The sequence below is a fragment of the Diplotaxodon limnothrissa genome, linkage group LG12 (genome assembly GCF_057381915.1).
Source record: "Diplotaxodon limnothrissa isolate DT_005_m linkage group LG12, D_limnothrissa_male_GT1.1, whole genome shotgun sequence".
NCBI lineage: Eukaryota > Metazoa > Chordata > Actinopteri > Cichliformes > Cichlidae > Diplotaxodon > Diplotaxodon limnothrissa.
This window is the reverse complement of record NC_140607.1, coordinates 39,404,289-39,544,522: the sequence shown is the minus strand read 5'-3', so window position 1 is coordinate 39,544,522 and position 140,234 is coordinate 39,404,289. Positions and strand designations below refer to the sequence as shown.

General features: G+C 47.5%; 8 protein-coding genes, 1 non-coding gene and 1 pseudogene across 16 annotated transcripts in view; 2 read left to right on the top strand and 8 right to left on the bottom strand.

Annotated features, from left to right (window-relative positions):
* Positions 1 to 5,239: 5,239 nt before the first annotated feature.
* LOC146622118 (uncharacterized) lies at positions 5,240 to 6,496 on the bottom strand. Its single transcript, XM_085366951.1, has 2 exons — positions 6,445 to 6,496; positions 5,240 to 6,154 (listed from the first exon to the last, which is right to left on the bottom strand). The coding sequence occupies exon 2, from the start codon at positions 6,143 to 6,145 to the stop codon at positions 5,240 to 5,242; it is 906 nt and encodes a 301-aa protein (XP_085223077.1). The 5' UTR covers positions 6,146 to 6,154; positions 6,445 to 6,496.
* Positions 6,497 to 12,395: 5,899 nt separating this feature from the next.
* LOC146622117 (uncharacterized) lies at positions 12,396 to 22,515 on the top strand (annotated as a pseudogene).
* Positions 22,516 to 24,737: 2,222 nt separating this feature from the next.
* Positions 24,738 to 39,080, bottom strand: LOC146622115 (uncharacterized). The gene is made up of 16 exons (XM_085366950.1): positions 38,975 to 39,080; positions 38,791 to 38,879; positions 33,072 to 33,194; positions 32,842 to 32,997; positions 32,377 to 32,459; positions 30,666 to 30,882; positions 28,464 to 28,625; positions 28,066 to 28,233; positions 27,598 to 27,689; positions 26,994 to 27,123; positions 26,561 to 26,625; positions 26,341 to 26,481; positions 26,040 to 26,206; positions 25,827 to 25,920; positions 25,640 to 25,755; positions 24,738 to 24,805 (listed from the first exon to the last, which is right to left on the bottom strand). Exons 1-16 carry the CDS (start codon positions 39,078 to 39,080, stop codon positions 24,738 to 24,740), a joined length of 1,977 nt encoding a protein of 658 aa, XP_085223076.1.
* On the bottom strand, positions 31,531 to 31,612 carry trnas-gcu (transfer RNA serine (anticodon GCU)). Its single transcript has one exon. It is a non-coding gene; the product is annotated as a tRNA-Ser (tRNA).
* Positions 39,081 to 47,917: 8,837 nt separating the features above from the next.
* Positions 47,918 to 55,869, bottom strand: slc18a1 (solute carrier family 18 member A1). The gene is made up of 16 exons (XM_085366949.1): positions 55,773 to 55,869; positions 53,857 to 54,206; positions 53,498 to 53,622; positions 53,340 to 53,398; positions 53,107 to 53,190; positions 52,755 to 52,847; positions 52,258 to 52,347; positions 51,845 to 51,888; positions 50,903 to 50,963; positions 50,638 to 50,733; positions 49,991 to 50,069; positions 49,441 to 49,492; positions 48,606 to 48,669; positions 48,380 to 48,499; positions 48,172 to 48,305; positions 47,918 to 48,022 (listed from the first exon to the last, which is right to left on the bottom strand). Exons 1-16 carry the CDS (start codon positions 55,867 to 55,869, stop codon positions 47,918 to 47,920), a joined length of 1,653 nt encoding a protein of 550 aa, XP_085223075.1.
* A 10,152-nt stretch (positions 55,870 to 66,021) lies between these two features.
* LOC146622113 (uncharacterized) lies at positions 66,022 to 68,435 on the top strand. The gene is made up of 4 exons (XM_085366948.1): positions 66,022 to 66,132; positions 67,305 to 67,397; positions 67,922 to 68,042; positions 68,125 to 68,435. Exons 1-4 carry the CDS (start codon positions 66,022 to 66,024, stop codon positions 68,433 to 68,435), a joined length of 636 nt encoding a protein of 211 aa, XP_085223074.1.
* A 1,944-nt stretch (positions 68,436 to 70,379) lies between these two features.
* ppiaa (peptidylprolyl isomerase Aa (cyclophilin A)) lies at positions 70,380 to 74,787 on the bottom strand. The gene is made up of 4 exons (XM_085367645.1): positions 74,623 to 74,787; positions 71,951 to 72,070; positions 71,666 to 71,838; positions 70,380 to 70,763 (listed from the first exon to the last, which is right to left on the bottom strand). Exons 1-4 carry the CDS (start codon positions 74,689 to 74,691, stop codon positions 70,631 to 70,633), a joined length of 495 nt encoding a protein of 164 aa, XP_085223771.1. The 5' UTR covers positions 74,692 to 74,787; the 3' UTR covers positions 70,380 to 70,630.
* A 2,763-nt stretch (positions 74,788 to 77,550) lies between these two features.
* Positions 77,551 to 92,225, bottom strand: LOC146622111 (zinc finger MIZ domain-containing protein 2-like). 3 transcript variants are annotated; one of them, XM_085367643.1, is made up of 21 exons: positions 91,685 to 92,225; positions 87,297 to 87,373; positions 85,886 to 86,000; positions 85,253 to 85,461; positions 84,895 to 85,054; positions 84,312 to 84,554; positions 84,069 to 84,222; positions 83,547 to 83,668; positions 83,376 to 83,465; positions 82,893 to 83,082; positions 82,430 to 82,571; positions 82,212 to 82,290; positions 81,937 to 82,068; positions 81,597 to 81,702; positions 81,261 to 81,418; positions 81,080 to 81,147; positions 80,056 to 80,124; positions 79,641 to 79,963; positions 79,389 to 79,561; positions 78,861 to 79,064; positions 77,551 to 78,558 (listed from the first exon to the last, which is right to left on the bottom strand). In XM_085367643.1, the coding sequence occupies exons 2-21, from the start codon at positions 87,344 to 87,346 to the stop codon at positions 78,451 to 78,453; spliced, it is 2,895 nt and encodes a 964-aa protein (XP_085223769.1). In that variant the 5' UTR covers positions 87,347 to 87,373; positions 91,685 to 92,225; the 3' UTR covers positions 77,551 to 78,450. The 3 variants fall into 3 exon arrangements, with proteins under 3 accessions (XP_085223769.1, XP_085223768.1, XP_085223770.1); XM_085367642.1 differs by having other exon boundaries at positions 91,827 to 92,225; XM_085367644.1 differs by having other exon boundaries at positions 83,376 to 83,462; positions 91,827 to 92,225.
* A 5,020-nt stretch (positions 92,226 to 97,245) lies between these two features.
* ogdha (oxoglutarate dehydrogenase a) lies at positions 97,246 to 129,479 on the bottom strand. 3 transcript variants are annotated; one of them, XM_085367635.1, is made up of 24 exons: positions 129,380 to 129,479; positions 125,562 to 125,937; positions 120,491 to 120,682; positions 118,763 to 118,865; positions 116,566 to 116,610; positions 106,193 to 106,308; positions 105,328 to 105,482; positions 104,781 to 104,927; positions 104,341 to 104,431; positions 104,080 to 104,259; positions 103,722 to 103,850; positions 103,464 to 103,643; positions 103,171 to 103,323; positions 102,992 to 103,094; positions 102,734 to 102,862; positions 102,506 to 102,656; positions 102,154 to 102,281; positions 101,896 to 102,074; positions 101,669 to 101,740; positions 101,459 to 101,584; positions 100,546 to 100,618; positions 100,209 to 100,372; positions 99,872 to 100,026; positions 97,246 to 99,790 (listed from the first exon to the last, which is right to left on the bottom strand). In XM_085367635.1, exons 2-24 carry the CDS (start codon positions 125,799 to 125,801, stop codon positions 99,670 to 99,672), a joined length of 3,132 nt encoding a protein of 1,043 aa, XP_085223761.1. In that variant the 5' UTR covers positions 125,802 to 125,937; positions 129,380 to 129,479; the 3' UTR covers positions 97,246 to 99,669. The 3 variants fall into 3 exon arrangements, with proteins under 3 accessions (XP_085223761.1, XP_085223763.1, XP_085223762.1); XM_085367637.1 differs by lacking the exons at positions 116,566 to 116,610; positions 118,763 to 118,865 and adding an exon at positions 119,189 to 119,282; XM_085367636.1 differs by lacking the exon at positions 116,566 to 116,610.
* A 486-nt stretch (positions 129,480 to 129,965) lies between these two features.
* The window catches only part of adam9a (ADAM metallopeptidase domain 9a), a 25,199-nt gene continuing 14,930 nt past the window's right edge, over positions 129,966 to 140,234 (bottom strand). The window contains exons 9-25 of one of the 4 annotated variants that reach the window (XM_085367638.1): positions 138,939 to 139,108; positions 138,755 to 138,836; positions 138,399 to 138,532; positions 138,141 to 138,312; positions 137,617 to 137,709; positions 137,432 to 137,536; positions 137,233 to 137,323; positions 137,037 to 137,142; positions 136,502 to 136,685; positions 136,341 to 136,421; positions 136,153 to 136,258; positions 135,924 to 136,071; positions 135,688 to 135,790; positions 135,357 to 135,416; positions 134,964 to 134,993; positions 134,668 to 134,726; positions 129,966 to 132,525 (exon numbers count right to left, since the gene is read on the bottom strand). In XM_085367638.1, the coding sequence (XP_085223764.1) occupies positions 132,456 to 132,525; positions 134,668 to 134,726; positions 134,964 to 134,993; positions 135,357 to 135,416; positions 135,688 to 135,790; positions 135,924 to 136,071; positions 136,153 to 136,258; positions 136,341 to 136,421; positions 136,502 to 136,685; positions 137,037 to 137,142; positions 137,233 to 137,323; positions 137,432 to 137,536; positions 137,617 to 137,709; positions 138,141 to 138,312; positions 138,399 to 138,532; positions 138,755 to 138,836; positions 138,939 to 139,108 (1,794 nt within the window). In that variant the 3' untranslated portion in view covers positions 129,966 to 132,455. The remainder of the gene's footprint in view (positions 132,526 to 134,667; positions 134,727 to 134,963; positions 134,994 to 135,356; positions 135,417 to 135,687; positions 135,791 to 135,923; positions 136,072 to 136,152; positions 136,259 to 136,340; positions 136,422 to 136,501; positions 136,686 to 137,036; positions 137,143 to 137,232; positions 137,324 to 137,431; positions 137,537 to 137,616; positions 137,710 to 138,140; positions 138,313 to 138,398; positions 138,533 to 138,754; positions 138,837 to 138,938; positions 139,109 to 140,234) is intronic. The other 3 variants (XM_085367639.1, XM_085367640.1, XM_085367641.1) reach the window with 3 other exon arrangements.

Sequence of the window (140,234 nt, the reverse complement as noted above, 5' to 3'; positions counted from 1 at the left end):
TTGTTGTTTGCTGTCTCCTCTGTTTGTTTTTTTTGTTAGTTTTTTTTTTTTTTCTCCATACAGGTGACCCAGGAGTTCTTTTTTTTCTCTCTCTTCCCCCCCCTTCTCACCGTCTCTTCTCCCCTTTGGTTTTCTTTCTTTCTCTCCCCCTCTTTCTCTCATTCATTCCCCCTGTCCTATTTATTAAAAAAAATAAAAAAAATAAAAAATAAATAAATGACAAAGGATGAACTGAAGCTCTGCCATCACGTAATGTCGCATACTGCTGTTTCTGATGTCATTTAAAAAAAAAAAAAAAAAAAAAAAAAAAAGAAGAAAAAAAAAAATGTTGTTGTGCAGCACGCAGGACAGATGTGCTTCGAAGTAGCAGCCAAGAAAGGTGTAATTTGGGTCTACGAGCAGTGAACACCCGTGTGCACACCTGTGTGGATCAGCATGCTTGCATTCCAAAGGTTTCTCCATGTAACGATCTGCTAGGGAGTGTGGGGGGGCCACAGCCCCGTCCTCCAGGGTGTGAAGCAGGTATGGAGGAGATCAAAACTCCAGACATCCAGAGGCCCCCAGAACACAAGAGACCAAGGAAGACTAACAGAGGGGCAGCTGCGCCACTGTCCCAGTAAGAGCTGAGGAGAGTCCCAGATGAGGGTTCACTCAGCAGCTGTGGAGCAGAAGCCAGGGGGAGTTGTAGTGACGCGCCCGTGAGCTCCGCCGGCAGCCAGCTGTGCCTGAGTGACCGAGCCCCAGGCCGAGAGGCCGGGGGCACCCCACCTCCGAAGTGGACCGAGCGAGCCCCAGGTTCCAGGCCCCGATAAGCGGCCGCCAAGGAGTGAGCCGGTGTGTACCTGGACGCCCACCCCCAGACACTGGGGTCATCAAATCTGTTTTCTGTTAACGAAAACGCAGTTTACGTGTGGACAAAAGGTGCAAACGCAAGGTAGGTGAGCGTGCAACGTAAAGTTTGAATTGAGTGCGAATCGAAGCGGGTGCTCTCCAATCATTAAAAGTAACAAAGTCATTGAACACATTTATACAGTTAACTTTACGTTTATCAATCATATATCACAGATTTACATTTTTTTGTAGTACTATGCTAAAAAGCAACCACAGAGCGAAAGTCTGGGTCAAGCGCCGAGGCGACGGCAAGAACAAAGGAACCCTCGAAGCGTTAAAGCTAGCTTTGTATAACGGAAAAGTATGAAACGAAAATGTTTTCTTTGTTGATAGACTTTGTTAGATAACGAATAGAACAAAAGTCATTCATTCTTACCTTATACTAATCGTGGTGCAGGCCAGTGCAGTGCATGAACTGATGCCTTCTCCGGTCAATTCCGCTGAGAGTAAATCTAATGTCCCGCTCTACTGTACAAGACAATGGTTACCTGGAGGGATGTACCACTGAGAGGGGTGCTGCGGAATAGTCCAAGTGATCGCTGCTTTAATTTCCCGGTCAACTATACATAAATTGCACGTCGACACGATTTTTTAAAGCTGGTGAACTAGACCAGAAATCATTGATAACAAAAGAACAATAAATCTACTGTCTCCGGTACTTTATACCCGCTCAGTTGCAATGCAATTTAACGCTCAACTATAGATCGATGGCTTTTTGATGGTGGCCGGCGCCGAATTATGGTCAACTATAAATAGACGTTTTCTCGACGTTGTTGTTGTCACCTGGTCGACTACAAATAGATCACATATCAATGACAAAAAAACAACAGTAAATCAACATCATTACAACGTCCCTATAGTAAGACCGTCGGTTTACCACAGTATTTCAATGTTGTTACAACATTGGCCTTTCAACCCTGACCATAACGACGGATCGGATGAAAAATCAACATCAATTCAATGTCGTCTTGCTATCTGGGTAGACAAAGACATGTTCGTGTTTTGGGGTTTGGGTCAGACCTGCTTTGATAGCTGACAGCAGCAGGAATAACTTTCTTATTTGTGAATAAAAAAATGAATTTATTACTAATGAAATATTCCACAATATTTCTGATAATATCAGATTTAAATTAATCAGTAAAAGATTTTTATTCTGTGTAATTTTGTCCCTCCCAGCAGCCCAGTTAGAGTACCAGTAATCTGGATTTGGTAATCCTTCACGCTGTAATGGAGGGACAGCGTCATGATCTGGCAGTCCTCGCTGCTCAACTTGCCCATTGTGTCCGTGTGTTGTTTTTTGTTTCGGCTCCTCTCCCGGTCCCCTATTTCCCTGTGTGTGTGTTGACATGTGTGTTTGTTTCCGGAAGTCCGGTTTCGAGCGTCATCTGACCGGGAAGTGTTCCCGTGCTGAAGTCAGCCTCACCTGCTGCTCACCAGCCCTCTCCTACTTAGCGGCGTGGCTGAGCTTCAGTCGACACTGGATCGTCGAGTGTGCTCGTCAGTACAGACGTGGATAGCTTTTGAAAACTTTGTGTGTGTTTGGATATCCTTGTTGACTTTCTCCACCAGGAATTGGGACCGGAGTTATGGAAGCGGAACCACAGATTGGGAGTAGCTGTTGTACAGTTCCCACCAAGGACATGAGCACTGTGTGGGATTTGGGAGAAATCGCCACGGGAACCACAGTAACTGTCACTGTAAATAAAGTCTGTTTGAGTCTGCTCATTACCTCAGACCTGACAGACAGGAGTGCATCACTAAATAATTTATTACGTGTCATTACTTGAAATTAAAATAGTAAATAATTTATTAAATTTTTAAAATGAAATGAATTATATTTACTTATTTACATAGTTTATAAATAATTTTCATTTTAATTAATGAAATTTAATTATTTTGTGCTGTATTTTTAAAAACTGAATTTTGGCACTCCCAGCCCTCCGTACATTACAGCCAGAACAATGAAAAAATTGTCCAAATTTGCATTTGAGTGTTTTGTGTATTTGCTGCATCTGCATCATTTTTTTTAATATTTATTCTTTAAAAACATAATGTTCAGTTTATTTCGATTAGAAAACATCACGTGTCCAATACCAGTATTGGACAGTAATTTATTCTCCAATAATTTAATTTAAAATAAAAACACTATTTATAAATCATTATTTCAAAATGAAATATTAGTCCATCACTAAATACTTCAAATCAAAAATGAATTTCACAAAAAAAGAATTAAACTCTCAATAAAACCCTCGATTCAAAAACCAGTTTTGAATTGCAAATTAAAAAACACATTTTCAAAATATTTTTTAAAACATGATTTAAAAAGAGAAATAAGTAAATGGATTCAAAAATCAAAGATTTATTTCCGACATGTAAAATGGCGATTCCACTCTGAAATCCCCCCACACACACACACATATTAATGAAATCCAGCAGCTGTTCTGTGCTGGTTTGTTATGAATGAGCTATTATTGTTGGAGTTACTGTATTAATCTTGAGAGGCTCGACAGTTTCTGTTTCACAACCTTTACACAGTAAAGAAGGGGCAGGTTGGGTGAGCTCTAAAAGCTTTTATTAATATCTTTAAAATGATAGCAGCACAAACATTTGACACACCGATTTTGTTGCATTGGAAGAAGGTGGGGAGGGGAAACTTCACTCAGGTCAATGAGCAAATTAGCCATGGAGCGATGTAAGGAGCTCAGTGATTGGTTGGACAGACAGCCAGCGTACTTTTTAAGGCTTCCTTTCCTTCCTTATTTCCTTTCCTTTCCCTCCACAGTGTGCTGGACTCCATGAATCCCCTGTATCTGCCAGCTGTAGTAAATCTGTCCAGTCTCATTGTACTTTCTGCTCCTCTTCCTCACTAACGGTGCCTGAATGATCATGTTTAACCAGCATCCCTGCGTTCTGCTCACCTTTCTCCCACCTCACCTCCTGAATCCTTTTAGATTCAGTCGGACTCTGAAACTCTGATTCCTCTTGAACTCTTTGGAGCTTGATTTGTTTCAGGGTTTGAACGCTGAGTCACTCTTTGTCCATCATGGGTCGATCTTCTCTTTGGTCTCTCCTGCTTTCTTCTTCATCGCTGTTCATTCTGGTCAGTTTCATTTCCTTTACGTGACACTGACCCACAGCACAGACGACATGAATATGTACAGGCTCCTGGGAAGTGTTCCAGTTTAACTTATTATCATTTAAAAACCAGTTTCTTCCTTTAATCAGGCTATTTGGAATATTTATTATATTTTACTCTGAACACGATTCAAAGTAAAAAGGTTCGCACATGTGTGACCTGCTGCTACCTGGAGCTGAATGTTTCCTACACATTAGAACAAATGAGCATCTTAAATGTTGAATTTGGATCAAACTGGAAGACAATTTATCAGCTGCTGATTTTAATGAGCGCTCTGATGCTACGTTTAGCTTGATTATGTACAGGAAGACTGTGGTGTGTCGGCTTCAGCAGCATCTTTGTTGTGGAAAAGTGTTCAAATCGGAGGTGTTTACAGCAGTTGTGTGGCTCTGCAGATCCAGCAGATGACAAATGAAAACCTGAGCAGAATTTGATTCTCTGCAAGTTTGAATATTTTTATGATGACTGAATGACATCGTGGGTAGATCCCAGCAGTCCTGTTTAGAGTTACAAACCCACTCATGTCTGATTCTGGAAGAAAGGAAGAAGTCTGACCGTCACATCAGGTGAGGGTTCATCAAACATCTGTGCCCAGTTACACCCCCCACTGTTCAAAGGAAGGTACAGTCGTCTTTCTAAGCACGTGAAATGCTTTTATTATGTGAGGTGTTTGTCCCGCAGGCTGGAAGAGCTCAGCGTCACCCAGCTGGATACTGCAGCACAAAGTGTGCAGAAATAATAACACGTATCAAAGCTGATGAATAATCTGGATCTCACTTTGTCCGTACAACAGGATTTACTGAGATTTCTGCTTTGCAACAAACCCATTAATACTACTACTACCACAGATCCTACTGATGTTATTAAAGTGTCCACACAGTGAGCTCAGGTTTCTGATAAATGAAGTCATGTATTGATCCTGCTCAGCTCACTTTATTCTGTTAACAAGCGTCACATGAAGCTTTGACACACGACACAGAGAGATTTCAGATGCTAAAGAGGCTTTATTGAAACAGACAATCATCAGAATAAAGTGATACAGAGCTAATCAAACAGATTGATTGGATCAATGATCGCTGGTGGAGTCAAAGCTCTGAGATCACAGTGATTGAAGATCATTACAGAAAGGAAAGAAAAACCATCACCAAACCATTTTAACAGAAACATCTTTCTGCTCAGTGAGCATGCTCAGCTCTGTTACCATAGTTACCCTCACTGATTAAAACACACATAAATGGGAACACCGTTGCCGCCCGCGTTTAGGCTCTCTTGGATGACGTTGACCCCGGCACTCCGGTACGGGTCCACAGCTCCTGGGATGTTGGTGATCACAGTGACGGCCTTGATGGGTTTGTCGCTGCCGCCTTTCTTGTACCACAGGTACACCTTGTTTCCTCCAGTCCCCTTGTTCAGGTCCTGGTTCACCAGCAGGTAGCCGTTTTGTTGATACTTTTCATAGTCGTCCTGGTTTGTGGAGACTTTCAGATCTCTGAAGGCATCCTTGAGGTAGGTGCTCAGGCGGTACCAGAGGAAGATGGTAGGCGTAGGACTACCTCTCTCATTTGTACCCCTGTTGGTGTTTTCATCCACTCGGATGTAGCCATTCTTGAAGTTATCCCCATCTCTACTGCAGTTAATAGTGGTCTTGATCTCAGAGATATAGGTTTGTGTCTCCCTCTTCACCCACATGTAGATCAGGTTTCCTCCAGCATTGCGGTTCAGGTCACAGGCCAGTCTCTCCCAGCTGTTTCCCAGTCTCTCTTTAAACTTCTGAGCTTCAGCATTTGCATCTTCAGTGGCATCAATGTCCACGATGGGAACATTCTCCACAGACTTGGAGTACCACAGGTAGATTTTGTCTCCACCTGCTCCCTCATTGAGGTTTTTATCGATCTTTGTATATTTTGCTTCGAACAGGCCATTGGCCATCTCTTGGCTGAATGAAAATTGAATGGTGGAGATTCCTGCGCCCATGCCTTTCATGTACCAAAGGTAGATGATGTTTCCTCCAGCTCCTTGGTTCAGATTAACAGGAATTTTACGGAAGCCTTGCTTACTGAAAGTCTCCTCCTCATCTTTATTCAAAGACACTTGGAGTTCAGTGATGTACTCGGGCATTTTGAGTTCCTGCATTAACAAAGTTAAAGGAAACACACAGAGACAAAAATGGAGAGAAATCAGCAATGGGCTTAAAAGACCAACTAATAACAATAATTCTGCAGTACATTTGTAATGGCATCATTAATAATAACTGCAGCACCTCTGTCAAACAAAAGTATTGTGAATTAAATGCTATTCTGGAAAACATGAGGATGACTGTTTCAATGAGAAAATGGTAATAAGAGGCTCAGCTGCAGGGCGGCATTTTACAGCAGAATGAAATAAAACAGATGCAGAGCGAGTGGTTGTAGACTTACGAGTGTGCAGAGACGCTGTGTGGCTGGATGAAGTCTTCTGGATGGCTGAACGCTGCTGATCTCTGACAGAAACTCCTGCCTTTATATTCACGACAGGAGCAGCAGGATTATGAAATCACTGGTGTGTTTTTAGTTGGAATTACACGTGCAAATAACGAACTCAACTGAATTACACAACAAACTGACCCACCCAGTTTCTCTGTTCCACAGAATCCACTGTGACTTCTTGAGTCAGGCCATTTTGGGTCACGATACAAGAGAAGATCGTTTATGTAACATCTTTAAAAACATCACTACACACAGTCATTAAAGACGTTTCAGTTTTTATTTGGCAATTAAATTCTTAGGCTCACAGCATCCTCAACGTTAAAGAAAAAACAACTAAATCGCACAAAACTACAGTAACATCTAGATAAAAATCAGACAAATATAAATAAAAAATATAAAAAAAAGAGTAAAATAAATAAATACAGTTTACTAAAAATACTTTAGCCGCTGCAGAGTCAGTGATATATACAGTGTGTAATATAAACTGTCCAATATTTCAGCAGGTGAGTATCCTGATGGCTTGTAAGTAGAAACTGTCCCTGAATCTGCTGCTGTGGGTGTGGACGCTCCTGTACCACATGAAGAGTGTGAGGCTGTGTTGCTGGGACCAGAGAGGATCCTCTGGGCCGTCCTCCTGCAGCGCTGCCTGTAGAGGTCCTGGATGGCTGACAGCTCGGACCTGGTGATACGCTGTGCTGATCTGACCACCCTCCATAGAGCGTTATAGCTGCCGTACCAGGTCGTGATACAGTCAGACAGAATAATGTCGATGGTGCATTAGTAGAAGTTGGTCAGTAAGAGAAGAATCAGGCAGATAAATGGATCATGTTACTGAGTGGCAGCTTCATGTTTCCATCTGTGCTGATTCACCTGACCTGCAGCATGGCTCAAAGCTCTTCTCGTGGCTGGTTTTCATTCTCAGATGATGCTACAGATGAACCTGCAGCCAGATTCATCCGTCTGATGGGATCTGTTTGTTCTAGCCGGCATGTTTCAGGATCCACTCACTACAGGGATGTTTCACATCTTTACTCTGGGTCTGAACATCGACTCTCTTTATTCTCAGGACGGTTTATTTCTGACCACATGCAGATTCATTCACCTCCTGATGTGAATCCTGTGGAATTACCTCTGTTGGGTCTGTGTTTCCACAAGCCCCGATAGTTTAGAGACTTATTCCTCATGAAGAACACAAGACATAACAGAACATCTCCAACTGTTTTTTTACTCGCTAACGAGGGAGAGGTTTGGTCAGAACCAGGCGGTGGAGCATAATGCTCATCATCTGTCTCTAGCCCAAATCCTTCAAAGAGCAGCTTCCTCGTAACCTTTTTATTGACGTGACAATTACAGTACACATCACAGCAAAAGCACCTCCCACCGTAAAACCCCCTTGGTTACAAAGACAAGGCACTATGTGTGTGTATGTGTAAGCACCTGTATGCATGTGAGAATGTGTGGTAAGCATAAAAATGACAACATTTAACAAGTCACTTTAACAACCTCTTTGATCACTGAGCAGATTTTCTGCTGTCTTTACCCCTGATGGTACTTTTTCCTGAACAAAGATGTAAACTGCATTCATTTAGTGGTCTGAGTGGCTTCTTTTAACCAGCGATCTGCTAATCCCTCACCCCGGATCAATGACAGCATTCAGTCTGAAAGTGGAACGTTTGTGCAAATCCACATAGTCGTCTCAGAGAGCTCTTGCATCCTTTCAATAATATGGTCAAAGATGAGGGAAGACTGTGTGTCACGTTTAATCTGTACCAGTTTGTTTGGCACAGTTGGGAACTTTATCACACCGATATCTCCTGCTCTAACTGTTCACTCGACTCAACAGTGAGAACTTTCCTTCCTTGTTAACAACATCCATCATATCAGAGCCAATATCACCCTTTCTTCTGGTCCCTTCCCGACAGCTGGGCTTCAGTACAATCCTGTCTCAGAGGTTTGCACACAACTCCTTGGACTTCAAGGTCTAGTTTGTGCTCTGACATGATGACTGAGCGTCCCTGTCCAAACCGTGTCCATTCAACTGAATTGAGCTCAGGTGGACTCCAGTCAGTGGTAGAAACATATTACAGATGATCAGGTGAAACAAAACGCACAGCTTTGAGTCTGATGGCAAAGGCAGCGAATGCTTACATATGTTATATTTCCATTTTTGAATTTTAATACAATTTTAATAGAATTTCATTTTTTCATTATGGGGTGTTGTTTGTAGGACTTTGAGGTGAAAATAAATTGAATCCATTTTGGAATAATCGGACATACTGAGCATGAAAGTGCAGAAGGGACAGATGGAGAAGCTAACAACCTGGCTACAAGCTAAGCTAGCTATTCACACAAGACAGTGACTGTGTGTGGACGAGTTTTCCCTCGTCAGCATTGTATCCTGAAGGTTATACACACACACAGATCCATGACACGTCCCACTGCCTTCACCTGTGAATGAGGATCAAACAGGCCTATGTCTTCTAGCAGAGGTCATTCAGGGGTCATTCAGTCAGAAGACAAAAACAAAAGAAGATTAAAAACAGTTCAATGAAACACAGGACCAAACCTCGATCAATAATCTGGATAAATACAATAGGAGAAGATATAGATCCAATAAATGGAAATAAATGGGCAGATATCTTTATTCCGGTAACCAAGTCCTGCGTCCAAGCTCAGTGTGAGGAGGGATTACGACAGCAGGTTTTCAGAGCTCAGGTCTTCTGGTAAAGACTCCAACAGCTGAAGGGCTAAAGCAGGAGACCCACCAGTGGTTCTGATGAGGAGGCAGGCAGAGAGAGCAGTCAGGAGGGTCTGACCTGAGCTTCATCAGCCTTCACGATGTAATGTAGGGAGCAGTGAGCCCATGAAGGACTTAAACGATAGTGGCACTGTTAGGCTACGTTCACACTGCAGGCGAAAGCGCATCAAATCTGATTTTTCTGACCCTCTGCGACCATCTATCCGATCATGGTGTGACAGTGTGAACGGCACAAATCCCATATTTTCAAATCCGATCTGAACCACTTTCGTATGTGGTCCTGAATCCGATACATATCTGATGTTTCAGAAAGCGACTGCTGTTTGATGGTCATGTCGCATTAAATCCGTCTTTTACGTCACTGACACAAGACAGACACCGATTATCAGCGCCGGAGAAGACATGGCGAACGCTTCCTGTCCGTCCAGTGTAGATGTTAGTGAAACTATTGGGAAGACAACGTGAACACTTTCTTTGTACTGTCTAATCTGCAGATTTTCAGAGAAATCTGCAGCTATCCTTTGAAGCTCCGCTCCTCTAAAACAGCAATGAGGATCATTATTAGGTTATTTACATTATTATGTAAATAACAAAATAACTTAAAGCACAAACGTAAAGTCCGAATTCTTTATATTAAGGGCCAAACAACACTGTTTGCTCTGGGTCTAAACAGAGCGCGTTGTGTGTGATGTCTTCTTTTGCACATGCGGCCGCTTTGAGCGTTCACACTAGAGCACGTTTGCTGTCGCATTTTATTTGTAGTGTGAACAAGCAGACAAAAAAATCGGATTTGATCAAAAAATCGGAATTGAGCATTAAGACCTGCAGCGTGAACGTAGCCTTAGAGTGGTTTCTGCTCTGCAGGGAGCTGCTTTCCTTTGCTTTGAGCTGCTTCCATCATATCCTGCTGAAATCTCTGCAGCCTGTCACTGAAAAGATGGTGACAGGTTAATCTGCACTGAGCCGCGATGATGTTGGACTCACAGAGTCCTACAAAGGAAAACAGGCTGTGAACACACTCGTGTTCAGACATGCACACACACCAAGTCCCAGAGAAGCTTATCATATCATCAACCCTCATTCATGCTGTTTCCTGTGAAATCAGCATCTGAACCTGTGGTTTGTACCAACGGAACAAACATAAAGCTGTCACTCATTAAACTGACTCACCTTTCTGCTTTAACTAATCTGTTCTTTCTGCCCACACACAGGTGCTCACAGCAGGTGTGTCAGCGGGAAACTTTCCCACTCACAGAGAACACAGTGGGCTCTATCAGAGTGAACGCTGAGCTCCACCATGGAGGATGTGGAGATACAGAAATTCTTTTATTGCTGCCACATAACCTGTATCATTATAATTAATAACATTCTTTACAGCATTATTCCATTTAATAATATTTCTCACAGTATTGATATTGCATTAAAGTTGTTTATTGAAGATGTTCATTTAAGGATCCTTTTATTATGTTAACTTTTATTACAGGTACGGCCAGAAGTATTTCATACACATTGCATAGTATTTGTCCTCATTCAGAGTTGTTGCTCAGTCTACAGAGGGTCTTAAGCTGTGAAGCGCGATGACTTCACAATCTATTGTGTTAAAGACTAGAGCATAGAAGGATAACTGCATACATGCTTACAATACACATATAATCTAGAAATGTGTCAGGCCTGAGGCCTTAACTCATTTAGCTTCTAACTGCATTTTAGTCTACTTGGTAACAGATGACTGGAGTCAACAACCAGCCCTCAGAGACCCTGAAGGCTTGAAGTTATTGCCTTGTTTTGAAGGTGTTATAGAAATGAGAAGTTCTATGTCTGTTTATAGCCATCTAAGATGTTCCATTTACTGTAACTAACGTCTTTAACCTATTTTTGCGCCATGGGGGGGGGGGGGGGGGGGGCGGATACCTCACTGCTTTAAAAGTGTTCTCAACATGTACTTTTGTCAGAAGACATATGCTGATGTTTTCTCTCCTGTGTGTTAATAAACTCATCGTTTGACTGCACTCTTCTGAGCCTCCGTGGTTTGTGTCACTGCTTTACATTGATTGATTTCGCAACAGTATTTGGTGGAGGATGCGGGCAGTGTAGAGCAATAGAGGTGTTGCTTTCTGTGGTGGTCGAGGCCAGAGGCCAGAGGAGACGGGTGGTCGAACGGGCAGACGTCTCGGTGATTTCTTGACTACTGTGGGCCCAACTAAAAAGGGTAAGGCACAAACCTCTTAAACGGAAATTGTGCTGTATTGGATCATAATTCTAAAATTGTACTCAATGAATTACTGGTTGATCTCTGTCTTGAGTTTTTGCCTGAGTTCAAATGAGACTGTGAAGTAGCGTTGCATTCAAGGTCGACTCGTAAAAGACAGTACTGAGCTAAAAGTAACTTGAGATGTCATTTTAAGGAAATAAGAGAGAAAGAGACCAATGTGTGTTTAAAGAATAAAAAAATATAAGAGTTGTTGGTCAGTTTATGGGTTTAATAAGTGTTATAGTCACGAAATTGAAGAATTTCCCCCTTAGTAAAGACGTTTACTAAGATTTTACTCAGGTGGCGCTGCTGAGATTTGTGGCCTCAGAAATAGCTAATGGTCAGAAGATCATTTTGAGAAAAACTTATTTGTGAGAAAAAGAGTAATACCAGACGCAGAGGTCCAAGGGGTTGACATATGATTTAAGACACTCAAGCCAGCTGTGAGTTTGAGTGTAACAGTAAATTGAGTTTGAAGGAAATCAAGGTTTACTGTGTTGAAGTAATTTTGATAATGATACTGCATGAGGTGTAGTAATTTCATTTTTATTTAGCTAGAGGGCATGCTTATTTCGGGGTCTTGCCAAATTGAAATTTCACTTATAGGGGATCTTCTTTACATGAACTGCATATGTCACGGTGAAATGCCAGAGACCCCGTATGGCTTCACAGTGTCTGCAGATATAAGTGAATTAGATTTAGAAAACTTTTTGTTCCGTTGCTCCATTATATTTGGTTTAACTCTGCCATTACCGGTCCCAAGCCCGGATGAGAAAGGAGGAGGGTTGGGCGTGGGGCTAGCAACCCCACCCTGTAAAAACTCCAATTGCTACGGAAACAGCAAGTGAATCTCATTATCGACTGAATCAGGGCGAAGATGATCGGCAACCCTTAATGACGGCAGTGGAGAAAAGCCCTCAGGTCGTCCACTGCCCGATGCGTCGACCAATTTTCGACCCAAAAGAAACTACTCGTTATGGAATATGGAATGTACGGACTCTGTACCAAACAGGTAAATTGGCCCAGCTTCTATATGAATTTGACTCGTACCGTATGGACATCTTGGGCATCTCAGAAATGCGATGGGCAGGAAGCGGGAAGATGGTTAGTGATGGAAAGATGGTGCTCTACTCTGGCCATGCCCAAGATCATGCACGCGGCGTGGGCTTCATCCTCTCGCGATGTGCAACAACATCATTGCTGGCCTGGAAGCCCATTTCAGACCGATCTGTAAAAAGTCGGTTCAGATTTTTATCCTTCAGATATAAAAATGTTTTTTCTTTGCAGCTGATTTTCTGTCACACATGTTTTTCCTGATGACTCTCAGGAGTCTCCAGCTTCACTCTGATAGACGTCACTGCGCTCTCTGTGGGAACATTCCCTCCAGTGTCAGCTGATCGGCTCTCTGCTGCTGCTGTTAGACAAACTCATCGGAGCGATTACTGCCCACTGCCAGGAGGACGAGTGGAAACAGGACTTCATGGTGACACGCTCACCTACCAGTTTGTGGCAGGAACTCAAGTGTCTGTTGATGAAAACAGATTCTGGAGGAAGAGAAGAATCAGGCAGATAAATGGATCATGTTACTGAGTGGCAGCTTCATGTTTCCATCTGTGCTGATTCACCTGACCTGCATGGCTCAAAGCTCTTCTCGTGGCTGGTTTTCATTCTCAGATGATGCTACAGATGAACCTGCAGCCAGATTCATCCGTCTGATGGGATCTGTTTGTTTTAGCCGGCATGTTTCAGGATCCACTCACTACAGGGATGTTTCACATCTTTACTCTGGGTCTGAACATCGACTCTCTCACAGGGAAGACTGTGTGTCACGTTTAATCTGTAGAGGTGGTAAGCATAAAAATGACAACATTTAACAATTCACTTTAACAACCTCTTTGATCACTGAGCAGATTTTCTGCTGTCTTTACCCCTGATGGTACTTTTTCCTGAACAGAGATGTAAACTGCATTCATTTAGTGGTCTGAGTGGCTTCTTTTAACCAGCGATCTGCTAATCCCTCACCCCAGATCAATGACAGCATTCAGTCTGAAAGTGGAACGTTTGTGCAAATCCACATAGTCGTCTCAGAGAGCTCTTGCATCCTTTCAATAATATGGTCAAAGATGAGGGAAGACTGTGTGTCACGTTTAATCTGTACCAGTTTGTTTGGCACAGTTGGGAACTTTATCACACCGATATCTCCTGCTCTAACTGTTCACTCGACTCAACAGTGAGAACTTTCCTTCCTTGTTAACAACATCCATCATATCAGAGCCAATATCACCCTTTCTTCTGGTCCCTTCCCGACAGCTGGGCTTCAGTACAATCCTGTCTCAGAGGTTTGCACACAACTCCTTGGACTTCAAGGTCTAGTTTGTGCTCTGACATGATGACTGAGCGTCCCTGTCCAAACCGTGTCCATTCAACTGAATTGAGCTCAGGTGGACTCCAGTCAGTGGTAGAAACATATTACAGATGATCAGGTGAAACAAAACGCACAGCTTTGAGTCTGATGGCAAAGGCAGCGAATGCTTACATATGTTATATTTCCATTTTTGAATTTTAATACAATTTTAATAGAATTTCATTTTTTCATTATGGGGTGTTGTTTGTAGGACTTTGAGGCGGAAATAAATTGAATCCATTTTGGAATAATCGGACATACTGAGCATGAAAGTGCAGAAGGGACAGATGGAGAAGCTAACAACCTGGCTACAAGCTAAGCTAGCTATTCACACAAGACAGTGACTGTGTGTGGACGAGTTTTCCCTCGTCAGCATTGTATCCTGAAGGTTATACACACACACAGATCCATGACACGTCCCACTGCCTTCACCTGTGAATGAGGATCAAACAGGCCTATGTCTTCTAGCAGAGGTCATTCAGGGGTCATTCAGTCAGAAGACAAAAACAAAAGAAGATTAAAAACAGTTCAATGAAACACAGGACCAAACCTCGATCAATAATCTGGATAAATACAATAGGAGAAGATATAGATCCAATAAATTGAAATAAATGGGCAGATATCTTTATTCCGGTAACCAAGTCCTGCGTCCAAGCTCAGTGTGAGGAGGGATTACGACAGCAGGTTTTCAGAGCTCAGGTCTTCTGGTAAAGACTCCAACAGCTGAAGGGCTAAAGCAGGAGACCCACCAGTGGTTCTGATGAGGAGGCAGGCAGAGAGAGCAGTCAGGAGGGTCTGACCTGAGCTTCATCAGCCTTCACGATGTAATGTAGGGAGCAGTGAGCCCATGAAGGACTTAAACGATAGTGGCACTGTTAGGCTACGTTCACACTGCAGGCGAAAGCGCATCAAATCTGATTTTTCTGACCCTCTGCGACCATCTATCCGATCATGGTGTGACAGTGTGAACGGCACAAATCCCATATTTTCAAATCCGATCTGAACCACTTTCGTATGTGGTCCTGAATCCGATACATATCTGATGTTTCAGAAAGCGACTGCTGTTTGATGGTCATGTCGCATTAAATCCGTCTTTTACGTCACTGACACAAGACAGACACCGATTATCAGCGCCGGAGAAGACATGGCGAACGCTTCCTGTCCGTCCAGTGTAGATGTTAGTGAAACTATTGGGAAGACAACGTGAACACTTTCTTTGTACTGTCTAATCTGCAGATTTTCAGAGAAATCTGCAGCTATCCTTTGAAGCTCCGCTCCTCTAAAACAGCAATGAGGATCATTATTAGGTTATTTACATTATTATGTAAATAACAAAATAACTTAAAGCACAAACGTAAAGTCCGAATTCTTTATATTAAGGGCCAAACAACACTGTTTGCTCTGGGTCTAAACAGAGCGCGTTGTGTGTGATGTCTTCTTTTGCGCATGCGGCCGCTTTGAGCGTTCACACTAGAGCACGTTTGCTGTCGCATTTTATTTGTAGTGTGAACAAGCAGACAAAAAAATCGGATTTGATCAAAAAATCGGAATTGAGCATTAAGACCTGCAGTGTGAACGTAGCCTTAGAGTGGTTTCTGCTCTGCAGGGAGCTGCTTTCCTTTGCTTTGAGCTGCTTCCATCATATCCTGCTGAAATCTCTGCAGCCTGTCACTGAAAAGATGGTGACAGGTTAATCTGCACTGAGCCGCGATGATGTTGGACTCACAGAGTCCTACAAAGGAAAACAGGCTGTGAACACACTCGTGTTCAGACATGCACACACACCAAGTCCCAGAGAAGCTTATCATATCATCAACCCTCATTCATGCTGTTTCCTGTGAAATCAGCATCTGAACCTGTGGTTTGTACCAACGGAACAAACATAAAGCTGTCACTCATTAAACTGACTCACCTTTCTGCTTTAACTAATCTGTTCTTTCTGCCCACACACAGGTGCTCACAGCAGGTGTGTCAGCGGGAAACTTTCCCACTCACAGAGAACACAGTGGGCTCTATCAGAGTGAACGCTGAGCTCCACCATGGAGGATGTGGAGATACAGAAATTCTTTTATTGCTGCCACATAACCTGTATCATTATAATTAATAACATTCTTTACAGCATTATTCCATTTAATAATATTTCTCACAGTATTGATATTGCATTAAAGTTGTTTATTGAAGATGTTCATTTAAGGATCCTTTTATTATGTTAACTTTTATTACAGGTACGGCCAGAAGTATTTCATACACATTGCATAGTATTTGTCCTCATTCAGAGTTGTTGCTCAGTCTACAGAGGGTCTTAAGCTGTGAAGCGCGATGACTTCACAATCTATTGTGTTAAAGACTAGAGCATAGAAGGATAACTGCATACATGCTTACAATACACATATAATCTAGAAATGTGTCAGGCCTGAGGCCTTAACTCATTTAGCTTCTAACTGCATTTTAGTCTACTTGGTAACAGATGACTGGAGTCAACAACCAGCCCTCAGAGACCCTGAAGGCTTGAAGTTATTGCCTTGTTTTGAAGGTGTTATAGAAATGAGAAGTTCTATGTCTGTTTATAGCTGTTTATAGCCATCTAAGATGTTCCATTTACTGTAACTAACGTCTTTAACCTATTTTTGCGCCATGCTTTAAAAGTGTTCTCAACATGTACTTTTGTCAGAAGACATATGCTGATGTTTTCTCTCCTGTGTGTTAATAAACTCATCGTTTGACTGCACTCTTCTGAGCCTCCGTGGTTTGTGTCACTGCTTTACATTGATTGATTTCGCAACAGTATTTGGTGGAGGATGCGGGCAGTGTAGAGCAATAGAGGTGTTGCTTTCTGTGGTGGTCGAGGCCAGAGGCCAGAGGAGACGGGTGGTCGAACGGGCAGACGTCTCGGTGATTTCTTGACTACTGTGGGCCCAACTAAAAAGGGTAAGGCACAAACCTCTTAAACGGAAATTGTGCTGTATTGGATCATAATTCTAAAATTGTACTCAATGAATTACTGGTTGATCTCTGTCTTGAGTTTTTGCCTGAGTTCAAATGAGACTGTGAAGTAGCGTTGCATTCAAGGTCGACTCGTAAAAGACAGTACTGAGCTAAAAGTAACTTGAGATGTCATTTTAAGGAAATAAGAGAGAAAGAGACCAATGTGTGTTTAAAGAATAAAAAAATATAAGAGTTGTTGGTCAGTTTATGGGTTTAATAAGTGTTATAGTCACGAAATTGAAGAATTTCCCCCTTAGTAAAGACGTTTACTAAGATTTTACTCAGGTGGCGCTGCTGAGATTTGTGGCCTCAGAAATAGCTAATGGTCAGAAGATCATTTTGAGAAAAACTTATTTGTGAGAAAAAGAGTAATACCAGACGCAGAGGTCCAAGGGGTTGACATATGATTTAAGACACTCAAGCCAGCTGTGAGTTTGAGTGTAACAGTAAATTGAGTTTGAAGGAAATCAAGGTTTACTGTGTTGAAGTAATTTTGATAATGATACTGCATGAGGTGTAGTAATTTCATTTTTATTTAGCTAGAGGGCATGCTTATTTCGGGGTCTTGCCAAATTGAAATTTCACTTATAGGGGATCTTCTTTACATGAACTGCATATGTCACGGTGAAATGCCAGAGACCCCGTATGGCTTCACAGTGTCTGCAGATATAAGTGAATTAGATTTAGAAAACTTTTTGTTCCGTTGCTCCATTATATTTGGTTTAACTCTGCCATTACCGGTCCCAAGCCCGGATGAGAAAGGAGGAGGGTTGGGCGTGGGGCTAGCAACCCCACCCTGTAAAAACTCCAATTGCTACGGAAACAGCAAGTGAATCTCATTATCGACTGAATCAGGGCGAAGATGATCGGCAACCCTTAATGACGGCAGTGGAGAAAAGCCCTCGGGTCGTCCACTGCCCGATGCGTCGACCAATTTTCGACCCAAAAGAAACTACTCGTTATGGAATATGGAATGTACGGACTCTGTACCAAACAGGTAAATTGGCCCAGCTTCTATATGAATTTGACTCGTACCGTATGGACATCTTGGGCATCTCAGAAATGCGATGGGCAGGAAGCGGGAAGATGGTTAGTGATGGAAAGATGGTGCTCTACTCTGGCCATGCCCAAGATCATGCACGCGGCGTGGGCTTCATCCTCTCGCGATGTGCAACAACATCATTGCTGGCCTGGAAGCCCATTTCACATGCCTAATCTTGGCTCGTTTCCAATCTAGGCATGTGAAAGTCACAATTCTTCAAGTATACGCTCCAACAGAAGAGGCTGATGATACTGACAAGGATGGTTTCTATGCGATGCTCCAGGATGCCATTAACAACTCCCCACGTCATGATTGGCTGATCGTGGGCGGAGATTTCAACGCGCAAATAAGCAGTAACCGGGATGGCCTGGAATCGACTATCGGCCCGTATGGAATCGCAACAATGACAAATGAAAACGGTGGGCGGCTGATCTCGTTCTGTGAGGCAAACCGGCCGACCATCAAGAACACCTTCTTCGGCCACAAGCGGATACACAAGGTGACGTAGAAGCCCCCCGGTGGCGGATGTACAAGATCGACTACATCTGCATTTCATCGCGCTGGGCATCCACCATTAGCGATGTTAGAGTGTGGCATGGAGCCGACATTGACTCTGATCACTACCTGCTAATTGCCAAATGTAAACTTCACCTGAAGCGCCTCCAACCACGACTGCAGCGGCCAAGTCCTTTTAGCATTCAACGCCTAAAAGACGCAAATACGGCAGCGGAATTTCAACTCGAATTGAGAAACCGCTTCCAGCTCCTTGCTGCGGAAGGAATTAACAACGAAAATCCAGATACACTCTGGGATGAGCTAAAAGAGGCTGTGGTCGGTGCAGCAGAATCGAAGATTGGTCGCCGACGGGGCGGCTTTAAGGAGCGCTGGATCTCCGACCGTTCATGGAAACTTATAGATCAACGTCGCTTGGCAAAGTCAGTTCGGGACCAGGTGGCCTTTGACCCACATGCTTCTGCAGACCAGCGTGAGAGGGCCATGGCCACCTACCAAGACCTTGCCCGACAGGTCAAACGCAGCTGCCGGCGTGACAAGCGTGAATGGATCGAAGCTAAAGGCATCAAAGCCCAAGAAGCAGCCGATCGGAACGATACCCGAACCTTATATCACATTGTACGAGATCAAACTGGGGCTCGTGGTGGCCGCGGTGTTCCAATCCAAGACAAAAATGGACGTGTCCTCCTTACTGCAGCTGAACAAGACCAACGATGGGTCGAACACTTCCGCGATACTCTGAACCAACCTGCCACCCCAACGGTTCGAGGCCGAAGACCTGGCAACTTCCATGGATCTTCTTCCTGTCGATATTGGACAAATCACCATCACTGAAGTCAAGACAGCGATCCGACTCCTCGAGAGTGGAAAGGCCGCAGGCCTGGACGAAATCCTCGCCGAAATGCTGAAGCATGGCGGACCCCATCTTGAAGCCGCCCTTACAAGACTCCTAAACGCCTGCTGGTCAACATCACATGTACCCGATGATTGGACAAAAGCCACCATCATCAAACTTCCAAAAAAAGGTGATTTGGGTGACTGTAGCAACTGGCGGGGCATCACGTTGCTGTCGGTACCCGGGAAAGTGTTTTGCCTCACTCTTCTGAATCGGTTACGACACGCAGTGAACGAACGATTGCGAGAAGAGCAGGCTGGGTTTCGGAGTGGCCGGTCATGCGTCGAGCAAATCTTCACCCTCCGCATGATCATTGAACAAACATTGGAATACCAAAGGAAGATTTCTATTAATTTTATTGACTTCGAGAAGGCTTTTGACAGCATCCACCGGTCGACTCTATGGGCAATCCTACGCCACTATGGAGTCCCTCAGCAGTTTGTAGATGCCTTTCGTTGTCTCTACTCCAACTCCCGTTGCTGCGTCCGGACGGAGGGCAGCTGCACAGATTTCTTCAAGATTAATACTGGCGTCCGACAAGGATGCGTGCTATCCCCTTTCCTCTTCCTGTTGGTAATTGACTTCATCATGCGACGATCAGTTGATCAAGCTGGCATCGGTGTGCCCTGGCATGAAGCGCGTAATCTCAATGACTTGGACTTCGCAGATGACATCGCCCTGCTGGGCTCGACTCAGGAAGACCTCCAAAAGTTGACCGCGGTTTTACGGTAGGATTAACGTAGCTATGTCTGTTTTAGTCTAAGTGCCTTTTGTGTAGATGAACTGCTGGACTTCCAGACCAGCAGGTTTAGGGAAGGTCTGTTTGATGTGGGGAAAATTCCTCCCCTTTGTATGGCTTCACTGTGTTATTTAGGGTGAACCATCTAGGGTGTGGGGGAAACTACCCTCTTTATGACCAAGGATGTTCCTCCTGTGCTTTTATGTTATATGACCCTTTGATCAGCAGGATCACACACACACGCGCGCACACACACACACGTACACCTCCACATTCCAATGTAAGGAACAAACGCTCACTGAAGCATATAAATAAAGACTAGGGCAGTCCTCAGTGCGAGTCTCAGTTCTGGAGGCCGCCCTTGCTAGCAAGAAGTTCTATGTGCTTCTCTTCTCTGAGTCTCTACTGAAGAAGTGTTTTAGAGTATATCTCTTAACACTCTGATTGGGTTAGACCATGATAGGGGCATAATGTGTGTCTGTTGTTGATCACACGGAGACTTTCAGAGTTGCGGAGACTTGAAACAATGATCCAAGTACAGAGTCCTGAGGGACCCCATGCCCCACTGCACAGGTCTCGGAGAGATCATTATTAAAACTAACAGTCTGAGACCTCCCAGACAGGTAGGATCTCAGCCATAATAAAACATTTCCTGTAACTCCAATAAAATGTTCAAGCCTATCAATTCAATTCAATTCAATTCAATTTTATTTATATAGCGCCAAATCACAACAAAAGTCGCTTCAAGGCGCTTCATAGATACAGAGAAAAACCCAACAATCATATGACCCCCTATGAGCAAGCACCAATAAAATACAGTGACCCACAGTGTCAAACGCAGCACTTAGCAGTAATAAAACTGAAGTGCGATCATTGTCTGCATTTGCAGAACCAGGCTCAGGGAGGGGCGGGGCCATCTGCTGTGATTGGTTGGGAGAAGGAAGACAGGATGAAGACATGCTGTGGAAGAGAGACAGAGGTTAATAACAGATATGATTCAGTGCAGAGAGGTCTGTTAATACATAGTGAGTGAGAAAGGTGACTGGAAAGGAAACACCCAGTGCATCATGGGAATCCCCGGCAGCCTATGTCTATTGCAGCATAACTAAGGGAGGATTCAGGGTCACCTGGTCCAGCCCTAACTATATGCTTTAGCAAAAAGGAAAGTTTGAAGCCTAATCTTAAAAGTAGAGATAGTGTCTGTCTCCTGAATCCAAACTGGAAGCTGGTTCCACAGAAGAGGGGCCTGAAAACTGAAGGCTCTGCCTCCCATTCTACTTTTAAATACTCTAGGAACAACAAGTAGGCCTGCAGAGCGAGAGCGAAGTGCTCTAATAGGGTGATATGGTACTACAAGGTCATTAGGATAAGATGGGGCCTGATTATTTAAGACCTTGTATGTGAGGAGCAGGATTTTGAATTCTGGATTTAACAGGAAGCCAAACAGGAGAAATCTGCTCTCTCTTTCTAGTCCCTGTCAGGACTCTTGCTGCAGCATTTTGGATTAGCTGAAGGCTTTTCAGGGAGTTTTTAGGACTTCCTGATAATAATGAATTACAGTCGTCCAGCCTGGAAGTAATAAATGCATGAACTAGTTTTTCAGCTTCACTCTGAGACAGGATATTTCTAATTTTAGAGATGTTGCACAAATGGAAGAAAGCAGTCTTACATATTTGTTTAATATGTGCATTGAAGGACATGTCCTGGTCAAAAATGACTCCAAGGTTCCTCACAGCGTTACTGGAGGCCAAGGTAATGCCATCCAGAGTAAGAATCTGCTTAGATACCATATTTCTAAGATTTTCAGGGCCGAGTACAATAACCAAGTTTCAAGTTTTATTGTCATAAACAGTGTAGCCACATTTATCCATAATGAAATTCTTTGGCTCGTGCTCCTCAGCTTTACATGAGCATATAGAGAGTGTGCAGTTATATTGAGAAGAAAATAACAGAAAATAGCAGTGGTAGTAATAAAATAATAATAATAAGAATAATAATAATAATAATAATAACAATAAAAAGAAGAAGTATTAAATATTAGAGAATTTAGTTGGTATTTACAAGTTTGTGCAAGAGTATCTCAGGTTGTACAAAGTTGTGCGATGAGCATTTAAGTAGCATTTGTTGAAGTGACAGTGTACAGTGTGTAGTGGTGTGTATGGGATGTCAGCAGTTCAAAGGTCTGATGGTTTGTGGGTAAAAACTGTCTCTGTGTCTGGTAGTGCGGGTCTGGATGCTCCTGAACCGCCTGCCGGACGGCAGGAGTGTGAAAAGTCTGTGGCCGGGGTCAGAGAGGATCCGCTGTGTCTTCCTCATGCAGTGCTGTCTGCAGAGATCCTGCATGGCTGCCAGTTCAGTCCTGGTGATGCGCTGATCTCACCACCCTCTGCAGAGCTTTGCAGTCCAGAGCATTACAGCTGCTGTACCAGGTGGTGATGCAGCCAGTCAGAATACTCTCAATGGGGCATCGATAGAAGTTTGTAAGTATTCTGAGGTTCATGCTGAATCTTCTCAGGCGCTGCAGGAGGAAGAGCTGCTATCTTGCTGCTTTTGTGATCACACCAACATGGTGTGACCAGCTCAGATCCTCGCTGATGTTGATGCCCAGGAATCTGAAGCAGCTGACTCTCTCCACCTCTGCTCCTTCGATGTGGATGGGGGTGTGGCCTCCTCTCTGCAGTCTCCTGTAATCCACACAGAGCTCCTTGGTTTTGCTGACGTTAAGCAGCAGGTTGTTGTTGCGGCACCATGAGGTCAGGGCTCTCACCTCTGCCCTGTATGCCATCTCATCTCCATCAGAAATGCAGCCGATGATGGTGGTGTTGTCTGCAAATTTGATGATGGTGTTGGAGCTGTGTGTTGCTGTACAGTCGTGGGTGAACAGGGTGTAAGCAGGGGGCTGAGCACACATCCCTGGGGGGCACCTGTGCTGAGTGTGAGTGTGGATGAGGTGATGTCTGTCAGGAAGTCCAGGATCCAGCTGCACAGGGAGGAACTAAAGTTCAGGTCACGGAGTTTCATAACGAGTCTGGGTGGTATGATGGTGTTGAAGGCGGAGCTATAGTCTATGAACAGCATCCGCACACATGTGTTTTTCTGGTCCAGGTGAGAGAGGGCAGCGTGAAGTGCTACTGCTATTGCATCGTCTGTAGATCTGTTGGGCCTGTAGGCAAACTGGAGCGCATCAAGTGAAGCAGGGATTAAAGATGTAATGTGAGCTTTGACTATGCGCTCAAAGCACTTCATGGCAATGGAGGTGAGTGCTACTGGGCGACAGTCATTTAGGCAGTTCACATTAGTTTTCTTAGGGACAGGGATGATGGTGGTCCTCTTAAAACATTTGGGACAGTAGACTGGAGCAGGGAAAGGATAAAAATGTCTGTGAAGACATCTGCCAGCTCCTGGGCTTTGAAAACATGACCTGGAGTGTTGTCTGATCCAGGAGCTTTCTGAGTGTTTACTTTCCTGAAGTATTTACACACGACTGCCTGAGATATCTGAAGAAGGCAGCTGTCCTCTTCCAGCAAAAACTCCTGAGATAGATGTTTATCAAAGCGTGCATAGAAGGTGTTGAGATCATCAGGTGGAGAAGCCGTTGCCTCCCTCACTCTCCTGCTGTTTCCCTTGTAGTCTGTGATGGTCTTCAGACCGCTCCACATGCTCCTGGTGTTGGAGTAGCCGTAGCAGAGTTCCACCTTTCCTTTGTACTGTCCCTTGGCCGTCTTTATTTCTTTCCTGAGTGCATACCGGGATGTTTTGTATTCACCTGGGTCTCCGGATTTAAAGCCTGCAGTCCTCTGAGCGCTGCAAGGACCTCTCCGTTAACCCACGGCTTTTGGTTGGGGTAAGTTTGTACAACAGCCCGCGGTACGGCGTCATTGATGCATTTATGAATAAAGTCCGTTACGCGTCATGGGCTGGTCGCTTTTCAGCTTCTGCCTATAGGCTGGCAACAGCAGAACTGAGGAGTGATCTGATTTGCCGAAGGCCGGCCGGGGACGGGCTTTGCAGGCATGTGCGTATGGAGCGTAAACGTGGTCTAAGATGTTATCACCACACGTTGGAAAGTTTACGTGCTGGTAAAACTTCAGCAGAACTTTCTTCATGTTGGCTTTATTAAAGTCACCAGCCACGATAAAAGCAGCCTCCGGGTGTAACGTTTCCTGCCGGTCGATAATGTCAAACAGTTCGTCCAGTGCCCGTGTGGTTTCAGCGTGGGGGGGGGGGGGGGGGGGAATGTAAACAGCGGTACAGAATACTGCTGTAAACTCCCTGGGCAGATAAAAGGGTCTGCATCTGATCATAAGGTGTTCAAAATCAGGAGAGCACCGCGACGAAACTATCTGTACATCAGTGCACCACCGTTTGTTGGTCATTACGCACACACCACCTCCCCTACATTTACCCGAGTCCTTTGTTCTGTCCTGGTGGTGAATGGAGAGCTCCTCAGACGTTGCAGTTCTTACTGTCCCTTTGGAAAGTTATCCTGGCCCTTAGTTCATCCAGTTTGTTTTCCAAGGACTGGACCTTAGCTAGAAGAATGCTGGGAAGCAGGGTGCAATGTTGTCTTTTCCTCAGCCTGACCAGAATCCCGGCTCTTTTTCCCCTTTTTCTCCAGTGTTTCTTCTTCCCAGGTAGCCAAGGTGAGTCACCACCATTCACAAAAAAGTTGGTTTGTGAAGGTCCGGATTGCGAGTTTTGTCGAATGTCCAGGAGAGTTTGTCTGCTGTAGGTGATGAAAGCATCACAGGTTGAAAATAAACTAAGAAATAACATAACTAGCATAAGAAAAACGCAGAGTTGAGGAGGACAGCGAGCGACGGCAGCCATCTGCAAAGTTTGATCTGAATGAAGAAGCAGAAAGTTAGCGGCCATCCAGGTCTTTATGTCTTTAAGACATTCCTGCAGTTTAACTCATTGGTGTGTGTTATCTGGCTTCATGGACAGATAGAGCTGGGTGTCATCAGCATAGCAGTGTAAATGTATGCTATGTCTTCTAATGATGCTGCCTAAGGGAAGCATGTATAATGTAAACAGAATTGGTCCTAGCACTGAACCCTGTGGAACTCCATAATTAACCTCAGTGTGTGAAGAGGACTCTCCATTTACATGCACAAACTGGAGTCTATTAGATAGATATGATACAAACCACTGCAGTGCAGTACCTGTAATACCTACAGCATGTTCTAATCGCTCTAATAGGATATTATGGTATCGAACGCTGCACTGAGGTCTAGCAGGACAAGCACAGAGATGAGTCCACTGTCAGAGGCCATAAGAAGATCATTTGTAACCTTCACTAAAGCTGTTTCTGTGCTGTGATGAGCTCTGAAACCTGACTGAAACTCTTCAAATAAACCTCTGCAGATGATCTGTTAGCTGTTTGACAACTACTCTTTCAAGGATGTTTGATATAAAGGAAGGTTGGAGATTGGCCTATAATTAGCTAAGACTGCTGGGTCTAGAGATGCTTTTTGAGTAAAGGTTTAACTACAGCCAGCTTGAAGGCCTGTGGTACATAGCTGATTATTAGAGATAGGTTGACAGGATGAGCTCATACTGTTTAGGTGGTGTTGATTGGCTGTTGTTTCCCTCATCACTTCCTGTTGAAGGAGTTGGTTGTGGCTGTGTTTCTCCTTCTGTTTAGCGAGCTCCACCTGCACCGCCGACAGACACCTGGCACACACACACACGGTTTAACGTGTTTCTACCAATCACATGTCTCCGAGCACTCAGATGGGTCGTACCTGTCAGCGTGCTTCCGCCTGGCCTCCAGGTGTTTACATTGCTCTTGCAGGCTCCTCCTCTCTTCCCTCCTCCTGTTTAGCTCCTCCTGCACATAAACCATAGACCATCATGAGCATCCACCCATCGTCTGACCTGTTCAGGGTCAGCTGACTCAGAGTGAGGTATCAGCTCCTCTTCCTCCTCACACATCAGCACACTATGGTGCTCCCTGACCTGCAGCTCTGTTTGCTGTCGGCTTTTCTCTCGGAGACACAACTCGGCCTCTCTCCTGCGGGACTCCACTTTCTGCGTCAGCTCGGCAAGGTGTGACCTCACCTGAGTGCTGAGAGAGTCCAGATGCCCCTGAGCCTCCACACAGTCAGACAGCAGGTCAGCGAGGCTGCACACACACACACACACACACACACACACACACACACAGCTGAAGTTTATATGGAGACACCTGACAAAATACAACAGCCACCTCTTCACAGTAAAAACTTCCTGTCTCCTTCACAGTAAAAGCCTCCTTACATGTCTCTGGCTGTTTGTATTTCCCTGTCGAGCTGTTGGAGCTCCTCCTCTCTGCTCCTCAGCTCCTCCTCCACCTGCCTGAGCATCTGCTCTTCCTCCTCCCTCATCCTCCTCAGCTGCTCCACCTCTTCCTGCAACTCCCTGTGTGATGAAGATGGTGGCGATGATGAAAATATCCACCCTGATCTTTGAGGTCATGGTTGGAGCCAGGACACTTTACCTGGCACGCTGTTTGTCCTCCCCTCTGAGCCGCAGCACAGCGGCGTCTCGCTGAGCTTCGCTGGCCTGGAGGACACACGAGGACGGAGCGGGAAGGGTCGAGGTTAGAGCGGCGAGCGCGTCATCAGTTATTAAAGAAACTGATCCAAGCTCATGTTTTTCTCTCTTTTTAGTCATTTTGGTGATTGACCATAAAATTATTAATGAATAGTTTTGTCAATAAAACTGATCTAAAAAGATTCAGTCTCAGGGTGACGAGACGCTGAGCCTGGATCTGCTGGACGTTTCCTCCTGTTAAAAGGAGTTCGTCCTCCCCACAGTCACCAAGTGCTGCTCACAGTGAATCGTGTGATTGTTGAGCTTTTCTGTAATATTGTGGGTTCACCAGAGTATAACACACCACCATGTGTGTGTGTGTGTGTGTGTGTGTATACCTGGACTCTGCTGGTGTGTATGCAGCTCTGAGCCTCCAGCAGTTTCCTGTCGGCCTCTCGCAGCTCCGCTCGTCTCTTCAGCAGAGTTTTCTCCACACACTCCACCTCATCACACAGCTTCATGACACTCCTGCACACGCACACAGGCACACGCACACACACACGCACATGCACACATCAAATAACCTGAATGAGTTTTGGTAACAGCCTGTAAAAATCAGAAACCTCAGCAGAGGTGAACATCCTGATTTCTCTGTATTTATTCGTTAATAATTTTGATGTTCACATCTTTAACTGTTTCATCACTGACATCTTCCTGAGGTCCAGGATTCATTTCTGAGCCCAACACTTTGAACTTTTTAAAACTCCACCAAGCCGATGAGGATAAGATTCAAACCCACGATTAGCAGGCCATCGCCTTAACCACTCGGCCACCTCGTCTCTGCATGAGCGTGTCCCTGTGGAGGACACAGCAGGACTTCATGTAGACATAATGAGTCCATCTGCTGGATCGTCCTTTCTGCTGTCGGGGCTTCAGCTCCTCTCAGCGTTGATCCTAAACCCTGATCCCAGAGCAGTGTGTATCCATGTCTGTGTGTGTTACCTGTGCTGTCTCAGTGTGTGTCGCAGCTCTCTGGTTTCCAGTTGTAGCCTCTTCTTCTCTGCTTCACTGTGGTCACACACACACCTGCCTCCCTGCAGACGCACACACACACTGTTATCAGTTCAGTATCAGACCGGCGTGAGGTTTGAAGCAGCTGAGCTACATTTAAATTTATTTTGATGATTTCAAACACGTCATCAGACTGAAGCGATTCTGTGGATTCATTTACACCCTCCAACCTAAAGAGGGCGACAGTGCACTTCAGCACAAGCTGTCACCCATATGTAACCTTCTGATTGCACACCAGCTCAAACGTTTCAGCACTGACAGCGAATCAGACAGGAAGCGGTCTACACTGCACGCCTATCACCACCTCACACGTCCTTACTGTCGTCTTCCCCGCAGAGCTCTTTGTTTAGTTCACAGTGATCTGTGATGTGATGAGTAGCACTGTGTAGGAAGACTCACACTGAGTGCAGCATGCACAAACCACCGTCCCCCATCCTCAGCACCGGTCCCAGTCCTGGTTCCAGTCCTGCTTCTCACCCGGTCCAGCTTTAGCCTGCGAGCCTCAGATGGCTCGGCCTTGGGGGATCGCAGGTCTTGGTCCCAGTGAGCGTCTCCGTCCACAGATTCCTGAGAGGAAGTCAAACACAGCAGGCCTCCTTCTAAGCGATTAAAGGTATTCACGGAAAATCTCAGAGTCTAAAAACGGCGTAAAAACCTCAAAAGATGAAACAAAACCAAACAGAAGGTGAGAAAACCTGACGACAGCCGGACTGTCGTGTAAAAACAGCACCCCCTGGAGGTTTGTTAGTTGCATCACATATAAAAGTGTGTGTGTGTGTGTGTGTGTGTGCGCGCACCTGTGTGTGCAGCAGCTGGTTCAGCGCTCTCAGCAGTTCGATGGTGAATTTCAGCTGTTCCACAGTCAGCTGGTCGATGTTGTGCGTGGACCTGCTGAGCTGCCGTAACTTCCTGTTCAGGTGGCCGAGGCTCCTCTGGTGGGCGTCGCTCTGTGAGCGCAGCTGGGGCACAGAACAGGAAGTGTCAGAATGAGATTAGAGATCGTCTGACGCAATTTTGTTTTAGGGTCATGTGTTTGTTCACCTGCAGCAGTTTAAATAAAGCTCATCCAAAGATCATCCTGATGATGACCTCAAACAGACCGAGTGGAAACTCATTTACAGACAAAGGTGGATTTCAAAATAAAAGTCTTTCATCATCTGCAGAAATGAAAAAAATAACCTGGTTTTGACGAAGGACGCCATAAATAAAAACTCTGCGTCAAGACGTTCAAGGAGGAAACAGATCAGACAACTGCAAGCTAACTGTTGTCTGCTCTAACAAAGCCAGCATCACTCGGGAGTCAGGACATCCTGAAGCTCGTAACTCTGAACCACCCTGACAAGGATGGGAGTCAAACCCACGTGTGCAGAGCACAAAGGACTGGCGGTTCATTGGCTTCAGCTCTCAGCCACCTCCTCCATGCCGCAAGGCGGGCTGAGATGGGCTGCTGACCGAGTGCTGAGCCTGCGGGCTGTTAGCACAGATGTTGCAGTGCTCTCTCTCAGCATGAGCGAGCCGGTGGGTGATAGATGAACTCTACATGTCTTATATTTCACGCTGCAGCCTTGTTGTTGAAACAGTGATGAAGTTTGTGCTGCAGTTGCAGAAGATCACAGGAAACTCGCACTCTTGCAGCTCTGCAGTGTCGTGGACTCGAGACTCTCGGGTTTGGAGGACACGGCAGGTTTGGATGGGCAGTAAACAGCTGCACACATTCGACTCACGGTGCTGCTGAACCCGACTGCCCTCTGAGACTCCAACGGCTCCTTGAGGAAAGCTCTGCAGCTGGACAGGATATCTCCAGTCTGCCGGAGCAGGCGGGCATCGAGCACACTGCCATCAGAGCTCAGACTCAGCATGAGGTGAAGCCAGAGTCCCTGTACCAGGTGGCCGAGAGGTTAAGGCGATTGACTGCTAATCCATTGTGCTCTTTACCAAATGGACCATCCCAGCCTTGCCGTAATGGTCTATTTGATTCACCTTTACTTTTATTGTTTATTTTCTTTTATTTTCACTTGCTACACACGGGACAGACATGACTGGGGAGAAAGTAAAACAGCGGAGAAGAGGGACGGGGATAAAAAACAAAAAACAACAAAACAAACAGCCAAAAGATACAAATATGGATCACCTGGATCACCTGTTGAGAAAGAAAAAAGAAAACAAGCAGAAGAGAACAAGAGTAATAGAATAAACAACATCACAATGATATATGGGAATATGACAGTAAATACTAAATATTAAACATTATTGTGCAGCACATAAGATCAACAGAACACAGTGTGCTTTGAGGTAGGAGCCAAAAAGGGTGTAGTTTGTGGGTGTGATCACCCGTGTGTACACCTGTGAGCATGGACGCGCTTGTTTTTTTTAAAAGGTTCCTTCATGTAATGATCTGCTAGAGGGTGTGGGGGGGCCACAGCCCCGTCCTCCAGGGCATGAAGCAGGTATGGAGGAGATCAAAACTCCAGACATCCAGAGGCCCCCAGAACACAAGAGACCAAGGAAGACCAACAGAGGGGCAGCTGCGCCACTGTCCCGGAAAGACCTGAGGAGAGTCCCAGATGAGGGTTCACTCAGCAGCCGCGGAGCAGAAGCCAGGGGGAGTTGCAGTGACGCGCCCGTGAGCTCCGCCGGCAGCCAGCCGTGCCTGAGTGACCGAGCCCCAGACTCCAGGCCCCGATAAGCGGCCGCCAAGGAGTGAGCCGGTGTGTACCTGGACGCCCATCCCCAGATACAAAGAACCACCAACGCACCGACACCTGAGGGAGTCCGCCACTGGCAGGGGAAGTGGTGGTGGGGGGAGATAGGCCTCCAAACCTTGGAGGGCCTGAGATGTCCCCAGAGAGGTGGCGTCTGATACCCAACCTGACATATAGACACAGACATACAGGCACACACAGACACAAACATCCATGCCCCCCCCCGCCAAAACAATAAACGTGAGAGTCGTCAGCTGATGTCTTGATGTTGGAAGGAGCTGTTTTTGTGATACCCACCAGACTGTTCTGCAGGAGTCTGTGCCTGCTCTGACTCCTCTGCACCTCCTCCTCTGGCTCCTCAAAGGGCTCCACCTGGTCCCGGTCCAGCCGGGCTTCCAGCCGGGCCTGCGGTCTGCTCATGTGTTCCTGGCTGTGCTTGTGAGCCATGGTGGTCCTGGTCTGCTGGATGGTCCCAGAGCGCTGATGCCAGCATCTGGACAGTGTGAGGTTAGGCCTGACGGGACGAGAAGTCAGAGGTCAGCTAGAGGAATTCATATAAAAAGCACACGAACAGCCGAGGTGGGCTGGATTTGGATCAGAACTGTGAGCTGAGAATGAAAACACGCTCACATCTTTAGATTTATTCCAGCTTTTATTTCACAATCACAACACATGGAAGTTTGTATTTATATGAACTCTTTTTGTAGTTTTATTTAGACATCATTTATTCACTTTATAGTTAACTACGTGGCTTCTTAAATGTCATTAGAGAATTATTTATGATTTATTACTATTTCTGGATGCATCGTCGATCATCCAGGTAAGAAAAATCCCCCAAAGTTGAATGAGTTGCTGTTAACCACGCCCCTTTCTTCCTCCTGTCTCACCGTGGTCATGTGACCCGCTCACTCTCATGTCGCAGTGAGCTGACAGCATCATCCACGCCTCACTGCGATGATCAAAAGACACAAAAATCAGGACTGAAGACTCTATTGTTGTTTTTATTCCAGAGTTTATTTTTATATTTCTGACTTGATTTAATTTTTTATTTCCTTCTCTGACATCCTTTCTTTATGACTTATTTCTACACAACGTTGTTTTCCTCAGCAGGATGCAGACACGCTGATGTCTCCATGCTGAACTCCATAAAACTCACTCAAGCCGACGAGGATGGGATTCGAACCCACGCGTGCAGAGCACAATGGATTAGCAGTCCATCGCCTTAACCACTCGGCCACCTCGTCTGTGTGAAGCCTGATCGCGCACACGCTCAGCGTACTGTGAGTATGAAACAGCTCAGAGCGCTGTCTGAGACACGTGACGTGAGGCTGACGTCCAAATCTGAACTGCAGACATCGTGTTTGATGCTCGAGGATCAGCTGGAGAGGTCAATCCAGCAGATGGACTCATTATGTCTTCATGAAGTCATGCTGTCCTCCACAGAGACACGCTTGTGCAGGGACGATGTGGCCAAGTGGTTAAGGCGATGGACTGCTAAGCCCATCGTTGTCGATTCAAATCCCATTCTCGTCGACTTGGTTAAGTTTTAAGGAGTTCAGCATAAAGACATCAGTGTGTCTGCAGCCTGCTGACAGTCTTTCAACACCTCGTCATCCTCCATCTTCTCTTCTTTATCTCCCCCAATTCTTGCCTTTCTGCGCTCCTGGGGTTGTGTCCACTTCTTTGTTCTGCTCAACTTCGGGTTTCAGCCTCAAGGCCTGGATCCTGCCTGGGCCTCGAGCTTGCCTGAAGCCGGGCTGTTTGTAGCAAGCACAGGGATGCATCGTTTTGGGTCCACATCTCTAGTCTCAGACTGCAGCCCCACAAAGCCATTGTAATCAAACTTTTTGAGGTACAAATGTATTCGTAAAGCTGATGCTGATGAAAACAACGTTGTGTAGAAATAGGTCGCAGCGGTCCTCACAGCGAGGCATGGATGATGCTGTTAGCTCACTGCGGTGTGAGCAGGTCACATGACCACGGTGACAAAGCAGGAAGAAACACCGACCTGCTCGCCTCAGACCGGGATTCATCTTCCTGCCGCTCCTCCGCTGGACCTGAGAGCTGAGCCGGAAGTCTGTGGACGTCTTCCTGCAGACAGACGAGAGCCCTGCTTCAACTCTGTGTCTGATGTGTGGGCATCATCAGTATTACCAATATCTGATCAATACGAGCCCACGTCCAGTTACATCAGAGCAGGACTGGAGACAAGACAAGACTGTGTGTGTGTGAGTGTGTGTGTGAGTGTATGCTTGTTTGTGTTCAATTGTCAGACTCAGGCTGATGTTGTGGTCTTGTTGGGGAGGTTACCTGATGAAGCGTGCAGGCTCACCTGTCTGTAAAAGCATGTATGAAACACACCTGAGCTCTGGGCTGATTTAATGAAGACGTGATCACAGGTCACATGACTCAGAGGCTGTTTAGGCTGAAATCCTGCTGCTCTGCTCTGAGTGACCTGCAGACATTCACGTACCTGTCCCAGCGGCACCTTCTGGCTTAGCTCCTCCCTCAGTTGCTGAAGCTCCACCTCCAGCTGTGCCTGGTGTCTGTTGCTTTGCACTTGTCTCTCCCTGAGAGCCTGCACCTCCATCCTGAGTGCAAACAGCTCCCCCTGCTGGACAGACATGCTCTGAAACACAGACAGACCCTCAGGCAGTCAGGTGGGCGTGTTAAACAGTGACACCTGCAAAATAACACACTCACCTGTGTGTGAGACCTGGCCAAGTCCTCCAGCTGTGTGCAGTGCCTCTGAGCTTCCTCCAGGTGGAGCTGCAGACTCAGATTTTCAGCCTGCAGAGTGTGTACCTGCTGCTGAGAGCAATGAGCCTGAAACACACACACACTCTTCATTTACCAGATTCATCAGTAGTTAGACTGCACATGTTCATGACCGCAGGAGGTAAAAATGAAGCCAGGGTGGAAAACCTGCGTTATCTCTGATGGCCACCAGATGGCGACACTTCCTGTTCTATAGAAGTATGAGAAACCAGCCTTCTGAACTCTGACCTCTGCCAACAGTTTGATACAAAGTCAAATTCAATCTTTACATTTTGATCATGTGACTTCAATCTGCATGCTGATTGGCTAATGACTTCTAGTTACTCGTCTTTTTAGTCAGATCCGCCCCTCCACATCACATCTGCTAGTTTGCAACCAAGATGGCACTGGAGGAAACGTTAACCTGAGGGCTTCAGAAACCAGTGAGCCACGTGACGGCGTCAGCCTCGCTTCCTCGTGAGCATGCTTTTATTCATCGCAGCTCTTGGGTGAATAAGCCAGCAGAGGGCGTGCTGTGGGTGCAGCTGGGCCATCGACCATTAAGTAAGCATATGGATCGGCGGCACAGCAGGGGGCTCTGACACTGTCCTCTGTGAACGGACGCAGTGGACCATTTTGTATTAGCGTTCTGCCAATGTGTGCTGATTGGTCGGTTAGGACAGGATGCCATCCTTCGATGGCGCTCATCAGACAGACATCAGGAGGTTGTGATGGCTGCAGGTGATGCTACCAGGGGGCAGCTGCTCGCCTCACACCCCAAATCAAAGTGGAAGGTACCGTAAAGTGTTTTGATGCATTCTCAATCATCCAGGTAAGTAAATAAAATCCAAAAGTTGATTCTGTTCATCTGGACGTAGCGTTTTGTGGGAGAAACGTTTTGTCATCATCCAGGTGACTTTTTCTGTCTCAGCTGACTGCAGTTTTCAATCTTATAAACAGGACATTTGCATAATGACTGAAACCCACTGAAGGAACAATGGGCTGGGAGGTCAGTTCATTCATCATGATTATGCAAATTCTCATGACCATTGATCAGCAACCACTGATCAATGGCCATGAGTACCTTTCACAGACAGTTGGGGAATGGCTGCAATCACAGCATTGTAAGATGGTGACAGATGTACCCTTAGGCCCCCTCCTCGATTCAGAGATGGTCTTTCCCTTTTCACATAAATGAAAGGGAAAGACTCCGCCCTCAAACCAGCGTTCCTCCCTGTCCAGGATGTGAACATCCTCATCATTGAAAGAGTGTCCACTGTAGATAGACTGCAGAGTCCTGGCCTGACGAGGCGGCTCTTCTGTGTTGTAGCCAGAGGTTGTTTGGTTTCCCCGATGTATAAATCCTGCCAATCCTCCTGCACTTAACAGCGTACACTATGTTACTCTGTTTGTGTCGGGGACCCGATCCTGGACCAGTTTTTGGCGCAGCGTGTTTTGGGGTTTAAAAGCCACAGAGACCCGGTGTTTAGAAAAAATGCATCTCAGCTGCTCCGATATTCCTGACACGTACGGGATCACTACAGGTTTTCGGCTGGGCAGCGGTTGTCCTTCTCTCCTGGATCTACTGGAGCTTTCTTTAGGAGCCTTTCCAGCTTTGACAAAAGTCCAGCTGGGATAACCACATTTACTCAGGGCCTTCTTGATGTTCTTCTGCCTCCCTGGCTGCTGTGTCAGTGGGGATGGTGTTCGCTCTGTGTTGTAGCGTCCTGATGACACCCAGTTTGTGCTCCAGTGGATGATGAGAGTCAAACCTTAGATACTGATCCATATGTGAAGGTTTACGGTACATGTCAGCTTTTAGATGTCCCCCATTACTGATGGAAATCTCACAGTCTAAGAAGGCTAACCTGCCACTGTTCATATCCTCCCTGGTGAATTTGATGTGTCGGTCCACCGAGTTAATGTCATCTGTGAAATGTGGTGCGTCCTGAGATTTGATTTTCACCCAGGTGTCATCCACATACCTGAACCAATGAATTGGTGGTGTTCCAGGGTAGGATAGTAAAGCCCTGTTTTCAATTCAATTCAATTTTATTTATGCAGCGCCAAATCACAACAACAGTCGCCTCAAGGCGCTTTATATTGTACAGTAGACCCTAAAATAATAGATACAGAGAAAAACCCAACAATCATATGACCCGCTATAAGCAAGCACTTTGGCGACAGTCGGAAGGAAAAACTCCCTTTTAACAGGAAGAAACCAGGCTCAGGGAGGGGCGGGGCCATCTGCTGTGATTGGTTGGGGTGAGAGAAGGAAGACAGGATGAAGACATGCTGTGGAAGAGAGACAGAGGTTAATAACAGATATGATTCAGTGCAGAGAGGTCTGTTAACACATAGTGAGCGAGAAAGGTGACTGGAAAGGAAAAGCTCAATGCATCATGGGAATCCCCGGCAGCCTACGTCTATTGCAGCATAACTAAGGGAGGATTCAGGGTCACCTGGTCCAGCCCTAACTATATGCTTTAGCAAAAAGGAAAGTTTGAAGCCTAATCTTAAAAGTAGAGATAGTGTCTGTCTCCTGAATCCAAACTGGAAGCTGGTTCCACAGAAGAGGGGCCTGAAAACTGAAGGCTCTGTCTCCCATTCTACTTTTAAATACTCTAGGAACAACAAGTAGGCCTGCAGAGCGAGAGCAAAGTGCTCTAATAGGGTGATATGGTACTACAAGGTTATGGTACTACAAGGTCATTAAGATCTTCCACTTCTTCCATGCACAAATTGGCCACAATGGGTGATACTGGGGAACCCATGGCACACCCATGTTTCTGTCTGTACCCACATAGCAAAATTGGTATAGCCCGGATCTGGCCCACACAATGTGCTTACACATGGCCCACATACCGCAAAGAATGACAGCCCTTTGGTGGCCCAGATCAGGTTTGCCAGAGGTGGCCCACACACGGGCCAGCACAGGACCACCAGTGTGTCTGCAACTGGCCTCGTGCTGGCCCATGTGTGGGTCACCTCTGGAAAACCAGATGTGTAAGTTGTTTGCAGCCACAGGCCAGTTGCAGACACACTGCTGGCCCTGTGCTGGCCCAGAACAGGTTCAGCTCTGGCCCCAGATGTCAGCCTAATGTGTACCTTAATCAAGCCATGTAATAACAACATGTGCCCGAACATAATAGTGCAAAAGTAACATGACGAAACTCTGTTCAGAAACTGAATGGACTGATTTTTATATGCACTTTTCTACTCTCCCAGATTACTCAAAGTGCTCTATACAACATGCCACATTTACACACTTTCTCTAAACTGAATGCTTTCTAATTACATTCATACACATTCACACTCTTCACTGGAAGAGCCAGGGATTGAACCACTAATCTTCCGATCAGTAGGTGACTTGCTCTACCTCCAGAGCAAAAGCCACTCAGTGGTAAACATGAGTAAACCGTCACTAGGTTTTGGATAAAGTTTACACTCACAAACCAGTCAAACCTGCATTTGAAATGTTGGCTACCATAGCAGTATAGTATTGCAACATGGCATTTGGATCTTCTAACTAAAATAGAAAAACAGGAACATAAATAGTGCCATCATTGCCAGACCTGGCCCACATCTGGTTGACATACACCCTGCCATAACACCAGTCAGTCAGAAGTGCCAGCTTGATGCCGGATCCAGGCTAGACCTGTTTTCTATGGGCCTGGGCCACATAAACCAAACCACAAACAGGCCAGATGTGGCATGCCATCACATAAACAGTGCCATCTATGCCAGGCCTGGCCCATATCTGGATGACATACCACTTACAATGCCAGAAGTCAGCCAGCAGTGCCGGCTTGACACCAGATCTGTGCCAGACCTGTGTGCTATGTGGGTAGTACTGACCCTTGTATGTGAAACAGGTGGAATGAAGACACAGTTCAAACACACTTGGTGGATGCTGAGAGTGGTCCTGTTGCTGAAGTTGGGGTCATCCTGTAATCTCTTACGAACTATCTCCAACGCTTCCGTGACTGGGATGGTGAAGAGAGATGTAATGTCGTACGAGACCATGGTTTCATCTGCCTCCATGATGACATCTCTCACCTTCTCAACGAAATCCAGGGTGTTCTGGATGTGGTGTTCAGAGCTGCCTACCAACGGGTTGAGGATCGAAGCCAGAAGCTTGGAGATGTTATAGGTGACCTAGTTGATCATGCAGACAGTCGGTCTTAAAGGTGCACCCTGTTTGTGTATCTTCGGTAAACCATACTGGCTTGGTGTAGCTTCCCCTGGGTGTAGCCTGTGGTATGATGTCTGGTCGATAGCCTTGTCTTGTTCTAACTGCTTCAGACAGTCTATCACCCTCTTCCTGTAGCTACTTCCTGGGTCTCGTTTCAGGGGTTCATAAGTATTTTCATCCCTGAGTAGTGACAAAATCTTCTCATGATAGTCTTTCTGGTTTAGCAATACTGTGCACCGACCCTTGTCTGCCGGAAAGATGATAATGTTGTTGTCATCACTAAGTGATGTGAGTGCCTTGCTCTCCTCCATGGTGATGTTGGATGCTGGGGGCTTTGCATTGCTGAGACAGGCCGAAACTTTCGTCCGTAGTTGGTCTGCTTCCATTTCTGCAATATTGTTGTTTCAAATTGTTGTTTCTGTGGCTGTGATCGGTTCCACTGGCGGGATTTGTCTCGGTGTGACAGCAAAATTCAGCCCTTTAGCAAGGATGATTTTCTCTGTTTGGGTGATCTGTCTGTCAGACAAATTCTTCACCCACTTGTCCACATCCTCGGTGTCGCATCCTTCTCTCTTCTGGCCGCTGAGGACACTCTCCGTATTTTGCGGTGGTTTCCGACGTACAACAAGTAAGTCAAACTTCATTTGTTGCCTGGTCTTAGACTTCTTGTGCTGTGCTAGACGAACCTTCTCAGTGAAGTCAAAGAGTCAAAGAAGTTAAGAGTATTCTCATCTAGAAGCATTGTCAGTCTCGGTCAGATACGCTCCTCTTGAGATTTTAGCACGTTGATGGTAAAATTTGTTTGCCTCGCCTGTTCATTAAGCAGCTGATGCTGTGCCTTCTGGAGGATTTTTGTAGCCCGGAAGCCTTTAACTGAAGAGCTCATTTGCAGACTTTTAGGAGTAATCCTGTTCTGTCGGCATCTGAGGCTGAATCTCAGGTGGTTCCTGTAATCCGCCATCCGCTGTTTGCTCATGCTGACGTACAAGCATTAGGCAGTCCTTGCTAAAGTGGGTTAAAATGTCTTGATGCATCCTCAGTATCCAGGTAACTAAAAGTTGATTCTGTTCATCTGGATGTAGCGTTTTCAGTGGGAGTAACGTTTCGTCACTCATCCAGGTGATTTCTCCCACTGAAAACGCTACTTCAAGATAAACAGAATCAACTTTTTGGAGTACCGTAAAGTGGCTTGTGGTGCTGTGAAGTGATGCTCACAGCAAGATATTTCACTACAATACAATCCTGTAAAAAAATCTACAAGTGGCGCTGCATCAGCAACTCGAGCCCTTCCATCAAACCTTCCAAAGGAAAAACAGAGCCCCGCCCATTCTGGACAAGGTGGAGAGCGCCACCTACGGACTGGAGCTGTCTCGCTCCGAAGTCCCGAACACAAACATTATCATTACTAGGATGATGCCAGCGATAGACAATAATCACGGCGTTTCCCCGGTTCATCAGGTGTGTTTGTACCTGCTCCCTGAGTCCTCGCAGGTACTCCTGAAGTCCAGAGATCACCTCCTCCAGCTCCCTCTGCAGGGCCTCGTTAGCCAGAATCTGACCTGAGGACGAGAACCAGGGTCCATTTATTAACCGGATACCAATCAGAGGGCTCCAGTCAGAGTGCCGCTCTCTCATTGGTCTGATTTCTCCTCACCGTCGGTCAGCTGCTGCTCCAGCTCTTTGATCTCCTGTGTCTCCGCGGCGATGCGTGACAGCAGGTTGTCAAGGCGACCCTCAAGCTCACTCTGCATCCTGCTCATCCTGCAACAGCTCAGTGGTCACATGGGCCTGAGAGGGAAAGATGGCAGCCAATCAGGATGTTGATTTGCACCACACACACACACACACACACACACACACACACACACACACACACACACACACACACAGGTGTGTGATGTCACCTGACTCTGATTATCACTGAATCTGTATTAAAACGTGAAAGTTTCAAAATAAAAAACTGTTGATCACGACCATGTCTAATTTTCACAATAAAAGATCCAGGACAAATATATTGACCTTAAAAAAATAATTGCTTCAAAATAAAACTTTTAGCCAAGCTGACTTTATTTATAAAGCACTTTAAAAACAGCTATCACTAACCAAAGTGCTGAACATAGAATAAGAAAAAATATAAACACTAAAAATAAAAATACAATAACATTAACACTGTAGAGCACCGACATCAGAAAAACAATAAAACCCAAATAAAATGAACATTTCTGTGCTGGGTTAAAAGCCAAAGCGTGCAGGTGGGTCTTCAGACCAGATTTAAAAACATGGAGTGAGGAGGCCTTTCTAATCTGTAGTCAGTGCATTCCACAATTTGGGAGCCACAACTGCAAAAGCCTCCGATGTGTCCTCGGCACGTCCGACAACATCTGGTCAGCTGATCTAAGAGACTCAGAGGGGGTGTGCAGGTGCAGCAGCTCAGAGAGGCAGTGTGGGGGAGACTTTTAAGGGTTTAAAAACAAATTTTAAAATAATTTTAAAATGAACTCTAAAATGCACAGACAGCCAGTGTATTGAGGATAAAACAGGAGTAATATGCTCACCTCTCCACATACCAGTTAAAAGCCGTGCGGCTGCATTTTATACCAGCTGAAGACGTGACAAGGATGACGGACTAACATCAAAATACAACGAGTTACAATAATCCAGCCGAGTTGTAATAAAAGCATGGAGTACCGTTCTAAAAACCTCCTTTGACAACATGGGTTTTATTTTGGCGAGCTGAAAAAAGCTGCTCCTCTCACCTGACTGTCAAACCTTAACCTCCTAGGACCTGCGTCCACACCATGGACATCACATTTTGGGTCATTTAGACCAAAATACTCAATTTTGCTCTACAAGGGCCTGATATCCACTGACGAGGACATTATGCTGCTACTGTTCTATCGAAATTTTAAACGAATATCCTCATATGTGGCTCTCGTTTTTCTTAGAAACAAAAATTAGGTAAAAAAAAAAAAAGATCCCAATCAGCCCAAATATCAAAGAGAAATTAAAAATGCATGCTGTGGAAGAGTTCGGGTCTTAGGAGGTTAAACACTGTCCATCTAAAACCCAAATTGGTGACAGCGAGCTTTCCGTACAGTGCCAGAGGGTCCACAGGAAAGGACCGACCAGTGACAACCGGCCCTAAAGAACAAACCTCTGTTTTTGTGAAAAGTTTTATAATGAAGAGACAACCAAGCTTTCACTTTCTCAAGACAGTTATTTTGCACCTGGAATAGTCATTTTTCTTTTTGAGGTGCATATAAACCTTTGCATCATCTGTATATAAATGGAAAATAATTTTGTGCCTTCTAAAGATAGAGCAAAGCCAAGGGACAAAAGCAGAGGTCCAAGTATTGATCCCTGAGGTGCCCCACATGAGACTAAGCTGCCAGGAAAGACCTAGACCACTGCACAGTGTTCCAAGTGAGATAGTAAAATACTGTATCCACCGTGTCCAAGTTCAGTCTAGGAGAACCGACACCACATGATCACCTACAGCTGTCAATAACAAGTCTTCTGTGCTATCCAGAGAGAGAGAAAGGAAGCGTGGACATAAAGTTTGATCAAACAGACGGATCCACGTTAGCTTTAGTTTTACAAAGTCAAACTCGAATGGTCAATAATATTTATATGATCTGCTGTCGCGGCTCTGTGGAGGACATCCTGTGGAGGATGAGCTAACTCCCCTGCAGCTCTGCTTCGACCCCGCACCTCCTCCTCCCCACCCTGTCCTGCCTGACACGCCCTCCTCAGAGTTTCCTCATGTGGGGGAAGAAAAGAAGCTGACAGTCTTCAGTTTGTTCCACACATATTTAATACCAAGTATGAGTTTCCTGTGGAGGTAAAGCAGGCTGTCTACTATTGAGAAGGTTGGTAGCTCAATTCCTCTGCATGTTAAAGCGTCTGAAGTGCAGGTGTCCCCCAATACATCTGTGTTTGCTTCAGAAGCATTGAGGTGAATGAAGCTCAGAGTAAAACCTGCTGAAACTGAGCACCAGGTGTAGTCCTGGGCTCAGACTTAGATAGGAAGCTTCACAGGACGCTGTGTGGTGACGACAGTAACATCAGTCATGCCTCTGATCCAAGGAAGTCTGGGAGCTCTGAAGGATTCAGACGTGGTGAAATCTTTGTCTCCTGTCCACAGATGTTTCTGTGAGTCAGAAACACCGGTTTGTTTCCTCTGCAGTGCATCATGGGACATCACAGATACCCTGTTCTGAGTATAAGGACGAGTTGTTGTTGTACTTACTGCTCTCTGATCAGTCTGGTCTGTCCTCCACGGGAGCTGCTGACCTCCTCTTCCTCCTGCTTCTCCTCTTCGTCTCTGTCACTTCACAGTAACCATATCTGCTCCTGTTTCCTCCGTTACAAACTCCTCTTCCTCTCCTCCTCTTTGAATCAACACAGGAAATCTTCCTCCCAGCCAATCACAGTCCACCTCTGTCCAACAGGGACCAGGAAAAGCTCAGCGAGCCCCACCCCTGAGATGAAACCCCTGAGGGGGAGGGTCTTTTTAAAGAGACGGCGACCTGCAGCTCTGAGTCTGTACAAGATGCATAAATAAACACATGAATAAAACCTCCGTGTAACTTTATAAAGTTAGTAAACTCAAACTGAATTCCACCTTAAAGAACATTTAATAAAAAAATATCAGCGGCTGTCACTGCTGAGCTCACGGAGCAGAGAGGGTTAAAGATCTGAGTGCTGCTGCTGCTCACAGGCTGTTAGAGGAGCTCCTCCTCCCCAGAAGAGTCCTGCAGGAGGAGGCCCTTCCTTTAGGGGAAGGGTCTCCTCTGCTCATGTGCTCTACTCATGATGATAACAGGGGCACGCTCAGGAGCAGGGTTTCTGCTAACGTTTTGATCTCAGGTCAGTGCTAATACTCCTGGTGAGTCTCTGTCGTTATCCAAAGACCTCCCCTGTGCTCTGAGCCACACACACCAACATGTTGGCAGAAACATGAAGGCTACCAGCAGCTCTGGAGATGGAGCTCACCCTGAGGAGCACGAGGCCCAGGAGGAGGTGAAGGCCTCAGGGGAGCTCTGGCTGCAGGAGCGTGCTGGGAAACAGAATTCAGCTCGAGCTCTACTCCACACACAGCACTCAGCATCCCAAAGCAATCACACTGAGGTCTGCTGGAGCCGTGACACCAGCTGACTGCTCTACTCGTATCACTGATATCATGAGATCAGCTAGGGTAATGCATCATCACTGTCTGAGCTGACAGCTGCATGCTGACCTGTGCTCTGCTGTCCTCCTGCAGGGGGCGTGGTAACCCCATGTAAATGAGGTCTGAGCCCTCCTGGGTCTGCAGACAGGAGCAGGACACCTGCAGACAGGCTGTTTCAAAGAAGAACTAGGGGGGTAGTCACCTCTGTGTCCATCATCAGAGTGAAACGAGTGACCGTCACTGGAAACCAGCCAGACTTCACTCACTGGCTTCTGAGAGTTCTGAATCTTTAGAGTTTTTGCCAACATGCTGGCTTTCAGAGCCAGAAGTGACCAGAAGCTGTCAGCTCACCGGTCAGGCTGCGTTCTCGCCCCCACCCGACGGGTGGGTGGAGACAGAAAAACAGAGATTGAGGATACGACCAACAGAAATGAGTTAGAGATGTGGTGAGGAGCATCGGCAGGGCTGGGGCAGGTGCAGAGGTTCCTGTTAAAAGGGAGTTTTTCTTTCCCACTGTCTCCAAGTGCTCGCTTAGATGTGATTGTTTGGGTTCCTCTGTATGATTACAGGGTCTTTACCTTACAGTATAAAGCACGTTTAGAAGGCTGCTGTTAATTGTTTGTTAATGTTAAATTAACAAACATGATCAAGTTAATGATCAAATTCTCTTTTCTTTACTCCGCAGCAGCAGGGAGGCCCCACACTCCAGACCCCAATCGGACGGCCAACTCCTCCTCCCAGCCCCCCCGCTCCAGCAGGTCGCAGATAACGGGGGTGAGAGAAGACTCCAAAACCTGCCTCCGCCCGCTCATTGTAGTGTTGATGCATGTGTGTTCTAAGGTGCAATTAAAACCCAGGAGGGCATGGAGCTACCTGCCAGAGAGCAGCAGGTCAGCACACAGCCCCTCACAGGCTATGTGCTGACCTGATCAAAGTTTCAAAGCTGCTCAGAGTTCAGCTGTGGGGTTATGATCAGCTCCTTTCCATCATAGGACACTCCAGTGTCTCATCTCCTAAAGGAGAAAACAAAGGAAACACCTTTGCTCAATTGGCTGTCCGTCAACACACTGGATGATCCTCGACCCAAATTAAGGGCACTACTGGTGCCGACTGCAGCCCCACAAGCATCAGACGGGCTCTGAGACTGACCGTTTGGACCAAACATGGGACAGTGAAAGGTCGAAAAAAGTTTTATTTTCCAAAAAGAACAAATGTAACCTTGATGGTCCTGATGGTTTCCAATGTTACTGGCATGACAAGCAGATCCCAGCTGAGACGTTTTCTATGCTCCACAGTGGAGGCAGCACCATAGTGATCTGGGGTCTTTTTTCCTTCAATGGAACAATGGAGCTTCAGGTGGTACAGGGGCATCAAACGGCCGATAGCTGAGTCCAGATGTTGCAGAGAGCATCGTGCGTTTCCCTGATCTAAATCCAACTGAGAACCTTTGGGGATGGATGGCACGGGGAGTAACCAGAAATGGACAACAGTTCCAGACAGTAGATGCCCTTCATTCAGCCGTCTTCACCACTTGGAGAAATGTTCCCACTCACCTCATGGAAACTTTTGCATCAAGCATGTCGCAATGAATTCTTGAAGTGATCAACAACAACAACGACTCATTAATGAGTTCATGTTTGGATCTTTAATTTCTATTTTCGAGGGATTCAGGGTTTTTTTTTGGAGGTGTGGACTCTTCAAATCCAGTGTACACTGCTCATCTGTGGAAGAGCTGCAGAGAAAGCAGCATGCAGAAACTCACTGCAGTGTGTATAATGAGGGAATGAGGTTGATGCTCAAGTTGCCGAGGTGGAGCAGTGCAAATGTTTGTTAGTGTTGGAGTGGCTCCCTGTCACGCCGAGGCACAGTTGTATGTGTGGGGTAAAGGACTCCAGAAACCTCTCTGCACTAACTTCAGTTTGGTTTTATTCAAGTTATGGAGCCACTGGCCTCCTAGCCTTTATGTTATTGTGTCACACTGTGGGATTTTTTTAAATTTTCTTTTCTTCCTCATGTATTATGCATGTATATATTTTATTTGCTATGGACCTGTGTGTGTCTTTAAAAAGTGAAAGTAAAGTAAACATCCTCAGCAGCATGTGGGGCGGTGCAGCTCTTTCTAATGTAAAGGTCTCAGTGAATAAACACACATTCATAATTCTTTATGATTCCTTGTATTCAAGGTCAGATTCAATTCATTTCAATGAAAAATGATTTTTGATTCATCGCGTGCTATGATTTAGACAAACCTGAGATGGTTTTAGACAGGTTGGTTTGAATATAAGTGATGTGAGATTTCCAGCAGAGCTGATCAAACAGATTGATTGAACTGGTTTAAGGATCAATGGTCATTGGTGGAGTCAAACCTCTTAGATCACAGTGACTGAACATCATTTGAAAAGGAAACAAAAACCATCAAACCGATTAAACTGGAACCATAGTCAATTGTCTTCCAGGGGCCAGAGCAGGCGACATTGAAGGAAATTTAAAACTACTGGCTAAGGGTAAACGTAAATTCAGTAAAATCATAATTCACGTCGGCAGTAATGACACCCGGTTACACCAATCAGAGGTCACTAAAATCAATATTGAATCAGTGTGCAACTTTGCCAAAACAATGTGGGACTCTGTAGTTTTCTCTGGTCCCCTCCCCAATCAGACCAGGAGTGACATGTTTAGCCGCATGTTCTCCTTAAATTGTCTGAGTGGTGTCCCAGAAACGATGTGGGCTTCATAGATAATTGGCAAACCTTCTGGAGGAAACCTGGTCTTGTTAGAGAGACGGCATCCATCCCACTTTGGATGGAGCAGCTCTCATTTCTAGAAACATGGACAAATTTATTAAACCCCCCAAAATATGACTATCCAGAGTTGGGACCAGGAAGCAGAGTTACAGTCTTACACGCCTCTCTGCAGCTTCTCTCCTCCTGCTACCCCCCCAAAAAAACCATCTCCATAGAGACTGTGTCAGCTCCCAAACAGACAAAAAACAAACTAAAAACCAGCAACAAACAACTTAAACATAAACAATCACAAAGAAAGAACAATACAGTATCCACATCTGAACCAAAGAGTAAAACAGTGAAATGTGGATTATTAAATATTAGGTCTCTCTCCTCCAAGTCTCTGTTAGTACATGACTTAATAATTGATCAACAAATTGATTTACTCTGCCTTACAGAAACCTGGTTGCAGCAGGATGATTATGTTAGTTTAAATGAATCAACACCCCCGAGTCATTCTAACTACCAGAAACCTCGAAGCACAGGCCGAGGGGGAGGTGTGGCAGCAATTTTTCACACCAGCCTATTAATCAACCAAAGACCCAGACAGACTTTTAATTCATTTGAAAGCCTGATGCTTAACATTGTCCACCCCAGCTGTGAAACTCAGAAACCAGTCTTACTTGTTATCATCTATCGTCCACCTGGGCCTTACACAGAGTTTCTGTCTGTCAGAGCTCAGCATGACTGCAGCAGTGTGAGATCATTCTGACAAACAACACAACAAAAGGCAGAAACATCCAAAGAGCTTCGACTGTCCTTCAGGAAGTCTGGAGAACTGAAGATCCTCACAGAGCTGACAGAGAGCTGCTCACACCAAATATTCACTTTCAGGCTTGTTAGAAACTCAAACTTTATTGTTGAATGTCTGTTTGCACCTTATTATATCACATTTTTATGTTTCCCTCACTGTGACCCTGCTCATTCAAACTAAATAATTTTGTTATGAATATTAAAAAAAGGAATGTCCTGCTGTACACGCTGTTATTCAAGATGTAAGAAATATTTGCTTTGCTTTTATTTGTTTTTATTAGCACTATTTAAATCTAGGCACACACACACACCTGTTTGGAAAGCTGGAGAGCCCACGAGGAGAACATCTAAACTTCACAACAAAATAAATACAGAGTTCATATCTTACTGGAGGTGTGAGATGTGTAGAAACTGATGATTGTAAAAGGAAGGTAACTGGATCAGCTGACCTGAGCTGTCACATGAGATCTGCTCAGCTTCCAGCTTCAGGCCTCATGTGAGTGTGGACATGGGGAAAACAGAGCTGCTGGTTGGGACACACCTCTCTGCCCACGGCCTGCTGGAGTCAGATCTCGGTGTGGAGGTACCGTCGTTCATTCACAGGGAATAAATGTTTATTGGCTGATTGAGCTGTGATGACAATCACAGGTGGGAAAGCTGGAAGCGTACGCGGGCCTGGAAAAGCTAAAGTGCTTAATGAGATGTCAGATTAGTTTCAATGAAACATCAGAAACATCGCATTAAACGAGCTGAAGTGTCATTAAAGGTTTCAGATAACTGCAGTGAGCTCACGCTTCACTCTCAGGAGGAAGCATGTCAGCGCACGAGGGACGATCAGAGACCCGCGCACGCCGCGGCGTGTTTGTGGGGACATTAGCAGCACATTTGAAATGTTTTCTTCTGTTATTTACCATCAATCAGGGTCAGAGACACCGAGGTGAAGCACTTCCTGCCTGTTTACACACGCAGGACCACATCAGAAACAGAGTCAAACACGCCTTTGATGAGCGCACACACACAGGGATCAGCTCTGCATGAGTTTATTCAGATTTCAAAGCAGGAGGAAATGTTTTGAAGCAGCTGTGATCTGCTGTCGCAGCATGTAATTACACACACACGAGCCTGTGAGGGCGCAGTGTAACGCAGTGAGGCGTCTCTCCCCACATTATTCTTCCTTTCACTGATTTGAGTTGAAATGTGAGGAAACGTTGAGGCTTAGCGTGTCAGAGTGAAGCTGTGGAGATGATTTCAGGTAAAAGGTGGAGCGAGCAGGCCGACCTCACCTTTGGCTTCGAGGTCCACACACGTCCTGAACCCGAGTCAGCAGCTTACAGTGACAGCATGTCCTCCTGCCTGAACTACAAAACATCTGAGCTGACACTGATAACGCTGCTGCGTGTGAAGTGCTGAGAGCTGCACAGACACTTCCTGTTTGCCTTTCCAGCTGACGGAGCGCCGCGTTCCTTTCAGGAGCAACAAGAAGTCAGGAAATGAAAGATAAGCATGAAAACACACACACACACACACACACACACAGAGTTCTGTGAGCCTGACACTGTGATGGACAGGTAAGCACACACAGGTGAGCAGCTGCTCTCCAGGTTAGGGCAGGTTTTAATGGTGACACAGGTCAGAGGTCAGACACAGGTACAGTTTCAACACTTTGACTGCAGGTGGGAGGAAACACAAGAACAGCAAACACAGATTCTGAAATTCACATCCAGATGGCTTCAACCACCATCGGCTGATTCTGATCGCTCACAGTAGCTTAGCATGAGTCAGAGTTAAACTAAACATCACTGACAGCCCCCCCAACTAGATGATCAGGAAGTGCAAAGGTGACACGAAGGTGGCGTATAACGATGTGGACGTTTTGACGAGGTTGTGCGCATCACTCCTCCGTCTCCTCCTCCTCGCTGTAGTCGCTCAGAGGAAACTCACGGCTCTCTGTGTTGTAGCTTTTCCTGTGCATCACACACTCCTGATCAATGATCGCCTGCAACACACACACACACACACACACACACACACACACACACACACACGCACACGATGCAGGAGTGAATACCAATCAATCTCACTGCACTCATCTCCACCCGCTCCACCCTGCCTGCACTCTCTTCTCCACCCCTGAGCTTTATTTACCATTTTCTCCTCTCGGACAGCAGGGTTACGCAACAGGAAGCAGAGCGGCGCGTACAGGATGTTGATGACCCCAATGAACACCATGAGACAGGGAAAGCCCACGGCCTGGACCAGAGCGCCACCTGTGGATGGCCCTGGAACAACAGGAGGAGATTTTAATATCATCATTGGCTTTTTCCTTTCTGCTGTGCGAATGTGAGTGTGGTACCTATGGCGAAGCCCATGCACAGCGCCACGTCAGCGATGGCGTAGACGCTGCCGTAGACGGAGGCGTGGCGGATATCAACCAGGTAGCCCATAATGGCCATCATGGAGGAGTCCACCATACCTGAAGCACCACAGGACAGGTGAGAGGGTGTCACTGATTTCATGGTTTCAGTAAAAACACTGCAGATGTGCAGACCCAACATGCCGTTACACATTTCACACGTCACCTATCGCGAATCCCAGACCGCCGTTTGGTCCAATCAGGCCGTAGATACTGGTGGCAAAGGGAACCTGAAACACACATCGAACATCGCAGTTACATCACGCTTAACGCGAGGTGTGCTTCCTGACATGAAGGCTCTTTTCATCATGCTGATTAGTTGGATGACAGGAAGTGAGGGTTCTGTTGGCTTTCCCAGAACATGAACATCAGTTTATATCCTGCTTAGATCAGGTTCACAGGTGGTTCTCAGGCCTGTTCCAGGTGTACAGGTCAGAGCAGAGGTGATCATTCACACCTGTGATCCATTTAGAACCACTAATTATCCTAACAGGGAGGTCGTTGGGCTGTGGGAGGAAGCTGGTGGATTTGACCTCAGGACCTTCTTAAAGTGAGGTGATGGAGCTAACACTGCAGGGTGGGCTAGTTTGGGCAGCATCCTCGTCAGCACAGGTAACCTGGCTAATAAAGTAAAAGTGCGCTCAGGTGTGGATGGTAGAAACGGACTCGTCATCTATGAAAGCTCATGCTGCGTGCACGGTGGAAGACGAAGAGTTTACAGAGCACCCGATGGGAACATTCGAAGCTTTGAGGCTATAATATGTAATCTGCTCTTCTCTGCATGCCAGCTTATTTTGGGAAACCAGGTTCCTGGGAGGCTCCCCGGGTTCAGACGGAGCGTCAGGAGGAGCGCCTGCTCCCACTGCTGCACAGATCCACATTAACCAATGATGGACGGATGGGTTACTGTTTGGTGTTTGGGTGGATGAAAGGATCGATGACTGACAGATGATGATGAATCATAGGAAGATGGATAAACAAAGAGATGATGTCGTACTCACACACAGCAGACTGATGCCAACGATAAACATCCCTAGCATGGAGCACAGCCACCTGGAGACACACAAACAGACATCAGCCTCTTACAGCTGCTGGTTTACCAGAAAGCTTCAGCGTCAGGTCTGAACTGGATCTGAAGAGTTAATCTGCTAATCTGCTGATTTAGCCGCTGGACAGATTCCCAGGAAACGTGGTGTGGACCGAGGGATCTGTCAGCAGGATCGGATCAATGTAAAGCTTAAAAACCGGAGAAGTAAGCTTAATCTCTGAGGTGCTGATCAGCTCCGATATGGTTTTCCTTTGCCTCATTAATCCCTGTGAAACACTTTGAAACGCTCCTCTGAACAGAGCCGGGATAACGTTTCTTATGATGAAAGTGTTTTATTGGTGCTGACACACGCTCTGCCAGGTCAGCTCTCACTCAGAGTCTGAAGGTGTCTAAGCACCAGGTCTGATACTTCACCCTGTGCAGAGGTTTCACGTCTCTGCAGACCGAGGCTGACCCCTGACCCTGAGAAACCCTCTCTTGTGGTCAGATGCAGAAGTACTCACCGTCCCATCTTATTGGCCAGAACACCAAACAGGTTTGTTCCTATCAGGTAGGACACGCTGGCAGGGAGGAAGGCAATACCTGCAACACAGCACACACCTGTTAGGGTCAACGTATGAGGTGCAGTCACAAAGACCTCAGTTCTGCAACTGCTCCTCAAAGTCCTGGTAGCTCCTTTAATGTCTCCAACCAGCGAGTCCTCAACTGGATATCTGCTGAGTGGATGTGAGGGAAGTCACGGAGAGACCGAGCTGAGACAGACTGGTGCTGAGGGAAGATGGTGCTGGCTCTTCGGGCCAGCTCAGGCTGTTTCTCACGAATGACGTCAAAGTCTGCGCTGAACGTCTCACCCCGGGGGCGACTTCACGAGAACGACCTCAATGACCGCAGAACACACTGAGGAGCACGCTCAGTGTGGCCTTCATGTTGGAAACTCCTGGGTCACCTTCAGAAAACCTCATTTTTGAGCTTCTGTGGTGAAGTCAGAGCAGAAACAGCCGGGCTGGACGTCCAGTGAAAAGCATCTGCGCCCGGCCGACCCTCACAGTGACCCCAGCCGTGACCCACCATCAGAATCAACTGTGACGGCAGCAGCTCGGGGAAAAGCGTTACAGCGTCGGCACAAACGGACCCGAGCAGAAAAACGTACCCAGCTGCCATTTCGGGGAGCACATCGTCTGCATCATCCAGATGGGCAGAGTGGGCTCCAGGATGGCCACGCCCATGTTGGCGAAGCACAGAGACCCTGCAGACGCACAGAGATTTACACGAGTCACAACACGATCAGGACTTTTCACACCTGCTGCTGCTCCTTCATGCGCAGACGTGGAGCAGAAACAAATGTTAATGTGAACATTTGCTCGTACCTGCAGACGTTCAGTTTTTACTAAACAAACCTGGTGAAGTCGCCTCACCTGCACTGACGAGGATGTACGGATCCTTCAGCAGGGTGAGTAACGGCGTTCCCTCCACACTCTGAAACCATAAAACCATGAGCTGAAGCTGGACAACATGCAGAACCAACGAGAACCCAGAACAGCTGCGATTCAAACAGGCACAGAAGAACCGTCGGCTCTTTAAACAGATGTTTTTGATCCGTATAATAGCTTCAGATTAGCTCAGAAACCGGCCGACATGTTTTATTTTGAAAAATTTAAGTCACTGAAAATTTTAATCAGTGGAAAATTTCTTAATGTTTGTCAGATTTCATCACAAAGTTTTTGTTTCATTTGTTTCTGGGTTTGTTTGGGGGGGTTTTTCCCCCAGTTTTTGCCTTTTATTTGTTTCAGTTTTGAAATAAAAACGCGACACTGAAACCAGGAAAAAGTCAAACATGTTTATGTCTGATGTTCAGTCATCCAGATAAGGAAATCCCAAAACATTGATTCTGTTCATCTGGATGTAACGCTACATCCAGATGAACAGAATCAATGTTTTGGGATCAAAATTTTTTTTACTGTCCTTATAATTTCAGAACATCTAGATTAAAGTGCATGAAACATGTTGATCTAGAAGAGTTCAGTTTCCTCCTTTTACTTCTTCCCACTGGTTCCAGATGTTTTCCCCAATTTTCTCCACTTTTGGCTCAAACTTTGACAGTTTTTTAATGGTTCCCAGCTTACTCTGTGTCTGTGATTCCTTCTTCCTGATGGCGCTGTTAGGAGGAACACATCGTTACACTGACTCATCATCTGATAATGAAGCTCTGAATTATTTCAATCAATAATAAGATGTTAAAGTTTGATTATTTTAATGCTTCCAACGAAATGCGTCTCATATTTACATTTGACCTTCCCGATTGAACAATGGGACATTCGACACGATAAACAGATGAGAGGATTTCAAAGTGGACTCACCCCAGGAGAGATCTTTGAAGGCTGCAGGATGCACAACTGCAACGCTGCAACACACACACACACAAAATCTGGAGTGATGCTGGCAACCTTGGTTGGTCTAAACAAAGCCGTGGTCACCGTGACGTCAGTCGGACGTTTGTGAACTTTGAACTGCAGCTCATCATCCTGTTTACTTCAATTTGGTCTCGAAGGGGATCATATTTTATGAAAAGGGCACCACGCTGTGCTTAATGTGTTTGATTTAATGTGCTGAAAAAGCTGCAGTTCCTCTAACGGCCACACGAGGGCGGCTCCGGTAAATCAGGATGACGATGGCATTAAAACAACAAAAAAAAGCTAAACGTGCTGACGCCACAGGGGCTCCACCCATCATCATCATCCTGCATTAGGACCAGCCTCGTCTCCAGGTTTACCTCCATCGAACACAGCCAGGAAGGCCAGGATCAGGAAGGGGGCGCTCTTCCCCACAAAGTCATACATCACGCTGCCGAAAGGCGCTCCGACTGAAACACAACACACAAACTATATGAAGAGCTAAAACAACAGCATCATGTAAACCTGACAAATCAACATTCAGTGAACATCCAGTTCATTTGTGCAGCAGTGACACTCGGCTGTGGACCAATCAGCTGTGCCCAGACCCTTTGGGGAAGCAGTTAGTTTATGGCGTGAACGTGATGCAACCTGGATCAGACACAGGTACCAGGTGTATGCTGCAAGTCTGAGCTAAGCTGCTTCCTGTAGCCAGGTGTGCTTCATATTCTGGGAGAGTGGACAAACAGCGAGCTGTGAAACTAAACTCTCCAGGTGGGCGACTCGTTCATACACCACTTCTGTCGCCGCGGCCAATCGGCAGACTGAACGTTCTCGCGTGGTTTGTAGTGACACTTTTTTTGAGTTTGTGACTCACTCAGGACTCCCATAGCCAGTCCTCCCAGTGCCACGCCCATCGCGATGCCTCTCTCCTCATCATCCGTGTACACGCTGGCCAGCATGCCCAGACCTGCATGACACGAAGACATGATGTCATCATCCAGCACCTGAACACGAACGCATCTGTTCACACCTTTAGATCAGGCCACATTTAACAGTTTAGTCACATGACCGCAAGAGGTTGCTTCACTTAACATATGAGTGAGAGTACAGGTGAGACTACAGGTGTATGTACAGGTGAGACTACAGGTGTATGTACAGGTGAGACTACAGGTGTATGTACAGGTGCTGTTAAACACTGTCTGCTGCTTCAGGTGTTCTGTGCCGACCTGCCACTGAGGAGAAGGACGAGCCGATCCCCTGCAGAGAGCGAGCGACGAACAGCAGAGCGTACGTCCCTGAGAAGGCAAACACTGACAGAGACACACAGGATCACACACTTCAGAGAAAACACACCTGTGTTTGTGTGTGTGTGTGTGTGTGAGTGTGTGTGTGAGTGTGTGTGAGTGCGTGTGTGTGTGTGAGTGCGCGTGTGTGTGTGTGTGTGTGTGTAACATCTTACTGATGGTTGACACAAACATGATGATGAAACCAGCAAACATGGGGATGTGATACCCGATCCTGCAGACAGAAAAACATTCTTCAGTTTCAGAACAAGAGGGTTCAGCCTGTCTGCATGTTCTCTTTCAATACTACTATTACTGCTAATTATAATATTACCTGTTAGTCAGTGGACCAACGAAGGGGTTGACGAGCAGCTGGATGATAGCTTTAGAAGCAAACAACAAACCAACTCGAACATTTTCTTCTTCCAGAAACAAACTGTCCTGAAGACAGGAAGAGCCCTAAGGAAAGGAAATGTGTGAAACAAGCCAAAACAAGGAAGCGAAATAAGGTTTAGAGAGAAGTGAGGAAATGGGCAGAGAGAGCAAGGAGGAGGAGGAGGAGACAAAAGAAAGGAATTGAGAAAACAAAATAAGGAAAGAGAAAGGAAACAGAGAGGAACAGTAGGAACCAGAGCTGATAGATTATTGATCATGAAGTGATGAGCTGGTCAGGTATCGGTGGTCTCCACCTACTTCGGTCTCGTTGCCCTGCACATCCGCGGTCACTGAGGTCCGGTCCGCCGGTTTGGTGCCGGCGCTCACGTCAGTCAGGCTGAAGGTCGAGTTATCAAACAGGGACACCAGAGCCGATAGGGTCGGCCCTGTAACCTGGACCGGTGCACCGGTACTGGGCCGAGGCAGGTGGAGGCGCTGGGAGGTCCGTCTGGAGGTCTGGAGGCTGAAGGCGGAGGAGGGGGGCCGTGAGGGTGCAGTGCCCAGACGTGATGCATCGAGGCCGCGCAGAGGGAGCAGGGAGGGCTGGGCGGTCTGTGGCTCTGGACTCGGATGCTCGATGGCGTAGAGGAATGTTGGGATGATCGGTACTACAGGACGGAGACAGATCATTCAGAGCAGGCAGTAACTGTAATCAGTAACAACAACAACATGTGGTCCTCCATCTGAGACAGCTCCTACTGGATGTTTAATTATTTAAAGCTGTGCAGACAAAACATGAGGATGAAAGAGCACCGAAGAAGAAGAAGATTCAATCTGAGCGGAGAAAAAAGGAGAGCAGATACAAGCCCACTGTAAAGGTCCAGGTCAGGAGGTGGTTGGTGTGTGTGTGTGTGTGTGTGTGTGTGTGTGTGTGTCCTCTGCAGAGTCTAACAGCTGACGACGGCGTCGACCTCGAGGTTTCCGGCTGCGTCACAGATCGGCTCAGACGCTGCACGGCCAAAAGTATGTGGACAGATTATTATTCAGGCTGCAGCTCCATCCTTTGAGTTCTTCTTTCAGGGATTTTAGAAGTGTTACTGTCCTCTCTTATTCTCTTAGCTGCACACCTTCCCTGAAAATCCTCAGTGTGACGGTAATCAGTCACACCTGTCCACCTGCATAAACCGATCTGTTTTTACTTTCTCTTCAGTGTTGAATGAGTCCAGCTGTGACAGAGTGGCTGAGAGGACCATTTGTCCATATTCGTAGTTAACATTCTTGTTTTGATTGAACCATATTTCACATGTCGTCTGCAACAGGCAAACATCTACTATCCCGGGTTTATGTTTTGCACTTTTACAGATTATATAACATCTTGGTTTAAATCAATCCCTACAAGTTTGTTAAGTTAACATGTTCTTTATTTCAACTGTTAATTTGTATTGTTTAGACTTACCTTACCTACATGTCTTCCAGAAACAAAAGGAGGAAATGTAGTTTTACTTCCTGCTTTATAGCTTCTGGGTTCATCTGAGGTCACAGGAAGAGACCAAGTGCAGAAGGGGAAGAACTCTTATAATTTAATCAAGTTGATTTTAGAGGGTTTATGGAGGAATAGATTTATTGAATATGTATTGATTCCACCACAGAGTTTATGTTGCGAGTAAAGAGGAGTAGCAGACGTTTGAATATGATCATGTTCATCTTACCTACTGAGTGAAATAGTCCAGAGGAGAAAGTGTTTGGTTAAGTGGACGATTTAAGCAGAAGAACTCGGGTGTTTGAGGAGAGAGGTTCAGGTCAGTGTAGCTGTGTGCAGTCTGACCTTAATTTCTGTTGATTCAGATTCAGTTATGTTTATTTGAACTGAGTTAATTAAAGAGTTGAGTTTCTTTTTTATTTCTTTGTAAATATTGTTTGGGTCACAAAATGGTGAATAAATCACTCGCTATGCTGGACAGCATCAGTCTCCTGCACTTCTTTGGCCGCTTAAGTCAAGTCCTACCACACCAGCGATCGATGCACACAAATCTGTGACTAAACTGCAGGAACAATGACATCTGAAGACAGTTTTTATGAAGATAGTTCAGCGAAATGTAAACAAAGACAGGCTAAACACAGGGCTGGAGTTCCAGCTATAAGAGTCCCCGTGGTGTGGTATAAAGAGATTTTTCACAATCTGGTATTTGGTCTTTGTGATGCGTCGTTTCGTGGAGTGTGCGCCGGTTACTCACCGACCACAGTGAGCAGCATATTGTCGAGCAGCAGAGCGACACAAACCACCACCAGGACGAGTCTGGGTGAGCCTCGACTCTGATGGAGCAACGCCATGTCTGCAAAGACACACGCCGGTCATCCGTCAGTCTCCTCAAGATCAACCAAAACCACCGTTCATAAAACATGTAGCTCCACCAAATTAAGACAAACATGCACCCGAGTCAAACTCCACAGTAAGAAAAAGCAAACATGACTCAAACCAACTCATTTAAATATTTGTGAAAAGCTTTATTTACAGACAATAACTGTGCGTTTAGTCGAGTATTGTCCAGAGTCCGGAGAACAGCTGTTTTTCTCAGTCGTTATGCAAACACGTGTTTCTGCAGCGAGACCTGAAGGACCTGAAGCAATAAGAGCAGCTGCACAGAGACTGGGAGCTGCTTCATATCACATTTAATCTTTAATAAAACAGCAGAACATGCTGTTATTATCAGCCTGAGCCTGCAGACCACAGACGTGGAGGTTTGTCTGCACTGTCGGGATCTGTGCAGCTTGAACATCAACAGCCTGTCAGTCCTCTCCATTTAACTAATCTAATGTGCCAATTATATGAAGGTACCTACTAAAACATGAGGCAGCTCCATAGTGCTTTACTCATTATCCTAATAAGCAGAAGCTCCCAGGTTTGATCCCGGGACACAAATCCCTCTGGGGCTACAACAGGAAGTTCATCTGCCAAGTCACACATGAAGCGCCTGTTGTGGTGACGAGATGAAAGAAACTTTTATCTACTAACAAGTGTACTCATTCCTCTGTGAGCAGTACAGTCCTTAATGAGAGTCTTTTAAAATACGCTGCACATAAAACACAGCTTGACACCAAAGTATAGCATCTTCAACAAGCTGTCAGACCTTTACACCAACAGGACCAAAACCCACAGAGCAAGCAAAGCAGGGACTCCAGCAACACTTAAGATGAACAACTTTAACAATTGACCAACGCGTTTCGGCTCGTGGCCTTCATCAGGGTCATAGCACAACATTGTAAAAAAAAATGCTTAAATACAAGACAGGAAACAGAAAAAGATTCAGAATAACCAATCAAAACTTCATAGACCAGCTGACATATAACAGGTAGGTACTGGTTAATTGGTTAAGTCACCCAAGTAAATACTGGACTAGATCATTAATGATGAGGACGGGGGGGAGACATAACCCCCACCTATCTCAAAATAACACATGCGTGAAATACACAAGAAGAACACTATGAATATACAAAACAAAATGGACAAAGGGCAGAGTTTGATAATAAAAGGAGGTTGGTCCAGCAGAGGAATTAAAAACAAGAGGACATCATCACATGGGAACACATTAGTTAAAAGGTCCTAATTTATGTCTCTAAAATGTAAAATCTCTAAAATGTAGACTTAAGATGAGATGTCTAGAATGCTACTCCTTCGTTGGCTGAAAAAATAAATAAAATTAATTAAATAAACATTACTCATGCGAGAATAATTTAACTGATAAAATTAGAATAAAAACAAAAAATAAATCCTCTTCATGCACCTTGGAAGTAGGAGAAGTTGTGCCAGAAATGTTTGCTGTGATTTAACCCACAGAGCAAGAACAGCATTCTGGTGCCCTGATTATCAAGCACGAGCACCTCTATCAAAGCTACAGCTGAACACAGGTAGGAGCAGCAAAAGGTCAACTTGATGACACAAGAAACACACAGTATCCACATGTGCCTGTCAGAGAGTCTCGGCTTCAACAAGAGGACGCTCCCAAACACAACATGTGTTCCCTGAACTGAGACACGCAGCAAGTCAACACCCGAGTAAAGACTAACGAGTAATCCACGTAGAGACCAACCCCGAGTAACTCCCAATGACCCCAGTAACCTCCAACACCCACCAGTAACTCCCAACAATCCCCAATAACCTCCAATAACCTCCAGTAACCTCCAGTAACTCCCAATACAAGTCAGGGGTTTAAATGTGAGACTAAAGTCTAAATCAAGTCTCAAGTAAAGATTCTAAATTATTCAAACAAATAACAACAAACACAAAATCATCAAACATGTATTTGCAGCAGATTTATCCGAGTTATTAAAAAGATCCTTTCAGATGATTTCTTCACGGCGTCTGTAGAAAACGAACTTTTCAGCACGTCATAGTGTTAGCATCGTGCTGCTGATTGTTTCAGAGGCCGTTTCCTGCCTCAGTAACACACACACACACACACACACAGACACACACACACACACAGACACACACAGACACACACACACACACACAGACACACACACACACACACACACAGACACACACACAGACACACACACACACACACACAGACACACACACACACACACAGACACACAGACACACACACACACACACAGACACACACACAGACACACACACACACACACACACACACACAGACACACACACACACACACACACACACAGACACACACACACACACAGACACACACAGACACACACACACACACACAGACACACACACACACACACACACAGACACACACACACACACACACAGACACACACACAGACACACACACACACACACACACACACAGACACACACACACACAGACACACACAGACACACACACACACACACAGACACACACAGACACACACACACACACACAGACACACACACACACACACACACACACAGACACACACACAGACACACACACACACACAGACACACACAGACACACACACACACACACACACACACACACACACAGACACACACACACACACACACACACACAGACACACACACACAGACACACACACACAGACACACACACACACACACACACACACACACACACACACACACACAGACACACACACACACACACACACACACACAGACACACACACGCCTCGCTCTCTCCTGTTTGATGGAAACTGATCTGAAATGTAATTTTGCCTCTGAATCGTTTGTTTAATGCAGAGAGAGACCGGCTGAACACACTGATGCATCTACTGATGTTTTGTTTTATATAAGAGTCCAATCAAGAAGCCAAAATTAGAACAACCAGATCCTGATAATCAGTCAACAGATCTCCAGACACTGTTCATCCTGTATTTTTATTTTATTTAAAAAATCTTTGTATTTCATAATATAAACTGAGAATATAAATAAAAATGAAAATACACAACAATAACATCAAACAAACCTTAAAGTAACGTTTAATTTAAACAAAAATTAAATTAGACAAAAATATCTCATTTATGTCCAATAAATAGATGAATTACAGATAAAAAATATTTTTAAAAAACAGTCATGAAAGCCAATTTTAGTATTAAGTAAAATAAATTCAATTCTGTGAAATTTTAATGAATAATAAAAATACTCTAAATAAATGAAACCAAGAAAAATTAAAATAAAAAGTTAAATAATGACAAAGAGAATAAGAAAAATACGAGATATTAAATCTAGAAAAACTGGAGGTGACTTTAAAACTAAACATAAGGATAAATGAAAATTGTTAATGCTGTACTATTTATAATTGTTTTAATCTACCCACCCCAAATGTAAACAAATCAATAAAAAGAAATAAATATTAAAGGATAAAACAATAACAGCTCCAATGAAACAAAGCATTAAAATAATGTGATAAAACCTCTAATCTATAAAAGAGTCAAACTTGAATGAAAGCACCAATAAACGGACGTGCGGGTCCTACCTGCTGCTGGACGCTGGTTTTCTCTTCAGCTGCTGATGGATCAGATATAAACCCAACCTGAGGGGAGGAGAGATCAGAGGACAAGAGGAGAGAGGAGGTAAGGAGAGGAGGGAGGGTGGAAGAGGAGTACGTGAGGAGGTGAATGTTTCCTCCCTTTTTGTTCTGACAATGACAAAAACAGACAACATGGAGACACACACACATATTTACACACAGGCAACTGACACACCTGCAGACCTCTGTACGTTTGTTTCCCTATGTTTCTGGGGACCTGTGTACATTTGAGCCTTTATGAGGACATCAGCTCTAACGTTTCGCCCTTAGAGGCTTGGGGTTAGTTTTAGGGTTTCAAGTTCGAATCGGGGTCAGAGTTAGACGTTTTTAATCATGATGGATAAAAGGTCTGGTGCTGGATTATGTCAGTGAGGGTCCTCATAAAGACAGAAACACAGACCTGAGTGAGTGTAATTATGAGCATCTGCTGTCCTTTTATTGAAGCCCTGGAACAACCTGCAGGCTGCAGAGCTTATCGTACACACACATCTCCATCCACACACACCCCTGTGTTTACACTGCTGCATGAAATGCTTCATAGAACGCTCTCCACCCGTGAGCACAAACACGACTTATTATTCACCCAAACAGATGAAAGGATGCAGATATGAGCGTGTGCACGAGTCACATCGTCAAGGCTGCTGCTGTTTCCACGTCACTGACGATCATTTTCCAAATCACCCATCGCTGGGTACAGACGTCCGGTCCCTCCTTTCAGGCAGCTGCGAGTTTTAGATGCAGGGCTGGAGATAATGACAGGGCAGCTACAGGGCATGGGGGGCATCAGGCATGCTGGGGGGGGGGGAGGCCGTAAACCTAAGAGTTCCCGTGTTTTTCATTTACATTCCATATAAATTCATGCTAATGACTCAAAACTGATTATTACTGGATGAACTCTCTCAGAGGCACCAGGCAGGAAACCTTGGCGCTCTGCAGAGCCTGTCTCCTGGCTGGATGGACGGTGCTTGTGTAACAGCTGAAGCAGCTGAAGCTTTTTTCAGTGTTTTATTTATTCCGGAGTAAATCTGTTTGGCTGAGATCAAAGTTATTAGATTAGATTGAACTTTATTGATCCATCGGGTGGGTTCCTCCGGGGTTTTCACACAGCTGAATAAACATCAGACAGGAAACTGATAAAACAGAAGTGTGAGACGGTCGAGAGTTTACTCCAGTGTCCTGTTATATTTTAGATAGCAAGGAGCAGACGGCTGGGTTTATTAAACTCCACCTGAGACAGCGGTGACGCTAATCAGAAGGCTGGACCGTCCCATTTCACAGCCTCGCACTTCCGGCCTTCTCGGTCTACGTGGGCCGAGTCCTTCAAAGACCGTGAAGGCCAGGTCCTCTGAAGGATGCGGCCTACGTTTTGGGACACAGCTCATGTGAGAGCCAGATGGCCCATGGAAGTTAGAATGAAATAGACTTTATGCAAATGTTGATTATATTAAATAACACAAAGATGTCACGTGCTGAAACAAGAACACGTGCTCGTTATGAAGTTGGTATTAGCAACACTGTTAGCGAGACTCAGCCGTTGCTTTCAGGCCGACTGTGCGTAGCTCAGTGAGGCTCGTTCATCGTTCTGAAATCAGAAAGAGCTTCCTGGAAAGTCATGGTGCCACATGTTGCTCCTAAACCTGGAGATATGGTCCAGCACTAACGGTGCAGCTTGGAGGACGCAGCGTCCGTGATCACACAGAGACTAGCTTCTCCCTCTTTGTCTGGTTGATTTTAAAATAAAGTTATCACCATGTGAAGAAACATCGCTGTGTTTTGTTGGAGAAAAACTGCAAATAGGCCATATGACCACATGAGGGCGCAGTGATTATAGCTGTTATTTAACCAGGTAAGTCTTTGTGTACACATTTGTACATTTAACGTCACAATTAAGCAGCAAACAATTAAGAACATGCGTCGCCCCCTGGTGGTGAGTGTCAGTCAAACCGTGCAGAGGGGTAATTACAGCAGATGCAATTAGAACTACAGTAAACATGTTGGCCATCTTTTTCTCATTGGGCCTCTCTTACACTGACACAGTGATGCTCAAATTGCGTGGAGAGGCCCACCTGGAGCTCATGGAGCTACTGCAGGTGGACCACTGACCACAGAGGGAAACTGGGACTGGTTTGGGTGAAATAAACACCTTCTTTCACTAACGGTGTGTTCACACCGAACGCGATGGACGCGAATAGAGCGTCAGGTTTACATGTAAAGTCAATGGAAAGGAGCGATGACACGCGATTGCGGGTCCCGCGAAAATTCGGAAGCAGATTTGCGTCGCCAAAACGCCTGAAACGCGCGTCAGTGTAGCGCGTCTGGCGCGTCTGACTCGCGAATAAAACCACGCGTGTGAGTTTTTGTGTTGCATTTTGTGCATACGCGCGTTTCACGTCCCCCGCTCGAGTTGGAAAAATCTGAACTCCAGCGTCAAATCGCGCCGCGACAACCAATCAGGAGCCTGGTGACGTGGCTGTTACCTAGGTCAAAGGGGCAGATCCAGCCAAAGCCTTTCATACTTCAATGGAGGGGAAGGCTAATCAATGCGGTAGCAAACAACTCGGAGCTGTACAACACCAGCTGCTTTCTGTACAGAGACAGGAATAAAAAGGACCGAGCTTGGAGGAAGATATGTGAAGAGATCGGGCAACCTGGTAAGTTCATTCATTTCTCTTAAGTTTTCTCTAAAGTTTTCACTGACCCGGGGAAGCCGCACAAAAGCTAGCAAGCCACCGCTATTTTCCCACTGACGTACAAATACCGTTCTGCTTTTATGCATGTTGTCATTTAAGAATATATTTTATTGTTTATTAATAAACAGCACACAGTGGTCCCGCTGTTCATCCGTCACTGCTTCACTTTTTCGCTGATTTTTTTATTGCACAGTACAGCATTGCATTCTGCAGCCTGATTGACAAATCTGCTCCATGTCGTGTCTCCTGCACTTGCCAAATTTATCATGTTTGGTTTTGATAACCATCACGTTCAATAGAAAAAAACAGCACAAAAACACCCATAACTATGAGCCTCATTCGGAAATAGACACCTGCACTGCGAGGGAAAAAGGCGCACGAAAGTGGCGGGCAGATATTTGAGAAGTGAAAAGAAGTTTACTGGATTTACAGAAAGTGTGCAATAATTGTTTAAACAAAATCAAGCAGGTGCATAAATTTGGGCACCACAAAAAAGAAATGAAATAAATATTTAGTGTATATCAATGTGTGCGTCTCCTATATGATATATGGGGTGCCTTTGTCTGGACGTGCTTCTCATCCAGAGCTGCACAGCACAGAGGGAAGTTCCAGCGCTCCTGGAATCCCTCTGTGATGGAGCGCCAGTCTCCAGGTGAAGGCGCAGCCATGAAGTCGTCCACTAGACAGTCCCAGATGGCCGTCGCTGCCTGGGGGGTGATCTGGCTCACCGTGGACACACCGACTCTGAAACTGAACGCTTGGTGCTGAAGGAGTCCCCGGTGACAAGGAACCTGGACAAAATTGTTCAAAATCAGTATTATGTGTACTGCAGTTACAAAATACATTATTCAAATTCCAAAATACTTTTGTGATGTCAGATTTAATCACAAAACTTAAATCTTACATAAAACATTTTGTAATTATAAGGATAATTACAAAATGTATATTAGATAATATCTAAAACAGTTGTGTTTTGTTTTAACTTTAACATATCATAATTTGATTGGTAGCAACTTTCACAACTACAGTGAGCCAATCACTCATAATTCCTAAACATGTCAATCAGGTAGGAATGAAGTAAGACATTAATAGAAATAAAGAGTTGTGTGTTGACATGTAGCCCTTTCCTTGCTTAAATCATTAATATTTTTGAAAAATTAATCTGTGATAAGACAGCTTATCAAGATAGAACCATGTAACTAGAGATGAACCAAACTGTTCACAGTTTTATCTAACTCTGTTTTAATAAAGGCTGTGACCCCTGCTATAGAGTCTGACAGCTGCAGGGATTATATACAAATATTCAACTATCCCAGAATTAAACCAGGTCTAAATAAAAAGGAGTGAGTATCACTACAAGGTTAACTCAGTGGTCCTAATGCTACAGTTTGATATCAGCAAACACCGAGCGCATACATTGATGTGACACCACAGCCATGCTATCATGCAAACACTGATAACAGCATAAATCGAATTAAATCGGGACTTGATGAGACCTTCTGAGTATCACTAGAAATATTATAAAGAGTCGTCTCTGTACCACAGTTTGCTTTCAGTAAACACCGACAGCATTCACTGTTAGCATAGCACATCCATGTTAGCAGTCTATAAACGATAGTTTAGCATATATTAGCACAGGTATCAATAAAGGACTACCGTATTAAACACTTTTACTAACCTCAGGCGCTCTGCAGGTGGGATTGAGCGCCTGTAGTTGGTGTCTAGGCGGGCGATGCTGGGACCGACGCGGGACAGCAGGTCCTCAAACTGGCCGACGGTGATAGCGCTGGAATCGGCCGTCATCCAGGCGCAGCTCCTGGAGCACATGGTGAAACTCACCAAACTGCTCACACCTCTGGAGGACCTGATGGACCCAGGTACGGCGAGGACGTCTTTTACGCCGCTGCTCTGCTCTCCACAGTACATAGAGAAGGGAGACTCTCTCTTCAAGCGCTAGCTCGACAGCTGCCATCTAGCAAAGATACTGGTCTGGCACAACTCCCTCCCACATTTCCGGTTCACGCGCGCGATGGATTTTTCTTGGACACGCGTTGAGACGCGAATGTGCACGCGTCAAATTAGGGGCGTTTTGTTCGCGTCCATCGCGTTCAGTGTGAACACACCGTAAGACTACAACATAACATGGCTGTCATGGTCCGGGTTCCCTCCCGGTTTTCCTGTCCACTGCTCAGGTGTATGTGGGGAGGTCCTGCGCCGACACACCTGTTCATTATCAGGTCATTACCCTCCTGTATTTAAGCACCAGCTCGAGCTTTCGCTGCTTTCGTTGTGCGATCGGACTCTCTGATGCTCGTCGATGTCTCTCTGCCATCACTCAAGAAACTCACCTGTAATCCCGAGCTGGAGTTTTCCTGTGGAAAGAGGAACGCCCTCCATCGTTTCCCTGCCTCTGGGTAAAACTCTGCCACCTGCTCCAGCAGAATCAGAAGCTGAACTCATCCTCACCTGTTCCGCCTCCTGCTGCAGACACCTGTCCATACACCTGAGCTAGCCTGAGTCCACTGACAGAGTTACCTTCATCAGTTATGATGCTGAGTTTGAGCGTTAAGGACTGATGACAGAGTCTGGATGGGGTGAAGGTGTGGAGTTTCCTGAACATGTCTCCAGACTGTCGATGTCGCGATCACCTTCGCTCAGTGGCGCTCCATCCTGCTAGAAGCACTCCAAGCTGCTCCTGGATGGTTGGAAGGTGTTGGTCTGTGAGGATGTCGCAGTGAGATCAGCTTGGAGCTCTGATACGGCGGGACTGCAACTCCACACGTCAGGACTTGGTCCAGAAGCTGAGACGCAGCAGAAGAAGACGGGTCAAACACTAATGTGGGTGGAGGGCTCATCCAGCAGTAAAAGTCTGAAACTGTTCCTCAGCGAATTGCAGAAGCACGCAGAAGTCATCACACTGAAGCGTCTGAGGAGGACAGACGATGTTTCGTGTGTGAGCAGCTCTGACTCTCCTTTAAAGGGACGCGTGAGCGTTTCCCGGGTCGGCGTGTTAGGAGCCGCAAGCTCCTTCAGACACGCTCGCAGTAAAGCAAAGAAGCTTTGATGCGCGCCATCGCACGGCCACGTCTCCATCCAAGCACTCGAGATCGTTCATGTTTCATCTTAACCCTTTGTGTCAGGCAGACTGACTTTCCTTTAGTTCTTCTTCTGCTCTGTGAAGCGCCGGCTTCAGTGTCGTCATCTCTTAAATCAGCTTTAATCACCTGCAAACACTCACACATCCGCCCGCCTGAGAGACGCAGCTCCAGCTCTAATGAGTCTTTAAGGTGGCCTTTCAAACCACATGAAGTGAAACCACACACACACGTACACACACACGTACACACGCGCGCACACACACGGCTCTACCTGTCTTGTGTCTCCAGGTGTGTTTTAATCTCTCTGTGGTCTCTGCGGTGTCACATATCAAACAGACTCCCGCCTCACCAGAGGCCGCGGGGCTTCCAGGAAGGAAGTGGCGGCGGCACCGTCTCCGCCGACTGATCTGCTGGAGCTTCAAAAGCTCCTTCAAAAACTTCTGAGGACCCGGCGGCTGACAGAGGGCAGATCAGAGGGGAGGGGAGGGGTATAAAAACAAGCGCACCTGAAGGCAGCAGGTAGAAGAAGGCGAGCTTCATTCGGATAAGCAGGAAGGAGACTCTGCAGGTTCGCTCTGATGACTGAAAGAAACGCAGCTCTGTAGGACTTTCTCGTGAAGAGCTCAGAGGAACTGAAGAAGCTGTGAAGCCGTTTTCGCCCGACTGATCCACTGATCGATTGGAGGATGTGGATGCTGCGCAGCGTCCTGTGCGTGTCTGTGGTCTGCGGTCTGGCTCTGGACTCAAACACCATCAGATCCTCCAAAGAGTCGGCGCTGCAGAGCTCCGAGCTGCCGGTAAGACGAGGACACCTCACACTCTGCATCCCGCTGCATTCCGTTTACGTGACGTCGAAAGCCTCAGGTCAGCGCGACCTGAAGCTCCTCACCTGTTCATGCTGCACTGCTGCCTCCTGATTGGCTGACTGGATAACTGATAAATAAGCAGGTGTTCACAATAAAGTGCTACAAGTTGGATCTAATTATTCAAACCTGAGACAGAAGCTCATTCGTTTATTTTAAAAATTATTTTGAGACATTTATTAAAAATAATTGTATTAATATTTTTGAATGTTTAACATCTGGAGTCAACTTAAAAATCTGCTTTGTCCATTCAAGCTTCCTTTAATCTTTCCAGCAGAAAGAAAATTCATTACATCCGTTTAGTTCAGTATGTTTGAGTTGAATTTTATTTACACAGCACAAAATCACAGCAAAGAAAACCCACAGAAAGGTGTTGGTGTCAGTGGGGAGGACGAACCCCCTCGAACACAACAGAGCTTAGGCAGCAGCAGCAGCGAGAGGGAGAGTCTCTGATGCTCTGAATAAATCTGTGGATGAAATGTGAGAGCAAGTTTTCAACTTTCAGATTCATCAGGACAGAAAATCGCTGAAATCGTGAAAGCGGTTCTTCAGGGTCGCTTTAAAGACGTTAGACTGATCTCTCGCTGCTCGTGCACGAGGCCTCATTTCACCAGTCTGCAGGAAGCTCCAGTGTTAAAGCTTCCTGTGTGCTGAGTTTTCAGTTTAAGAGCCTTAAAGGCCAAAAACAAAGCGAGACGGCGTCGCCCAGCGCAGACGCGTGTCCTGCTCTCTTTGCATGCACACTCATTTAATACTTCTGGTAAACGTGTTTCTGGGTTTTGTCCTGCCGTCGCTGTGATGTGAAGGATCTGTGTACAGCAGCAGGTAACAAAAGTCCAGCTTCACAGGCACAGGTGACGCTGTCATTACTGCAGCAGGGCGGAGTTTCTGTTCACGTGAAGCTTTGTTGTCTCAGATGAAGATCTTGATCAGCTCAATGATCATTGATCACTGAGCTGATGGATGAATCAGTCTGTGAGGAGTGCGTCTTCACAGGGTTCAGCTTCTCTGTGTGGACGGATTTCATTTTTTAAGATTCATTCAAGAGAAAAAAAGCAGCTGCTTGGCGCCATCTTTAACTCTGACATCACTCTCTCACCTTTTAGGATCGTTCCCATGACGACAGGATGGAGACAAATTCCAACTCCCACCGACGACAAAGCCCGCCATGTACTTCGACTCAATGCAACGCACCTCCGGTCAGTACCGCCTAGCCCCGCCCACCTGCCGGCGCTAGTAAATCTGTCTCCTGTTAGCTGGAGTTTAATTTGGTAAATTGATAACAAAGTGAATAATAAAGGTTTATTGATCCTCCATCGACCTCCACCTGCAGGCTTCACGTATTCACAGCGACGTGTCGGTGCAGCGCTCACGGATACTCACACACTTTGACATCAATACTTTACGTCTTCACTCAGTGTGACGCAGTGATGACGTCCTCAACAACTTTATTCACAGACATAAACAAAGGCTAACTGCTAACGGCTAACGCTGCTGCTAAAGTGTGCATGTCAGTAATGAGTGACATCACACATGAGCACTTCCTGCTACAGTTTGAATTCACTTTACATTTATATAAATAAGTACCAGGAGACCCCGCCCCCGCTGTGCATCACTGCCCTACAGGATACAGCGTGTTAAGGCGACTGTTATTATTTGGTGCGATATCAGTAAACCTAGATTGGATGACATCATTTGTCTGATGATTCTTGCCTGTGTGCAGCAGAGGGGGCGCTGCAGTAACAGAGCTGACAGAAGGCCGTCCCCCAGTGACGGACAGGCGGACGGACAGGCGGGCAGAGTGACGGGAGGACAGAGGGACGCTGACGGCAACAGGACCAAAAGTGAGAGACTGAGCATGTGCTGCTTTCCCAGAGTGCACTGCAGCAGGAAGCGGGCGTGCTAACATGTGTGTGTGCGTTTCAGCTCTGGAGATGTCGAGCTGCGTGCGGTCCGGCGACTGCGCGGACGGCCTGTGCTGCGTCCGGTACCTGACCGGCAAACGGTGCCAGCGGATCCCGGTGGAGGGCGAGGCCTGTCTGCTGCGAGGTCCAACCAAGCGGAGGAGGAACCTGGGACGCTGCGACTGCGATGCGGGGCTTTTCTGCACCGCCGTGGACCGGGTAGAGACGGGCAAAAACAAGGGCCAGGGGGTGTGCGCGCCCCGGCCGAAGCAGGGCCAGCGGAAAACAAGGCATTCTGGGAAGAAGCGGAGGACGGCAGAGGGGAGCTGCTGACGGACTCATGAACTCTTTATTTAAGTCTGTAGAAGGTTTTAGATGTTTCTCATATCACAGGTTCATCCAATCAGCAGCTGCCACACTTTCGCCATCACTGTCACTTCAACCAATAAAAGTCAATGAAAGTTGGTCTGAGCTCTTCTCAGGTGTGTGGGCGGGCACAGGTGGGGTTTGACTGACAGCTCTGTGGGACAAACTCCACCCTTATTATTCATTACTCACTCGCTGAGCAGCATTGTGACCCTGCAGTTCCTCTAACGTCCACCAGAGGCAGCAGTGACTCAGGCCCCATAGACTTCCATGTTAAAACTGATACACAAACTGCTTGGTGTCCAGTGTTGGGCAAGTTACTTTGAAAAACTAATTAGTTACAGTTACTTCTTCAAAAAAGTAACTGAGTTACAATTTTAATAATAATGGATTGGATTTATATAGCGCTTTTCAAGGCACCCAAAGCGCTTTACAATGCCACTATTCATTCACTCTCACATTCACACACTGGTGGAGGCAGCTACAGTTGTAGCCACAGCTGCCCTGGGGCGCACTGACAGAGGCGAGGCTGCCATATCCACATACCAGGAGAGTCCGGGGATCGAACCAGGGACCTTCCGGTTACAGATGCGCTTCCCAACCCCCGACTAAATATAAATATAATATAGAATATTTATTATATATTATAAAAGTAATTAATTACTAGGAAAAGTAACTATTGTGTTACTTTAAAAAAGTGTTACATTAAATGATGCTTTTTAGGCAATGTAGTGCAAATTAAATGAGCCAAACTGTAACAGCTTTAGAGAACTCAGCTAAACAAGTATTTTTCTCCATGCAAAAGTAAATAAAAAGGATACTTTATAATAATAATAATACTGTATAATAAAACTAAAACATTTTTATAAAGTACAAAAATATAAACAGGTAATACAAAGTGTCAACTCCATGGCCATTTACAATCTATTTGAAGTCACACGTGCAGTTCTTGCAGTAGAGGTTTATTAGAGTCCTGCTTTAATGTCCTCTGCTTTTTTTTTTAAACATGAACTCTTGCCACATCCACACACCCCTTACATCCATCGTAGCCATTAAACCAGTGGTTGCATCTCAAAACAAGGAGCTTCTCAAATTTCTTAGCATAGAGTCTGTTCCTCTTTGGAGAGAAGAGGAGCTTCCCAAGGCTACAGTCTTTGTACTGAGGCACTGAATGGCGTGGCTGCATTGTATCTTAGTGAAATATTCCTTATCAGTGCACATCTATTCTAATTCTAATGTGAGCCCGAGGCAGGTGAGGTTTACGGCACAAAGAACCACGATGGTCTGAGTGAACCCTGAAGTTATCTGGATATACCAAACACCTCCTTCCTGGTGGAGGCTCTGCTCGAGCACGCTCAGAGGAAAAGCTTCAGTTTATTTTATATGAGAGCATCAGCAGAGGCGTGGAGCTGCTCCACCTGCAGTCACACACCTGTGGGTTCTCACCACAGCAATGCACATTATACGTTCTTCCTACACTGCTGCGCGCACACACACACACACACAGCCGCTGTGAGCGACTTTAACCTCGTGTTTCTGTGATGAGTGCAGTGCTCTGTGTCAGCTCCGCCCTCCTGTTCAGGTGCAATTCCACAGCTTTACCAGCAGGTGTCACTTGTTAACAATTTAGAAAGGCCTGCACCTGTGAGAGTAATCAGATTACACACCAATCACCCACACAGTTCAGCAGAAACGCTCCAGATTTACTGTGTTAGAACACATTTCACAGTGACATCACTTCCTGTCACAGCTCAGGTGTTCGGCCGCAGGTAAATTTTATTGCTGAAGTTCAGAACAACGTCTGTCCTTCTTAAATACAATTTAAAATGGCCACGCCGATTGCGAGGGTGGCGGCGTGCAGACGGCGAGCTTTGAGACTCAAACATCACAACACACGTTTCAATTGTCAAGGCATCGTTTGTTTTATTCTCTTTGATTTAACGAAAAACCGTCAAGACTTTGTGGAAAAACGTTAATGCAAAAGAAACTTCCAAAAGGCAAAGTCACAAATGCAGCAACAGGATTTAACAGAATAAAAAAAAGAAAAAGGGGGGACAGAGGGGGATCAGGTGGGTCTCCATCAATAGGAATGTTGAATGGTGGAGGGGTGGAGCCTAAACAGGGAGCAGCTACAGGACGGGCGGGCAGGAAGGGCGGTGAGCTCAGAGCTGCCCGCAGTTGGCGATGACAACCTTGCCTTTGGGTTTCCCACTACTGGTGCCGTGGCGCTCCATCTTCCTCACCACGTCCATCCCCTCGACCACGCTGCCGAACACCACGTGCTTCCCGTCCAGCCTGTGGGCACAGAGAGCGCCGTCAGGACACAGTGAGACAAACAGTCTGAATACACTAAACTGACCTCTGACCTTCAGCTTAAAAACCAACCATGACGCCTACTTAAAAAAAACGAGCTTCCTTTATTACCTCCTTCAGCCAAGGAGACACCAGAGGATGCTTGAGGAAACTAGCAGCCCACGCCACCAAACGCATCATGAAACTGTCTGCACGCCACGCCACGTCCTGACTAAACACTGCTGATTGGAGAGATTTAAATCTAAACACGGGGCCGCCCCGTGATGTCAGCCACAGCAGGTGCACTGCAGCCATAACCAGCAGTCATCTAAGGAGGGAGTGAGTGACGCGCAGAACAAGCGCACGAGAAAAATTCCCCGTGCGACTAGAGCTGAGCCCACGGACGGGGTTACAGTGTGCGTCAGTCCTGTTTGTGTCTGCAAGCTGAGTTTGTGTTTCCAGCGCGTGCAGTCCCCTCCCACACCTGCGCACGTTTAAACCACGACGACCCGCTGACAGCGGTTTTAGATCAGCGCTTTTGTTGCTCGAGCCCTTTGTGAGATTAAACCTCGTCTGCAGCTGAGAACATGGGCGGAGCCAAGCGGTTAGAGGTCGTTCGCGTTCACCGTTACCGTCTCAGACGTCAGAATCACTTTATTATGTTCCATAAACATTTTGTTCTGAGCAGTTCTACTTCAGGTTTAACTGAAAGACTAACACGGCGTCATGTTTGACGGACTCCCAGCTCCCGATGACGACACCATCTGACCGTTACCTCTGGTCATTTGATAAAACACTCCAGCACAACCCAGAGCAGGAATATTACATCAGTGCCGATGGATCACTTCACACCAGCGTGGGTCTGACTTCCTGTCTGTGAAGCACGGGTCCGAGCACGTACGTACCATGTCGTCTTTTCGGTGCAGATGAAGAACTGAGACCCGTTGGTGTTGGGGCCGGCGTTGGCCATGGACAGGATGCCGGGGCCGGTGTGTTTCAGGGTGAAGTTCTCATCTGCAAACTTGTTGCCATAGATGGACTTTCCTCCGGTTCCGTTGTGGTTCGTGAAGTCGCCACCCTATGACATCAGAGGCACGTTACAGATCACATGTTCACACAGGTAAGGAGTACTGTAGTGTCTTATTAAATCTGCTCTCACTTTCTCTGTAGAACCTGCATTTTGAGCTCACCTGGCACATAAACTGTGGGATGATGCGGTGGAAGCTGGATCCCTTGTAGCCGAATCCCTTCTCGTTGGTGCAGAGGGCGCGGAAGTTCTCAGCAGTCTTTGGCACCACATCAGCACAGAGCTGCAGGAACAAAGTTCAGAGAGAGGGAAGGGATGACTTTGATCTTGAGACACCACCTCAGCCGGCAGCTCCTACGTATGGTCGCCAGCCAAACTCCGGAGGTTTATCAGCCATGGTGAACTTTGCTCAGCCCGCCCACAGCCTTACAGCGCCCTGCTCTGTGGCGCTGCAGGTAAACGTAGCAAGCCCGGCCGACTTCTGCTCAGCCCGAGTGGAAGAGCTGCAGCACTGCGTCTGCAGGGCCCCCACAGCAGTGACGCCACCGCGGAGGCATGACCAGAGGTGCAGCAGGGTGAGGTCTGCAACTGCTGCGCCTGCTCAGCAAAAACACAGTGTGCACCTTCATCTTTTTTATCCTCCATCTGCTGCGAGAACTGGGAAGCTCCGGTTACCCCACAAACCCCCCAACCCTGCCAGGAATGCAGCCGTTCTGGTTTGGGCCGTTTTTAACCACTTTATCCACTGGGGTGCCCCAGGGATCTGTCCTCGGGCCCCTTCTTTTCATCATCTACCTTCTTCCACTCGGACATATTTTTCGTAAATATAATATTCAGTTCCACTGCTACGCCGATGACACCCAGCTCTATCTCTCTACCAAACCTGACTCTACTCTTCCTCCACCCTCCCTCATCCTCTGTCTAGCTGAACTTAATTCTTGGTTCTCCTCCAACTTTCTTAAACTCAACAGCAATAAATCGGAACTTCTTCTGGTTGGCACTAAACGACTGCTATCCAGAATTAACAATTTCTCTCTCACCATCAATAACTCGCTGGTCCCTATCTCTCCCTCTGTGAAAAGCTTGGGTGTCATTCTCGATAGCACATTATCCTTTAACTCACATATCAATAATATTACACGTGCAGCATATTTCCAACTCCGTAACATTAATCGCCTCCGCCCCTTCCTCACACCTCACGCCACTGCCATTCTCATCCATAATCTTGTTATCTCTAGAATTGACTACTGCAACTCATTATTATTTGGCCTCACACAAAAATCTATCAACAAGCTCCAACGTGTCCAGAACTCTGCTGCCCGTATTATTACTAGGACTTCTTCTACCCACCACATCTCCCCAATCCTGAAGCAACTTCACTGGCTCCCGGTCAAATTTCGCATCCATTTTAAAATAATTCTGTATACATTCAAGGCTATTCATTCTCTCTCTCCACCGTACCTCTCTGACTTATTACAGATGAAGCTCCCATCCCGCTGCCTCAGATCTTCATCTTCTCTTTCTCTCTCTGTTCCCTCTGCTCATCTGATCACAATGGGAGGGAGGGCCTTTAGCTGCTCTGCCCCTCGACTTTGGAATTCCCTACCCCCGGACCTCAGAAATATTAGTTCATTCTCTCTTTTTAAGTCCACCCTTAAAACTCATTTGTTTAAAATTGCCTATTCTTAAATTTCTGTATGTTTTAACTTTTGTCTTCTATTTTTACCATTGTGTATATTTCCAGTTTTTATCTGTTGTACAGTGTCCTTGGGTGCTTTGAAAGGCGCTATTTAAATAAAATGTATTATTATTATTATTATTATTAACGCGTGCATGCTGGGAACGCCCATAACGTCCTGCTGCTACAAGCACAAAATGGCTGGACGGCTAGCACTCATGCTAGCTATTTTTTAGCCTGCAGTTAACCTGGTTAAACAAACATAAGCCCGCCAACGAAGCGCCCCATAAGCGGCAGCTCGGTTACGTAAGGTTAGGTTCTCACACCGGGAACAAAGGGCCACACGGTAACCCCGCATCCGCATCTCAACTCCCCTCCCCCCGCGGACCGCGCCAGCTCAGTGGAAGATTCCAGAAGCAAACACAGGGAACAGCGCAGTTAGCCTCGGTGGCTAACAGCCACAGAACCGGCTACTCAAGTTTTATCACACGAGCCTCAGAAAAAGCGTTTCCCCGCCCCGTTCGTCTCACACAGGCGACAGTTCACCGACAGCAGCGCGGCTTTCCCGGGTCTGCGAAGGCCGCGCAGCCGCAACAAAGAGCCTGCAATAAAAGTAGCATTAGCATCGCTCATTCGTCGGCGGGTAAAATACTCGCTCCGAGGGGCGCGGGCCCAGTCTGCGCCTCCATGTGACTCGAGTTTGAGACATTTTCCGACCACAGCTAACCCGCTGGTCTCCAATCAACCGGGGACTAATGACTGTGAGCAGACAGGCATTCAAACCAGAGTCGTTCAGCCCCGGGACGCTGACATTGACATCAAAATCACACTAGCTGCATTCTACGCGCCAACGGCGGCCTCTGCAGCTGCAGTCGGCCCCGGAGCGCCTCGAGCGGCGCTGGCGAGCAGCCACAAACACGTGCACAAGGCCCCCCCAACACGCTCGTGACAGCTCGGCTAGCTGCTGTGATGCTACAAGGAAACAGGAGGCTGCCCCCAGCAGCTGAAGCCCGGTCCACGCTGCCAGGAAGAGCCGCGGCAGAGGTGACTATCGGCACCCAGCAGCAGTTACTAACCGCCGTCTAAATTCAGTAGCAGTAAGCCCCACCGACCCCCGGGATAAACTACCGGCCTGCGCACCGCAGCAGCGGCCTCACCTCCATCACGATCCGGCCCTGGGCTGCACCGTCAGCGGTGATGTCGAAGAAAACTTTGGGCCTGGCCATTTCAGTAGGTCGAGCTGGAGACGGAGGACTGAGGAGTTTCCCGGCGAAAAGACACAACGGACCACAAGGAAACGAGAAGATCCGAGGATAAAAATTTATATAAGACGCGAGTGGGCGGCGTGAAATCCCAGCGAACCAGTCAGTAACACGGGATTATTTGATTGAAGCGTGTTTAATCCAACCAGCAGAAAGAATAGCGAAAGCTTTTCTCTAAGTGGACGACTGAGTTTAACGGTGCGTTCTATTCGTATGTCAGGCCGACCCGCACGGGCGGGGCTTGGGTGTTGGGAAGGCTCCTGTCCTCGGAGCACCGCCCCGTTTCGGCGTCCAGTTTAAGGAAAAAGTGAATCTCTCTAGTGCCAAAGCGGCGCGCGCTACAAAAATAGACAACGCGAACCTCCAATGGCAGCAGAGCACACGAGGTGGTGGGAGGGGTGAACGTCAAGTCTGGCAGCCAGCGGGACCGTGCTGCCACCGCCGGGGGAGGGGGGCGCGGTCACGCGGCCAGGGCGCGGTCCGGTGTTTCCTGCAGAGAGCGGACTTACTCATCGTGGAAATTTACTGCGCGCGGAAAAGTTCAGCTCGAGACGAAGTTCAGCAGCACAGCTTAGCGCGCAGACTCAGACTGAGCTGCGTCACAGCTGCAGGAGGTTCGTCAGGAAATCAGCTGTAAACAGTGACAGAGAACGAGTGCAGCACCCCAAACACACTGTAACAGTCTGATTAAAGGGTCAAATTCCCCCACACTGCTGTGCGAAAGTCCTGAGCCCCCCACCCCATCAGTTGCAGGAAAATGTGAAACACGCAGTGATTCTGAATTCAAAATGTGAAACATGTAGAAACATGTAGTGTTATATTCACTGATGTACCTGCAAACACAACATTAGCCTGACGGTGTGAGCAGCTCTGTGAGGGTCTTCAGGAACAGTTCTCATTTCAGGGAACAGAAGATGATTGGCTGAAGCTCCAGGTCATCTCTACTGTGTCGGGTGGATTCTTCCTCTTTCCTAAGGATGTGACTCTCAGATGCTACAGACACACTTTTAGGCCTCACAACTGTTCTTCCCAGATCTACAAAGTTTTCAGCTCACAGCTCTTTGGGACTCTGCTCACTGGTACAAAAACATTATTTTATGTTAAACTGTTATCAGTTTTCAGATTCAGCTAAAGAAATGGGAACAGGTGTGTTTGAGTGACAGGCAGTGTAAAGTGCGCTCAGGTGTCTGTGTGCACACAACACCAGCTCCTCATCCAGTCAGGAGCCTTTGTGCTGCATGAATGATTCATAGGTCAGAGTTAAGAGGCTTAACGGGGAAAATCGTTCAGTGTCGATGCCGCCGAGCTGCTGTTCAGCGAGCTATCGATCAGTGACCTTTCATCACATAGGTGCTGAGAGAGAGAGGCTTCCTGCTTAAAACCTTAAGGTCAGCTTTTCTTAAAATAACGGAGCAGTGAATACCAGGAGAGGCCTCGAGGAATCAGTTCAACTAAGAAAGCCGTCTGTGAGAGAGGGAACAAAGACGCAGTGCTGTAAATGTGCTCCGTGTCCAGCCGTCGCAGTAAAACCTGCAGAAACCTCAGCGCCCTCCACGCAGCCTCACAACAAATCAAGGTGTGCATGTGCTATGTCTTACAGTGCACTGGACTTCCTGTTCACTGCACATAAGCTGATCGTGTTTCATTAACTGATATGAAATCTTAGAAATCTTCACCTGCTCGATTTTGTTCCCAGAATGTTTTACCTGCGCTCACGTCCTTCATCAAGAATTTATTCTTCTTCCTGCTCCTTTTCATGCATGGAAACAGTGTTACTTTAATTGAAAGGAAGGTTGTGTATGGGAATGCATTACTGCTGTACCATGTGTGAAACAAATAAATAAAATAAATAAATTAAAAACTCACATATCTGGATTTAATCCTGGGCTCGGCTGTTTAAAAGATGTAATCTGGATACAAACCATCCCGTTTGGGTAACCCAGTTTTTAAAGGTTTCCAGTACTCTCACTGGGCTGCAGAGGGCGCCAAAACTCACAATATCAATGAAGCTTCACTGAATCAGTGAAACTAAGTTTGATAGTAACGGCTGTTCCTTTATCAGAGAATTCATCCTTTTATCCACAGCCATGTTTACCTTCCTCAGGTCATGATATTAAAGGTGCAGTGTGTCATTCTCTTCACTGTTTATCACCTCTAGTTTTTTGGCTATTATTACTTTTCCTGTGTAATCCAGTCTCTAGCCTGGTGCTGGGATTGGTTAATCCTTGCCAATCCATAGTCTAGGACTAAAAAAAACCCTTTGAACAACCAGATTTCAGAACATGATCCTGACTGGATTAATTCTGCTTTTGAACCAACCGTGAAGATGATTTATTATAAAACTGAATTGTTGGAGGCAGGTGCACCCACCAACACCAGACTCCATTCAAAGTTTGATTTTTAGATAGTCTTTCTTTCCATTAGTCTTGATTTAATTCATAACATAATATCGACAATATTCCAGATTACAGTTTACTGAACACAGAGCCAGAGGTTTGAATGTTAAACTGAATAAAGTGGATGTGGAATCTACTTTGGAATTCATGTCCTCAGCACCAAAATCTAACCTGTGAGAAAAACGTGCCTGAGTTCATTCAGAAATGTGCAAATTTAAGGAGATGCCGTTTTGTACGTTTCTCTGACCGAACATGTCGTCGATCAAACACCAGCCAGTTTCTTACTGTCACATTAAATATGTGACGTTTCCTCTTTTATTCACGGGGACTCGTTTCAGCGCGAGTTATGAGCGGTGTGGACGTCGATGCCCGATGAAGACCTCGGGCTCTTCGCCGTGATGAAAGCGCCGCACCCTCTGCGTGTCTTTCCAGTGTCTGTTTATTAAATTACAAACTTTATGTTATGAGCATCGTTACTGAATCATCGTGTACAGGTTTCCATGGAGACACCACAACTGTTGGACTCTAAGTCACTATACAACAACACAGGATGATGATGAAGATGAACCAGCGTTTGTCACTGCAGCTTCAGCCCAGATGTGAGTAAGCCACATGTGCAGACCGCAGCCAGGTCAAAGGTCAACCAGCCCGCTTACAAAAAACCCTCATAACATGAGGGGAGGAGGCTGAGCAGCTACAGCCGCCCGTGTTGCCTCTCTCTGATTGGTCATCAGGAGGTCCGTGTTGCACGCCGGGGCCGGGCGTGGACCCCTCAGCATCTCCAGTGAGAAAGGAAAGCGTGTCCGTGGGAAAAGACGCCGCTTACAGCTCGTCTGCAGCCATCTTTGCACCGAAACTCCCGGCTGTGACGCGCCACACTGCTGCCTTCACGGGTTTCACACCCACCAACAGCTGGAACCGCAAAGGACGCCAGCCGCACTGGAATAACCTGAATCACGGGCTGAGCCAAAACACTGACAGCCAATCAGATGTCAGTGTTGTGCTGTTACATGAAGAGCGACTGGGTGACATCGCTGTGGGCGGGGCAGGTACGTGAAAGCAGCGCTGTGGCGCCTCTTTGAACTGACAGGGAATGAAGGATGAAGCATCGAAACACAATTAAAAACAATAAAATAAAGTTACCATGGAGTTCATAATCACACAAAGAGATTTTTTAGATTCAAAAGTCGCCATTTTGTTTTCCTTCCTCCTCACGGTCCGCCCCTTCCTGTGCAGACGGTGCCATGTTGGCGGCGAGGATAAAAAATAAAGTTCGGATTTTGCCGTGACGTCTCGGCGTGGCCGACCCCGGAGCCGTGCGAGCGCTTCAGTTGTTCTCAAACAGCGACAGCAGGTCGTCGTTGTTGTTGCTCGGCAGGTCCGGAGGGCCGAGGTAGGACAGCAACTCGTCCGGGTTGGTCAACTCAGGAAGCAACTGCAGGAGCAACGAGGACAACCAGCGTTAGACTCGGCGCCGGCCCGCTCACGCTTCAGTTCACACAGTGGTTACGGATTAAGCACAGCTGATCAGCGTGACGCTCGCTTGACTCACCTGCTCGGTTACTAACGACCTGCTCGACGTTATTCTGGTGTTATTGTTTTATCACAACGTTTGTTTATTAAAGTCGTGTTGTTTATCGCCGTGACGATGGCATTTATCACAACACCTTTGTCCAGCACATTCTTGTTCTTTACTCACATTAGAAGCTCAGTAAAGTAGAGTCTGTTTCTACTCACGTCAAGAGAAGTTTCCGGAACATCCGCCGGGCCCCCGAGTCCAAAGGAGCCGTCGCCTTGGAGACGGGGATTCTGGTTGCTACGCTGCATCATCTGGTTGCCACCCCCCATTTGCGAGTTGCCATGGAGACCCTGCGACTGCTGCTGGTGCTGCTGGAGAGGAGCACCATGGGAAGTTGAGTCCATACGGCCTGAGCCCGGCATCTGATAGGGAAGGACACAAGGGGGGAAGGAAAGGAGGAAGAAAGAGAGGAAGGAAGAAGACGAGAGAAAAGAGAGGGGAGAGGAGGGAAGGAAAAAGGAGATGAGAAAGGAAAGATTTAAGGAGGGTGGAAGGAAGTATGGAAGAAAGGAAAGGAGATAAAAGAGGAAAACAGTGATAGGAAACAAGTCAGAGCACAAGGAAGGAAGGAAGGAGACACAAAACGCTACGTCCAGATGAACAGAATCGACTTTTGGAGAAGAGGAGGTTGTGTTTGTTGTCAGAACAAATCTAAAGCAGTGATGATGATGATGATGATGATGTACCTGTCCAGCCAGCGGGTGAGGGGGGGGTTTGTCAGCGGTGAGGAGGGCGCTGGAGAGCTCCGACTGGTAGGACAGGGGCGGGGGGCCGGGCGAGGAGAAGTCGCCGCCGATGCTGGGCGTCCCCGGACCGCTGAAGTCGGAGAACGGAGCCGACAGCGTGGGGAAGGACGGAGCTGAGGAAGAGAGGCGGATTAATACACGTGACCAGCACAGGAGGTGGTCGACTCGCCGCTGTGAGGTGGAGCAACCTACCTGATCCGGGTCCGGGGTACTCAGGTGTCGTGCTGCTGTTGCTGCCGCCGCCCCCCCCGGGCATGGAGGGGTAGGGCATTGGGGATGAGGAGGAAGAGGAGGGGGGAACTGCCGAGGTGGAGGAGGACGAGGAGGAGGAAGGGGTTGGGCCGAGCGAGGCGATCATCTCCATGACGTTGGGCATGACCATGTGACTGGGGCTGAGCGTCCGGCAACGCTTCAGCACGGGGCCGTCGGGCTCCTCCTTCACGTGGAGGTCGGGCTTCACGGGGACGGGCTTCCAGCTGCACACCGGGTCGATGGTGATCTCCTCGTACTCCGAGCTGAATCGAACACATTTTAAGAATCAGTTTTCATTTCAGCAGCCGGAGCGGCGAGGAAAACAGGAAGTCACTGAACAACAAAAGGGTCTCACTTCTGCACGTAGATCAGGATTCCCAGCATGTACTGGTCCACCTCCAGACCCTCCAACAGAGCCGTCTTACTGCACACACACACACACACACACACACACGTTAGACCTGCAGAGGAGCTGGAACAGAGGACTATTTCTTCAGTAGAAAGTAGTTCCGGTAAAAAACTGACACCAAACATTCTGCTGAGGTGAGTCGGATTTGATGATGAGAAGAACTCTGTCTGTGTGTGTGTGTGTGTGTCTGTCTGTGTCTGTGTGTGTGTCTGTGTGTCTGTCTGTGTGTGTGTGTGTCTGTGTGTGTGTGTCTGTGTGTGTGTGTCTGTGTGTGTCTGTCTGTGTCTGTGTGTGTGTCTGTGTGTCTGTCTGTGTCTGTGTGTCTGTGTGTGTGTCTGTGTGTCTGTGTGTGTCTGTCTGTGTCTGTCTGTGTGTGTGTGTGTGTGTGTGTGTCTGTGTCTGTCTGTGTGTGTGTCTGTGTGTGTGTGTGTGTCTGTCTGTGTCTGTGTGTGTGTCTATCTGTGTCTGTGTCTGTGTGTCTGTCTGTGTCTGTGTGTGTGTGTGTGTGTGTGTCTGTGTCTGTCTGTCTGTGTGTCTGTCTGTGTGTGTGTGTGTGTCTGTCTGTGTGTCTGTGTGTGTGTCTGTGTGTGTCTGTGTCTGTGTGTGTGTGTGTGTGTCTGTGTCTGTGTGTGTGTGTGTGTGTGTGTCTGTGTGTCTGTCTGTGTGTGTGTGTGTGTCTGTCTGTGTGTCTGTGTGTGTGTCTGTCTGTGTGTGTGTCTGTCTGTGTGTGTGTCTGTGTCTGTCTGTGTGTGTGTCTGTGTGTCTGTCTGTGTGTGTGTGTGTGTCTGTCTGTGTGTCTGTGTGTGTGTCTGTCTGTGTCTGTGTCTGTCTGTGTGTGTCTGTGTGTGTGTGTCTGTGTCTGTGTGTGTGTGTGTCTGTCTGTCTGTCTGTCTGTGTGTGTGTGTGTCTGTGTGTGTGTGTGTGTCTGTGTGTGTGTCTGTGTGTGTCTGTGTGTGTGTGTGTGTCGTACTTGCACACAGGACACCTCCAGGTTCCTCGCTCACAGTTGAGTTGCAGGTACGACTCCAGATCGAAACACTGAGAGAAAAAGGGTCGTCGGTCAGATTTGAGCAGGAAGCTGCAATTTTCCAAACCTGCACTTCCTGTAATGCCCATTGACGTGGAGCGCTGTGATTGGCTGGCACTCTGACCTGTATGTGTCTGCAGTCATGGCCTCTGGCGGGCAGCTGGATGCGTCGGAACGTGATGGGACACTTTAGCGAGACCCTGATGGCGGTCTGCTCCACGCCGTCCTCGCCGTTTAACCCGGGCGTCCCGGGGATGGAGCCGCTGCTGAAGTTCCTCTTTACTGAGAGACACAGAGGCAGGAAATCAAAAAACATCAAGGCAGGAAGTTGAGCCTGGGGTCAGAGATCAGCTGCTGACCCGCAGAACACGCCCACCTCTGCCGCCATTTTACAGCAACACACCAACGAGTGACGACATCATCACTAAATATTATTTATTTGGGGGAGGGGGGGTCTCACTCTTGGTGACGCAGAGCTCTGCAGGAAGCAGCCTCTTCTTCATCAGTCCCTGCAGCACCGATCGCACCGATGGACGGTGAACCAGCTGGAGGACGAACAGGTGAGACTGAGGACGCGCGCACACACACACACACACACACACACACACACACACGTCAGATTAACTGGTGGGGTCAATGTTTTATTTGAAGATTTATTGATTTTTATTGTTACTGAGTTTTTTCTCTTCATGCTGGAACAGAAATAACATTTCATCTGTTTTGTTATTAAAAATGTTTTTATTTTTATTTCATTGTTTCTTTCAGTGTGTGTGTGTGTGTGTGTGTGTGTGTGTCCTTACGCAGCAGCAGGCGGTGACGGTGATCTGGATGGTGTTCCTGCCCGGCTGACACACGTGTTTCAGGTACAAAGGTTTATGGGAAGTTTTGTTGTCGCCTCGCTCGATGGTGAGAGGAGTCGCGTTCACGCTCACCTGAGGAGGACGAAGGAGCAGCTTAGTGATCGTGCTCATTAACCTTTGACCTTCGAGGACGTCACCGTGGAGCACACGGTGGAAATATTCTCCGTTTTCTCCAAACTCATCAACACAAAGGTGAAGCTGTAAGGAGGTCACACCTGGACAGAGGCGGGCCAGTTGGTGTTCATCTGTCGATCCTCGTGGTGGTAACACTTAAACTGGAGCTCCAGGTCAGGCCTGACACACACACACACACACACACACACACACACACAGAAAATAAATAAGCTCTCTGAAGGAAGCAGTTACTGATACACCTTTAAAATGAAGAGGTGTGTGTGTGTGTGTGTGTGTGTGTGTGTGTGTGTGCGCGCACCTCATGATGAGTGTTTTGTAGACGGACTCTCTCAGCTGGAAGACGTGGTTGCTGACGGCCAGGTTGTGCTCTAATCTGAAGGGCTCCAGGACCACGCCATCTCTCACTGGGAAGGTCAGCCGCAGGTCGTCGCTAGGGTTACCTGTAAACAGGAAGTCATCAGTCACACACCTGCACATCGACTTCGAATCAGTGGGACAAAAGTAATCAGGTTATTTCACAAACAAAATTTGGAACATTTTCCTGATAATCTCAAGACCTGACTGATCATGAAACATTATTGATTGATTATTGTTATTGAAGATTATTGAAATAAACTTTGATTATGAAACCAAATGATGTTAATCTGTTTATTATGGTGGACTAATCAGAATATTTCCCTCAGATAAAGAGCTTCATTTCATTCATGACCTCAGTTTGACTCAAGCAGCTGGTTCTAATCGATGATCGTGTGTGTGTGTACCTGTCGGCGGGGGAGGGGCCAGGCCAGCTATGTTGGGTTTGATGTCAGGCAGGAAGGGAGAAGGCGTCGGCTTGACGTCACCGCTGCCAGGCGACATGTAGGGCGGAGCCATGGAGCTGCTGGGGGTGACGGGAGGTGTTGGGTTTCCCGGAACCGGAGAAGAGGGGTAACCTGGCAACCCTCGCCCCGGCTAACAGACGGCGCCGGAGAGACGACAGAAAACACAAAAACCTTATTTCAGCATGTGCGCCCTCACTTCCTGTCACATGTCTCCTGCTCTGTGTGTTTCTGATTATGTGTGTGCACCAACACTCAGGTTAACACAGGGGTCTATATGACGTCACAGAGGCGGGGATAAAAGCCCCACCCACTCATTATTAAGGAGGGGCAGCTAATAAGAAGAAAGCTGTGTTAAAGAGGGAGGAGCCAAATCAGGCAAACACTCGCAACGAACACAGACACACGTGTGTGCGCGCTCCTTACCCCTGATGGCTGGTTGAAGGAGTTGTACACTCCTCCGGCGCCCCCTGCTGTCAGAGTGTTTAAGCCGCCCTGCCCGTTAAACTGGTCCTGCTGCACAAACATCAGCTGTTAATCAACAGGTGATGGCACTCAGGACTCCATCGCTCCAACAACACCGTTATAGCTGCTCACCTTGTAGTACTGCGAACTGGGGGGTCCAGAGGGGGGGTACTGAGGTGGGAGGGGCATTTTATGGCTCTGATAGGAGGGGGAGGAGCCAGACCGTGGTGGGGCGGGACCTGGACCAGCGGGACCTGCAGGAAGACGAGGAGAAAGCACACCTGAATAATCAGAACACGAGGTCTGCTTTCCATCATCAGCTGTGGTGAAACCTCCACCTCACACCACCTGGAAACACCTGCAGACAGGGTGCAGTTAATCCTGTTTGATGGCGTCATGTGACGTTAAACTTCAGGAACCATGTAAAACAACACCAAAGAAAACAAACACTTCCCAGGCCCGTTCTGCTCCAGCGTTCCCTGTGAGCTTTACTGTGGCGTGGGCAGGTACGAGGACCCAGCACCTGCACACGGTTCACACCTGTCGTCAGACCAGCCTTACAAACCTGACCAGGCTGAGGTCACTTCCTGTCCTGTCAGGACTGGCAGGGGTGGGTTCTCGTTAGACTGACCTGTGAAACCAACAGCGTCCTACCTGGGTGGTACTGCATGTTGGGGCCCGAGTAGGGGCCACCGTGACCGCCTCCAGCTGAACCAGGCATGGATCCACCGCCACCTCCGGGACCCGGCATGACGTTCACACTGGAACCGACGGGAACGCCGTACTGCTGGGACATTCCCGGGAAGGACTGAGGGCGGGAAAGGTGTGGACACAGGTGTGAATTCACTCATTGACACAGTAACCTGAGGGTCAGCAGCACGGACTCCCGAGCCTCACCTCTGAGCTGTATGGTCGTTTGAGGCCCTGCGGGGGCCTCAGGTGTCCCTGCTGTGGTCCAGGGCCGTAGTTTGGGTGCTGGGGGACCCTCTGCGGGCCCCCTCCTGGTCCGTACATGGGGCCCATTGAAGGGGGACCTCTGGCGGGGCCTGGACCTGGGCCCATACCTCCAGGAGCCATGCCAGGAGGGCCGCGGGGGCCGGAGTGGGCCATGAACTGGTTATTGTAGGCTGGACCACCCATCTGGGAAAAAACCACGACAAATTTATCAGTGATGTCATCAAACAGGTGTCCTCAAGTTCGGCTAAAAGTGAGGAAATACTGGTTGTCTGCTGACAGAGGACAAATCTGGACTGTGCTGGAGCAGAGGCGTCGTGCTCCGGTGCCGCCAGCACCGACCTCAGGTTTAAACTCGACCCCGTCACCAAACACACCTCCACCTCTCTTTGAGACCTCGTCCCTCCCACAGCGTTTCTGTGACAGTGTTTTTCTGTTTATTCACCTGCACGAGTGGACCAGCAGAGGGAGCTCTAACCCAGGTGGGCAGCACACAGGCGCCCAGTGACCTCATGCTTCTGCTCACCTGTCCATAGTTCATCTCCTGGTTTTGTTTCTCCTGGATGGCGGCGACGGTTGCTGTAGCAGTGGCGGTTGCCGTGGCAGCAGCAGCAGCAACGGCGGCGGCAGCGGCAGCCTGAGTGAAGTCAGCGGAGCCTCGGGAGCCTCCGGGGTTCGACGGATAGCTGCAAACAAACGACATCACTGACATCACCACCTGACGTGGGACAGATAAGACCCCTCGATATCTGGATGAGAGGGCGGAGCTTAGTGAGCTGCACCCAAGCATCCGCCCTCAGGACAGAAACCGGAGCAGCAGGTCAGTTTATTTCAGTTTCTGATGCTACCGTTGGCTACAACGTGACGCTGAAGCAGACACCCACCTCCCTGTGTACCCGCCCGGTCCTCCTGTGTAGGCCCCGCCCGTACGGCCGTACATGCCCTGGGTCATGTAGCCTTTGCTGGGCTCTCCATAGCCCTGCTGGCCCATGTAGCCTCCGGGCCCGCCGGCCATGCCCGACCCCCCGGGGCCCTGCATCATAGGACCCCCGCCTGGGTTGGCCCCGGGCCCCATCACGCCTCCACCAAGACCCTGATGAGAACAGAAGTAAACGTTCATCAGACAGGAAGTGACGTTGAGTGATTAAAAATGGTAAAAAAAAAAAAGAAAAAAAAGAAAAAAAAGGCAAATGCCTGTATTTGTACAGCGCTTTACACTACATCCACCCATTCACACATCCACCCACACATTCACACACTGGTGATGGCAGCTACATTGTAGCCACAGCCACCCTGGGGCACACTGACAGAGGCGAGGCTGCCGGACACTGGCGCCACCGGGCCCTCTGACCACCACCAGTAGGCAACGGGTCAAGTCAAGGACACAACGACCGAGACTGTCCGAGCTGGGGCTCGAACCGGCAACCTTCCGATTACAAGATGTGGCCAACTCTCGAGCCACGATCGCCCCACAAATGATCGATAATGTCACATCCTTCTGCTTGGTGATGTCATACCTGGCTGGCCGAGGGGTTGGTGACTCCCCAGACAGTTGTGACCACGGAGAGCGATCCTGTGGGCTGATTGGTGGGCTGCTGCCAGCTGGAGGGGTCGTAGGGGTACGAGCCGTCACTGTGGGGGGGGCGGGTCCATGAGTAAAACAATTATGCAGTCTTACACAGCAGCACAAATATATATATATATATATATTAGGGCTGCCACGATTTGTCGACTAGTCACGATTACGTCGACTATCAAAATCGTCGACGACTGATTTAATAGTCGACGCGTCGTTTGAAGCTTTGTAAGATCACAAAAGACGCAGGAATAAGTAGCAGGATTTAAGAGTGTAATAACGGACTGAAACAGAAGATGGCAGCACTGCATGTACAAGGATGTCAGCTACCGTTAAACCCCGAAGAAGAAGAAGAAGAAGCAGCTCTGTCCCAGAATTCATAGCGCGGCCCAGCGCAGTTTCCAACAATGGCGGCAGCTAGTTAGTTTTAATATTACTCTTATTATTCTTTCTGGGTCACAAAATAAAGGTTTAACATATTTTCAGGCGAGAATGTTGCTGTGTAAACCTCAAATATCTGCTCAGTTTATCAGGACACCGCATATTTTCAAAAGCGCTCCGACGTTTTCGGAGACATCTGTTACCCACCAGCTCGATAGCTAGCTGGGGGCTAGGCTCACTAGCGCCGTGAGAACACCGGACTCCCCGCAAATCGTTTTCAAACCCACCGCCGTCTTTCGCTACTCAGGTTAAATATATATGAGTCACTTAGATAACTTAAAATGTTATTGTTTGGCTTTTTTTAGTATTTTATTTGTTCCTGAGTAAATCAGTTTGTCTGAGATTAAAGTTATAGTTTTTACACAGCTGAATAAACATCAAGCAGACAGCTGATTATCAGAAGTGTGAGATGCTGGAGAATTTACTCCGGTGTCCTGTTATATTTTAGATAGCAAGGAGTTTATTAAACTTCACCGAAACAATCTGCACATTTCATTAAAATTTAATAAACTATCATCTTGTCTTTATCTTTAGTTAGCACCTTAAACACTTAAAGCTGTAAGCTAATGATAGTTATATAAGAGCAGATGCTGCTGGTGCAATAAGCTGTACGTTTTACTCCAATGGATGATGATCTGATTAGTCGACTATCAAAATAATCGTTTGTGGCAGCCCTAATATATATATATATATATATAAATATATAAAAATGTGTATAATTATGAGCTGAAGAAGCTTTTGTCAGTTTATTTTGTAGATTTTTGGGATCGGAGTCAAATTCATGATTTATCAATTTAAAGTGAATCCACTGAAATCTGACTCGATTGTTTCAGGACAAAAATATTAGAGTAAAAGTAAACGTGTGTAAAGATGACAGCTGTGTGTGTGTGTGTGTGTGTGTGTGTGTGTACCTGTGTGGGTTGTTGGCTAGTCCAGCCTTCATCTGGTTTAGAGGGTTCATGGTGGGCGGAGTCAATCAGACAGCGTTCTGAAAGACAGACAGACATCGTCTCCAATCAGCTGATTCAGACTTTGGTGCAAACTACATTTCCCATCAGTCTCTCTACACACAGACCATGACACTGCGCTGAAGTTTCTCCACCAAAGTCCATTCAAAAATCCTCCCGTTTAAAGAAACCTGCATGCACTGGTTGTATCCCTATTCAGGGTCTGCAGCCTTAAAGGCTGATTACGTCACAGCGACGCAACGATTCAAAGGAGTCCTTCGTTTCCCTGAATTTTAAGGATGGGTCGGTGTATCCTTTATGGCCCAACATATCCCAGACTTCATAGCGCGGCGGTGGGTGTGGATAATTTTGCCAAAAACCCCCCAAAAAAACAGTGGACGGCTGAAGCAGGGCGGCTGCAAAGTAAACTTTTAAAAGTAAGTAGTGAATATTATCTCACTTATTTGTGTGTGAATGTTTAATAATGAAGAACAGCAGAATGGAGCTAAAATAAATGTTGGTTTCAGTTCTATGAAGCTTTGAGTATTTTGGATCAGTAGCTGCTGTGTGTGTTGCATCATATTGCTGTAACTGTTTATATGCTTTATATATTCTGACGTAAGTTGATCTATAGTGTTACATCATATTCTATAAGGATGTTATGTGTTTGTAGACTTTCTGCCCAGTTTGACCCATTTAGCAGACGTCAGCCTGTTTAAGGCTCTGATATCTATTCTGTGTGACTTACAGCAGTTATGACATGGTCTGATTTTCTCACCCAATAAAGGAACATTTCATATATCAGTCGACTCTTCATTCTATCAGACACAGTTATCACAGCTCCTACATTTGCTTTTACACATATATGTAAGCATTGAGCCAAATTTAGTAATGCCAACATATTAAAAGAACAATATTTGTCTCCTATATATAAAACATCTGTATACACACTGTCACAGATGCTTGTGTTTGAGTGAAGATTTAAGGTGACAGGAAATATAAATAACTGCAACTTGAATCTTTGACACAGAGTTCAAGCTCACTGCTGTAATATATCATATTAATCTGACAATACATATCAGGGCTCGCAAAATCGCTAGCTCGACGTCCCGGGGCTAGCAATTTTTCCAGTCGGGCTACCAAGGAAAATATATGTCAATGCTTTCGCCAATGTAGCTGAGTAATTATGTCACTGGCATCGATGAGCCACTGTCAATATGTGACACTGATTGGTCAGTGACGATTAATTGTGCACCAATTCCTCTGACGTCGTCTTATCACTCATTAGCTTACTGTTCAAACGTGACAAGTGAAATCTCCCGCAGCTTAAACATGTGAGAGGTTGATCGCTGAGCGTTATGTCAGTACGTGTGTAAAAGCAGCAGGACATATATTTTAGTTCTGCTGAGCCAAATAAGACAGGTCAGCGTGAAGAAGTGACAGCCAAAGAAAAGCTTACCACAAAACGGAGAAGTTATGACAAATCAGACAATGAGGCAAAACAAAAAAACAAGGATCCAAGTCTCCTCCCATGAGGAGAGCCCGCTGCAGGTGTGTTTGTAGTGTGAAGGCGGAGGAGGTTTCACACCGTGAAACGAAAACGTTCTAACGCTGCAGTGGGAGCGTCGGCAGGAGTGTCACGCGATCTGGTGACGAGTTTCAGTTCGTCTCAAACATCAGTAGGATCAGCAGGAAGCACAGATTCAGTCGTTTCAGAACCAGCAGCAGCCTGATGGGTGACCCGAGTCACAATCTGAGGTTTGACGAGGTCAGAGGAGGAAACTCAACAAACACTGTTTCACAGCCACTCTGTCACATGACGAGCTGCTGACATCACAAACTCTTCTTCTCTGCTCACAAACTGACATTAAAAAGCTGCCGTGACTCTGAGAGCGAAACAGGAACGAGGCTGGAACACAAACGGGTCATTAATAACCTGATGGCTGTGAGTACGCTGACTCCACGCACTCCACAAAACAGCGTTTATCAGGACGCGGCGTTCCTTCCTGGGGCGATCGTGGCTGAAGAGTTGAGAGTTCGCCTTGTAATTGGAAGGTTGCCGGTTTGAGCCCCGGCTCGGACAGTCTGTCGTAGTGTCCTTGGGCAAGACGCTTGAACCGTTGCCTACTGTTGTCGGTCAGAGCGCCCGGTGGCGCCAGTGTCCGGCAGCCTCGCCTCTGTCAGCTGGGCAGCCGTGGCTACAATGTAGCTGCCATCACCACTGTGTGGATGTAGCGTAAAGAGCTTATTGGTCCACAGGGACTAAGTGGTTTACAAATACAGGCCATTTACCACTCAGCTAAAACACGTCACCAATCAGACGCAGTCCTGCTGCTCATTTATTTACAGATTTAACCTTTTAAAGTCTGAAAGATCAGGAATCTTCTTCTTATTTAAAGTTCAGCCGAATCAGTTTCCTGATTCACAGTGACACCGAGAGCCGGCCAGCGTGCCCGACCAACCAGCGTCACCTGAAACCAGGCAGACATCCTCCCAGGTGCAGCAGACGTGAATACGGCAGGTGTTCGGTCAGAAGGTAAGACTCCTCGTTCCTCTGACCCACAGACACACCTGCAGCACATCACGGGCCGACCCTGACGTTTGAGGAGTTTCAGGTAGAAAACGTTTCACCTGTGGATCAGCTTGCTGCAGTCGTCACACTCACCTGCTGAACTCTGGCTGCTATGATACGAACACAAACTGCACCTCAGTGAAAACAAGAGTGTTTCTGTCCCTGCACACGAACAGCTGAGCACTCAAAGCACACCTGCAGTCACCCTCAGTGGGCGTGTCCCTGATTAGCAGGTGGACTTTGGTGTGAAGATTTCTGACAGGCAGCGTCCTGCATTCCACCAGTTCAGCTCCGCCCACTAAGCGTGTCATGCACAAACATTAAGGACTCAGCTCGAGGCAACAAGCAGGTTGTTTCAGGTAAACAGAAAGCAGGAAAAAGGAAATGATTTACACATGAGTGGAAAGTTTAAAGTCTACCAACACCTGAACTCCGCACCTGTCCATCAACCAATCAGGTAACCCTGTGTGTGCACACCTGTTTCTCCCAGCAGCTGACTCACCTGAGCTCCACACTACCTGCCCCATACCTCAGAGATAAATCACGATTAAAGCTAAACACGCATAATTTTTAAAGATGTGTTAAATGTGTATCGATCAGCAGCTCCCTCACACACACACACACCTGCTAATTAGACAAAATCCCAGAGTTTCACTCGGTAAACTTGGAGCTCAGCCTGTTAGTACAGTGACCTCACAGCAGCCATGGTATTGGCCACATGACGTCATTATACATGCTCCACCAGCACAAACAGGCCCAGAGGTCCCGTTCAGGTGAAGCTAGCAACTACAGGTGTCACCATCCACCTGTCAGTCAAAGAGGCCACGCCCCTAAAATAGAACCTTTAAGGCTTAATACAACTTAAACAGGTGAGTTGTAACAACATGCTCCCCCGTACAGGTGTTATGAGACCAAACAGTTTGTGTATCCGGCCGTAAACATGTTTGTTTCTGCTCCAAGTTTAAACACAGAAGTCTATGGGGACTGACTCCCTGCTGCCCCTGCTGGATGCTGGCAGAACTGCAGGCAGCTCAGTTGGTGCAAGTTTAAAACCTTCTCCTCCACCAGTGTAGGAGAACTGGAGCCCGTGTCGTGCTGGGCTGATGGAGTATCAGAGTGCTGTGGTTAAACAGCGTCCCCTGCTCGTGAACATGTCACTGGTGCACCGTCACAGCGGCCCGTGATGTGTTTTTTTCACAGTAAACGCTGTAAATCGGTTTCAGTCTGCCCGCGTGCACGCCGCCCACGCATGCGCCTGATAAATGGGTTAAGTCTAATATAAGTTGCTGTGTCGTGCCGAGCCGGGCGGTGCTGTGTCCGTCACACTTCTCTGCCACCGCCTGCTGCCTCCGTCTGACCGCACAGATGGAAACAAAATGAGTGTCAGAAGACATTTTGAGATTCCTAGCGGTGTTGCAACCAGGGGGAGGAGGGGGAGCTGATGCTAACGCGCTAACTAGCAGGCAGCTCCTGCTACAGCAGCCGGGAAGTGGGGCTCCTCCGGCTAAAGCTAGTAGCAGCACTGGCTAGCATTAGCATGCTAACACACCAACAGCAGTCCCCTGCGTGTAAACAGCAGGGCTCATTTCACTGAGTACTGTTATTACATTGGATGCGGAATGAGGGCGCAGATGACTTCCGATATTTTTAATTTGGCAGATTTTTTTTTTTACCGTTTCCATCCTTGTTACTCAGCTAGCATGTTGTCTGTGACAATGGAATGCTGCAAGGCTAACAGCTAACGACATGCTAACCTCTTCCTCCAACACAAAACACTCACCTGGTGTTCGGTGTAGTGTACCTGCAAACCGATCAGCCCGAAACTCATCCAGTCATCGATAATCCCCGGCCCCGCACCTGTCACGTACACACACACGTATACTAAGAGCGGGTACACGGTTCCTCCCCGCAGCCTGCCCTACCTTCGCACTCCCCCGGTGTCCGAGCCCTGTTCCGGGGCTCCGCAGTCTGCTCTTCTCGGAGCCTCCGGGGCATTAAGAACCGAACCTTCCCGAAGTGTCCACGGCCAGGCTATTCCCCCAGTAATACTCCGAATACCCGGCAAAAAAGTCCCGATATAATCCTGACAGTGAGGCCGAAATTCAAAGCCCGCAGCTCGGTCAGCTAACGCTGCCTGCCGCCGGCCTCAGCGTCCGATTGTCCGGCTTCAGGAGGTGACACCATACCCCGTAGATCCAGGAAGGTTCACACGGGAGAAGAGAGCAGATCCAGTGGGCTTAACTGCTCTACGGAGCCGCTACAGTTCGGTTCGTCTGTATCACTGATCGCTGCTGGCCATCAGGTTAAACAGTAGAGAGAGAGAGACGTTCACACAGACAGAGAGAGACGTTCACACAGAGAGAGAGAGAGAGAGAGAGAGAGACGTTCACACAGACAGGAAAGAGAGAGAGAGACGTTCACATAGACAGGCGAGAGAGAGGATGTAATCCTTGAGACTCACCTGTGTGGTTGAACAGTGAGGAGCAGCAGACAGACCCGAGTCATTAGATCTCAGACAGTTTCAGTCCTCAGGTGTGCCCAGGTGTGGTGTCTGAATCAGGGTTTTAAAATGAAGTAAAGAGCAAAACACAAATTTGATTTGAAACACAGCCTGAGCTTCATGTTGGTGTGCTCACTCTGCACCTGTCCCCGGGATTTGAACCTGAGACCTTCTTCCTACACATAAAACTAGAACCTAACCCCAAGGGCCATCGAGATGCTGTGAGCTAACTCCACTGGGTATAAACGTTTTGAATCATCCCAGAAGTAAAAGTACTAATGCAGATATCACTGGAGCGTAAAGCTTTAGGTTACTTCAGTAACCCCGGTTCTCAGAGTAGCAGATGTCACACTATGGGATGCGCCTCCCGGCATATTCCTCAGAATACCTGGGCATGTTCCAGCCCGAGGCAACACAAGAAGACCCAGTGTGTCCTTGCTCGAGATTTTGTTGCCACGTATACAGAGTCATTCTCGGAGTCTACGCTTCCTCTGCTGTGAGGGAAAGATGTCATCTTCACTAGCTGGGATGCTAATGATGAGGGATGCAAGTTAGCTGGTTTGCTAGCCTTTGCCAAAGGACAACGGCGTTAGCTGGTGTGCTAAACCGTGCAGATAGGAGAGACGGGCAGAGGTAGCTAGTGCCCAGTGACGGGAAATAATGCTAACGCTCCTGGCTGTGGAAAGTTAAGCTAGTTAGCCTAAGAAGGCTTAGCTAGCATATCTCAGCCAAAGAAAGCTGAGATATGCTCGGAAGCGTAAAGAGTTGCTTATCTTGAAAAACGACTATGTAATAGCGCAGGCTATTTAAAGGTGAATGTCTGCCCAACATGGTCGTTGTGATCATCAGCCAATCAGGATTGGCAGAATGAGATAAATGCTACTGAGGAATCTGCAGGGAGGCACATCCCAAGGTGAGACACTGAAACAAAGCGAAATGGATGCAAGGAATGAGAACTGAATTAAGGTGGATCACTTTGAAGGTACTTAGGTAGATTTCGCTCCTCATTACGTAACAAACATTCACCACCAGGGGGCAGCGTGCTATCTGCAGTAATCTGGTTGTTCAGTCTGACGTCACTAGCCGTGTCTGGGCCTAAACTCCGCTGCAGGTCCATATATCAAACATCACTATGGCATTACTGAGAGTTGAAAACTGTCTAAAGTCTTTCATCTTTAATAAAATGATCAGCGTTCTGCTCTACCAGGTGTAACAATTGAGTTTAACATCCAGGCATCCATGAAAACGGAATTTATGACATTTAACGGAGTTAGAAGTTAGCAGGGAGTTAGCTCGCTAGCTTCTATCTAAATACAATATAGCATGTCCTGACTGCGGGGTTTTGGAAACAAATTAAAACGTACAGCTCTGTTATCACTTCCAGCATAAATGAAGACAGAAAACTAAACAGCAGTGACGTTTGTAGGGTTACTGAAGTTTGGCTAGCTGGTATATAATGATGTGCTACGTGACCGCTAGCGACACAGCTATGTTAGCATAATATAAACAAGCTAACTTTTTTTCCACTGGATAAAAGTTACCGTGAGTGTTCTCGGTGGTCAGGAACAAATGTAATCGCATGGCAGGATGCTGTAAAAGGACCAAACTTCAGCCAGGAGAACAACTGAGATAATCCATCCACAATACGAGGTTAGTCATTCATATACTGCTGCATGGGCTGGGCTGTAGTTACATCCTAAGGTTTTAAAAACTGAGCTTAAATAAATGATTAGCGGTAATAAAAGCCGAGGGAGGTCAACAGTGATCACTGACTGTTTTAGGAGCTTTTTGAGATCAAATAGAAGAAAATACATAACATTAAACATGTTAACAACACAAAAGCCATATTAAACGCAGACTACTTTAGACCCGGAAGTAAGATTCGTCGCGTCATCACTGAACAACCGGATAGGAATAACAGCGTTACAAGTAACAGCTTTTCAGTAACGAGTAATCTAACTAATTACTATTTCTATTGTTACAACGCCATTACAGTTACTGACAGGAAAAGGCGGTGTGATCACGTTACTGTTTTTCAACAAACAGACGGTTGAAGCTGTGTCCAGCTTACTGCATGTCAGTAATCTGGGCGCTACAGCTTTAAGCAGCTGCGCAGGCTCCCATGAGTGGAGCAATCACTTTCTGCCCGACGATCACTTTCTGGCACAACACCTGTTGCTAAGGGGTCAAAACAATTGCAAGAATAAAGTAGTCGTGGTAAGCCAATCACATGACCACTTCAAGATGACAAAGCAACAAGGTGACATATAAGCAAAACAAAAACCTGCCTTTTTGTGTTGGTGGAAAAATGCACCACATCAACCAATCAAAAATGATATGGCAACATGACATTTGGTTGTTTAGGAAGAGAGAGAAGTTTTAGGAGTGACAGTGAGAGCGAGAGACAGTAGAAAAAGAGAGAGAGCGAGTTTTGAGATGTGAGAGATTTGTGACATTTGAAATCTGAACTGAACTGAAATCATTTTTTTCTACTTGTGGACCAGCATGATGTCACAGAGAGGGCGCAGCTCGAGAGTGGTTTAGGCTGAGCACTGCTCCTCTACGGAGTCCCACAAGGCTCCATTCTGGAGCCCAATGTTTTCTCTCCCTCTAGGATCATTTCTGAAAGATACATCATCTCATTTCACTTCTGATGATTACCAAATCTATTTGCTCCATAAAAGAAATGATGGCAACTGATTAAACTGTAAAAAATTAAGGCCAAACCTTTTATGACAGTCAGACTGAGGTTGTGATACTTTGACAAAGTTGCTCCAGCAGTTGGACCTTCGTGTGAAAATGGACTTTGACCTAACACTAATAATAATAATAATGGATTGGATTTATATAGCGCTTTTCAAGGCACCCAAAGCGCTTTACAATTCCACTATTCATTCACTCTCACATTCACACACTGGTGGAGGCAGCTACAGTTGTAGCCACAGCTGCCCTAGGGCAGACTGACAGAAGCGAGGCTGCCATATCGCGCCATCGGCCCCTCTGGCCAACACCAGTAGGCACTGGACAATCAGATTCATTCTGTTGTGAAATCAGGTGTTTACCTGTTGAGACTTCCAAGGTCAGGCCCTCATCTTTAAATAATTTTAAGTTATCATTATTTCATTACAGCTTCACTTGACTGTTGTTATGCCCTTTACGTTGGTAAATATCAGGCCTTCCCTTTCACTCAGTCCAACATGGTGCCCTCTTACCTGAACCCGTAAGCTGTAGCCTCCTCCATTCTGGCTTCCTGTGCTTTTTAGGATCGATTTTAAGATTTTGTTTTTTTAAATGTCCTTCAAGGTCACAGAGATATGCTGCCCAGCTACTCCTCTGTTCCAAAGCCTACACTTAAGAATGAGTCGCTGCTCCATGTTCACATTTTTATTCTTTGCCTTTGAACTTGTCGTGAGAGGTTATGAATTCAGGCTGTTATATCATCACTTGTGTTTTTGCAATTTGTGTGTAACCTTTTGTTTCTTTGATCAACTTTGTTTTGAAATGTGATTTTAAAATGAATTTGGATTTTGATCTGAATGGTCATCTGAGAATGAGGCTGGCCTCGAAGAGGGAGGAGCTAAAACAGCTTGTTTTGAATTTAAACTTATGCAAAGCTACCGTGGGAGAGACCAAAACTGAAACCACTGATGTTCCTGACACGCTGCAGTGCACCATTTTGACCAGCCCGTGGCACTTTCACCTTGTTCAGGTTTGTCTTTGAGTATAAATAAGACTCAAATATTTCAAAACTCCTGACCAAGCAAACAGCACCAGACTTCATTCAGAATTTACCCAAATTAGCACAGTTTAGTTCCAGTTTGTTTGCCGTTTTTGGCCCTTCAGAAACTTCCTGCATGTGAATCAGATCAAATATGAGTAAAAGTCCACTTACCAAACTTTTCTTCCAGAACCTTCCATCTTCACGCAATAAAAATCATATTTCTGGCATAAGAGTGAATTATTTAAAGCCAACAGTCTTTCACTAAACAGTAACAGACTTCATCAAATTTTTGACCATTTTTAGACTCATCCTCTGGTCCTTCCAATGGTATAAAATTAAACTCCCCCCCCCCCCCCTTTTGTTAAATATCAGTAAAATCAGGTAAAGCATCTGCATTTGACTTCTGGGAATAAAAACACATTCCTGGCTAAAACGCAGCATGTCATTAAGTGTTGAACTGAATTATTAAAAAACGACCAGAGTCCATTCAAAATTTCACCATTTTCAGATGTTTTTCATGATGTACTAATCAAAAAAAATGACAGTGGCTCCAGTGCTTGAAATAGTATAATTGGGAGTTTAGATTGATTAATCTAAACTCTGATTAATCAGTAAATCTGAAAACAACTTTAACCTCCTGTCATGCCTCAGCAGAAGATCAAATGTGATCGAACAGAACCTCAATCCATTTAAAATAATCTGATTTAACACCATACTGTACTCATGGGGAGTTCTGTAACTTTATCACGTCTTAGGTTTAGCCCGCCACGGCTCATTTTAAATGTGGTTCAGTCTCACTGACCGAGCAGTGCCAGACGTCATTTATAATCCTGCCTTTGTTAGACAACAACAAACATTTTACATCAAGAGCTTCCAATACAGAATATTTCGCTCAGTTATCCAGAATTTCAAACCGTGCCAGACTTCATTCAAAACTGACCCAATTTAAATTCCTTCTTCTGTCTGAAGTCCATTCACTTGATTTCACTGAATATATGAATAAATATGATTTACAATGATGTCACAGGTTGGTTTGACCCCGCAGGTTACCTGGTGTGAAATGAGCGTGCGCAGACAGCTGATGTCAGCAGTGAGGAAGCACAGGAGGCGGGGCTCCTCAGTACATACAGATTTCTTTATTGAATGAAGCAAAATAATGAGAGAACTTCCCCTTTATGAAAATAAATAAATCATTTTCTTTGTCTCGCAGAACGCCACCAGCGGCCGACCGTTTTGCCGCTCGCCGGATGCCAAACACACTAAAAACACGAGACGCTTGCGATCCATTTTGGCACGGGATGAACGCTCGCCGGAAAGGAGGGGGCAGGGCCAGAAGCGAGGGGTTAAATTAATCATCAGCAGTGCTTTTGGTTGAGTTCGTGTCGCAGACTCATTCCCCAAAGATCCCTTCAAAGTAAAAGACAATAAAATCTCAGTGTTAAGCGCTGCCTCTAAATACACACGGACACACCTGCCGACGACAGGTAAAAACCACCACCTGCTGTCTGTAGTGATTCTCCCAGCTAGCCCGCCCCCCAGCAGGGGGCGCAAATGATGCTAACGAGCATTTTAAAAAGCAAAAAAAAAGATGAACAAAAAACATTTCTGTAACTCATCAGGATTTCTGTGCGAAGAAGAAGTAGAAGACTGGATCCTGATGATGATGAGGACGAGGATGGAGAGTTCTGTCATCACAGCTGGAGAGTGACCGTGTGGACAGTGGGGTCAAAGGTCATTCAGGCTCAACTCCACATGAACCTTTTCTAAAGCAAATCTGCATCATTCCTTCATGTTGCCATACGCAGGTTGCTGTTGCCTGTAAAGTTGCAGAAATAGAAACTTCTGCAGCAACTGTTTGACGAAGGACAGCTATCGAGCCGTGACATTGCCTGGTCACACCAAACATCTCTGCAACAAAATACCCTGAACAACCCCACCAGACTTCATTCAGAATTTACCCAATTTAAGACGAATGGTACTGAGAAGCAATCTGAGCCGCTCGTCAGACTGCACCAGACTTCATTCAAAATTCTGCCAATTTTAGATGTGCTTTCTTGTGTTGTTTGAATTCCCAGTATTCCCTGCTGTTGGACTTTATTAGAATAAATAAATCACACAGCTGTAAACTACCAGTGTTCATCGGCCAAACTGTTCACACACTAAAACAGAACAACAGCACCAGACTCTAATGAAAATTCATCTAATTTAAGACTGCATATTATTATTATTCATGCTGTAGTTCAGTTTATTTTTCTCTCAGGTCCAACTCTGTAACTCAAACTCTGCGTATGAATCTGACGCCTTCCACACTTCAAACTTTAGTTTAAGAGCAGATTTTACTCTTTTAGACGTTCACAAACAAATACGTCAGAGTTAAACCTCTGAAACGCTCTGAACTCTCAGTGTTATGATGCTTCCTTCGTCTTCCTGTTTCAGACCCTCCTGCTTTAAATACGTTTAAAAAGGTTTAAAAAAGTCTGAAACTTTATCCCAGGTGAGAAGAGTACGCTGAAGCTGAGCGGCCTCGGTGGCTGGGTGAAGCTGAGCCTGAAGGCGACCTCAGCCCTGACACTGCCAGCAAAGCGAGGTGGGCTAATTTAATACCAACATGTTAATAACAAGCTCCAGTTTTCCTCTGCGGGTTTTTTTTTAAGCTTGATTTGGTGCTGCCGAAGCAGCCGAGCAGGATGCATCACTGACTCTGAGGAAAAGCTGAAAACACATTCTTAATGGACTTCTGAACCGGCTGTTTGAGAGCAGATCTGTTTGCTGTGACTTTCACTTTCATTGAACGCATCAGCCTTTCCGTAATGAGCGAACTCACCTGTTGAAAGGTGAAAAAAACCTGCTCTCTGCAGCTAGCTGGACTCCCATTGCTTTTAAATAGGAAGTGCTAACAATGCTAACAGCTACTATCTGAAGACGTGAACAGCACCAGACTTCATTCAAAATATATCTAATTTAAGACCAACGTTGCTGCTTTTTGTTGCCCGTGTTTGTCCAAGAAACTGATAAAGTTTTTAAATCATAACAATATTTATGATTCAGAACAAACACTCAGATTATTTGGCGTAAACCTGCTGTTATGCCAAATGTTGCTATTTTTAGACTTTGATTGGTTTAGTCTCAAATGTTTCAGACCTGATCAGATGATGACTGTGTATATGTGTGAATGCGTTAAAGTGCTAATAGTTGGACGTCAGTTCAGAAGTCCATTGAGAATCTGTCTGATTTTAGCTTCCCTCGGCGTCATGGTGACGTTAATGTGAGGTCTGATGGACAAAGACAGCTCAGAGAGAAAAACGGCAGCTCGTTTCGTCTTTGATGATTACGGGAATGTTTCTGTCCGTCACAAACCAGGAGAATAAAGTTTAAATTTGAATCTGAGGCTCCGCCTCCCGCTGTGATGTTCTGGTCGATGATTTTCTGAATGGACCTCCTGCTGTGCGGTGTGCTCAGCCGTACAGAGGGCTGACTGTGTGTTGTGAGTGTGAATGGAGGCGAGACGGGTGAGGGCTGATTCCAGGTGCTGCAGGTCACGTGATCACTGCTGGTCTCTGAACGCGTCCAGGTGGAAGGCCGTGTCCAGGAAGCGCCGCAGCTCGATCAGGTGAGTGTTTTTGTTTCCTGTGGCGGGAGCGGCTGCCGGGTCTCTGCCAGCATACCTGAAACACAGAGAGGGTGTGGTCAGAGGTTGCACGGTGGTGGACAGATGGTCTGATCATGATGACGGTGATGGTGGTTACCAAACGGGCTTGGCTTTCTGCGTGGTGGTCCTGATGCGAGGCTTCACGTAGTCATAGTAACCCTGGTTCTTGTGCTCCTCCTGACACCAGACCAGGTCGGCGTTGGGGAAGCGCTCCGTCTCCGCCTTCACCTGGTCGAAGGGGAACGGGGAGAGCTGCGGGGAGAGACGGCGTGCCGTTACTGCCTGTTCACCAGCCACTGCCGCCGAGTTCTCTTTCCTGTAATCCCCTAAAGACTGTAACTAAAGCTACTTTAGAGTATGAGTCAGCTGACTCCTTTGACACCGTAAGCCCCTGGCTGCAGCCAATCAGAAGTCTCCGTGTGGCATGCGTGTACCTGCTCAATGCGGCTGATGGCCACCGTGTCCTCCAGGCCTCTGCTCTTCCGCTCTTTGGTCAGCTCGTAGTAAACCTTTCCTGTGCAGAAGATCAGCCGCTTCACGGCCTCTGGACGCTCGGCCGCCACGCCCACCTCCGGGATCAGCCGCTGGAAGTGAGTTCCTGCAGCGAGGAAGAGGAGGTGGAAGAAAAAGGGAAAGCATGGAAGAAGGATAAAGACGAACAAAAGGAAAAGACAAAGAAGAGGAGGATGAATGAGAAGAAAGGAGAGAGGGAGGGGTTCAGGCTCGGTTCGTCAGAGCCGTTAGAGCTGCAGGTGTGGGTGGAGGCGTTACCGGGCAGCATCTCGTCGAAGCTCGATCGGGCCTCGGGGTGACGCAGCAGAGACTTGGGAGTGAAGATGATCAGCTGGGGACACAAACAGGAAGTTGATCACATGACATTAGGCTGAACAGCATGTTTTCACAGGGAGTCGTCCACACGTCTACGCCCCCAGACTCCTCTTTAAGGCTAACACTGGTTTTAGTGTGTGTGTGTGTGTGTGATGGCTGCACTTACAGCCACACAGTGGTAACACCCACCATGTTAGCGTAGAGGCTTATAACATTGCATTCACATTTCTTTCTTTAAATATAGGAATTAATTTACAGGACAATAAATAACTGGTTTTGGTTTGGAGTTAATTCACGTATCCACATAACGCTGCCTTCTAAAATAAGTGCGCACATTGTAGTTTACACTGTTATGTATGATTAATCTTGTGTTTTCTGAGTTACCGTAGTTGCAGCTGTTCCAGTCCCTTGATTAAGGAGCCAAGAGGTGGAAAAGGGGCGGAGCAAGCTTTAAAGGAAGACTGCAAATTGGTTCATGCCATAACGCGGGACCATGGGGGGGAATTGGAGTTCATTATGTTTAGTTAGGTTTTGTGTGTTTTAGCCCTTCTCCTGTTTTCTGTGGGCTGATCAGCCTCTATTTAAGTTTCCCCTTTGTCTCGTTAAGTGAGGTCAGTTTGTGTTAGTTATCAGTTGTGTTGTCAACTTTGAGTAGAGTTCTGTTACTTTGACCTCTTTTATGGGCCCAAGATTTTGATTCTTTTTGCATGAGTTAACCAATTATGTTTTTTGGGTTAAATTAAAAATCTTTTTTTTGGACTTTAACCTGTGCCTAAGTTTCCTTCACTGCTCGGTCCATCACAGTGTGTGTGTGTGTGTGTGTGTGTGTGTGTGTGTGTGTGTGTGTGAGGCTCACGGGCTTCCTGAAGGGCAGCAGGATCTGCCGTCGGAGAACGTGGAAGTAGTTTGCAGGCGTTGAGCAGTTCACCACGATCCAGTTACAGTCGTAGAGCTGACGCACGGCGAGGTCCTCGGTGATGTTCTGAGGGACAGAAACCAGCATCAAAACACACACACACACACACACACACCGCTCTGACATCACTGCTCTGTGTGTGCGTCTCACCGGCAGGACGTCGGGGTCATCGTTGCACATCTGGAGGAATCTCTCGGGACGAGCTGACGAGTGTTCGGGACCCTGAGGAGAACATTCAGACAGAGCAGCGAGCACGTGTTGATTATCAGAAATAAACGATCACAGATCAGGAACACTGATCAGCTCAGACTTATCGACACTGTGTTGTCTTTGGTTTTCAGTCAGTGAGGAGGAGGAAGGTGCGGCGGCGTCCTCACCATGCCCTCCATGCCGTGCGGCAGCAGCAGCACGATGCCGTTCTGCCTCACCCACTTGGCCTGCCCGGCGCAGATGAACTGGTCGATGATGCACTGCGCCGTGTTCTGGAAGTCTCCAAACTGAGCCTCCCACAGGATCAGAGCGTTCGGGCTCGCCATGGCGAATCCCAGCTCAAAGCCTGCAGACGCAGAAACAACCATCAGGCAAAAACACAGACGCCATCGATGACGCATCATCTGTGGAGAGCGAGGACTGACCGAGCACGCCGTACTCGGACAGCGAGCTGTTGCAGACGGTGTACGGCGCCTGGTCCGGGGACAGGTGGTTCATGGGGATGCAGGTCCTCTTGTCCACGTTCTGGTCGTGGAGGACATGGTGACGGTGGCTGTGAGGGGACACACAGAGGACACCCGTCAACCACCCGTGCTCTGCGCTAACTTGCTAACGGCGTCAAGACGAGCAGACCGAGACGATTGGGGGCGTTTTCCGATCCGCTCGTCTCCTCCTGACGTCACGCCATCAGTTTATTTTGTGTCGTGGTTTTTCGCTTCTTTAGCTCTCTCTGCTTTGTGTGTCACATGCCACTGCCAGACACGCCTACAGGTTTACCTGAAGGTCCCGCGCTCCACGTCCTGCCCCGACAGCCTGATGTGGATCCCCTCTTTCAGCAGCGATCCGAAGGCCATGTACTCGCCCAGGGCCCAGTCCACCATCCGGTTCTTCACCATCTCGGCGCGGCCCTTCAGGATTCGGCTCAGACCTGCGGCGAGAAACGACAGCGTCAGCTGAACGTCTTCGTTCCCGTTTGCCGGGTCAGAAAGCGGTGCCGTTCTCGACCTCCGTGGATGGTGAAGTCCTCCACGGGGACGGACGAGGCCGCCTGTCCGATGTGGTTCAGGTTGTCTTCGGTCAGGCCGGTGGAGGGGCAGCTCATCGACTTTGGTTGACCGTCCAGGGTGAAAAAACCTGAAAACAGCGAGTTTAAAGGGTTAACAGTCTGGAGCTGAACGCCAGAGTGAAAACAACGTCCTGAGAGTTGAATCTGTGCGATCAGGAAGCTGACAGTGACTCGACCCCGCCTCCTCGCCCTCTCACCGGGCCACGGGGAGTCCAGCCAGTGCTTGATGTGCAGGATCTTCTCGTCCTTGGAGCGAGCGTACGCCTCCTCACAGATCTTATCGTACTTGGCGATCTCCTCCTGCAAACAGACAAACGTTCAGGAAGTGACATCACGGTGACCTGTAAGCAGGATTCGCCTGGTGGGCGAGTCCTACCTCATACTCCTGCCGGCTCACGGCTCCCTCTGCGATCAGCTTCTCGGCGTATTTCTGCAGGACCGGCTTCTGCTTCTTGATCTGTTTGTACATCAGCGGCTGAGTGAACATCGGCTCGTCCATCTCGTTATGACCCATCCGACGGTAACACACCTGCACACACACACACACACACACACACACACTGTAAAGACTGTTTCCAGCTGTGTGAACAGGTGGGAGCAGACTCCAGATGTCGGCGATCAGCTTTGAAAGCTTCGTGTCAGAGAGTGTTTGTCTGCGTCTTTACTGACCAGGTCGACCACGACATCTTTGTGGAAGGTGGCTCTCCACTCAGCTGCCACCTTGCAGACGTAGATGACGGCTTCGGGGTCGTCGGCGTTCACGTGGAAGATGGGAGCGTTGACGACACGAGCCACGTCTGTGGGGTACGGCGAGGAGCGGGCCATGCGAGGGTCGGTGGTGAAGCCGATCTGCAGACACGACGACAGAGAGGTGTTTGCACGGCGGGCTGCGTTAGCGGCTCACGGTCTGTTTCTTTGTGGCGTTACCTGGTTGTTGACCACGACGTGCACGGTGCCGTGCGTGGTGTAGGACGGCAGGTCGGACAGGTGGAAGGTCTCATAGACGATGCCCTGACCGGCGAACGCGGCGTCTCCGTGCAGCAGGATGGACATCACCTGCGCAGAGAACACATGAACTTGATGACACTTTCTCAGTCTGTGATTGGTCGAAAGCTCGTCCTGCACAGAAACACCTCCAACAGTTTCCAGGAAAAAAAATGAGCCTGCGCTGTTTACCTGAAGGTCGAGTCTGCTCTGAGCTAGAAAAACTACCTGGACCTGTAACAGTATCTTCACAGTGCAGTATCACTACTATAAAGTATCCGAGTACTTCCGCCAGACTTACTCTTTTCCCGTCTGTGTCCCCGCAGTAGAACTGGTCAGCTTTGGTCTTTCCCTGAACCACGGGGTCCACGGCCTCCAGGTGAGACGGGTTCGCTACCAGAGACAGCGTGATGTTCCTGTCCGTCACGCGGTTGATGCGGCGATGGTACATCCCCAGGTGGTACTTCACGTCGCCGGAGCCCTGAGAACAACCACGACAGGTTGGATCAGACGGGGAAAGAAAATCGAGAGTAAACGAACAAACAGCAGTAAAAACAGCGACCTCATCAGCTGCTTCCAGTTTGGAGTCGAACTGACAGAAGATCTGCTCCAGCTCTTTCCGAATCACGTTGGCCAGGACGTTGAGACGACCCCTGAAAGACACAGAGGCCATCACGGCGCGCTCGCGGCGTTCGTCTTCACACAGGTGTGAGCTGAGCCTGTATTTATTTACTCTGTCGTCTTTGACTGAAGCAGAAATACATTAAAATTAAAAGCAAACATTTCAACATGTTTGTGCTCCGACTCCTGTCTTCAGTGCGTCACTGTCGGGCTGCTGCTTTTGTAACCTTGAGGAGCGCTGACGCCATCAAACTCGCTGATTGGATGCAGATTTCTCCTGGAAGCTGCTGCCTCCTTTCTGATGACATCACGCAGGTGTCATCGACTGTGGAGCGGCGTGCGTGCGGTCGGGTAACAGAGAACAGCAGCGTGTGGTTTTACCTGTGGGGCATTCCCATGATGACGTTCTCCACGCCGTTCTCAGACGACTTGTCGATGATGGTCTTCAGGGCGGGGATCAGAGACTCGCAGCCCTCCAGGCCGAAGCGCTTCTCTGCAGACCACTTCTTCTGCAGGAACTCCTCAAACCTGAACACAGGCAAACACGCCGGTTATTCCCAACGCAGACTGCAGATTCGCTTATTGCAGCCGCACCGTGTTTCCCAACGACTCCGTGTTGCAGTGGGAGATTTCACAGCAGACATCCTATCGATGGGACCAGCGTGAGGATCAAACTGGTTATGACTGAAACACCAGAGCACTGAGCTTCTGTTTCTCAGAAAGCTGAGGTGACTGAAGTGGCGGGCTTGAGTTTCGCTGCGGGTAAAACCACCACGAGCTGTCAGAAACGGCTCGTGGTGGTTTACGATGCTGACGTACCTCAGGGTTCATCTTTTGGTCTTCTGTGGTTCCGCCCTCCTGCTCCAGCTTATAAAATCAGTGTGTGGATGAATCTGCGTGAGGGACCTGAGTGTGTGGGGGTTCTGACCTGGTGGAGCGGACCATGCGGGCCAGCAGCGTCCGCTTCTCCTCCAGAGTGAACTGCATCACGCCCGGAGTCTCAAACTTCTGCCTGATCCACTGACACTGATCCAGGTCGTTGATGAACATGAACTCCACCCCGATGTGCTGACAGTACGCCATCTGCACCGACACACGCACACACACGCACACAGTCATTGTCCTGAATAATTTGCCTGTAAAACATTTCAACTGCTCATTTCCACTTCCTGTGTGCGTGTCTGTGTGTGTGTGTGTGTCTGTCTGTGTGTGTGTGTGCGTGTCTGTGCGTGTCTGTGCGTGTGTCTGTGTGTGTGTCTGTGTGTGTGCGTGTCTGTGCGTGTGTGTGTGTGTGTGTGTCTGTGTGTCTGTGTGTGTCTGTGTGTGTGTGTGTGTCTGTGTGTGTGTGTGTGTGTGTCTGTGTGTGTCTGTGTGTGTGTGTCTGTGTGTGTCTGTGTGTGTCTGTGTGTGTCTGTGTGTGTGTGTGTCTGTGTGTGTCTGTGTGTCTGTGTGTCTGTGTGTGTCTGTGTGTGTGTGTGTCTGTGTGTGTGTGTGTCTGTGTGTGTCTGTGTGTGTGTGTCTGTGTGTGTCTGTGTCTGTGTGTGTCTGTGTGTGTCTGTGTCTGTGTGTGTGTGTGTGTGTCTGTGTGTGCATGTGTGTGTGTGTGTGTGTCTGTGTGTGTCTGTGTGTGTGTGTCTGTGTGTGCATGTGTGTGTGTGTGTGTGTCTGTGTGTGTGTGTCTGTGTGTGCATGTGTGTGTGTGTGTGTGTGTGTGTGTCTGTGTGTGTGTGTGTGTGTCTGTGTGTGCGTGTCTGTGCGTGTGTCTGTGTGTGTCTGTGTGTGTGCGCGTTCACCTCCAGCCGGCGGATGATCTCCTTCAGCGGCAGCACGCTCTCCGAGCCGCCGATGAAGGTGGTGGTGGGAAGCCGGAACACTTTTTCCAGGTCCGACTCCTCCAGACCGTAGAAGCCTACAAGTCCCATGAAGCACCACGGAGCAAGAGGGGAGGGGGAGGAGCAGGAGAACGAGGAGAAAGAAGGGAGGAGAAGAGGTGAGACAGAAAAACGTGCACACGGAGTTAGTGATGAAGACAAGTTTTAATCAACAGAAAGGGGGAGATTTACACATGCAGGAGGATGAGGAGGAGCAGGGGGAGGAGGGGGCATGAAGAGGAGCAGGGGTAAGAGGGGGGGTGAAGAGGAGCAGGGGGAGGAGTGGGGATGAGGAGGAGCAGGGGTAAGAGTGGGGATGAGGAGGAGCAGGGGTAAGAGGGGGGATGAAGAGGAGCAGGGGTAAGAGGGGGGATGAGGAGGAGGAGGGGAGGAGGGGGATGAGGAGGAGCAGGGGGGTGAGGAGGAGCAGGGGGAGGCGGAGAGATGAGGAGGAGCAGAGGAGGAGGAGCAGGGGGAGGAGGGGGGATGAAGAGGAGCAGGGGAGGAGGGGAGATGAAGAGGAGAAGGGGTAAGAGGGGGGGATGAGGAGGAGGAGGAGCAGGGGGAGGAGGGGGGATGAAGAGGAGAAGGGGTAAGAGGGGGGGATGAGGAGGAGCAGGGGGGTGAGGAGGAGCAGGGGGAGGAGGAGAGATGAGGAGGAGCAGGGGAGGAGGGGGAGATGAGGAGGAGCAGGGGATGAGGGGGAGATGAGGAGGAGCAGGGGATGAGGAGGAGCAGGGGGAGGAGGGGGGATGAAGAGGAGCAGGGGGAGGAGGGGGGATGAAGAGGAGCAGGGGTAAGAGGGGGGATGAAGAGGAGCAGGGGGAGGAGGGGAGATGAGGAGGAGGGGGATGAGGAGGAGCAGGGGGGTGAGGAGGAGCAGGGGGAGGCAGGGGGGTGAGGAGGAGCAGGGGGAGGCGGAGAGATGAGGAGGAGCAGGGGAGGAGGAGCAGGGGATGAGGAGGAGCAGGGGGAGGAGGGGGGATGAAGAGGAGCAGGGGAGGAGGGGAGATGAAGAGGAGAAGGGGTGAGGGGGGGGATGAGGAGGAGCAGGGGGTGAGGAGGAGCAGGGGGAGGAGGGGGGATGAAGAGGAGAAGGGGTAAGAGGGGGGGATGAGGAGGAGCAGGGGGGTGAGGAGGAGCAGGGGGAGGAGGGGGGATGAAGAGGAGCAGGGGTAAGAGGGGGGGTGAAGAGGAGCAGGGGGAGGAGTGGGGATGAGGAGGAGCAGGGGTAAGAGTGGGGATGAGGAGGAGCAGGGGTAAGAGGGGGGATGAGGAGGAGGAGGGGAGGAGGGGGATGAGGAGGAGCAGGGGGGTGAGGAGGAGCAGGGGGAGGCGGAGAGATGAGGAGGAGCAGAGGAGGAGGAGCAGGGGGAGGAGGGGGGATGAAGAGGAGCAGGGGAGGAGGGGAGATGAAGAGGAGAAGGGGTAAGAGGGGGGGATGAGGAGGAGGAGGAGCAGGGGGAGGAGGGGGGATGAAGAGGAGAAGGGGTAAGAGGGGGGGATGAGGAGGAGCAGGGGGGTGAGGAGGAGCAGGGGGAGGAGGAGAGATGAGGAGGAGCAGGGGAGGAGGGGGAGATGAGGAGGAGCAGGGGAGGAGGGGGAGATGAGGAGGAGCAGGGGATGAGGGGGAGATGAGGAGGAGCAGGGGATGAGGAGGAGCAGGGGGAGGAGGGGGGATGAAGAGGAGCAGGGGGAGGAGGGGGGATGAAGAGGAGCAGGGGTAAGAGGGGGGATGAAGAGGAGCAGGGGGAGGAGGGGAGATGAGGAGGAGGGGGATGAGGAGGAGCAGGGGGGTGAGGAGGAGCAGGGGGAGGCAGGGGGGTGAGGAGGAGCAGGGGGAGGCAGGGGGGTGAGGAGGAGCAGGGGGAGGCGGAGAGATGAGGAGGAGCAGGGGAGGAGGAGCAGGGGATGAGGAGGAGCAGGGGGAGGAGGGGGGATGAAGAGGAGCAGGGGAGGAGGGGAGATGAAGAGGAGAAGGGGTGAGGGGGGGGATGAGGAGGAGCAGGGGGTGAGGAGGAGCAGGGGGAGGAGGGGGGATGAAGAGGAGAAGGGGTAAGAGGGGGGGATGAGGAGGAGCAGGGGGGTGAGGAGGAGCAGGGGGAGGAGGGGGGATGAAGAGGAGAAGGGGTAAGAGGGGGGGATGAGGAGGAGCAGGGGGGTGAGGAGGAGCAGGGGGAGGAGGAGAGATGAGGAGGAGCAGGGGAGGAGGGGGAGATGAGGAGGAGCAGGGGAGGAGGGGGAGATGAGGAGGAGCAGGGGATGAGGAGGAGCAGGGGGAGGAGGGGGCATGAGGAGGAGCAGGGGGAGGAGGGGGCATGAAGAGGAGCAGGGGGAGGAGGGGGGATGAAGAGGAGCAGGGGAGGAGGGGGGGTGAAGATGAGCAGGGGGAGGAGTGGGGATGAGGAGGAGCAGGGGTAAGAGGGGGGATGAAGAGGAGCAGGGGGAGGAGGGGAGATGAGGAGGAGGAGGGGAGGAGGGGGATGAGGAGGAGCAGGGGGGTGAGGAGGAGCAGGGGATGAGGAGGAGCAGGGGGAGGAGGGGGGATGAAGAGGAGCAGGGGAGGAGGGGAGATGAAGAGGAGAAGGGGTAAGAGGGGGGGGATGAGGAGGAGCAGGGGGGTGAGGAGGAGCAGGGGGAGGAGGGGGGATGAAGAGGAGAAGGGGTAAGAGGGGGGGATGAGGAGGAGCAGGGGGGTGAGGAGGAGCAGGGGGAGGAGGGGGGATGAAGAGGAGAAGGGGTAAGAGGGGGGGATGAGGAGGAGCAGGGGGGTGAGGAGGAGCAGGGGGAGGAGGGGGGATGAGGAGGAGCAGGGGATGAGGAGGAGCAGGGGGAGGAGAAGGGGAGGAGGTGGCATTAGAGTAGTGGAGGTTTTAATGGTTTTAGGACAGCAGAGGAGGAGGTGTTGTGGGTCCAAAACAAATAAAATAAAAGTCGTCACAAAGCTCGACAGACCGCCTTCATCATCATCATCATCATCATCGCTGCTGCTCCAGCACCATCACAAGAACAGCAGCTTCAGTCCACTGAGGCGCCGCAGGTTTCTCCACCTGAACCTGCAGGACGTCTGTTTGAATCATAAGGACGTGAATACCGTTTCACACTGCTTCCTAACAAACGCTTGCCGTGTGACGGTCAGACCTGCTGCGGCGTGCAGACGTGAGCGTAGGAAACTATTGGAGCGCGAGCTGACTGAGGCGTGAGTAAAAACACGGCGCTGTACAGGAGCGAGACCCATTCAGAGCTGATCCTGTGGTCACAGCCGGCTGGTCGCGCCGCACGCCACTCGTCAGGTTGATGAACTGTTACTGACCCTCACGTCTGTGGGCGTCGCTTCAACATGCTGTAACACGGGTGACTTCCTGCAGGAGCCGAACGCTGCACAGCTGCTATTCTCAAATACACAAGCTCACAGACTCGGGGTCAAACGCCGTCACTGAAGCGGGGAAAACATGGAAGTTAAAAGGGAGTTCTTCCTTCCTACGGTCGCCAAAGTGCTTGCTCATACGGGGTCACATGATTGTATTATTGTAGAGTCTACCTTGCAATATGAAGCCTCGGGGCTGAAACCTTCAGGATGTCATCATTGATTAACGTGATCAGATATAATCTGGTGAACACAGTGAGACAGTTTCAAACTCGGACTCCGTGGGGTTTGTGAGGATCTCTGAGCTTCTGTGCTCCGAAACAGAAACACCAGGAGCGTTTCTGATGACCTGCGTGTCGGCGCTGGTCTCCGATACGAAACTCCACGTCAGCACAGGGATAAGCTGAAGAAGCAGTGATGACAGAACGGGATCATTTGACTTTAAACTGATTCTGGGACGTTAGGGGAGGAGGTGTGATGAAGTTGGAGGAGCGTCTCTTTGAGCACTCGTCCTGCCTGCAGTCTCACTTCAGGCTCAGCCAATCAGAGAACCCGCACACATGCAAAGGAGCCACTCAAAAGGCTCAATCTACCTCACATAGCAAAGCAGGATGTCCCCATGGACGCTCGGCTGACAGCTCCTGCAGACCACCACCAGCGCCCCCACAGATCACCACCAGCGCCCCCTACAGACCACCACCAGCACCCCCACAGATCACCACCAGCGCCCCCACAGATCACCACAGGCGCCCCCACAGATCACCACCAGCGCCCCCTACAGACCACCACCGGCGCCCCCACAGACCACCACCAGCGCCCCCTACAGACCTCCACCAGCGCCCCCACAGACCACCAGCCTCAGACGAGTGTCTGCCTTCTCCTGAGTCTGTAAGCATTTCTGTCCGTCTGTGCGACCGTTGGTCTGTAGTAACTGTGTGTGTCATGCCCTCCTGGACTGAACTCCCTTTTCATCCACCCGTTTTCTCTTTCTAAACATTTCAGCCTCATGGGGGCGCTAATCACAGCCTGTCATTGCTTTTGTACTGACAGCAGTTTATTACTTTAAAGCGGGGCCTGTGTGTAGATAGAGTAGATGTAATGCTGCCCCATGTGTGCAGGTCTGAGTGTGTGCTGCCATCCTGACGTCTGATTCAGGGTCTTTCATATTTTGAGGAACAAACCTCAGACAGCTGCTAAACTGACCTCAGTGAAACATCTGGAGCTGCAGCTCAGATGAAACATGCTGAGGATGTTTTTTACAAAGCACCTCTGACGTCTTTGTTCTCGAGTAAAAACAGAGGCTCTGTCCTGAGGTCAGTGCTCAGTCCCTGCCCTCTGTGACAGTAACAGCTGGACTCAGACCAGTGTGACCTGTGGAGCACCAGCGGGCAGTTTACGCACAGCTTCTTGCTGCTCTGTGCAGTTGTCCTGCTGAGACAGTCTGACTGATATATTCTGTTTCAGGTCGGCTTTGAACCTGGTGACAGGGCTGGAACACACAGGCGGAACATTTTCTCCTCCCAGCCTCGATTTGGGGCTCAGTAACATTTTTTTCGTGCTTCTGTCCAAAAACATGAAGCTAAACTTGAGGAAACGGGATCGACGCACTGAGCTGAAACACGCGCGAGGTCACTGACATTACACGACGTGAAGCAGCGTCAGTGCTCAGATATCAGTAGGGCTGTCACGATTAGTCGAATGTCAAAATCGTCGACGACTGATTTAATAGTCGACGCATCGTTTGAAGCTTTGTAAGATCCCAAAAGACGCAGGAATAAGTAGCAGGATTTAAGAGTGTAATAACGGACTGAAACAGAAGATGGCAGCACTGCATGTACAAGGATGCCAGCTGCCATTAAATCCCAAAGAAGAAGAAACTGTCCCAGAATTCATAGCGCGGCCCAGCTCAGTTTCCAACAATGGCGGCAGCTAGTTAGTTTTAATATTAGGGTTGCAAAATTCCCGGAATTTTCAAAGATGGAATCTTTCCATGGGAATTAACGGGAATTTTCAAAATTGAAGGTTGGCTCTTCTTAGGGAACTTAAATATAGTTGAGCAAAGTATATTTTAGCATAATATTGACAAAAACAAACAAATGCAATTCAAATACACTTGAATATCCATGCCATTCCTTAATCACATGTACAGAGCACAAGCTTGCTGCATGGCTATTGAGACCACCTACTGGCACTGTGCATGCCTCCATCACATGTACACATGGACCACACTTTTGAGCCTGAAGGACAAAGAGTATTAAAGGCACACATTTGAGCCTGTGGACTTAACAAGTGAGGTAAGTTTTGATGATATTATGGGAAAATATATTCATTAAATGTTTAAATTGTGAATATCACATAAAATGTATTAATCTGGTAGATAGCAATCTGATAAGATGCTAAATAAAATGCTAGCATCTGTTAGATGCTAAATAAGCCATGACATGCATTGTCTACTCATCTACTGGATGAAGAGTTCAGTCGAGTTCAAGCCAAGGTGAAACAGACCATTGACCAAGCTGACTGTATTTCAGTCATCTCTGATGGATGGTCCAATATCAGGGGACAAGGAATTATTAACTACATAATCACCACTCCTCAGCCTGTGTTCTACAAGAGTGTAGACACAAAGGAAAACAGACACACAGGCCAATACATTGCAGATGAGCTAAAAGTGATCATCAATGACCTTGGACCAGATAAGGTTTTTGCACTGGTCACTGACAATGCAGCCAACATGAAGGTTGCCTGGGCACATGTGGAGGAGACCTACCCTCATATAACTACTATCGGCTGTGCAGCCCATACACTAAATCTTCTCCTAAAAGACATAATGGCACTAAAACCAATGGACACTCTGAGTGAAGCAAGTTCTGAAATATGTTAAAGGCAAACAAGTAACTTCCGCTACATTTCTGTCAAAGCAAAAGGAAAAGAACAAGAGTACTACACTGAAGCTTCCCAGCATAACGCGATGGGGTGGTGTTGTTATCATGTTTGACAGCCTTCTGGAAGGAAAGGAGTCTCTGCAAGAGATGGCCATATCCCAGTCTGTAGGCATCGACAGTGACATCAAGAAGGTCATCTTGGATGATGTGTTCTGGGAAAGAGTATCTAGCAGTCAGAAAATCCTCAAACCTATTGCAGCAGCAATAGCAAAGATAGAGGGGGATGGTGACATCTTGTCAGATGTCCAGTGCCTTTTTGCAGAACTCAAAGAAGAAATCCAGACAATTCTGCCCACTTCCCTACTACTGAAAGAAGAGGAAATGGCTGTGGTCAAGTCATTGGAACAGCGGAGGGAGTTCTGCATGAAGCCAGTGCATGCAGCAGCATACATGCTGGACCCCAAATATGACAAGGGCATACTTTCTGGGGAAGAGATCAATGGTGCCTATGCGGTCATTACAGCCATGTCTGACCACCTGGGTCTCGATAAAGGCAAAGTTCTAGGCAGTTTGGCAAAGTATCGAACAAAGCAAGGCCTTTGGAAAGGGAATGGAATATGGCAGTCATGCCAGCACATATCTGCAGCCACCTGGTGGAAGGGACTATGTGAATCTGAGGCCCTTGCACCTGTAGCCTCCATCCTCCTCCAAATCCCACCATCATCAGCCGCCTCCGAGCGCAACTGGTCACTGTTTGGGAACACCCACACAAAGGTTCGCAACAGGCTCACAAATGTGAGAGTGGAAAAGCTGGTCGGCATTCGGGCAAACCTACGGCTCTTTGAGCCTGACACAGAGCCATCCTCAACAAAGCTGGAAAGTGACACTGAAGAGGAAGACTCAGAGTTGGATGCTGAGGAAGTGGACATGTTGTTGGATGATGATGAGGTCCAGGAAGAGTCTATTGACTGAGCAAAAATGAGAAAAGACGATTGCTTGAAGGAAGATTTGCATGTTTAATGGGACGTTTTGGAGGATAAGTGGCATTTTTCATTTAACCTTTTGAATGGGACTTTGTGGAGATTTTTGGACAGGGGGCATTTTTGAATGAGCGGGGTTAGGGGATGGTAATATTGAACTCAACATTTCTGTTTTTATTCATCCATGAAACAAGTTATTGAAACGTGTTCTATTCTACTGTACTTACAAATAAATCTGTTGAAATATCTGTTGAAAACATTTTGCATGGAGGTTTTCTTATGATTTCTGTTTATATTTATGCTTGGAAATAATATATTCCCAGTTAGTTCTCCTAAATTCCCATTAATTTCCATAATTCCCATTATTTCCATGGACAGTTTCCAATATGGAATATTTCCAAAATTCCCAAGCTTAACTTACCATGGAAATTTACCGGAAACTTTTCGGAAATTTACCGGAAATTTTCCGCCCCTTTGCAACCCTATTTAATATTACTCTTATTATTCTTTCTGGGTCACAAAATAAACGTTTAACATATTTTCAGGCGAGAATGTAGCTGTGTAAACCTCAAATATCTGCTCGGTTTATCAAGACACCGCATATTTTCAAAAGCGCTCCGACGTTTTCGGAGGCGTCTGTTACCCACTAGCTCGATAGCTAGCCGGGGGCTAGGCTCACTAGAGCCGTGAGAACACCGGACTCCCGGCAGATCGTTTTCAAACCCACCGCCGTCTTTCGCTACTCAGGTTAAACATATATGAGTCACTTAGAGAACTTAAAATGTTATTGTTTGGCTTTTTTCAGTATTTTATTTGTTCCTGAGTAAATCGGTTTGGCTGAGATTAAAGTTATAGTTTTTACACAGCTGAATAAACGTCAAGCAGACAGCTGATTATCAGAAGTGTGAGATGCTGGAGAATTTACTCCGGTGTCCTGTTATATTTTAGATAGCAAGGAGTTTATTAAACTTCACCGAAACAATCTGCACATTTCATTAAAATTTAATAAACTATCATCTTGTCTTTATCTTTAGTTAGCACCTTAAACACTTAAAGCTGTAAGCTAATGATAGTTATATAAGAGCAGATGCTGCTGGTGCAATAAGCTGTAGTTTTACTCCAATGGATGATGATCTGATTAGTCGACTATCAAAATAATCGTTTGTGGCAGCCCTAGATGTCAGACGCCCCAAAGACAGATCCAGACGTCACTGCAGTACATTTACAGATTCATAACCAGCTGCGTCTACAAGGACAGTATGGCAGATCTGTGACATCACACACACCCCTGCTAATCAATAACACCCAAATATCCCAGAACTTCACTCACTGAAACTGCAGGTCAGTCTTCTTAGACGGTCTGTTAGTACAGTGAGCTCACAGCAGCCATGTTATTGGTAATCTGATGTCACTAAATAGGGCAGCTTTATCTAAGCCCCTCCCCCTGAGCACCTTGTCTGTTGTAGAGCATTGCTCACTGCTGACTGGATGAACGCTTTCGACGTGCGACATGTATTTTTCATCTGGACGGGTAACTGATGCAAAGCGCTACAAAGCTAGCTTAAACAAACTACCTGTCAGGCGGGGTTAGGAAAGGTGCGCGCGCACATTTGTGCCGTACTCTGAGCGGCCAGGCGGGCGTATCCCAGTAGATCTGACATCACATGAAAGCTATGGATTAGCCTAGCAGACACCTAGTAGCTACAAATAGAGGCCACGCCCCTAAAAAAACCCCTTTAATGCTAATGTGAGCTGTAACATCATCCCGACCCAATTATCCACAGAGTTTGTGTCTCAGGCTGCTGGACACGTTTAACATTGGGACTGACTCGGCGGGGTACACCCTGGACAGGTCGCCAGTCTGTCGCAGGGCCAACACACAGGGACAGACAACAATTCACACTCACTCGCACATTCACACCTAGTGGCAATTTGGATTATCCAATTAACCTATCCCCACAAGCTGCATGTCTTTGGACGGTGGGAGGAAGCCGGAGTACCCAGAGGGAACCCACGCAAACACGGGGAGAACATGCAAACTCCACACAGAAAGACCCCGGCCTGATGGTGGAATTGAACTCAGGACCTTCTTGCTGTGCGGCAACAGTGCTAACCACCGTGCCTAACCAGTATATAAATATGTTTAATCCACGTGGACACATCTGCATCTGAGGACAACTTTTTGGGATTTCCTTACCTGGATGATGGAGCATGCATCAAGCCATAGTTCAGAGCACATTCAGAGTCAGGCCCAGACACTAATGAACATAACGGTGAACTGTGGGACAGAGCGGGGGTCAGCACGCTAGCAGCAGCTAACAAAGCTGAGCACAGGGGACCCTGAGAGGAGGCGGAGCCTGTCAAGTCAGACGGGATGAACTTCCTCTCAGTGTTTCCTGTGTGCTGCTCAGGCTACAGGGAGATTTCACCGTGGTTCAGCCCACTGAGACAGAATCCACAGGAGTAAAGAAGCAGCAGAGTCTGAGACATTTTAGGCAGACGATGCTGCCGGCGTGACCGTCTGCACGATTTTTATTTTCCCGTCTCACCTGTTGATGCTCGCTTTCTTTCTAAAAAAACAAAACTAACTGATGTCACATTTACTGAAACTACAGCAGCAGGTGAAAGTGATAAACTGAGACATAAAATTACAGTTTATACTCTGCTTCATGAAGACATATCCCTCTAATCATGTGATTATTTATACATTTGTCTGGGTGCACATTACTGCCCAACACAGGCCTGCAGGTACACTCTGGCCAGGTGAGCGTGGGGCTGGTGAGAGGATCTGAGGACTGCAGCTGCACATGTGAACATGCTTCCAGTTTGGTTAAACCGCTGCAAGGTCACAAACGTGCTTCAACTCCTGCACAAAGACAGAATCAGATGCTGAACCAGATGAAATCTCTCCGCGGCGCTGCGGCGCCCTCTGCAGGAGCTCAGGAGCCCGCCGTCTGCTGCGTTGATGCTTTCAGCTCCTGCAGATGTTTCCTTCAAACTACTGCACTGACAAACTCCACTACAGATCAACTACTGACTTCACAGCAGTGCTGGTTCTCGTACCTCCGACCGTGAGAATGTGCAGCCTCTCCTTGAACACAGCCACGTCTGGACGGGTCACCAGCAGGGGGCAGCAAAGGGAAGAGACACCCGGACACCATTAATGACCTGCAACCCCCTTTACACACCACCAGCACCAACACCACCACACCGGCCTACAGCCTCATCAGCGCAGCAGCCGCCCCGCATCTCGCGTCTCCACCACCGTCTGACCCCGCGATCAAAGAAGAAGAAGGAGCAGTGGAGAAGGAGAGACACATGTAGCGCCATGCTAAGGTTAAACAGCGTCGCCACAGCCGTCCCACACCGAGGCCATTCAGGTCACCTTCAGACGGACTACTTCCTGGGCGCTAATACAACAAACTGAACATGGCACACAGAGCAGCTCGAGAGGGGCGTGTCCTGATGTGTAACAGTGGGTGGAGTCACAGCTTCAGGGGTTTATTTAGCCGCAGACAGTGAGGCGAAGCCACAAACCTTTGATCTTTGACTTCCTGTTTCTGACGACACAGATTGAAGCCGAAGCTGAACGTTAATGAGCCGTTAGCAACATTCAGACTGCGAACAAACAGGAAGTACTGCTTTATTCTCGTCTTCCTCTGTGGTGGTTTAAAAGCACCTGGAACCAGGACTGCTGTTATTTAATAAATGTCCTGAGAGGAAGACGAGGAAGAGCTCTGAGACGGAGCGTCTTAGACTCACGGTCACCTTGGCGGGGTTTCAGGTCCAAACTTGCAGGAAAAGATCTGAGCAGGATTAGCAGTGGAGGAGCGCTCTGGCTAACGTGGTGCACAGCCCAGCGTCACGCAGCAGAAGCTCAACTACAGCAGCAGCCCGCCGCTGCCCAGAGACTCCGACGCCGCCTTTTTCATCTTCAGAAAGATTCTGTGATCTTTGGCAGGTCTCGTGTTCACACTGGGCTCCGTGAACGCGTGCGTGGATGAAACGCTCGGACAGCTCGCGGGTCGCTCGGTTTGAATCAGAAGCTTTAATAAACGAGTGTCATCATCCACGCCGTTTCTACACGGCCCGCTGTGGTGAGTCTAAACGAAGCAAGCGCGAGCAGACCGCTGATTGTTCTGGTCGCCAACAGATCGCTGCGGCCCAAACAGGAAACCGAGAATGCTGCCCTTCAAAGTAAAAGCTGCGCCACAGTTCCAGATATCCTACGACTCCACGTGGAGTCAACGATGGGCGACTCGCGTCCAACAGAAACGGACTCAGGCGGCTGAGAACCATTAAAGGCTTCATCCTGCTGCATCACTAATGCCGATCGTGTTTTCCAGCGGAGAGGAGCTCCGAGTCTGAGCGTGAGGTCTGAGGCAGTGAAGCCGGTTACCGCCAGGCCTCCTGGAGCCACACCGAATCAGGACGTTTTCTACAGAGGCCCTGAGAAAGCTTTCGGTCCTCAGCGGGGACGTAATCACGTTCAGGAAAAAGGACGTTCCCCTTTCATTAAAAACACCTTCAGTCAGGCTTTTTAGATCTCAGAGAATCATCCAGATTTTAAACTCGGGATTAGGATTGTGTCAATGTTTTCAGTGTTTCCCACAAACTGAAGAAAACCATCCACACTTCAACAGAGCGTGGAGGAGAGACTGCGACTACACACCACCACCGAGAGTTTACACAGACGCAGGACTGAACCTCTGATCTGGTAAATGCTGTTTATTACAGAGTAACAGCGCTGCAGCCTCACTGTGAACCACATGATCAGAACCCGTGTCACAGTTTGAGGGTTACAGCCTTAAGCTCTTCGTTTTAATTAAAATATCATATTTAAACTAAAATAACAAAAAAATAACATTTAGTTTGTTTGTTAAATGAACTTAAATGATCACAAGTGTCACAAACATGTGATGATCCAGACTGTGATGAATAAACTGGCACTAACGTTCACGTCAGCACAGCCGTGCGGTCTCTCCTCACGTCTCCGTGCGGGAAACACTGAAATGATTTGAGGTTAATTCTCGGACCTTCATCACAGAACGAAGGTCTTCAGATGTTAAATGAGGAAGAACGATTCAGTTTAGACAAAGAATAAAATCCTGAAACAGAGCTCGATTTAAAAACAGAACGTTATCGTACAGCAGAAGAAACTCTTCTGCTGTACGATAACGTTTCAGAGACTCCTCCAGCCAACGAGGAGGAGCGCTGAACACACGAAGAGGGGGTCGATTTCTGAGGGTCAGCTCCTCACCCAGCTTGTCGGAGGACGTGATAATGTCAGTGGGGACACACGAATCCAGATCGGCGTCCATGATGCCGAGGGGGTCCAACTGGGCCACGTGGTGCCCTCGGATCTACAGGAAGTGACAACAGCACAGAGCCCACCCAGGGCAGGAAGGGGGGGGTGAGAACAGGGTGAGATGAAGGAGGAGGAGGAGGAGATGCAACCAAATAACAGACAGAGGATGAAGAGCGGAGCAGATGAGAAGCAGGATGGAGGGAAGAAATCAGAAACGGGAGAAACGGTGAAAAGTTAGGAAAAGCAGGAAGTGTTAGAGAGGAGGAGGAGGAGAGAGGGGGGAGGGCGGGTGGGAGGGAGGAGGAGAGAGGGCGGGTGGGAGGGAAAAGCAAAGTTAACATCACGGTCTGTTTGGTGGTTTAGTTGTGGCGCTCTCACCAACATCCTGGAAGCCGGCATTCACCGGAGCGTCATCAAAATTCACACAGCTGATTCCCAGTGGATCCAGGTGGGCATTGTGATGACCCATCACCTGAACACACACACACACCACAACAGGAAGCTCAGGCCCTCACAGGTCCTTATGACAGCGTCACGTCAGGGTCAGGATTCGGGCTTTAATCCAGCCGGCTGCACATCCTGTTGCTGCAGAGTCACTTTGAACTTCCCATGTTGTTGCAGTATATTAATGACTAACCTCTAGTTGTGGATGGATTATCTCAGTTGTTCTCCTGACTGAAGTTTGGTCCGTTTACAGCATCCTGCCATGCGACTGTATTTGTCCCTAACCATCAGGAACCTCCACGTTAACTTTTATCAAGTGGAAAAGTGTTAGCGTTCGTCCTCCAGCTTCAGTGTTTATGCTAACCTAGCTGTTTTGCTAGCGGTCACGTAGCACATCATTATATACCAGCTAGCCCAACTTCAGTAACCCTACAAACGTCACTGCTGTTTAGTTTAAAGTCTTCATCTATGTTGGACGTGACAGCAGAGCTGTACGTTTGAATTCTTTCAGAAATCTCTCAGTCAGAACATGCTATATCATGCTTAGGTGGAAGCCAGCGAGCTAACTTCCTGCTAACTTCCTGCTAACTTCCTGCTAACTTCTAATTCTGTTAAATGTAATAATCCTTTTCATGGATGCCTGGATGTTAAACTTCATAGTTACACCTGGTAAAGCAGCAACGCTGATCGTTTTATAAAAGATGAAAGAATTTAGACAGTTTTAACTCTCAGTGTTCGTTTGACTTTGGGACCTGAAGCTAAGTCGCACTAAAACATTTTTGACCGATGTTTGAGCGCCGTGTACCACATAAAATCGGTTCGAGGTCAGTAAGCACAACCAGAATTCATACGTAAGGCTCACTGTTGATTTTTGAGAAAATTAAAGGATTTTAAGTGCGCCTTAAAATCCTTTAAGCACATGTTTCAAATTACACTGTGATATGGATTTTAGGCCATATCGCCCAGCCCTACTGTGGATGTTGTCGACACTCGGCTCTGATGGATGCTGATCATCAATTATTGATCAGGCTGAGTTTGTGTGACCTGTGAAGACCTAAACTCACCACACCAACGTCTCCATCAACAAACAGCAGCCATCAATAAGCAGGTGAACAAACAGGAAAAATTTTACAGCACAGGCTTCACTCTATCAGTAGCCAAAGGTCAGAGGTCACTGACAAACACAGGCTTTTCAATAATCTTATGGATGCATTGATCGTGTTTGTGTGTGTGTACCTGGTAGGCCCTGATGAGCGACTGCACAGCCAGGTGATCCTCCACCAGCTTCTCCACGTTGGGCTGAGCTCCGACCAGAGAGGAGAGCTGGGGGGCGACGAGGCTGGACGCTGCAGACAGCCCCAGAGGAGACTGGTAGGCGGCGCCGGGAGGAGCGCCAGCGTTGGCGTTCCGGAAAAACACATCCCACGACTGCAGGAGAGGAAGAAGAGAAAGATGTTGATGATGCCATGAACAAGGCTCAGAGATCCTGATCTTACTGCACTCAGCGCCTGCTGTTGCTGTGTGTGCTCTATAAGTAAGAGAACTTCCTGTGGTGGGTGGAGTCAGAACAGCTAACCGACAGATAACCAGTGCTGAGTCAAACATGGACGCAGCATTATTTATGGCGTTTGACGGTTGACCTCAGAGATGCTCAAAGCTTCGATGAAGGAAGAGGGAATCTGAGGGCACGCCGTTTCACCATCAGGAGGTCAGAGGGCCTTAATGAGCTCTGCTCTACATCACGCCGTTTCCGTGGTGACCAAACACACACACCAGACTCCTCCACAGCGTGAGACTGACGAAGTCACACAGGAAGCTTTAAAGCCATCACAGCGGGTTACGCCTGCTGAGTCACAAGGTGGAGCGCGTCCAGATCCCGGCTGACTTTTACACACTTCAGCTGTTCTGCGTCAGCGAGCACCCGCCCCACAGTACACTTTACTTCCTGTGTCCAGCTAGCAGGCTAAGCTAATAAGAGCAAGGTCACGGTGTCAGGTCGTTACATAACAGATGTGACATGTCACACACACACACACACACTCTGTACCAAGAGGAGTGTGTGTGTGTGCACCTGTTTAGATATCTTTGTGGGGACCAACAGTCACTTGTGGGGACAAAGCGTCCGTCCCCAGTTTGAGGCTCAAAATGTGGTTTCAGTGTCAGCGTTACAGTTCGGCTGAGGGTTAGAAACTGGGAAGAGATGTTGTCAATTAGATGTCCTCACTTTCAAAATGAGAATACGTGTGTGTGGGGGGGAGGGTTGTCCTCTTCTTGAGAGTAAAAACGGTGTGGGTGGAGCTCTGATCAAACGCTGCGCCTCTGACAGATGATTCTCTCGTTGTTTAGGTTAACGCCTTCAAAGTACTTCCTGTTTTTAAATCGGCCTTCGTTAATCGGACTCGTTTAAAGTCATTAAAGAACTGATCGAAGCCAGAGGGCCTCTCAGTCTCACTGCCGGCCCTGAAGTAGGCCTGTCACGTGACTCGAGCTTCTGGGGGCTATTATTAGCTGGCTGTCCTTTAGCGCCCGGTCAGAGAGCTCACCAAAACAAACGCCGTCACAGCCATGTCACCTTCACGACCCCAGAGCGTGTTTGAAGACGAATAACGAAAAAATGAAACAGACTCATTTACAGCTTTTTAAAGAAGACAGAATCGAGAGCTGTGAGCTCCACACGCAGCACCGGTCCCCGACACAGATGCCGTGATGCTGCTGTCTGCATCACATGCGTGGTTTTAGATTTTAGGTCTCACGTTAGACATTCGAATCATAAACAGGGACCTAATTTAACCTGAACTCTTCCATGGCATGCATTTTAATCTCTCTTTGATATTTGGGCTGGTTAGGACCTGATGAATGTAAAAACAAAGAATTACCAGATTTTTCTTTTACCTAATTTTTGTTTATGAGAAAAATGAGAGCAACATACGAGGATATTTATTTAAAATTTCAATAGAACAGTTGCAGCATAACGTCCTCGTAAGTGGATATCAGGCCCTTACAGAGCAAGATTTAGTATTTTGGTCTAAATAATAATGGACGTCAGGTTGATTGTTTCCATAACTCTCGTCTGTGCTTCCTGTAGTCAAAATGATTTTCCGGTCCTAAATAAGTTTCCAAAGTTTAAGATGATTCACGCTCTGGATGCGACTCTCTTTGACGGTCACAGCTGACGATAACCTGCTCTGTACAGGACAGACTCATCTGTGCGTCTTTAATACTAGTAATCCGGAACAAACAGAACCAGAATACAAATGTTACCGAGCACCGATTTGGTAGTGCGGTGTTTAAGTGATTACATGTGTAATTATTATTGATACGGTCCCGCCCACAGGTCACCTCCTAACATTAGGTAAACTCTAATATTAATGTGAGCAGACCAAATAAAGCAGAGACTGTGTGTCTGCTCCTGTATTTGTATAGTGCTTTACACTACATCAGCCACACACACAGGTGATGGCAGCTACGTTGTAGCCACAGCTGCCCTGGGGCGCACTGACAGAGGCGAGGTTTGCATCACATTTCACTCGTTAGCTAACTAAACTGTGATGTTAGCTTAGCAAGCGTCATGACAGGTTAGCTAACGTACGTGAACGTGACTCTCCCACTCAGAGGTGACATCACAGGAGCTTTACATGCAGATTTAGCTTCAGTTTCCTGTGAAATTCTTTCACTTTTAAATCTGACTCCGTTTTCTTCCATCCAGCTGCTTTGCCGTTCGCGCTACGCTCCTCTTAGCATCGAGTCTTGGCATGTGACACAGGTGACACTGCCCCCACAGGCTCCTGTAGTCTACAGTCCACGCCACTGATTATCCCGATGAACCACTGCTGTTACATAACGCTGATGGTATACTGTACTTATTTGTTTTTGCTGCTAAAATGAATGAAACGCACCGTCTCCATGAGTCTCCACAGAGCTTATTTCAGACTTTCTAAGCACTAACGGACCCTTTAAACCAGGGTGGGCAACTCCAGGCCTCGAGTGCCGGTGTCCTGGAGGTTTCAGATGTGTCCATGATCCATCACAGCTGATTTAAAGGGCTAAATAACTCCTCAGCATTTCTTGAAGTTCTCCAGAGGCCTGGTAATGAACTAATCATGTGATTCAGGTGTGTTAACCCAGGGTGGGATCTAAAACCTGCAGGACACCGGCCCTCGAGGCCTGGAGTTGCCTACCCCTGCTTTAAACCGCCGTCCTGACACAGCTGCTACTCTTGAACAGGATGTTGTCACATGACTGGTCACATGTGCTCAGAGCACACTGAACATGTCAGTGTGGCTGTAATGTGTTTCAGAATGTGGACAGGAGGAAACGCCTGCAAACACATTTTAATGCTCGTCCTTCGTCCCAGATATCAACAACAGCATGTTCCACATGTTCCTGTTGTGCAGTAAAACCTGTATGATTCTCCACATATTATTATTCTGAGTTTGCCTCATTTCAGTAACACACTACAGCACATTACAGTGTCCAACAACAAAGAGCTTCAGAAACCTGGAGAGTTGTTGCTCAAGAGCACTTTAAAGAACGTCTGCCTCCTTGGAAACAAAATACAAAGAAATGAGTGGCTCAAGACTTTTGCACACACACACACGCATCATATCATTACAAACAGATGCACACCACTGTTTCCCACAGCAGCTTTTTGTGCACACGACACTCATCTGAGCTTTTTTTTGTTTAATCTGACTCATCGAAGCCTCAAGAGTTTCCCCACTAAACACTTGCTTCACTCTTATTTTGAAAGAGTTCTGTTACTGCTAACCAGCGGGCCCCACACTTCCTGTATCATGTTCCTCGTGTCCTTGATATCTTGCAGCAGCTTTTCGTCAGAGGTGGACGGGTCCCCGAGCAGAACCAGGACCAGCTGCACAACAACATGGAGGAGATGTTTCACTGCAGGCCGAACCAGCCAATCAGAAGCACATATGTAATTTAACACAGCGGTGGCACACGACGTGAACACGTGAATCACCAACGCTGTGGTTCATGTTTCTTGGAGGACATTCATGGAGACCTCCCAGCAGTGAACGCCAGCGCCGTGCGTCACAACACAACGAGCCATGTTTGTCACTAACAAGGAAGCACGGCGTGTTCTTTAAAGGTTCCACCCAGCTGGAGCGTCACACTCACTAATCCCGCCCTTCTCTTCAGTTTTCAGCCAATCACATTTTAATCTTCTGCTCATTTCTCACATTTTATCGTGTTTATCATCGAACCCTCAGGAAATGAAGTACGGGGAGAAAATAAAGAAATGTGCCACTGCTGGTTTGGCCAACGTTTCCCGAGCGTTCAGTAGTTTAGCGACATAATGCGAATAGCGGCGAGCTAACGATGCAGTTTTTCCTGTCAAGCCTGCCCTACACATTCACTTCCACTTGTTTCTACTCGTGCCATGCTGACATCAGCTCGTCACAGATCTCCTTATACGGTGATCTTTGACAAAAACCGTACAACCCGCTAAGAGTGGTTGTTGCCCTTCTCCGTACTTCCAGAATCCAGCCAATCAGAAGAAAGCATGCTTGTAGAGAAGATTCACCTGTGATGGTAGTTTTAAATAATGGAACATTTCTAAAAATGCTTCATGCAAATTCTTTAAATGCTTTGTTTACTGCACGGCTCAGTAAACACGAGCATTTCCTCCACGTTAGCCACTAAAAACAGAGCTGCTTGTTTTACACGGAGACAAATGTGCAGTGAAAGTATCAGCTCAGTCGGTTTCAGTCAGGGCGACGGCAGACTGACACTTTCTTTATTTCAGAACATTATTTTTTACATTTCAAGTGAAATAAAACATCATATTAATATTTAAAAATATAAAACTGTACGTGAGCGCCTAAAACTGTCTGACCCGGGGCTGCTAGAGGGCCCTGAACTTTTATCTTCATCATTTTGAAAGACGTGGGCCTCACAATGGTTTCACCCGAAACCTCTGCTGATAGTGGCCCACACCCTTTTCCACACCTCGGCTCATGGGATGGGGCGCATGCTCAACAGTGGGTCAACGACCCTCTTAAAGGACACTCCCACTAGGGTTTAAATTTGTGGGACACTTTCTGTGTGTGGAATCTATCAATACTGTGGAAACGGTGCAGGTGCTTTGGGTGTGCAGCTGTTTTTATGTGTTCAAAATCACCAAACCTTTAACTTCTGATTGTCTGGGTTCTGGGTTTATGTCCCATTACACTGAAATGCTGCTGAAGTCCTTTGGAGGGTTTGTCCTGCATCGATGCTGCCAGCAGTAAAATCAAACCAACCTCTGCACCGACCACTCCACACCTGCAGGGGCTCCACTGCTCCTTACCTTATGAACACTCTTGGGATTTTCCAACCAGGCGTAGTACATCTCCTCCACATAGTTGGAGCTCGTCCCATTCAGGAACGGCTCCGAGGCCACCGGTGCTGTGTAACACCTGATTGGCTGAAACGTCCTTTTGCCACCCGTGGAGGTGACTGTGATTGGCCGCTGTTGGCCGACAGTCTGAGCCGCCTGCGAGGCGGTGAGCGGACGCAACCGCGCCGCACAAGTCCTTAAACGATGCATGAGCAGTCCTTAAAGTATCACACACGGCGGTGACTTTCGGTCCGACAGTCCGGACGTCCTCGACCTCACAACGACGCAGAAGAAAAAAGCAGGTCAGTGCCACAACAGGAAGCAGTCAGACGTCCACGTCAGTCCACTGAGAGAAGAAGAGAGAGAATTAGCCCCCGTTCTCCAGACCACAGTCACCTTTATTCAAATGAGATGTGAGACAAAAAACAAGCGCATCCATGCTCACAGGTGTACACACAGGTGATCACACCCACAAACTACACCCTTTTTGGCTCCTACCTCAAAGCACACTGTGTTCTGTTGATCTTATGTGCTGCACAATAATGTTTAACATTTAGTATTTACTGTCATATTCCCATATATCATTGTGATGTTGTTTATTCTATTACTCTTGTTCTCTTCTGCTTGCTTTCTTTTTTCTTTCTCAGCAGGTGATCCAGGTGATTGATATATGCATTTTTTTTCCTGCTCATTCTGTTGGTTTTTGTCTTTTGCCCTTCTCCCCCGTCCCTCTTCTCAGCTGTTTCTCTTTCCCTCTTTCTTTCTCCCCTTCTTTCCCCCAGTCAAGTCTGTCCCGTATTCAGTAAGTGAAAATAAAATAAACAATAAAAGGTGAATCAAATGGACCATTACGGCAAGGCTGGGATGGTCAGTTTGGTAAAGTAAATCCGTTGGGCATCTTTCTTTGCCTTTAGACAACAATTCTGATGCAAAAGAGCCAAACGGGACAGGCCAAAAAAAAAAAAAAAAAAAAAAAAAAGAGATGTGAGAGAAAGCTGTGCTTTAGGATTTAACGATGGCGGTTTCTGTCTGACGAGCTTCTAATAACACTGCGAGCGCCGACTCGAGCTGCTGTTTGCAGAGGAACACGATGTCAGAGTCAGGGCTGATCTGCGGCGCCTGACAAACGGCGTCCTCAGAAATGCGGCACAGTGGATTTAAAGATGCTAACGTTCAGATTTACAGACAGCAGTTGTCAGACTCGCACTTACTTCACCTCCTTATGAACAGAGGCTTCAAGTCTGACTGCTGGAGCTCTGACAGCCTGACAGACACGTTAAAAGTGCGCGCTTAAAGATCTCTTTACATCAGGCGGAACGGTCACATGACCTAATGGTGGTTTTGCACTCAGTAATCAGTGGCGCCCGGCTGAATCGGCCCCGAGAAGCCGGCTCAGGGCCAGGTCACAGATCACTGACCAATCACAGACATGAACTTCAGTCCAAAACATGTGAGCAACATTTCCTGACATCAGAGGCCGGCGCCGCGCTCCAGGAACGACCTGTAAGATCGGTGCATCGCACGCTTTTACTTTCTGTGCAGGTCGCTGCCAGCACGCCCAGTCACATGACTGCACTTGCAGAAGGAAAACAAAAACACCTTGTTCCCCTGCAATAAAGTTTATTCAAAACAGACCTGCTGTTTTCACACACAAGACGTGCCATCTCACCCTTCTCCAGGTAAACACTGTGAAACTACGAGAACACCGAGGTCTCTGCCTCTGATTTTTGTTCCTTTAAAGGTCTAAAGTTCCTGATTTGAGGAAATTCTGTGAAGCACAGCAGAACAACACACTGCAGAAATAACGACTACAGTTTGATTATTGATAAAAACGGCACAGCCTCCTCACACCATGTCTGACTTTTAGCTGCAGTTTTAAATTTCACCAACCAGCAGAGAGCCTGCATGAGGGTCAACGTATCCAGGATATCTTTCCATATCTGGCTTCACTCGCTAACTATCAATCACACTGGGGCGGGGTCACATGACAGGTTTATCAGTGTTCACATGAAAGAGACACAGTTTGGAGCCTCTGACCAATCAGAAACATGCACATGCATGTGAGAGAGTAAAGGCCTAAAAACTCTGCATGAATGTGTGAGCTTTGCTCAGTCAGACTGGAAAACAGCTGCTGGATTAATAAAGTTTATCCAAAGCAGGAAGGAAACCAGTAAAATTGTGACTGAACAGACGCCTGTGATTAAAACCCTCTCGCCACTCTCATAATTAAAAATCTTTAGTTTTGGCATTAAATGCTCTGAGAGGACAAAGAGTCTGTTTACATGTTGATGAGGTCAGGACGCAGCAGCAGAGCTCCTCCTGAGTTTCTTCCATCAGATAAAGAGAACACCTTCAGACCCTCTGACTGTCTACACAGAGGATCTTCCAGTAAGGGTGACGCTCTTTTCCAGAAATCTGATTGGTCAGTAGGCTGTGTTGGTGACTGCTGAGCTCATATCTCAAACAATACCCGCCCCAGAGCAAAGTACCTCGCCTCGTATAGGTACTCCACCACAAAACAGGCCTGAGAGGTCCTGCAAGGTCAGCAGGGTTTGTCCTGCTCAAAACGGAGCAGAGTGTGAATGTGAGCTCAACACAGTGAGCAGAGTCTGCACTTCCTGTTTCTATGACCTTGTGAAAAACAATATATGTTTTCTGCCTGAGATAATTAAACCAAACTAGTTAAAGTATATTTATTACAATCCTGGGAGCTTTTCTTCTTCGCAAGTTGAACATCTCAATTCTTTGGTCATGTGACTCCCAGCAGTTTTCTGGATTGATGGGAATCTTTTAAACTGGTGTTGCCTTTTATTTCAACTTGCAAAACAGTGAGCTGTAACTCACGCAGGTCATATTGTTCCTGCCGTTTCCTATAACAGCTGCACAGATGCTGGAAACCCGCATGTATCCCGCAGACTGCTGATCAGAGATCAGTGTCACACTGGGTGTCTTTATACTTCTGACCGGTGCTGACGCTGCGAACAGGGTCAAGTCTGAAGTCTTCTACAGATCTTCACAGAACTCAAGGAGTTAAAGTTCTCCAAGGCCTTCTCAGAACCCAGTCACAGAACCGGAACCGTGTCCTTCTGGGAGGCGGGGTCACCTCCCAGCCCCCCACGGGCCTGCTCTCGCCCCCCACCGGGACTTTCTGCTTTGTTTTGACCTTGTTGGGGCTCCACTCCCAGCCTGCTCTCCTTCCCCTTAACCCTGCCTGGACCCGCCCACTACCTGCCTACCGCGCCTCCTGACTGGCTGCCTCTGAGAAATCCAGACTTCTCTATTGGCCACCCGGACATTCGATCACTTTGTCCTTTCACGAGTCATGAGTTCCCGAAAATGCCTGGCCGTGTTCCCCAGACATCGTAAAATCATCTGTTTTGAATGCATAATGGCTAAAACCCGCTGTGTGTGACGCCACACGGAGCGACTCTCACTGCGCAAACTCTTAGCTGCACGCTTAGCTTCAGCTGATTAGCTTCACAAAACGCCCCTGCTTTAAATTAACAGCTATTAGCAGTTTCATTCTGAATAGGTTTCTGTGTTTGCATTCAGTGGAGGCGTTTGCTCCGCTTATGGAGTCTTTAAACGGACGGCCTCGCTCCAAATGTTACTTTAAAAGGCCGTAGCGGCTAGCACGCGGCTAGCAGGCTAACAAGGCATCTTCGCATTCGTCCAGACGGTTTTCATTTTCCACGAATCAAAACCGGAACCCGCCCCCGAGTGAGCCCGCAGGTCGGACCGTGTCCTCGCTCACGGCCCAGCGTCCCCCCTAAATGCCCGGTACTGACCTCCAAGCACAGTGCTGGGCTCCCTCTCGGCCGGTATCCCGGATGCCCTTCGCTTCTCCCGGTAAAATGATGACAGCTCGATGTGTTGAGCACAGGAGCAGAGCTCGCGCTGACGTCACCACGTACAATGACAGGGGCGTGGTCCCGCTGTAGAAAAACTACAAACGGAACTAAACAAATACACTAACAAGGAATCTTTTTTATACTTATTTAAATGTTTGTTGTGGAAAAAGTCATTCAACAGTATTTTAATTTTTTTTAAAATATTTCAGTAAAAATAACAACTTAAGTCTAAAATAACAGTTTAAAAAATAGAAAAAAAGTACGGCTTGATTTTATTTTAATGCCCCAACTCCACAAAACTATTTAAAAATACAGTTATTGTATCAGGACATTAAAAAACCCTTTTGGTCCTAAATATATTTTTAAAAAACCTGTACAATTCTAAAACAACTTTGAATTTCAAAAAGATTTTTTCAAATTGAAAGTGTGACAATGACTGCAGTCAGCCTGTGAGTGCTTTTCTGTATATTAAATGGATGTCGCCACAAACAGGAACCTGAATGCTGACAAACTATTTTCTGTGCACCTTTATTAAGTCTGAAAGCAAACAAATCACAGTCTGTATGAACAGAGTTTATTAAATTATCATGTTCAGCTGAAGGACCTTTATTCTTCCAGGTTTGGTTTTCACAGCAAGCAGCACAAGTTTGAGCTCCACTGGCTGTAACAACCTGAACCTGTCCAACAGGTGAGAGATCATCCATCGAATCATAAAAATCATCAGTCAGCGCGGAGGCTTCCACGCCACGCAGCAACGTTAATAATTAAATGTTCAAATGACCACAGATTACAGGTGAAAAGCAAAAAGAAATGATTAAATCATTCATAATAAGAGAAAATGAAATCTTTTACACAGGTTCAGTATGAATGTAACCCCACTGAGGATGTCTGATTGGCTTTAAAGGGGACCGCTTCACGTTGGCCTGTGCTGACCCAAAATAACACTTAAAGCTTTTTCCACCTGGACCACCAGCTGTGCTGAGACCTTTTACCTGTTTGGGGTTTTTGGTAAAAGTACATGTATTCACCCAATTTCATGAAATTAGGGTCTTAAAGTCAGCTTAACCTGGAGAAATAAACACTTTAAATTACCAAGATGGCTGCTGAGCACCAAGAGTTTTGATTTTACAATTTTGTAATATTCATATTTAAGATGGCCAAACTTCCAAACGCATATACACCACAAACCTTTCACATCAGCTAACTTTAAGGCAGCTAGCTAACAGGAGCAGAGACTTTGCTAAATTATGAGCGAAGTCATCCCACAAACTCCAAACTGACTCTGCACCTGAAGCTAACTGCACCGTGGAGATGCCTCTAAGCTAACTTTAAGCTTTGTGAGGTGAAGCTTTGATTGCATTACAGAAATTTGGATTAATTTAAGTTGTGAATCATGAAAAGCTACTCTGACAAAGTGCAGAGGTGGAAACGATAAGAACGGATCCCCTTTAAACGCTGCAGTCAGCAGCTGCCTGTAACCTGAAGCTTCAGCTGCTCTCAGCTCTTTAAATAACTGCGTCCGACTGTCTTCACTCAGGAGCTCAGCACAGACTACGGTTTATTTTTTTGGCATGAACAGTCAAATGGCACTAAGATAGCCCTGTGAGCAACACATCAACATCCTCAGCGGAGTCCTCAGTTTCTGTGCAAAAACCCTCAAAAGAGCAAAGTAAGTGAAAAAAGGCATTTAAAAATACCAACGTGGTTACACAGCACAGTGCATCCAGGCTCGTCAGCTGCAGAACGCAAGCATTTGGTTCACCAGTGGTGTAAAAATTCCTGGTTTGAATCAGACGCCCTGAATGTGGGAAGAGTTCAGCGTGATCGCTGCTCGCCCGGGACAGGAAGCGTGGACGCTCTCGGGACATTATTGCCAAGAATTTCAAGGACTTTGTTCCACCTTCAGACGCCGTCACACATTCTGTGAATGCTCAGCAGGCTACACCCAAGTTCATGTTTCTGCTCAAGTTCTGCTTCCACTGGACATAATTCATTTTTAAAACACTGGTGAAACGGGGTCTGTGTCCCCCCAGAAGAAACATGTGGATCTACAAAAAGCTTCAACCTTAACAGAAGAGCGACAGATTTAAAAAAAAGCTCCACTGAGTCAGTCACACTGGTAACAATAATCAGGAATGAGTGTGTTTTCTAAAGTCTTTGAAAGAAAGAAATGAACGATGTTGGGAGGAGCTGGTAGGTACTGCTGTTCAGTTTGATCCCAGACTTGTAGTGAACATGTTCTCAGTGCAGGTCTGAACTCATCTCATTTAGTTTCAATTCTGACAGATTAATCCACTTTGCTTGTACCAAATGTGACTGCCTACGGTTCCCAGAATGCTTTGCAAGCTCAGACTCATATTTTAACTGGTGGAAATACCTGGACAGTAGAGGCATACAGAGCAGCCTCGCCTAGTGAGCGTTCGTTCCCTGCAGAGACGGCGCCATGCTGCATGACGAACTGAGACCAGAGGAGCTACGCGCTCAGACGCTGTTTGCATATCGTAGATTTACAGTTCTGTGAAGAGCGAGGGAGCGAACGCAGGGCGAGCCAGACGATAGAAACAAACCAGTGCTCAGATACATGCTCCACCCACAACTACAAACCAGCCAATCAGAGAGAGAGGCCCACATGGCCTGCTATACTTGCTATACTTTGTTTGAAAGGTCACATGACTAAATCAGAAAGTTTAAAAATACTTAAGCAGGCTTCGTAAAACCAACCAATCAGAAGAACTCGTGCTTTCAGGACAATCCGATTGCCTGGTTAGGTTAGAGAACAGCAGCGGCTCCAGCTTGGACCTGCTGGGTTCCTGGAGGTTCTGCAAAGTTTCTCGTCCGGTCCACCTGGATCCATTTCACTGCGATGGCCGTGCAGTCTGGCCGGCTGGTTATCGTGGCTACAGAATTGTTCCTGGCTGTTGCTAAGGAACTAGCTCTGAGTTCGCTGGGAAGGGTTTGAAGATAAGTAGAAGGGGGGGGGTCATCCAGGTGTCGTTAGAAGACCCCTGATTGGTTAAACAGGAGGCGCGGGTGCAGGTCTTTGAGGCACCAGAGGTTGAGACGCAGCAGAAGGTTTCGGTTTTCTGTGCAAGAAAGAAGAAGAAAAAGAGTTTACATTGTGACTGGCCACTAACACCACAGCGTGCACGCTCTGTTTGAGATGATGTATCACTCCGCCACAGTTCAAACTGCTGCAGAGACACAGCTACACCAGCAGTTAGCTTCTGGGTTCACTTAGCACCTAGCCACTCTAAAGACTAGCTTATAAATGTTATCCATCTATGGCCATCTAGTGTTGCCCTATTAGGAGTAAGCTGCTGTATCCAGTTTAGGATTAGCTTAACATTAGCTAGTTTCTTTCTTTGTCGAGTTAAATTAATGCTCGTGTCTGTGTGTAGTTAGTTTTAAATTCTTTACTCTTGAGTCCAGTTAGCTTTAACGTTAATATATGAATTAAGTCAGTTTGCTACTGGGTGAACAAAATTTCTTCCTCTGGCTCAGGGCTCAGTGCGACCAAATGTTTCAGTGGTGCGACTAAAAAAAACATTTGGTCGCACCGGTGCCACCAAATTGTGTTCGGGTAACAAAAAAAAAAAAAATCTCTGCAACCTTCCCTGTGGTCAACAACAGACACACATTTTGCCCGTATCGTGGACTAAACCAATCAGAGATAGTCAGGGGCGGGACCTCTCTGATTGGCCGTGGTCCAGTTGAAAGTGCAGGTGGAAGTGGGAGGTGAGTAGCTTGAATAAAGCGATATCGATTCATTAAATCCTGAATAGACTTTTAAATATAACTGTGTTTTGCCAGAAACGCCAGATTCTCAGATTAAAGCTCACAAAACTATTTCAAGAGCAGGTACACGGACTCCACACAAAGACGTAAACACAGACCCGACGCATCAGGATCAGCTTTGTCTTGTCGGCTTTCTCACCTGACGGCCCGAACACGGACACGCCGTCGGAGCTCAGCGATTCTGATGCGTCGGCTCCGCGCTGCGTTTACGTCTTTTTGCGCTGATTCTGAGCTGCAGGTTTTGTCTCTCCAACCAAAATCCACCGAGCCAGCAGCAAAAGAAGCAGCAAACTGCGCTTCACATTTGATCAATGTCGTCATGAATTCCCTCTTTTATCAGTTTTGCTTCCACCACGATAAAAATCACACTTCATGCACAGCTCTCTCTCTCTCTGTACTTCAAGAACAGTTTCCCAGGATTACAGAAATCAGTGATGGTACCCAGCCCTAGTGAGCAGCCTAGGCCTGACAGAGTGGATGCAGCTGAGGGTGATAAGAAAAGATGAAAAGAACGATTGATAACTTTTTTGTTAAGTTAAGGCCTGATCCGTCTGAAATTCATAGCCAGCTCTGACACGGTGCCATCAACCTCTGAATGCTGAAAAAGCAGCAGTGTGTCCAGAAAACACATTATATGCTGCGATAAATGCCCGAGTGTCCCCTCTACCCACGGCCTTTCAGCAGCAAACAGGTCGTCAGAGGAGCCGAGATGATGTTTAACATTTTCTACAATATTGACAAAGAGTGCCAACGCACTTTAAGCACAAGATTGATAGTTAATACTTTAGAAATGAATATTGTCTGTATGGACTGCAACTTCCCCCCCCTCAAAAAAAGTGCACATGTAAAACTGCGGTGTTAAGCGATGTGGTTGAAAAATTTGAGTTAGGCGCACCGGTGCACGCATGGCAAAAAGTTAGCCTAGAGCCCTGATCTGGCTCATATTTACATCCACTTAGCTTAAATGCAGCTTTTAAGTTTATTAAATCTAGAAGAGTAGAAGACAATTTAGCTTAAAATTAAATTGCATTTTAGTAACCAGCAAGCTCACAGTTGGCTTAAAATTATTTTTAAATACAGTCGATTTGGCATTAGCCACAGGTACAGCTTTGACTTCCATTAACTGTTAAGTCCAATTGTCCAGTTCAAGTTAGCATCTAAGGCTCAGTAGCTTAAATTTAGCTTCTAAGAACCATTAGCTTAAGGCTAGCTTCTATAACTAGTTAACATCAAGTTAGATCAAATCATTTAGAAGCTAATGCAAAAAGTTGTATTTTTTGGAAACATACGCTGTAGCATCAAATGTTTAAAAAGATACAACTTTTAGTTTGAAAGTGAAGTTTCCACATTTCAGGTTTGACTGACAGTTTTTGTGCTCAGATTGTTTTCGGTTTGTGTTTCGGTGCATGTGGTGGTGCGCGACTTCTTACAGAGGAGGCGGTGGCGGCTTCAGAGCATGGGAAGGAGCCGTCCGGCTGGTTTCCACCACCTGAACACACACAGAGGAAGTACACCTGGGTAAACCTGCGAGTCATTGTCCCATTCAAACCCTCACACCGATCTACCTGGCCTGTCTGACTCTCCCAGTTTACCTGATGTCATTGGGTTAGTGAAAGCTGCTTTCTAGTTTCCTGCTGTGATGATTAACCTGCAGACACGCAGCACTAAGCTAACACTACATCAGCAGCAGCAGTTAGAGCGGTAATGAGAAGTAAGCAGGGTTTACCTCTTGTGGTGGCAGCAGCTGAGCGTGGTGCTTCACATGGAGAGAGAGCAGAGCGTGTTAGAGCTCATGCAGTCCATCAACACACACACACACACACACACACACACACACACACACACACACACACACACACACTAAAGTGATTAATCACACAGCTTAATCAGCTCATCAATAACCCGTGCAGACAGCCGCTTCAGTTCCAGTTAGATGCTGGTCGATGCAGATCAGCTGCTCGGTTGGTTAGTACAGTCTGTCACTGATTGTAAGCGATCAGCTGATCGTCCAGTCTGTGAGGTCATCTAACGACACAGTGATCAATAACTGTGTTTGGTGCTCTCGTGCTGAGGTGTGCTCATCACTACATCTAACTTCAGCTTCTACACTGAGGCTTACCGGGAGAGCATCATCACCGTCTCCATTCTCAGCCTCCTGATCAGCAGGGTCACAGCAGATCTGTGTCATTAGTAACATCATCATCATCATCATCATCATCAGCAGCAGCAGCAGGAGGCCGTGTGGGCGTGTCCACCTGAAGATTTTTAATTTTAACCTTCTGTAGACACGCCCACTCTGTAACGCTCACTGCTCACACAGAACAAACCGGGTAAAGCTGCAGGAGCGACTGCTGATGCTACAAACATCATCACACACCTGGACGGACAGGTGAGGCAGGTGTGTGTAAAACGAGGGAAAACGTAAACTCTCATGTGAACCCTAAACTTACCCCGTCTCTGACGATGTTATTGGCGTTACCCCGGGCAACACATGGAGGTTGCGCTCTGGGAGGCGGTCTCCTGCTGTGATTGGCTGAAGCCATGCCGTCAGCCCTGAGGGAGACATGAGCGTGAGAGCAGCGCCACACGTGCAGCTAATGGTTTACAATTATATTCAGTGTCCCTAAACGCAGCACAGAGAACACGTGGTTCCTGCGGCCGTGGCGGCGTGTGTGCATGCACTCACTCATATCCCTGAGACCTCTTCCTGCGGCTCAGCCCGAGTCGCCGCAGCAGCTCGTTCCTGCGCAGGAAAACGAAGACGCCGAGAGCGAGCAGCGGGAGGACGAAGAAGAAGAGGACAAGCAGGCCGTCCCTGAGAGACGTGTCCTTATCTGGGGGAGGGGCACACACAGGAGGCGCGTTAACACGGGACGCCTGCCCTCAGGTAAGTCAGAGTTCTCCAGGTGACATACCGTTCCACGTGGGTCCGCTGTCAACGCTTCCACCGTAACCCGATAACTCGCAGGAAGGCGGAGCCCAGCCATAGTCGCAGTGGCAGTTCCTGTTGCTGTTGCACACCTGCGACACACAGACAGGTGACACCTGAGTCATGTGACTCACCTGACAGACAGGTAGGCAGGAGCACAGGCAGGCGACTCACCCCGTGTCCGTGACATTTGGTGTGCACATCGCAATCGTAGCTCAGGACGTCGGCGCTGCGGCACTCAAAGTTCACACACACCTGAGCGCCGCAGAAGAAGAAACGAGCTTTAACACCTCATTGTTCACTCCTCATCCCCTTCCCTCCTCCCTCCTCCTCACCTTGTTCTCTCCACACTTGGTCCCTTCGTTCACCATCCCGGGGTCGGGGACGTCCGACCCCAGCATGAAGTCCACGCCGTAGCATTTCCCTCCGGCGATTGGCGTGCTGATGATCGACGGCTCGATGCCAAACACCGTCTTCGCCTGAACGTTGGAGCACTGCAGTTTCCCACACATGGCGTTTCTATGGCAACAAACACGATGAGGAAAACGGAAGCGGCGACTTCGACAAGAATCGGAGGATTCAGGAGGAGGCTCGAAGACGGACTGTGGGAAAGACGCCTGAACACAGCACAGTCATGTGGGCGGGGCTTTGAAATGCACCCTGGGAGATGGAGTTTGTTCAGGTTTTCCCGGTTTGGTAGCGACACAGGTGTAGTGACGGTTTGGAGTGCACACATCACACAGCGCCACCATCAGGTCAAAGCTGGAGGTGCGTTTAACTTGCGTGGGACTTGAACTTTGTGACATCATCAGTCTCAGCTCCTCACACTGGGACGGACCCTAAGGAAGTGTGTGTGTGTGTGTGTGTTACCTGCTCTCGCACTTCTTGAAGCCGTTGTTGAGGTAGCCACAGTTGCCGAAGCGATCTCCTTTGCTGTTGACTTCTTTGAAGCAGAGCTCAGGAGCCGCCTTCGCCTCTGAGGAGGAGGAGGAGGGGCGAGAAGGGGGGGTCAGCTGCTGAGTAATGAGGGAGAGGAGAGAAGATGAAGTCGTACAGAGGTACGTACTGTCTCCAAAGATGGCCTGACACTGGCTGTCGTAGTGCTGACACTTCCCGTTGTAACAGTAGGCCTCCTGGTTCCTGCAGGACTGCCCGTTCTGAAACACACACACACACACACACACACACACACACACACACACAGATGTGATGAAGTACAGCTCAGCCAGCAGCTCACCTGCTCAGGTAAATGCATCGGACCTCACCTGGATGAAGACGTCGCTCTGACACAAGGACGAGGAGCCGTTACAGAACTCAGGCAGGTCACACTCATCTGTGCTGGCGCGACACACGGTTCCCCCCGGCAGGAACTGAACGCACAAGCACACAGTTACAGAGCCCAACACGCACGCACAGTGTGTGTGTGTGTCACGAGGCTCGCTGTGTTTACCTGACAGTTGGAGCAGCACTCGCCGTACGCACACTGAGCTCCAGACTTCAGCTTACAGGTCCGATACTCACAGCAGGGGTCCTCCTCACACTCCTGCACACACACACAGACACACACGTGGTCGATCACGTGACCGGGTTTAAACAGGAAGTTTCTGTCTGTGGCGTAAAACAATTTTAAACGTTAGAAAATCGCACAAAGACGTGAAAATGACCCACAAAGCGAAACTTTTTTGTCTTCATTTTCTGTGTGCAGGAAAACTCAACAACAGTGACACGTTAATATAAAACAGGGATGTCAAACATAAGGCCCGGGAGCCAGCTGGTCCACCGCACAGCTGTGGAACACGTGGACGGCGTAGATGTTGGACTTCCCGCTGACGAGTAGCTCGAGTTGTGTAATAAATCACTGAATCTGGGCGGGCCCTGACTGCCAGGAGCGTCGCCGCTGTTTCGGCACACGTCGTATCAAAGTGGGTCAAATCGAATGTAAGGCATGTCTAACTCATCCTCTACACATCACACCTTCTCTGAGCCACAGTCGCACTCCTCCCCGAAGTCCACCAGCCTGTTTCCACAGTAGGGGGCGCTGTAGGCCTCGTCGGGCCGCGGGACGTTCAGCAGGCACGCCCCCCCCGTCAGCAGGATCATCTTCTCAAAGTCATCGGCGCTACAGCTGCTGAAGTTCTTTGACCCTCTGCAGAGAGGAGACGCGTTAGGAGTGAGTGTGAGCGTGTGCGGGCACGTGTGAGCGTGCGGCGTAGCTCGCCGTGTGCGTCTTACGTGGCTCCAGAGTTCATGATGCAGGCGCCGGTGGGACACGTGCACTGTCGGCCGTCGTCGTGGTTCATGCCGAGGTTGTGGCCGAGCTCGTGAGCCACGATGGAGGCGAACGAGACCACGAGGTTGTTGTTGAACTGAAGGACACAGAGCACAGTTCAGTCACGTCTCACTGAAATGCACCCTGGGAGATGGAGTTCCTTCTAAAGCTGTCATTAGGATCCAGATCTTTTATTTCTCTTTTTCCCAGACGTGCGATTCAGTGAAATCGACGCCACAGACGCAGAAACAATCATTTCAATGTTTTTGGTGTGTTTCATAAAACTGAATGTATTTAGTCTGCACGCATGGTGGCGTACCGCGTTGATCCCGCCTCCGTGACTCCTGGAGCAGACAGTGGAGACGAACGCCATCCCGGCCGTCTGTCCGAAATTCTTCCTCCTGCACAGACACCATCATCATCACCATCATCATCACCTGATACACGGTACAATCACATGCAGTAACAAACAAAACAGCAACAGCGTGTGTGTGTGTACTGACAGGATGAGCTGTGCTGAGTCATGGCGGCGGCGAGGAACCAGCTCCTTCTCCCTCCACTGGGTGAAGCGATTCAGGACTTCTCCAGCCGCTCCGTCGGTGCTGATCTGGTTCTGCTGAGTCCAGATCTCCAAACCAACCAGAACCACCCGGATATTCAGCTGCATGTAGATCTGCACACACACACACACACACGCACGCACACACGCACACTCCTCTTATTTATGCTTTTATTCATTTTAACCCTTTAGCGTTCCGGTCAACCTTTGGTAGAGCACATTTTCAGGCCCTAACTGAGGCTTTCACTGACATTGACCTGCCTTGTTGAGTCTTTTCTACCAATTGGTTTTTCATCTGTAACGCCAAAAAAAGCCACCAGGAGGCGCTGTGAGTGGAAACTGTGGGCTCTTCTTAAACCTCTCCCAAACAGGAAGTCAGAAGCAAAAAACTGTCCAACATATTTTGAGTGTTTTTGATCAAACTAAGGCAGGAAGATATAATTTTTTGATATATGACAGTGTTGATAAATCACATTAAGTGTTAGCACAGCAAGAATATGCTGAAAGAATTTCCTCAGTAAGTCAGTTTTGTAACTTTCTGAGTTAATATTAGTAAATATTGTAAAAATCAAGAATATCACAACTGATTAGCTTTTAACCAAATTACAGTAGCTGGTAAATTAATATTAGTAAGTTTTCAAAATTATAATTTGTGCTATATGGACGCTAAACAATTATATGGCTAAAAATCACATGGTCCTGTGGCATGACACTCATGATGCCATCCACCTTCAACCACAGCGTGTTTGAGGTCATGGTTTCATATGGAGCCACAAGAGCTGGCACTCCTCACCAGTATATTTCCAACAAACCAGATGAGTGGGGCTTTAAATTGTTCATCTGGCATCATCCACGACTTGCTGCTGTGTGAGGAGGATCTACATTCTTCAATGCTCCCCTGAGTGAAAGCAACAGAAGCTCCCTCTAAGGGGCCAAAGCTGTAAACAACACTTTGCAAACCTATAAAAGAACCTCGGTTCTTCACAGGTTTCTGCTTGGTCCAGAACTTGCACACCTCCTCTGGTGTCAGGTGCATTGGTACTGTATGACCAAACTGATGGCAGACAAAGACCTGATGAAGAGGGGCCATGCAGCCTGTGATTACAGGTCTGATGAAGGTCTGATTGCAATGAAATGATTTGACAACAAATGTGTCAACCTCCTAAACAAGGCCTGTGGGTTCGTGCTTCTTTCATCGGTCAAACGGTGGAGCAAAGAGTCCAACGCAAAGATCACCATC

Coding starts and splice junctions, on each gene's coding strand:
- LOC146622118 (XM_085366951.1), bottom strand. CDS start 6,145: ATGCCCGAGTACATCACTGAACTCCAAGTGTCTTTGAATAAAGATGAG.
- LOC146622115 (XM_085366950.1), bottom strand. CDS start 39,080: ATGAGCAGGATGCAGAGTGAGCTTGAGGGTCGCCTTGACAACCTGCTG. Junction 26,207..26,340: donor ATACAAACAGCCAGAGACAT/GTAAGGAGGCTT, acceptor GTGTGTGTGCAG/CCTCGCTGACCTGCTGTCTG. Junction 25,756..25,826: donor AGGCGGAAGCACGCTGACAG/GTACGACCCATC, acceptor TGTGTGTGCCAG/GTGTCTGTCGGCGGTGCAGG.
- ogdha (XM_085367635.1), bottom strand. CDS start 125,801: ATGCATCGTTTAAGGACTTGTGCGGCGCGGTTGCGTCCGCTCACCGCC. Junction 103,644..103,721: donor ACGTCGTGGTCAACAACCAG/GTAACGCCACAA, acceptor TCGTGTCTGCAG/ATCGGCTTCACCACCGACCC. Junction 102,657..102,733: donor GGACTTCACCATCCACGGAG/GTCGAGAACGGC, acceptor TTCTCGCCGCAG/GTCTGAGCCGAATCCTGAAG.
- slc18a1 (XM_085366949.1), bottom strand. CDS start 55,869: ATGGCGTTGCTCCATCAGAGTCGAGGCTCACCCAGACTCGTCCTGGTG. Junction 54,207..55,772: donor TATGCTGCTCACTGTGGTCG/GTGAGTAACCGG, acceptor TCCGTCCTGTAG/TACCGATCATCCCAACATTC. Junction 53,399..53,497: donor GTTGGTCCACTGACTAACAG/GTAATATTATAA, acceptor TTCTGTCTGCAG/GATCGGGTATCACATCCCCA.
- ppiaa (XM_085367645.1), bottom strand. CDS start 74,691: ATGGCCAGGCCCAAAGTTTTCTTCGACATCACCGCTGACGGTGCAGCC. Junction 72,071..74,622: donor AGGGCCGGATCGTGATGGAG/GTGAGGCCGCTG, acceptor TTGTTCCTGCAG/CTCTGTGCTGATGTGGTGCC. Junction 71,839..71,950: donor TCCCACAGTTTATGTGCCAG/GTGAGCTCAAAA, acceptor CTGATGTCATAG/GGTGGCGACTTCACGAACCA.
- LOC146622111 (XM_085367643.1), bottom strand. CDS start 87,346: ATGAACCCTCTAAACCAGATGAAGGCTGGACTAGCCAACAACCCACAC. Junction 86,001..87,296: donor CTAGCCAACAACCCACACAG/GTACACACACAC, acceptor CCCCCCCCACAG/TGACGGCTCGTACCCCTACG. Junction 81,419..81,596: donor AGAGCTCTGCGTCACCAAGA/GTGAGACCCCCC, acceptor TGTGTCTCTCAG/TAAAGAGGAACTTCAGCAGC.
- LOC146622113 (XM_085366948.1), top strand. CDS start 66,022: ATGTGGATGCTGCGCAGCGTCCTGTGCGTGTCTGTGGTCTGCGGTCTG. Junction 66,133..67,304: donor TGCAGAGCTCCGAGCTGCCG/GTAAGACGAGGA, acceptor CTCACCTTTTAG/GATCGTTCCCATGACGACAG. Junction 68,043..68,124: donor TGACGGCAACAGGACCAAAA/GTGAGAGACTGA, acceptor TGTGCGTTTCAG/CTCTGGAGATGTCGAGCTGC.